At 43.7% G+C, this 144,179-nt stretch overlaps 3 protein-coding genes and 1 pseudogene across 9 annotated transcripts; 3 read left to right on the top strand and 1 right to left on the bottom strand.

Annotated features, from left to right (window-relative positions):
• Window positions 1-9,230: 9,230 nt before the first annotated feature.
• Window positions 9,231-57,787, bottom strand: amph (amphiphysin). 7 transcript variants are annotated; one of them, XM_026148844.1, is made up of 22 exons: window positions 57,641-57,786; window positions 57,125-57,205; window positions 56,046-56,100; window positions 52,898-52,992; window positions 52,712-52,807; window positions 52,527-52,634; window positions 52,316-52,401; window positions 39,404-39,479; window positions 39,229-39,311; window positions 33,720-33,858; window positions 26,946-27,056; window positions 26,781-26,864; window positions 26,337-26,363; window positions 26,192-26,215; window positions 19,590-21,626; window positions 18,400-18,432; window positions 14,127-14,417; window positions 13,526-13,570; window positions 12,955-13,005; window positions 10,755-10,943; window positions 10,534-10,635; window positions 9,231-10,426 (listed from the first exon to the last, which is right to left on the bottom strand). In XM_026148844.1, the coding sequence occupies exons 1-22, from the start codon at window positions 57,707-57,709 to the stop codon at window positions 10,322-10,324; spliced, it is 3,987 nt and encodes a 1,328-aa protein (XP_026004629.1). In that variant the 5' UTR covers window positions 57,710-57,786; the 3' UTR covers window positions 9,231-10,321. The 7 variants fall into 7 exon arrangements, with proteins under 7 accessions (XP_026004629.1, XP_026004628.1, XP_026004632.1 ...); XM_026148843.1 differs by having other exon boundaries at window positions 26,946-27,065; XM_026148848.1 differs by having other exon boundaries at window positions 9,565-10,426; window positions 21,384-21,626; window positions 26,946-27,065; window positions 57,641-57,784.
• A 5,898-nt stretch (window positions 57,788-63,685) lies between these two features.
• Window positions 63,686-68,775, top strand: inhbab (inhibin subunit beta Ab). The gene is made up of 3 exons (XM_026150907.1): window positions 63,686-63,732; window positions 65,255-65,617; window positions 67,384-68,775. The coding sequence occupies exons 1-3, from the start codon at window positions 63,720-63,722 to the stop codon at window positions 68,157-68,159; spliced, it is 1,152 nt and encodes a 383-aa protein (XP_026006692.1). The 5' UTR covers window positions 63,686-63,719; the 3' UTR covers window positions 68,160-68,775.
• A 33,986-nt stretch (window positions 68,776-102,761) lies between these two features.
• On the top strand, window positions 102,762-103,825 carry mplkip (M-phase specific PLK1 interacting protein). The gene is made up of 2 exons (XM_026149865.1): window positions 102,762-103,196; window positions 103,601-103,825. Exons 1-2 carry the CDS (start codon window positions 102,891-102,893, stop codon window positions 103,712-103,714), a joined length of 420 nt encoding a protein of 139 aa, XP_026005650.1. The 5' UTR covers window positions 102,762-102,890; the 3' UTR covers window positions 103,715-103,825.
• Window positions 103,826-136,115: 32,290 nt separating this feature from the next.
• The window catches only part of LOC113011094 (cadherin-7-like), an 11,486-nt pseudogene continuing 3,422 nt past the window's right edge, over window positions 136,116-144,179 (top strand).

A 144,179-nucleotide genomic window follows, 5' to 3' on the forward strand; every position in this document is an offset into this window, starting at 1 on the left:
CAAGCGGATAAAGGAAGATGCAGTCTCCCTCTCTCCATCCTGCTGACTCTCGATCAATATGACTCCTGTCTCCTCTCCAGCCGCTCGTCAGCTCCACCTGTAATCCCTACTCCAATCAGATCAAAAACGCTTCAAGAGCAACAGCTCCTAGGCGTCACTGCGCTCGAAAACCAGCTCAAAGTCGGCTCATTTCTCTGCCTGCCGACCTACCCTCTCCTAAAGATGCTCCCGTTCCTGACGTCGCGGCTCCTGAACGCAAATCCAAGCAATCTCTCGCGGCCAGCGCTCCACCTCGTCTATGGGCGCTCGACCCGCTGACCTTGCCTCTAACTCTCCGACGTTCTCGCTCCTGGCGCTCCTCGTTCCATCTCCTTTGTTTTCTGCCTCCGGAAGCTGCCTGAAGAAGAGAACAAGAACGCACAAGAGAAAATAATAGACATTAAAAAGAAAAAAAGAAGAAGAAGAAAAAGAAAAATCCAGCTTTTTCAGATCGGCTTCGATTGTCTTGAGTCAAATTCTCCAAATGAAAAAAATATTTTTATCTTATTAGACCTCTTTGGAGTCGTAATAAATAATTGTAGAGCTGCGTATTATTTAATCGTATTTTAGCAGATGAACAGTAGCTGGTGGAAGATGGGTTAAAAAAAACAAACAAACGAAAGACAGGATTAAATGGCAGGTAGATGAGTATTTAGTGCAACATATTCACAAATCACATTAAGATGACAGCACGATATAGAATTAGAATGAGAATTCAACTTTATGTCATTGCACATGCACAGGTACAGGGCAACGAAATGCAGTATTAGCACCATCAGAAGTGCTTTAGCCATGATATAGACTATATTAACAATATATATTCAGAATAATATAGATATGCAAAGTATAATTACAGAAATGGGCGTCATTCATATGATAAACAAATTTTCTCGTCATAACCATGCTGTTCAGCCTAGATACTCGCAACTTCACCCACTCGTTAAAATCATTAAGGTGCGCATACACACACACACTGAGCTGCACCTGATGTGAAAATCTCTAAAAACAGAAAGAAGCCTAAATAGAGTGGTTACTAAAGATGGGGGTGCCAGAAATATAAAGATGAAAGAAAGAGTGGACTAAGGAATAGGGGGTGCCATGAATAAAAACAAGAGAACAAAAAGGAAAAATAGATGACAAGAGAGTCACAAAGGGTACACAGAGAAGAAGAATAGAGAAAAACTAAGAAAAAAGTACAGAGAAAGCTAAGAATAAAGCACATAAAAGAAAAGCTCCCCAAGTAGGGTTGAGACAAACAGAAAAATAGAACTCCCCAAGCAGGGTTGAGAAAAACAGAAAAAAGCACAGAAAAAGCTAAGAAAATGCAGAAAAAAACCTAAGTAAGAAGAAACAGAGAAATAGAAGACAAGAAAGTCACAAAGAAAACCTAAGTTAAGGGAAACATATAAATAGAGGACAAGACAGTCCCTACATCATTGAGCCCAGCCTGAGGAAGGCGAAACAACGCCGAAACGTCGCGAAGGGCTCAATCACAAACAGCTAGCAACTATAACCCAAGATGGGTAATTTTTTGATCAGGGGGCATCAATGCCCACTCCAGTCGAGTGAGAGTGCACCAACAGGGGACCAGCAATTGCTGGGACCCTGTTTCCTTTTCCACACCCTAACCAGCCAGGTCCCGGTGGAGTGGGTGATGCCCCTGCCCATATCTCCTACCCTAATCCTAACCTATCCCCCCTCCCTCCCCCCCACCCCCCAGAAAAACAGAAAAAAAGCCTAAAAAATGGAAAAACAGAAAAACAGAAAAAGAAGCCTAAATAGAGTGGTTACTAAAGATGGGGGTGCCAGAAATATAAAGATGAAAGAAAGAGTGGACTAAGGAATAGGGGGTGCCATGAATAAAAACAAGAGAACAAAAAGGAAAAATAGATGACAAGAGAGTCACAAAGGGTACACAGAGAAGAAGAATAGAGAAAAACTAAGAAAAAAGTACAGAGAAAGCTAAGAATAAAGCACATAAAAGAAAAGCTCCCCAAGTAGGGTTGAGACAAACAGAAAAATAGAACTCCCCAAGCAGGGTTGAGAAAAACAGAAAAAAGCACAGAAAAAGCTAAGAAAATGCAGAAAAAAACCTAAGTAAGAAGAAACAGAGAAATAGAAGACAAGAAAGTCACAAAGAAAACCTAAGTTAAGGGAAACATATAAATAGAGGACAAGACAGTCCCTACATCATTGAGCCCAGCCTGAGGAAGGCGAAACAACGCCGAAACGTCGCGAAGGGCTCAATCACAAACAGCTAGCAACTATAACCCAAGATGGGTAATTTTTTGATCAGGGGGCATCAATGCCCACTCCAGTCGAGTGAGAGTGCACCAACAGGGGACCAGCAATTGCTGGGACCCTGTTTCCTTTTCCACACCCTAACCAGCCAGGTCCCGGTGGAGTGGGTGATGCCCCTGCCCATATCTCCTACCCTAATCCTAACCTATCCCCCCTCCCTCCCCCCCACCCCCCAGAAAAACAGAAAAAAAGCCTAAAAAATGGAAAAACAGAAAAACAGAAAAAGAAGCCTAAATAGAGTGGTTACTAAAGATGGGGGTGCCAGAAATATAAAGATGAAAGAAAGAGTGGACTAAGGAATAGGGGGTGCCATGAATAAAAACAAGAGAACAAAAAGGAAAAATAGATGACAAGAGAGTCACAAAGGGTACACAGAGAAGAAGAATAGAGAAAAACTAAGAAAAAAGTACAGAGAAAGCTAAGAATAAAGCACATAAAAGAAAAGCTCCCCAAGTAGGGTTGAGACAAACAGAAAAATAGAACTCCCCAAGCAGGGTTGAGAAAAACAGAAAAAAGCACAGAAAAAGCTAAGAAAATGCAGAAAAAAACCTAAGTAAGAAGAAACAGAGAAATAGAAGACAAGAAAGTCACAAAGAAAACCTAAGTTAAGGGAAACATATAAATAGAGGACAAGACAGTCCCTACATCATTGAGCCCAGCCTGAGGAAGGCGAAACAACGCCGAAACGTCGCGAAGGGCTCAATCACAAACAGCTAGCAACTATAACCCAAGATGGGTAATTTTTTGATCAGGGGGCATCAATGCCCACTCCAGTCGAGTGAGAGTGCACCAACAGGGGACCAGCAATTGCTGGGACCCTGTTTCCTTTTCCACACCCTAACCAGCCAGGTCCCGGTGGAGTGGGTGATGCCCCTGCCCATATCTCCTACCCTAATCCTAACCTATCCCCCCTCCCTCCCCCCCACCCCCCAGAAAAACAGAAAAAAAGCCTAAAAAATGGAAAAACAGAAAAACAGAAAAAGAAGCCTAAATAGAGTGGTTACTAAAGATGGGGGTGCCAGAAATATAAAGATGAAAGAAAGAGTGGACTAAGGAATAGGGGGTGCCATGAATAAAAACAAGAGAACAAAAAGGAAAAATAGATGACAAGAGAGTCACAAAGGGTACACAGAGAAGAAGAATAGAGAAAAACTAAGAAAAAAGTACAGAGAAAGCTAAGAATAAAGCACATAAAAGAAAAGCTCCCCAAGTAGGGTTGAGACAAACAGAAAAATAGAACTCCCCAAGCAGGGTTGAGAAAAACAGAAAAAAGCACAGAAAAAGCTAAGAAAATGCAGAAAAAAACCTAAGTAAGAAGAAACAGAGAAATAGAAGACAAGAAAGTCACAAAGAAAACCTAAGTTAAGGGAAACATATAAATAGAGGACAAGACAGTCCCTACATCATTGAGCCCAGCCTGAGGAAGGCGAAACAACGCCGAAACGTCGCGAAGGGCTCAATCACAAACAGCTAGCAACTATAACCCAAGATGGGTAATTTTTTGATCAGGGGGCATCAATGCCCACTCCAGTCGAGTGAGAGTGCACCAACAGGGGACCAGCAATTGCTGGGACCCTGTTTCCTTTTCCACACCCTAACCAGCCAGGTCCCGGTGGAGTGGGTGATGCCCCTGCCCATATCTCCTACCCTAATCCTAACCTATCCCCCCTCCCTCCCCCCCACCCCCCAGAAAAACAGAAAAAAAGCCTAAAAAATGGAAAAACAGAAAAACAGAAAAAGAAGCCTAAATAGAGTGGTTACTAAAGATGGGGGTGCCAGAAATATAAAGATGAAAGAAAGAGTGGACTAAGGAATAGGGGGTGCCATGAATAAAAACAAGAGAACAAAAAGGAAAAATAGATGACAAGAGAGTCACAAAGGGTACACAGAGAAGAAGAATAGAGAAAAACTAAGAAAAAAGTACAGAGAAAGCTAAGAATAAAGCACATAAAAGAAAAGCTCCCCAAGTAGGGTTGAGACAAACAGAAAAATAGAACTCCCCAAGCAGGGTTGAGAAAAACAGAAAAAAGCACAGAAAAAGCTAAGAAAATGCAGAAAAAAACCTAAGTAAGAAGAAACAGAGAAATAGAAGACAAGAAAGTCACAAAGAAAACCTAAGTTAAGGGAAACATATAAATAGAGGACAAGACAGTCCCTACATCATTGAGCCCAGCCTGAGGAAGGCGAAACAACGCCGAAACGTCGCGAAGGGCTCAATCACAAACAGCTAGCAACTATAACCCAAGATGGGTAATTTTTTGATCAGGGGGCATCAATGCCCACTCCAGTCGAGTGAGAGTGCACCAACAGGGGACCAGCAATTGCTGGGACCCTGTTTCCTTTTCCACACCCTAACCAGCCAGGTCCCGGTGGAGTGGGTGATGCCCCTGCCCATATCTCCTACCCTAATCCTAACCTATCCCCCCTCCCTCCCCCCCACCCCCCAGAAAAACAGAAAAAAAGCCTAAAAAATGGAAAAACAGAAAAACAGAAAAAGAAGCCTAAATAGAGTGGTTACTAAAGATGGGGGTGCCAGAAATATAAAGATGAAAGAAAGAGTGGACTAAGGAATAGGGGGTGCCATGAATAAAAACAAGAGAACAAAAAGGAAAAATAGATGACAAGAGAGTCACAAAGGGTACACAGAGAAGAAGAATAGAGAAAAACTAAGAAAAAAGTACAGAGAAAGCTAAGAATAAAGCACATAAAAGAAAAGCTCCCCAAGTAGGGTTGAGACAAACAGAAAAATAGAACTCCCCAAGCAGGGTTGAGAAAAACAGAAAAAAGCACAGAAAAAGCTAAGAAAATGCAGAAAAAAACCTAAGTAAGAAGAAACAGAGAAATAGAAGACAAGAAAGTCACAAAGAAAACCTAAGTTAAGGGAAACATATAAATAGAGGACAAGACAGTCCCTACATCATTGAGCCCAGCCTGAGGAAGGCGAAACAACGCCGAAACGTCGCGAAGGGCTCAATCACAAACAGCTAGCAACTATAACCCAAGATGGGTAATTTTTTGATCAGGGGGCATCAATGCCCACTCCAGTCGAGTGAGAGTGCACCAACAGGGGACCAGCAATTGCTGGGACCCTGTTTCCTTTTCCACACCCTAACCAGCCAGGTCCCGGTGGAGTGGGTGATGCCCCTGCCCATATCTCCTACCCTAATCCTAACCTATCCCCCCTCCCTCCCCCCCACCCCCCAGAAAAACAGAAAAAAAGCCTAAAAAATGGAAAAACAGAAAAACAGAAAAAGAAGCCTAAATAGAGTGGTTACTAAAGATGGGGGTGCCAGAAATATAAAGATGAAAGAAAGAGTGGACTAAGGAATAGGGGGTGCCATGAATAAAAACAAGAGAACAAAAAGGAAAAATAGATGACAAGAGAGTCACAAAGGGTACACAGAGAAGAAGAATAGAGAAAAACTAAGAAAAAAGTACAGAGAAAGCTAAGAATAAAGCACATAAAAGAAAAGCTCCCCAAGTAGGGTTGAGACAAACAGAAAAATAGAACTCCCCAAGCAGGGTTGAGAAAAACAGAAAAAAGCACAGAAAAAGCTAAGAAAATGCAGAAAGAAACCTAAGTAAGAAGAAACAGAGAAATAGAAGACAAGAAAGTCACAAAGAAAACCTAAGTTAAGGGAAACATATAAATAGAGGACAAGACAGTCCCTACATCATTGAGCCCAGCCTGATGAAGGCGAAACAACGCCGAAACGTCGCGACGGGCTCAATCATAAACAGCTAGCAACTATAACCCAAGATGGGTAATTTTTTGATCAGGGGGCATCAATGCCCACTCCAGTCGAGTGAGAGTGCACCAACAGGGGACCAGCAATTGCTGGGACCCTGTTTCCTTTTCCACACCCTAACCCTAACCCTACCCCTAACCCTAACCCTAACCCTAACCCTAACCCTAACCTTTCCCCTTCCCCTAATAACCCCAATTGGCTTTATGTCCAACCCTAATATCAGGTGGGAATATTTAAATATTTTACTCTTCTGAAAAGGGGTTGGATTAATGACAGTACATTCATTATTGTACTGTCAAAGTATAAATATACAATTATACACTCAAATATTAAAAAGGCACTCACGCTAATAAATAAATTAATAAATAAGTTAATTTAAATAGGGTATAATTTCAATTCATGTTGTGTAATTCATTTTAGTGTAATGTCAAGCCCTAATTTTAAAAGGACACAGGGAAACTGGAAAAACATTTAAAACGAACGGTTTAAATCGCACAACAGACCAGAGGATATAAAAGGAGCGCAGGCAGGAGAGAGAGCTCATTCTGCTTTCGACAGCCAAACAGTGCACATCTCCAGCAGCCAGCCATTGTTTTGAGCGCTTGGATTTTTGTTGGTTTTATTTTCTTTCGTGCCTCACAGGCCTGAGGAAGACCTTTTAGGGTCGAAACGTTGCCTGAGGCACGTTTGATTTTTTTTCAACCGGAAAACACGGTTTTTTTGTTTTTAGGGATTTTCAAGCCCCGGTGCTCTCTTTTAGTTGTTTGCAGAATTTTTTATTTTTGTTTATACTAAACAACCGATTACACGGTTTTCTTTTAAGGGATTTTTAAGCCTTCGGGCTCTCTTTTCGTTGTTTGGGACCGAATTTACGGTATTTTAGTTTAAGGGATTTTTAAGCCTTTGGGCTCTCTTTTAGTTGTTTGGAACCGAATTTACGGTGTTTTGTTTTAAGGGTTTTTGAAGCCTTTGGGCTCTCTTTTAGTTGTTTAAAAACAAGGTTGTTTTATTTCATTTATATTTACAATAGTAAATTAAAAACCACTCGTCATGGCGGACGAGTGGCAAGTAGTCCGCTACGGAAGGCGACGCCATCGTCCCTTCCTTGAGAACCCAGACAGGGATCGGGAGTTCTCCCGTGGGATGGCCCGTGCACCTTCCTTCTACCCTCGTAGGAGGAATCAATTCCCCTACCCTAACCCTAACCCCTCATCCCCCACCCCTTGAGTGGACCCTAAACCTAACCTCCATACCCCTCCTCCCCCCACCTCTCTAACTGCATCTGTTACATTCCATTTGGAACTCCTCTGGGGGGGGTCCTGGACGCCTGAGATGGGAGCAGGTATGGTCTGTGCATTGGAGCGCGGCCCCCTTCGGGGACCGTGCTCCCAACTTTGATTTCCCCTAACCTATCCCCCCCTCCCTGTCCCAACCCCAGAAAAAACAGAAAAAAGCCTAAAAAAATGGAAAAACAAAAAACAGAAAAAGAAGCCTAAATAGAGTGGTTACTAAGGATGGGGGTGCCAGAAAAACAAGATGATAGACAGAGTGGACTAAGGAATAGGGGGTGCCATAAAGAAAAAGGGATAGAAAAGAAAGCTCCCCAAGTAGGGTTGAGAAGAGAAAAGAGAGAGAGTAAGAAAGCTCCCCAAGTAGGGTTGAGAGGAAAAGAGGAATAGAGAGAAAAATAGAAAAAACTAAGTACAGAAAAAATTAGAAAGCCAAGAAAAAACCTAAGTAAGAAGAAACAGAAAAAAGTAAGACAAGAAAGTCAGAAAGAAAAGCTAAGAAAAGAAAAAGTATAAATAGAGGACAAACCAGTCCCTACCCTCATTGAGCCCAGCCTGATGAAGGCGAAGTAACGCCGAAACGTCGCGACGGGCTCAATAGAAAAACTAATGGCCACTACTACCCAATGATGGGCAATTTTTTGATCCGGGGGCATCAGTGCCCACCCCAGTCGAGTGAGCGTGCATCCGGGGACCCAGACTTCTGCCTGGGACCCCTTTCTTTACCCAAACCCTAACAACAGAAAAAGAAAGAGTACAGAACAAAGAACAACAGAAAAAGACAAAGAGAGCACAGTAAGGTCACGAAAAAGACAAGGACAAGATAGAAAAAGAACAAACTGAGAAACAGAAGTACAAAGAAAAGAAAGTTAAATAAAAAACAGAAAACCCAGAGTGGGTGGAGACAGACAGTATAAAAGCCGAGACAGGCACACAACACGAACACACAGACACGTTGGGCCAGCTTGAAGAAGGCCAAGTTACGCCGAAACGTCGCGACGGCCCAACGATGCACAGTTGGCCAATTATCACCCTATATGGGCAATTTTTTGAACGGGGGACATCTGCCCACTTCATTCGACGTGAGCGTGCCTCCACAGGGGTGCAGCGGCTGCTGGGTCCCTGTTCTTTTTCCTAAACCCTAACCCCCGTGTGCGGACCAATAAGACTTCTCGACCCCAATCTCAGGACCAGGACTGGTCTTCTTGGGACCGGGGAGGGAGGGGCCCAGGAGGGAAGGACCGCGCATTCCTCGGTCCCCCCCAGGGGGGACGGGGCCGTAACCAACGCCCTAACCTCTACACCCCTCCTCCCCCCACCTCTCGAACCGCATCTATGACATTCCATTTGGAACTCCACTGGGGGGGTCCTGGATGCCTGAGATGGGAGCAGGTATGGTCTGTGCATTGGAGCGCGGCCCCCTTCGGGGACCGTGCTCCCAACTTTGATTTCCCCTTTTTCTTCACCCCTAACCCCAGCGTAATTTGTTTCTGAATCATTCATTGCAATTAAACACACTAAGGTGAGAACTGCAAGTCTGCATTTTGAGTCCACCAGGGAACCCTAGACATGACAATACTTAACCCCTAAAAACTCACATTTTGGCCCAAACTTGGCAGGCAGGTGCATGCTGCTACCAGGATGCCACAGAATTTGTGGATTCTTGGCGTTAGGGTTATTCAGTCATTTCCAGTGAACCCCGTTTTAGAGCTGGCTATAGCCTAATGTAAACCATTTAAATCTTTAAAGAATAATTAAAACATAATTCTAATAGCATACCCTTTTTTATCTTTTGACTGATTTCTAAACATTAAAGATACCATTTGGTCCAATTACTTGATTGAAACATTAATATTTTATTATTTATTTTATTAGCATAGAACCATATACAATATCAAACATGGAATTTACTATTTAATTCATTACACCAATATTATCTCAAGGCTGTGTGCATCACATAAAGGTCTACTGGGAGGCTTCACCTGGCTATCAAAACCAGTTTGATGAAGGTTTACATTTTCTAGAGTATAAGAGTAATTTTTCTGAAGCCTAAAAAAATAATTGCAGACTGGTTTGTTAATACCTTCTATTTGATGAAACACTTAAACCGCTGACAAAAAATTTCCTTATTTGCTTTTTTTTTTTTCTTGTAACCAAATTTTCAGATGATATGCCATACACAAATCTATGCGTAACACACAAGAAATTCTTTATTTGTCATCTTTAGTATATGTACTTTGAATATTTAGGATTTTCATGCAGCATTTGCACTACTTTGTGTGCCAAAACCCAGACAATAAACATCAGTATCCCCTTAGCAGAACCAAAGCAACACAGGTCAGTGAGTTAGTTCATCAACACATATTACAAATGAAAGATCAATCACCACACACCCAATAATGATAACACAGAAAACATCAACAGTGATTCAAGAGTTACAGTTACAACGTGTCAGAAAAAAGAAACCCAAGTTTCATGTTGCACTCACAAACAAATCACAGCATTAAAGTTTCTGTAGTCTTTCATAGCAAAACAAAATGATTACCACACAGTGCAAAGACAGTTTTATCTTTTTCCTTTGTTTTCACCTGGTCACTTCAAGCTTTTTGTTGTTGAGTTATTATTGTTTTATATATAATTTCTATTTAAACAAAAGGCATATCTTACTTCCACAGGAGGGTGGAACATACTACCACACCATGCTTAAATCATCAGGGGAACTCGGAAGAGTACTACTCTCTCTCTTCTTTTTTTCCTTTTTTTTTTAACAATAACATTTCATTTTAGTACAGTTTCACCTGCCAGAGAATTTTTATTGTTTGTCCAGCAGACAGCTGCAGCAGGTACAACGTACAAGAAAAGGAATGGCTACATGCTGATTCAATGGCTGGGACACAGATTACTCATGTTTCTACTTATCATTTTGCCATGTCAGGGAACATCTTACTCCAAATGTTGAGTAAAGTTTTCTGGGAAAAGTCCTTTTTGAGCACCAGCTCCAAATGTTAACCAGTCGCTTTCCTTGATCCCTGTGAGCCAGCCAGCATCCTGCAGCAAACACACAAAAACATCAGAACAATCCTGTTAAGATGTTGTTTGTCATGTTGGTGAAGAACTTTTATTTATTACATTTCTGTGTGACCAGCTATTATCACCTGATCTTCCACTGAGGCAGTGGGAACCACCAAAACCACATCGCCTCTCTTCAGGTCAAGTTCATCTGAATTTGCAGCCTCAAAGTCGTGTATGGTCTCCACCTGCAGGTATCCATCATAGTTTACAGACATTAGACTCCACATTTTAACAGTTCATTAGAAAAGTCTTTTTCCTCCTCAATTGATAGCATAAAATATTTGCTTTTACTAAGAAGCCTCACCTTGTAAAGGAAATCATCAGGAAGTCCAGACGCTCCCCCAGAAGGACTGATATGCTTGATGTTCTGGTTTTCAGTTGTCACCCCATTGTCACTGATTGCAGTGGGAGAGATGATGTCAGCATCTCGGTCATCATCACCTTCGTTACTTGAGGCAGGCTCAATCACAACAGAAGGGATTGGCATATTTTCCTGCAGAGGACATTGAGCATTTAGTGATCACATCTAAAAACTTTCATTTCATATTTACAGCATCACAGCAGGTTACTGCTGCAGAGCATCTTGCAAAATGAAATGTCTCACTTAATTTCGCAATATTTTTCTATGGCTGAAAGACTTAGCTGATCTCAGCCCAGCAGGGCACTTTTACAGTTAATAAATTCAAAACAGAAGGCAGAGAGCCACAAACAAGCAGCAGCTGATTGTGCTGCAGTAAAGACCCGCAGAGCATCTCAAAAAGCAAACAACATTCTAGTGTAATGATTCTACAGGCCGTTACCAACTGCAAATGATTTGCTTTCAAGTATTAAAAACAATTCTTATATCTGAAATTATGTCAGTTTTTCAGTTTTGAGCCTTGGTTTAGACCAGGGGTCTGCAACCTTTAACACCCAAAGAGCCACTTGGACCCGGTTTCCACGCAAAAGAAAACACTGGGAGCTGGGAATACTTTTTGAAATCTAAAGTGAAGATAACACTGTATATGTTGTTATTTTTACCTTTATGCTTTGTGTGAACAACTAAAGTAAGTAAGCAAAGTTTATTCATTAAGCGCTTTTCACAGACAGGCAGTCACAAAGCGCTGCACACAAATATTAAAATAAACAATACAATCAATAGACATTATACACAATGTAAAAGATCAAATGTAAATAATGTAAAGAATATAAAATACGTACAACAAAAGGCTTGTTTGAAAAGAAAAGTTTTTAACTGCTTTTTAAAAGAATCCACGGAGCAACTAAGGTGTGTTGCTTATGAAATCCACGAAGTGCTACAGAGAAAATTACCTTTTATTTATGTAATTAACACATTTTGAACTCTTAAAGAAATATAACCAAAGGAAAGACGCTGAACTAAAATGATCCAGCAGACAAAAGCTGCTGTGAGCCACCCTCATATCGCCTTTGTGCTTTTGGAGCCTTGACCTGACTTTTAAAAAATAACTGGAAAAAAGTACTATGCTGCTAAAAATGAAAAATAGATATTTGCAAAATTCTACCCAAATATGTATTTTACCTGGTTAATGTGTGTGGCGGGGCGTGGTCTGCAGTGCCGCTGCATGGAAGTCGGACGCACCTGAGCGGCACCCGCAATCACGCCTCGCCGCCTTAAAGTCTGTGCTCTCTCTGCTGTTGTGTTGGTGTGTGTCGGGCTGTGAGCTGCAAAGCTACAGCCGGCTGTATGTGTACAGCAACCGTGTGTGAAAAGCGGTCAATAAAGAGATGCTGAAAAGCTTGTTCATGCAAGCATCGTCGGGTCTGCTGTGATATGTTTACAATGAGACTTGTGGTCCTGAACCTCTGCGCACAGCGTCTGCAAAACGAGGCTTTCATCTTCACGCAGGACTGTAAGCTGTCATCTGTGAGGCGTGAGCGGTGTTTGTTTTTAACGTAGTTCACGGTGGAGAACAGCTGCTGACATAATGTGGATCCGAAGATCCATAACTGGCCCGCCTGGGGTTGAAAGTCTCGATAAATGCACAGCGTTTCGGCGGGTACACCGGCTTCCGCGAGTGTGACGCTTATTTTGAGCGATGAAAAAATAATACGATATAATTTTATTTTTATATTTCAAAATCACAGTAATCTTCCAATTTAGAACTACAAGTTAAAAAGAACTAAACACAAATAAAATACACTTCAGCTAAATACTTCTAATTTATTTTCCCAAACCACCCGGAGCCGCAAAATAAGGACTAAAGAGCCGCGGGTTGCCGACCCCTGGTTTAGACAAATTCCTCCAGTGAAAATGGGAAGTTGTGTAACAGTTAATGCATTACTTTTGTTAAACCCCTTGAATGAAAGCTGAAAGTGTGCACTTCAATCAGATCTTATTGTCCAATCTAAATTAAGGAACAATTTGTATGTTTGTAGAACACGCTGATATGACAATTTCAGCCACTCTCTCTCACACACACACACGGGCATTGAGTTAAGTTTCATGATTTCTTCTGAATCTAAAGTGATGATGCTAGACTCACCGATGAAGCTGCTTCACTGGGAGAAGTTTTGGCCTGTTCAGCAGGAGGAATCTGTTTACAGACAGAAATCATTTCCATTTGAGAACATTTGTGTGGCCATTGAATGTTTGAACAAACATTTAATAATAACTTTTGCTCTTGTAAAATTAGAACTTTGACCTCCCTGTTCACATGTGAGAAAAGAGATATGAAACAGTGACCACCACCCTGAATTCAGCATGTGTAAAATCACAGAAAAAAAATGAATTTTGTTTCAAAAAACGACCAACGTAGGGGTCAAACCATTATTCTTCAAGGTCTCTTTCAGAGAGCTGCATTCATTCTCATCATTTCATTTCAACACTTCATCCATCCTCTTCAGGGTCATGGGGGGGCTGGAGCCTATTCCAGCTGTCTTCAAGTGAGAGGCAGGGTACACCCTGCACAGGTCGCCAGTCTGTCCCAGGGCTAACACACAGATGCAGACAAGCATTCGCACTCACATTCACACCTATGTTGTTCAATAATTGTTGCCGATAAACAGTAAAAATGACAGTGAAAGCAAACAAACAGAAGAAGTGGAGTATCCTACCTCACTGACCTCTGCCTGTTCTGAGCCTGGAGATACCACTGTTGACTTTGGGAAAATAAAATAGATTTTGCGTTGATACCTGCTCAATCATCCAGGTAAGAAAATCCAAAAAGTTGATTCTGTTCATCTGGACGTTTTCAGTGGGAGAAACATTTTATTGTCATCCCACTGGAAACGCTATGGACATAGTCAACTTTTTGGGAAAACAGTAGAATATAACGATTTAAACTCAGTGATGCTAATTGAAAAGGCTTTTGTTTTTGTTTTGTTTCAAAAAGCAGCAGTGTTTTATGAGATTGAGTTCATTTTGTGTCATAAAGTGGATGGGGTAGGGTAAAGATTGGGGTATGGGTTTGTTGGCATGAAATGAGAAGGGCAAAGGGTTAAAATCCTTACACAAAAAGACATTTCATGCGCACTGGATACAGGCTGGAAACAGAAGAATGATTTCCACACTGACACATCTCCAGTGTGGAGTTCAATGATTTTCTCATTCAGTGATGATGATGATACGATGAGATGGAGGTCACAGTGATGATATTGATGAGATGATGATTAGGTTATCACAAAAGGCAGCATTTTTACAAGGTTATCCACTCACAGCAGGCTTTTCCTCCTTCAGGCTGTCTGAATGTGTGTCTGTATCGTCCTGACCAGCTGGAGCAGCTCCAGATTCTTCCACCTCACCAGCAGGGGGAGCTGGAGGTTCCTCCATCTCTGCTCCTGCAGTTGAAGATACAGGTTCCTCTCCAGCAAAAAGAGGTGGGCACTCATCTTGCTCTCCTCCAGTAGTGAGAGATGGAGGTTTGTCTTCTGCTGCAGGCTCTCTTGAACCTGCAGCTTGGGCCTCTGCAGCTTCCAGAGCGTCATTTGATTCACTGTTTCCTTCATTCTTTTTCAGAGAAAGATGGCATTTAACTTTAAATGTCCCACTTCATTTCACAATATTTAATATGATGTTCATTAAACGCCACAGAATTCATAATATGAGCTCCCAGCATTTAAACAGTTATATGATTACAAGTTAGGCTTTAGGTCAGTCTAACACTTTTCACTGGCAGAAATAAATACATCTCAGGACTGATATCATATATTTACATGATGTAAAAAAAAAAGTACGTAGTTACCTATGTAGGTGATAAGTACATACATATGCAGCTCTGTGAAAAACTAAGTACACCCTTAATTAAGGAATTAGGAGGTTCCATAGCAGCCAGATGCTGAAGAAAATGCACCAGTTATGGTTGCTTATCAAGTGTGAGCACCTCTGTAAGAGCAGATCTTCTGGAAATTTGCTGGTTTGCACCATTCTGGTGTATGTTAACACAATGACACAATCTGGTGGGCCTGATCTCTGATAACAACGAGACGGCCTACGTGAAGGAGATTAGGAATCTGGAGAACTGGTGCCAGAGGAACAACCTCCTTCTAAACGTCAGTAAGACAAAGGAGCTGATAGTGGACTTCAGCACTAAGCAGGAGAGGAACTACCAGACCCCCGTCATCAACGAGTGCCCAGTGGAGAGAGTGGACAGCTTCAAATACCTCGGAGTTCACATCACGCAGGACCTGTCATGGTCCTGTCACATCAACACCGTGGTGAAAAAGGCCCGACAGCGTCTCTACCACCTCAGACGCTTGAGAGACTTCCAACTGCCCTCCAAGGTGCTCAGGAACTTTTACTCGTGCACCATAGAGAGCATCCTGGCGGGAAACATCTTAACCTGGTTCGGGAACAGCACCATGCAGGACAGACGAGCTCTACAGAGGGTTGTGCGGTCAGCTGAGCGCACCATCCGCTCCGAGCTCCCTGACCTGCACTCAATCTACAGCAGGCGGTGCTGGACCAAGGCCAGGAAGATGGTGAAGGACCTCAGCCATCCCAACAACAGACTGTTCTCTCTGTTGAGGTCAGGAAAGCGATTCCGCTCCCTGAAGACCAACACAGAGAGACTGAGGAGGAGCTTCTTCCCGCAGGCGATACGGTCTCTCAATCACACCACCACATAGTACTGACCCACACATATGGTTCTTACACACACACTGGACTTTCTGGACATTGTTTTTGCACAACACTGGTCACTATATTCTTCATTTCCAGTTAATACTTGTACAGCTGCTGTTATTGTGTATATATTTATTTAGATTTAGATTTCTTCATACATTCTTATATAGTTCTATATTGTGTATTGTGTATTTTGTTGTACAGTTATTTTATTTTCAACTTTAATTTATATATTTTATCTTATTCTTCCCAGTTAAATTTACCCTTCATTCTAATTTGTGTTGTACAGTTATTTCATTTTTAACCTTAATTTATATTTTATTCCTTCCTAGTTAAATTTACCCTTTTTAATTTTTCATATTTATTTCCTATCTTATTCATAGCCTTTCCTTTTTTGTTTTCTTTAGGTCACGAGCAGTTGTCCAAGCATTTCACTACATATCGTACTGTGTATGACTGTGTACGTGACAAATAAAATTTGAATTTGAATTTGAATCTTCCCTGGCGTGGACATCACAGCAAATTTACCCCACCCCAACGTTAGATCATAGGATGGCTGTGGTTCAGTGGGTTGTCTAGCAGTCTGGAGGTCAATGGACGATTCCACAGCTATTTCAGCCTTAATGTCAAAGTATCCCTGGCCAAGATACTGAATTTTCCTCCAGTGCATGCATTACAGTGTTTAACAAGGGATTTTGGCTTTTAAAACAAACAAACAAACAAACAAACAAACAAAAAACCCACTTTAATGAATGTGTGTGTGAGTGGGTGGATAACAGGGCTGGACTGGGACAAAAAAATCAGCCCGAGCATTTTGACTAGAGACCGGCCCACCGGGTATTAAAGCCATAAAGCCTTTGAATGAAAACAAACACTGTTGTGACAGTGATGTACAGTCTTGTTGGTATATGTATGATTTCTATACATTTTAGATCAGATAAAAACTTTGGTCTTTAAGATTCTGATCATTATATATTAAAGTGAGACATTTTAAATGAGAATAAGAAAGTGCTTCTTTGTGTCCTCCTCTCCCTGTTAATGCCCTACCTGGCCCCCTGGCAAAGCTTTGCTAGATCCGCCCCTGCACAGTTACCAGCTGTCAGCTACTTAAAAAAGGATCCTGGTGTTATTTGTCTCTCAGAAACAGTTCATAACTTCCCTTCAACTCATTCATGTCACCTAAAAGGTAAACCTGTTTCTCCATCACCTGTTCATCTCCTGGTTTCATCTTCATGTTTCCCTCTCACCACATATCGAAACCGACATCATGACCAGCAGCTTTACAGCTGTGGCTCCAGCAAACATCAGCTGATACTAGAAACTAATATTAAATAAATTCTAACAACAGCTGATCAAGCTTAAACGTGCTGCTGTTGTTTAGCGCGACATCCGCTGGTTTCCTCTTTCTGGCGCAAAGTGGGCGATAAACAAAAAAAGAGACGATCAGCTGATCATTGATCAGTTTCATGATTGAAGTAGCAACAGGAGAGGGAGGGCGAGAGAATGAAAGAAGAAACAGCTGACAGCGTGAAGACACAGAATAACTCCAGCTTTGTGTCATTTTTCCATTCTAGCTGAAGTCCGGGACAAACTGTTCCTTTTCAGCTCAACACGAAACACGTAATATTTTCTCTGAATACGAGATGATTCCGTTTTTACGGGATGGTTGGCAACTCTACTAACTAACCTTATGAGTAAAATACAATTCCTTATCAGTAACATCATAGCACCCACCCAGCTGTATATAAACTCTGTCATGCTAGCTAGTACACAGTACGAGTTATTGTAACTGACTGTAAAAAGTCAGCACAGCGCAAAAAAACTCCACCTAAACTTGGTTTATATCTGACACAGATACACTGCAGTGATAACTTCTTACCTGAAGTTCAGTTCACCTGACACTCGGACCGGCAGCCGCCTCGGGTCTCTCCTCCTCCTGCCTCCCCTTTCTCTCATCCACCTGCTGACTCTGTGGAAGCTCCGCCATAGCCACCACCAAACAACCGACTTATTTTTACACATCGGCCAGCATAAAAAAAAACGTAAAAAAAAAACATCGGCCCACCAGGCAAATGCCCGGTATGCCCGATGGCCAGTCCAGCTATGGTGAATACGGCTTGTAAGCAAAAAGCCTGCAGTGGTCAGCTAAAGCACAAAAGCAGTATGCAACTACAAGTCCATTTATCATTTACTGTGGGAAACTCCAAAAAAATACAAGAGCTCCATCTCAGACTCTTCAGTTTGCAGGTTTAAACTTAAACTTCATGACAGTATGACTAAAAAAAAGCCTGAGCATGCAGGACTGCCGGGGAAGGCTTCTTCTGTCTAAAAAGAAAGCCTCCTGGAGCAGTATCCTTCAGACAGACAAGACCAAAGTGGAGATGTTTGTCCATAACGCACAAAATCAAACCCAGCATATCAGCAAAAACACCTGAGAGCAGCTGTCAGCACGGTGGAGGAGGGACGATGATCTTAGTGCACCGTGAACTCTTGTCTAAGTGTTCTAGAGTCAGTGTGAGGCCGTCTGTCCCATAGCTGAAGCTCGGACCATCAGCAGCAGCACAAACATCCAACAGAACGGCTGAAACAGGAACAAATGGAGCAACTACGATGGTTTGGTCAGAGTCCAGAGCTCAACCTGAGTGAGATGCTGTGGTTGGACCTTCAGAAGGCTGTGCATAAGTGAGTGGACATAAACTCCTTCACAGTGACAGAGAAAGTCCCACAGAAAGCATCACAGCAGGTTACTGCTGCTGAAAAATGAGGTGGATTCAGTTTTTCACAGAACTGTAAATAGGTGTGTAGATACTTAGTTAGATGGAAGATGGGGGGGGGGGGGGGGGTTTACACAAATGTTTATAAAACTCACCATCTTATCAAAATCTGCGAAAAATGATGGATCCTTAAGAGTGCATGTGTTTAATAAAAAGAGAAAAACAAGTCACAACTGACTGACTGAGAATTGCATCATTTTTTAGCATTCACAAATAAAAGGGAAATATTTAAGAGATGGGGATGTAGGATAAGATGCAATCAAAGTTCTGCAACTGCACCTTCAAAAATTATGGTCCTATGAGGCCACTTAAAGTGTGAGATCCATGATTTCAACAGAGTTATCATACATAGAGAATTTCCCCCCGTGAAAGTTTTCTCAGATTTCTTCTCTAACATGCTATGGTTAGAATCTTTGGAGAAAGCAACCATCTCCAGATTTAACTCAAATGCAGGTTTAAGGAGCTACGTTTGAAAAATTCAAATGTAGCAGGAGTGCTGTTGCTTTACTTTCAGTACATCTGCAGAACACTCTCATCAAACATTGTTGTGACATAGAACAGAGACACTTGGAGAGGAGACTAACATTACTTGGACAATAAAGGCTTCTTGGCTTTGTGGAAGTAAGCTGTTGGGTTCGCCATCTACTTTCAAAGTCACTAGTCTCTGGCAGTGATCTCTGAACTCTGCATTGACCCCTTCCTGCTTCTGCATTGACCCCTTCCTGCTTCTAATCTTTTTACGTTGTTCTACTCTAAGTCTGAAAATTGTTTGTAGAAACTAGAGAAAATAGTAAAAATGACAATGAATTAGAGCGAATCATTGGTGAAACCCAAACTTTCAGTTGACTTAGTAAGAACGATCTTCTACCAAAACCCAGACACTAATCACAACAACTCGATTCATTTCAGTGTTTTGGATCCAATTACTTTAAGCTTAGAATAAAATTACCTGTGAAAATCCATTAAATGTATTGGTCACCTAAATTGAATTCCAGAGATATATGTTAGTATTAATAATATTAGAAGCCTTCAAGTAAGACCAATCTAATAACAAGATGGACTCGTTTTGAAATGGGTGTAAACATGGAATGAACAAGCAGAGGATAGTAAGAGATGGAGGCAAGCAAAAGGAGAGGCAGGAGGAGCTCAGGCTGAGGTCCAGGTTTTAGGACTTTCACTGTTTCTCAGTCTCTGGGAGGGTGGTAGACAGGAAAGGTCTGTTTGAAATTTGTTTCTATTCTTTTCTAATCTACCATTCAACTACAAAAGGAAGGGAGTCAAGTACCTCTTCCTTTTCTGTATCTAGCTCTTGGTACAACTTTCCAAATCTCCGGTTTGCCGCCTCATCTTCGGACATGTCTGAATTTTCTGGTTCTTTGTGAATTCGGGGATTGTTTACTTCTTTATTTCCTGCTGCTGCTGTTCCACAGATGGATGCAGAATTTTTGCTGCCACTACCTTCCTGCCAGGAGGTATTGCTGGAAGCAGGAGCCCCGGTCCCTGAAGAGATGGCTGAGAAACTGTTGGAAAAATCCCACCCACTCTTTCTATCCCCAGTTAACACAGCCTCAGCTTTCTTTGAAGTCTCAGCAAATGGATCAAATTCAAAACCACCCATTTTGTCTCCACAATGTGATTGTGCAAAAGGATCTGAATCAAACACACCTCCTCCCTGTTTTTCTTCAGAAGGATCAGAATCAAACGCACCTCCTCCCTGTGTTTCTTCAAAAGGATCGGAATCAAACGCACCCCCTCCCTGTGTTTCTGCAATAAGATTGGAATCAAACGCACCTCCTCCCTGTGTTTTTGCAAAAGGATCGGAATCAAACGCACCTCCTCCACAAGTTTCTGCAAAAGGATCGGAATCAAACGCACCTCCTCCCTGTGTTTCTGCAAAAGGATCGGAATCAAACGCACCTCCTCCCTGTGTTTCTGCAAAAGGATCAGAATCAAACGCACCTCCTCCCAGTTTTTCTTCAAAAGGATCAGAATCAAACGCACCTCCTCCCTGAGTTATTGCAAAAGGATCGGAATCAAACGCACCTCCTCCCTTTGTTTCCGCAATAAGATCTGAATCACACGCACCCCCTCCCTTTGTTTCTGCAAAAGGATCGGAATCAAACGCACCTCCTCCCTTTGTTTCCGCAATAAGATCTGAATCAAACGCACCTCCTCCCTGTGTTTCTGCAAAAGGATCAGAATCAAACGCACCTCCTCCCAGTTTTTCTTCAAAAGGATCAGAATCAAACGCACCTCCTCCCTGAGTTATTGCAAAAGGATCGGAATCAAACGCACCTCCTCCCTTTGTTTCCGCAATAAGATCTGAATCACACGCACCCCCTCCCTTTGTTTCTGCAAAAGGATCAGAATCAAACGCACCTCCTCCCTTTGTTTCTGCAAAAGGATCGGAATCAAATGCACCTCCTCCCTGTGTTTCTGCAAAAGGATCGGAATCAAACGCACCTCCTCCACAAGTTTCTGCAAGTAGATCGGAATCAAACGCACCTCCTCCCTGTTTTTCTGAGATAAGATCAAAATCAAACGCACCTCCCTGTGTTTCAGAGAAATAAACTCTTTCATCTGTTTCTCCTTCAGTTTCACAGTGATCTTGATAAACATCTGGTCTCTCTGGCACTGCTTCGGATGAATTATTTCTGTTTCTTTTGGCTGCAATACTAGAACAATCGGAAACAACTTCTCTTGTTTGAGGACAATCTCCTGGGACAGCTCCACCTGCCTGAACCTTCTGGCTCTTCTCTTGGGTTCGATCATCATATGAAAGCTCATCATCAGCACTTGCCCAGCCTCCTCCCTGACCACCATCACCCCACTCCTCAGCAGTTTCATATTCAGATCCTGACCCTTCAGGAGACCTGGACCATTTGTCTCCTCTGTCCTCTGCAATTTCCTCAATTTGTTCACCGTACTCATTGGTGAATATAAGTCCCGGGGTAGACTTTCTGCGATCTTCCTTCCTTAATTCATCTGCCCCTGAATCTGCCTGCCCTGTACTATCATCCTCTCCACAGCACAGGGAGGAATGAAGGTTGGAGTTAGGTTGAGATTCCCAGCAGCTAACCTCATCTTCAGCTGGTGTGATTTCACTGTCCCGGGTGATTGCTGTTGATTCTCCACCTGGCTGAATCCCTTCTCCCTGGGGCCAGCCCCGAGTCTCACCCTGCACCCCTTCTTGTGCCCCTTCCTGCCCCACAGTCGGACCTCCAGGGATAGCAGGTTCCTCAGCTCCTGAAGCATCTTCTCCGTTGGCTGACACTGAACCAAAATCAGCAGACCAGTCAGCGACAAAGCCGGTATCTGCAGCCTGCTTGGACAGGTAGCGAATGATGAATTAAAGTTTGCCCCTCCCCACTCTAACCTCAGTACAAGGTTGTGCAACACAGCATGTTATCAGGCAGACATGTGGTTTCATGGAAGGAAATGAGAATACAGTGTCGTCTGCACAAAGATGACCAGTCACAGCTGATCAAACTGTTTCAGTTTTCTGATTGAAGCACCTGCACTGCTTCAATGTAACTTCAAGGGGAAGTTTTAAAATAAACAATCAAAGAAAAAAAACCCCACTAGATTAGAAACCTTCTAGTCAAACTGTTGGACTTTTGGGGGGCATTTTGCCTTCATTTGACTGTAGTCTATAGAATCGGTCAGGTCCCTGAAGAAGCAACGTGTACAACTCAGAAGTCATCTTAGATGTAAAGTAGATGATTATTTTTTTAATGAATGCAGATATAGCCATAACTTTAATTTCAATGGGACTCTGACCCATAGTCCCATTAGACATTAGCTGCTGCATTTTTATTCTAGTGCCTTGTACCTGACCATTTTCACAGGGTTTGCACATTGAAATATATATCACACTGAGTAACTTAGATTTTGTGTTAGTCCTTATTTAGTTTTTGCCATCAGTCTGACTGTAGTAGGAAAGAAGCAGTTGTGAGAGCGTCTCGTGATCAGCACGTCCACTCTCCTGCATCTCGAGCTGCATGCGATCCATGATTGTTTTGGTCTGAGGACGTGTGACCCCTGATGATAACTGTCTCTGATGATGTTTTGGGCTCTTTTCTTGCAGAGTTGTGTGTATGTTGAGTCAATTGATGGAGGATTAGCTCTTATAATTCTCTCTGTAGCCTTTATGACTCTCTTGAGAGCCTTCTATGCTTGAGTGGTGTTTTTCATAACATACAATGGCGCTAGTAATGACAACGCTCTCCACCAGTCCTCTGTAGGCTTTAGTGATGAAGCAGCCGGTTCCTTCCTAAACACCCTGAAGAAATAATGCCACTGCTTGGCCCATTGTCACTGTGGCATTTACATCCACCTCAGGGGTCCATGACATGTGAATGTCAAGGAATGTGTGGCCATAAGCTCTTTTCACCCCAGTGACATTGATATGGAGAGGCAGGCTGTGTTTCCTGAAGTCTAGGAGATAGATAGATGTGTGTTATTCAAGTTTTCTTTCAGAAAATATAAGTGTTACAATTGAGTTGAATGCACTTTTGGTCCATAATTATCATTAGCGTAACAAAACAGAGAAGGAAAGACGAAAACAAAACTAATAAACCAGTGGAGAATAGTGACTAGCATTTTACTCGAGATAAGAAAATTATCTGTTCATTTTAATAAATTTATTTATTTATTAAAATTAAAATCTTAGAGGATCTGGTGTAGTGAGTTCAGGGTTTCCAGATGAGTGTGATTTTTTTTCCAACTCCTGTCTCAAAATAAGAGTCAGCTTCTCACATCACATAAATATTGTAAATCACATCAACCCAGACTTCAGTTGAAGGGGAGATTTAATTAGTTACTTCCTGTTGAGTGCTTTCTTACCGGCTACTAACAAATACTTCTTATCACCCTCCAGAGTTGGAAATTTGGAAACTAAGTACAGGGTATCAAATGATAACAGAATTGTTACTTTAAATGTTTTTTTCTAATGTCTTGTGTATGTGCTGATTTGTGGGCAAGACCAGAAAATATGGAAGTGGTTTCTATGCTTTTCACCTCAGGATCTCCAGCAAGTTAGTTCCCCGTGGAGAAACCTACATTGCACTGAAGCTCTGAAAAGTTCTCCCATCCAAACTCTCTGAAGGAAAAAGAGGAGGTACTTTTCCACTGGTATTGATATTTTTTCCCAAGTTTCTGGTTAACTTTAGAATATCCTCCCTTTTCCCATCTTTCCTTTTATATACCTTTTAGAAATGTATCTGATTCCAGGAATTGATTTACATGCCATTAGGAAAAGCTTCAAAACACCCAACATGGCTCTTTCAAGAGCTTTCTTTTTAAATATACTTTCTGATATTATGCCTAATTTGTTTCCCCTCCATGAATCGCTACCTTATCATGGTGGAAGGGTTTGTGTGTGTCCCAGGGATCCTAGGGGTTATTTTGTCAGGTGGGCTTATGTCCCCTTGCAGGGCCCCAATGGTAGTATACCATTAAGGGAACAGTTTACCCTGCCCTGGATAGGGTTACTGGGGTCTCACCCTGAAGGCAGGCCTTTGGATGGTGCCTGAGGGCAAGGGTCTGGTGGCTGGGCCTTAGTTCATGGGGCCTGGTGGGGCACAACCCGACAAAAGGGACATGGGCCCGTCCTCTTGTAGGCCCACCAACTGCAGGAAGTGCCGTAGGAGCTGGGTGTCAGGCTGCAGCCAGTAGCGGAGGCCCTGTCTGACCAATCCTCAGCTACCAAGACTAGCAGTTGGGACATGTCACATCTGTCTTGAAAGAAGCCTGAGTTAGTGCAACTCTGGATAAAGAAATGACTCTAGATCGGGAGGAACGGCCTCCTGGATCTGAACCTGAGTGGTATTTTTGATGTTGAACTTCTGTGCAAATCACAGCTTGTCCATAACAAACAAAGTGAAGGTATCCATAAGTGCACCAGGCACCAGGGCACTCTTGGCTGCAGGTCGATGATCAATTTTGTAATCGTATTATTAGACCTAAGGCCATATGTTCTGGACACTTTGGTAAAGAGAGCTGCTGAGCCATCAACTGATCACCACCTGGTAGTGAGTTCAATCAGGCGGCAGGGGAGGACGCTAGACAAACTCATATAGTGAGTGAACGCCTTGCAGAGGCCCAGGCCGGTGAGATCTTCGACATATACCTCCGGCAGTATTCTGAAGGAGACTGGGGACATTGAGTCTGAATGGACCATGTTCAGCACCTCCATTGCCAAAGCCACTGCACTGAGCTGTGGCCACAACGTGGTTGGTGCCTGTCATGGTGGTAACCCCCAAACCAAATTGTAGACACCAGAGATGAAGGGAGCCACCAGGCTGCAAAAGGAATCCTATCGGGCTCAGTTAGCCTGTGGAATTTGTGGCAGCTGATACGTACCAGGCCAAGCGTAATGCAGCTCAGGCAGTGGAAGAAGCAAAAACTTGTGTAGCAGGAGTTTGGAGAGGCCATGGAAAAAGACTTTCAGAGAGATTCTGGCAAATCGTCAGGTGACTCAGGAGGGGGAAACTGTGTTCTACCTGCACTGTGTATAGTCACTATCAACACATTAATGATCTAACCACAATAACGCGTTGACGCCGTGCAGCCCCACGCACGGGCCGATCCGCGATAACTCGCTAACAGGGATTTGCCACGTTAATGTGGTTATGGCGTTAACAACATACAAATTGTCATGACCTTTGGTCAATGGCCATGACATGCCATTCACTTCCTCGATTCAGAGATGGTCTTTCCCTTTTCACGTAAATAGCCTCCTTGACTCCACCCTCAAGCCAGCATTCCTCCCTGTCCAGGATGTTACATCCTCATCATTGAAAGAGTGTCCACTGGCCTGTAGGTGTAAATAGACTGCAGAGTCCTGGCCTGACAAGGTAGCTCTTCTGTGTTGTGCCATCCGCTTCGCCAGAGGTTGTTTGGTTTCCCCGATGTATAAATCCTGGCAATCCTCCTGGTACTTAACAGCGTACACTATGTTACTCTGTTTGTGTCAGGGGACCCAATCCCTGGGGTGGACCAATTTTTGGAGTGGCATATTTTGGGGTCTGAAAGAGACACCATGTCTCAGCTGTTCTGATACAGCAGTCTTCATGTCAAACAGTCTTCATGTGCAAATAAAGAGTGTTGCTTGGCAACCAGGCATGCTGCAACTGTTGTGCATTAATTTCTTTGGGGTCAAAATGAATTAGTCGGTGGTTCTAGGTATGTGTTTGTTTGTGTTGTTTCTTTTTTAATCCACACACCTAAAATTCACAACATGAATGAATCCATTTTAGAGAAAGTTAAATATGAGATGATGGGGTTTTAATTTAAACCAGTTATATGATTTTTTCCCCCAAACTAATTTTAAAAAGGTTATACTACTAGTACCACTACACATATAAACACTATAAGATTACAGCTTCCGAGAACCTATGCTGTGTTTTGGTGTATAAGTGGTTAATATATTTTTGTCTTAAACTAAACAGGGGTAAGACAACCAGCCTTGGGGAAATCTCCCATAAGTCTTGGTCTTGATAAATGCTCAATTATCTATGTCAGGAAAGCCCAGAAAATGTATTCTGTTCTTCTGGACATGGTATTTTGGAACGATGCATCCAGATGTACAGAATAAATTTTGTGGGGCTTCCTGAATTTAACTAACTGCTCCATCTCCTCTTTTTGATAATGTTTTTTTAAACTGTGGAAATTGTAAATATGTGGCAACAGCTCTTCAGCGATAACACGACTGAGTAAAATAATGATTTACATTTCCAAAGAAAGAAAAACTGACCCAGAAAGATCCATTTGTTGACCAGCGTTGACTTTGTGCAGACTATACTGGATTAACAAGACCATCTGATGGAGTGAATAACTTTATTAATAAATGATGTATTACAGAGTGAACTATGCGAGTTTACTTACAGGCTGAGCAGCTTGAGTATTTGCCTTAAAAAGGGGATAAAACTGAATTTACCACTGCAATCTGGATTTATAGATTTACTTGATCGTTTTCTCATTAAATCAAGCTGTAGAATAAGAAGTAGTTGGGTTAGGGTTAGTTACTCACCGACCACATGTCCCATGGTACAGCAGTCTGAAAGGAGCAAAAATACTGAATAACTAACACAGTTTGTGAGGTACTGGCAAGAAGAAAGGAACAATGTTTGGACTGTTTGATTTGTCAAATATATTACAGTTTAAGAAAATCCATATAAAACTGCTTATCTTCAGAAGTAATTTTTACTACAACAAGAAGAAATATAAAAATCTAATCTGAGAATTAAGGACCAAAGAGCTACTAACAGGTGTGTCAGCAGCTGAAACGCCACCTGTCTTCTAGTCTGTTAGCTGATAGCAGGTGAATTATTTATCAGTTTGCTTCCCATTGTCATCATTACAGTAAGTGAAGACTCAGCTCTCAATCGCTCCTGCCGAGATGTCAGAAATAAGACCTGTGCACTGCTATGGTTTTCAGGTGTATGTGTGGATGCTTTCGGGTAATAAAGGGAACCTGTGGTACTGGTGAAACGCTTTCATCTGGTTGAAAAGCATCAAAGTCCAGATCAAGAAGAGATTCGCCGGGCCGTTCATTGGGCTGCAGATGACAGTGCAAAAACAAGTAAGCAAGTCTGTCACCCACACGACATCTGCCGTCATTATTCACATGGACTCATACCTGTGATGGCGAAGGAGCAGGTAAAAATTCTCCACCAAAGAGGTCGATGATCTGTTCCTCTGCCACCTCCTTGGTTGGTGTGACCTTTGGTGGAGGAGGCACCGGTGGCCCCTTTTTAAGCTACAACGAACACAGCGAGCTGTTAACGATCATTGTGAAAAAAATAAATAAATAAAAACATGCTGCCAAAGACAGACACCTTCTGACAAACTGTTTCAATGTCTGCACCAGCATTAAGTGTCTAATCACTGCCACTGGACATAAAACACAAGAATCCCACAGAAAATGGATAGAGGCTGAAGCACTAAACCAACCTTTAAAACAGGGCTGGGGAACTTTCCTCCACCATAACATGTTTACTTTTCAGCTAAATTGTAAAAGTATGAAGCCAAATTTACTTCAATAGATGATTAATACTTATTTTAATTTTGATACCGTTTTTGAATTTGTTCATAGGTTAGACAGTGATAGCTGCTACGTGCGTACAGATCACACAGAGTTTATGTCTGAGATCTGAGACCTTTATCACACAAGTACAAAATAAACCAGTCTGAAGAAAACCTTCAACTGTTCTGATGGCAGACGGCAGATTCTACAACACTGGTTCCTGTGACATCTTCAGAACTGTTGTGCTTTCCAGGAATTGGAGACGCACTCTACCATTTGCCTCGGCCCTGATGGAAAGCACGATGAGGTGAAGTGAAAGAGACCTGAGAAGGGCTCGGTCTGGTGTTTAGAAAGTTTGACTGGTGCATCACTGATTAAACATTTGGTGGCAGACGTAGCTGATGTGGCTCTGCTATGGAGAAACAACATCATCCTTTAGATTAACTCGCATACTTCACTCAGTTCTTAGTGAGGGCGGCCTCCTGGAATGTGAATGGGTGCAGGGATGCAAATCAAAGAGCCTTATTAGCTGAGGTGATCAAACAGAAGAGACTAGATATAGTCTTTCTCCAAGAAACACATACTGACAGTTTAAATGAAATAGACTGGGATCTGTGGTGGGGAGGGCAGAAGTTTCTTAGCCATGGGACAAATTTTAGCGCAGGAGTTGTTGTTTTATTTTCTCCTTCTCTAAATGGAAATATTTTCAGCATAGAGATGGTAAAGGGCAGAGTCCTTTTGGTGAAGGCTGAAATTGAAGGTTTTAGTTTTACTTTTGTTATTGTCTATGCACCAACCTTAGGGTCTAAACGTGAGATTTTGTTTAAAACATTAAAAGGAAAATTAAGTGGTGCTGCTTAAGGGGACTGTATTGTGTTGGGTGGGGACTGGAATTGTTGTCTTGACTTTACTTTGGACAGGACTGGGGCGGAGCCGCATCTTCAGTCATCTTCTGCTTTATCAGATGTCCTACGGAAAATTAATTTGGTTGATGCGTGGCGGATGAAGCATCCCTCATCCAGGCAGTATACCTGGGTGAAAGTGACTGATGGCAGGATTAGTGCAGCGAGATTAGACAGGTTTTATGTGTCTGTTTCATTTACTGCTCGAATTTTTAACCATCAGTGTTTTCCTGTTGTTTTTACAGATCATCGCTTAGCTTTAATGGACCCGTTTCTATCTACCACCAGCAATTCCAAATCTTTTTGGCGGTTTAATATAAAAATTTTGCATGATCGATATTCTGTGACAATTTTAGTTTTTTGGGATTACTGGAGATCAAGAAAGGCTGATTTTGATTCCCTTACTCAATGGTGGGAGGTAGAAAAGTCCCAAATTCATGTATTTTGTCAGCGATCTAGTTTTCTTTTTAACAGCCAATATCATGAGAACTGTGCAGGACCTTGAAAAAGAGATAACACATATGGAGAATGTGTCTGGTTGACAGTTAGGTCAGCAGAATAATGATTGTCTACATTCTAAAAGGCAAGAGCTTAACCATTTTTTACATGAGGGAGCTAAAGGAGCTTTGGTTCGAGCACGTTTCGCCAGGCTCCAGGACATGGATGCTCCAACCACATTTTTCTTTAATTTGGGGAAATCTGTGGTTCACAGAAAGCAAATGGTGTGTCTTCAGCTTTTGGATGGAAGAGTGACCACGGATCCGGCTGAGATGAGACGGCATGCAGTGGCCTTTTACACGGACTTGTTTAGTGCGGATGGCTGTGATGTGGACTCTGCTTCGGATCTTCTGCAGAGGCTTCCTCAGCTGTGCCCAGGGGATCGGGACGTTTTGAACAGGGATATAACCTTGGATGAGCTGTCTGCGGCGGTGTCTCAGAAGGCTTCAGGCAAAGCTCCAGGAATAGATGGTTTACCTTCAGACTTTTTTAAGCACTTCTGGAGTCTTCTGGGTTGGGACCTGCTGGACATGTTTAAGGAGTGTTTTGTAGGAGGGATACTTCCAGCTTCCTGCAGGCGTGCAGTTATCTCTCTCATACCAAAGAAGGGAGATTTAACCCTTCTTAAAAACTGGAGACCAGTGGCCCTTTTATGTGCGGACTACAAGATTCTTTCCAGGGTTTTATCGAACAGACTGAAAATGGTCATTGAACTACTGATTGGTTTGGATCAATCTTACTGTATTCTGGATCAGTCTGTGATTGATAACTTATTTTTAATGAGAGATGTGTTTGATATTTGCAAAGTGTACAATGCTAATGTTGGCATCGTTTCTCTTGATCAGGAGAAGGCTTTTGACCGTGTGGACCATGATTTTCTTTTTTCTACCTTGCAGACCTTTGGTGTTGGGTGGGGGTTTCTGACTTGGGTGAAGCTGTTGTATAGCGATGCTTGCTGTGTTGTGAAGGTGGGAGGGGGGTTGAGTTGTCCTGTGCTGGTTCGGAGAGGGATTAGACAAGGTTGCCCTATCTCTGGACAGCTTTATAGCATTGCTATTGAGCCTTTTCTCTGTAGACTGAGAAGCAGGTTGAGGGGTTTTTCTTTGCCGGATATGGTTCAGAGCCCTCCTGTCGTTATCCTGTCGGCATATGCTGATGATGTTAATGTTTTTATTATGGATCAAAGGGATGTGCAGGAATTGCAGGAATGTCTGGTTTTGTATGGGAACGCTTCCTCAGCTAGGGTAAATTGGGATAAGAGTGAGGCTTGTTTGGTGGGGCAGTGGAACTTGTCGAGTATTCCCACGCTTCCTGGGAACGTTCGCTGGGGTCGAAGGGGCATTAAAACTCTTGGGGTTTACTTGGGGAGTGATGACTTCGTGAAGCAGAACTGGGAGGGAGTGCGGGAAAAGGTGGAGGCTAAGCTGTCTAAATGGAACCGGTTGCTCCCCTACCTGTCCTACAGGGGTAGAGTTCTAGTAGCTAACAATCTAGTTGCCTCATTTTTATGGCACAGATTGCTTGTTTTAGTGCCACCACGCGGTCTTCTGGAAGAGGTGCAGCGGCTTCTGGTGAAGTTTGTCTGGTCGGGACAGCATTGGCTTCGTGCAGCGGGCCTGTATCTTCCTGTGGCGGAGGGGGGACAAGGCCTAATAGATGTTTTGTCCAGAACAGCAACCTTTAGACTGCAGACGGCACAGAGGCTGCTGTATGGCTGTGGTCACAGCTGGCTGGCTTCTGCTCAGCTGCTGCTTAGGAGAGTGGGCCGGCTTGGATTGGATAAACACCTCTTTCTTCTGAAGTTGGATCAGGTGGATCTGTCTGGACTTGTGCCATTTTACAGCTCGGTGATGAACGCCTGGCGGACGCTGAAGGTCGCACGTGCTCCTGACCCCAGACCTGGGATGTGGCTTTTCGAGGAGCCGCTGTTTTTTAATGACTTTTTTCCCAGCACTGTATTTTCTTCTGCTACAATACGGACCAAGTTTGTGGAGGCTGGTGTTGTCAAACTGGGTCATCTTACAAGGATGTCTCTGGGTGCACTTGGTGGTGTCACAGGCATTAAGTCCTACAGAGTGCTGGAGAGGATTATGGAGGACGTTTGGCAATCTCTGTCGCCTTCACTGAGAGACTTTGCTGGTGATCGTGTCCTGGCTGATCAATGGGCTGATGACAGTGAATATGTTTTCCCTTCATTGATGGGCAGTCCTGCCTTTGAGGAGCAGCCTGAGGGGAGTGGCATGCTGCTCTCCCTGGGGACACCAGTGCTGGATAGTTTCAGCTCTTGTGGCAAGAAGCAGCTTTATTTATGCTGTGTTAAGTTGCTGAATTTCCGCTCTCTGGTTGGAATCCGGGACTCAAAATGGACTGAGTTTTTTGCTTCGGTCTCTACCCCTAAAGGCAGGTGGAGGGTCCTGTATAAGCCTCCTGTTGAAAAACGGATGGCTGACCTCCAGTGGAGGATTATACATGGAGCAATAGCCACGAACAGACACAGGGCCCACCTGGACCCGGGCACTGGGGAGGGTTGTCCTTTTTGTTCAGAAAGGGAGACGCTGGAGCACTTAGTGGTCTGTTGTCCGCGGCTGGTGGGTTTATTTTCTTTGTTGCAGGAGTGGGTGGAATCTTTAGGGGAGGCTTTCTCCGTACCTTTGTTTGTCTTTGGCCGTAAGTATTCAGTGCAGAAAAGACGGACCTTGGTTCTGATTAATTTTTTGTCTGGCACAGCTAAGCTGGCAATATGGAAGACTAGGAAGAACCAGATGCTAGGTCAGGGTTGGACTGATGTTTTGCAAAGTCTAAAGGGCCTGTTAGCATCCCGTCTGAGAGTAGAGCATGCTTTTTATTCTCTGACTGATAGACTGGGCTCCTTTGAAACTATGTGGGGGATTGGATGGGACACTTGTTCTTAACTTTTAAGTGTGTGCGCTGGGTACCTTAGTTAATGGTTAGTGTACAATGAATGTTGCTGATTATGTGATAGCATTTTTGGGTTAGTTTTTTTAGTTTCACCTTTCAGCCTGTTTAGATTTAACTGTTTGGTATTTTCAGTTAGTTCTGCACCCACCCACAGGGTGAGTGGTAGGGCAGGTCACCTACTTACCGGAAGGTTGGTGGTTTGATCCCAGTCTGCATACCAAATATTTGGGCAAGATACCACCCCATGTTGCTCTCTGAAGCAGTGTGTGAATGTCAGAACGCACTTAAAACAAAAAACAGTGCTTTACTGAATGGTTGTATATAAGAAACAGTCCATTTACCATGTCTATGACATGATTATAATGTGAACCCCCACCATGTCAGACTGACAAGGAGGATTCAGACCCGACCCTGACTCATGTGTGGATCTTAACCCTCCTTCAAAGTTCTGTAAGTAAGAAAAAACAGCAGAGTGCTCCTTTTCTTTCAGTCATCACTGAGATGTGATGACTTGTTTTCATTCGTTAGTATGGTCAGAGTGTGCTCTAGTCTGCCGTGGCTCTATTTTAAAATTAGACAACAAATGTTTTTTAGAAATGATAAATCTCCTTTCTTTAATTTTGGTTGTATTTCGTTTTTGTAAAAATGTTTTTGATCATTTGTACACCAACAAACTTAATTATTATTGTACATCATACATAAGAATCTGCACATTACACAGCCAGCGTCTTTATTTGAGTCAATGAACCAATGCTCAGATATTCCTGTATTTTGTCTTAAGGTGTCTGATGACATTTCAGTATCAGCAGCAGCTCATATGGGCTGGCTGACAATTGAGATCCTCCGTGTTTTGGTGTTTTTACACTATTTCCTGGTTAAGATATCAGCTCTTGCACTGCACCTTAGCAAACTCAACCAGTGTTGTAGAAACTTGCCATGACATTACAGACACACCAACATACACTGACATGTACAGAACGTTAAATGTTAGGAAAGGTCAGATCTCATGAACATCAGTAGAAACTAGGTGATGTTCTACTCTCGGGCTCTACTGTGTTATATATGATCTGCAGACTGTATATAACACTGCTGTAGTGATCTACAGACAGAGGCACAGACACAGGACAGACAGCTCTTGTTCACTCACCAAATCAACAGACAAAAGTGTGCAGCAAAGAAAAAACAGTCCCAGAAAGTTACCGTGAAGTTCAAACAAACACACCACTATCAGTCATGCATACCCATCGATCGCTTGTTATTATTGTTCAGTCTGATCAGGTCGAGTTTTGCAGTTAAAGACAATGGTGAGCTGTGACTTTGACATTATTGATCACTGACAGAAATTCCTATTCGCAGCCTTTGAGGTTGGAACAGCAAAGAGATTTCCGCCGTCAACAGCGGAGGACAAAAGTTGGTTAGCAGCACTGCCACAGAGTTCTGTTTTTAAAGGAAACACCTGAATGCTTTGGTAATGAGGCCATGTGATCGATCACTGCTGTGAGTGAGGTCGGGTGTTTAAAATTATTAAAATTTTCATGTTTTTAAAAACACAATCCAAATCCAGGGCTGTCAAACTCCAGTCACTGAGGGCCGCTGTCCTGAAGCTTGTCCATGGTGCAACACACCTGAATAACGTTAGTGGCTAATTAGCAAGACTCTATAAAGTTTGACTGCAACCCCTAACCCTACTCAAGTAACTTAGAGTGAAGTAAAGGGTTTTGAAAAATGTACTTCTAAAAGTACTTTTATTGCACCATGTTCATTCACTCATGAGCTGCTGTTACACGAATCAAAGGGCTGAACTGCCTCCTCAGCTTGCAGTCAAGTCCTATAAAGTCTTGCTAATGTTATTCAGGTGTGCTGCAGCAGGGACACATGGAAAAGTTTAGGACCACAGCCCTCGAGGACTGGAGTTTGACACCTGCACCTATGAAATTAACTTCGGTCAAATATTCAAGTGCAAAACTAATTACTACATTTACATTTTTACAAACAATGAAAATTATTATTTTGTCCAGATACACAACTAGATCCAGTGACTAACATCTACATGGGACCTGACACTTACCTGCATTGGAGATTTGGGTCGAGGCGGTCCAGGTGAGATGGGACGGAGCATATGATTGGTGCTGAGATCTGGACTATCAGGTGGACTCTCGTCTTCTGGTGGTGATGGGGTTCTCGCGAGTCGTAGAGGTCCTGAATCACTGATGAACAGGACAGAAACTAAGCAAAGACTTCTGTCACACTCACATTCAAACTTAGTGTTGAAAATTTGTTAAATTGTTTATAAAATAATTAAATGAAGCCATTTTATTATGTTAATATATAAACAATGCAAATGTTCTCATAAGTGTGTTGGCGCGTGTTTGAGGGTTGAGAGCTTCATTCAGCGCTGTTGTCTGGATTTGAAAATTTGCACACGTAGAGTGCAGAGGGTTTTTGCAGCATGCTTACATACATGATAATGGTTAGAATAGTCTCTGGGTCAGGAAGTCCGAAAAAGATGTCCTGAACTGAAATCAGCATAACAATAAGAGCAGATAGCCAAGGATACGTAGGGTGTATTTATGTGTCTGTGTCTTCCAGGAATCAGAGCAGATGGGAGGTCGGAAGTGAATGGATGGGAGGAGCACACTGCCGCATTTGTGTTGGGAGAAGATGGCTATAATAATCTTTTGTTATTGTCACAGTATATAAGCTGGACAGCCCGTTTCACCATTATTGTCAGGGCCCTTTGGATCAGCAGGTAGCTGATCAGTAGCACTGTTGTCTCTCTCTCGCCGGGGCGGAACTCAATGTGGGTTCATGCCCTCGGCTACGCACCCGTGAAGAGGAAACAGCTGAACCCTTACGCTGTTAGCATTTAAGCCGAGGGATGGCGGCTATTCATCGCTGGATCATTGTGTGACTCGCGTCAGTGTAGCCGGGCTCTCAAAGTATAAAGCCTTTGTTACTTCTGTGCCTTTGTGCTAACGTGTATGTTCTGTATATAAATTCCCGGACCCGTCCCTGTGTTCCCTGAGAGGATTCCTTGTAGCGAGTGATTGTAGAGTGGCCGGTGGCGAGCAGTGAGTGATCGAAGAGGAGCGAGTGTTTTCCCCCCATCCTCCCCACCTTGGATTCCCTGGAGCCCACACCCCTGTCACCTTTGTATATGGCACTATTCCCTACGCTGTCTGTACATACACTTGGTGGAACGTGTAAAAAATTCCACTGTGTCCTTCTCAAGTTGGAGCGTCCTGCGTGTGAGTCCTCAGTGATTTGTGACAGTCATCCTTTCTGAGTAGCAGACCAGTGGTTCACACAGAGGTTCAATGCTTCAACTTGTAATTTCAACTGCTGAAGCAAATTAAATCTTTTTAACCGACAGAAATTTCTCCTGAATCCCTTCTGAAAAATTTGAACACGACAACAGCTGCAGTCAGAAGTTTTCATCCACTAATCATGGCCATGAATGTTAGGGTAATTTTGTGCTATTCATCATTTCTCTGAACTGTTCTTTTTCCAGGATGTAACCTAAAAAAAAAAAAGAACCAGAAATTTTATTCTCTACAATCCACATAGGAAAAAAGTATACATACACCCGCTTACATTTTTAATAAGTGGTGCTGAATGTCTTTTAACATTAAAAGGTAAGGTATTTTAACTTTACATTACTAAGTAGAAGTTATTTGGATCAGTCAACACTTTGTTAGGTCTGGAAGACCCAAACTGTCCCCCTCAGGTTCAGAGGAAATTGGTTGGTTCAAGAATACCCAGGAACCACCAAGGCTCAAGCTTGCCATGAACTGGAAACATCTCAGGAACTAAGAGGGTGCCATCCAAGAAAGAAGCCCCTGCTCCATAATCAACACCTTTAAACTCAACTTGCAACTGCCCACACTGGACTTCTGTGCAAACTACAGTTTGTCCAAAGTGAACACCACATTCGAACATAAGGATGCCCGTAAGTGCAGGTGGCACTAGGACACCCTAGGTCACAGTTCGATGATCAGTTTTGTAATCATATCATCAGCTATGCAGCCATATGTTCTGGGAACTCGGGTGAAGAGAGGAGCGGATCACCACCTGGTGGCGAGTTGGATCAGGTGGTGGGGGAGTACGCTGGACAGACCGGCTTCACCTAAACATTCAGTGATGGTGCAGTAGCAGTGGGAGATGCCCTGGTACGTCAGAGCTTCAACTCCCACCTGTTGTAGAGCTTGGACAAGCATTCTAAGGGTGGCTGGGGACATTGAGTCTGAATGCACCATGTTTAGTACATTGATAATTTCATTATTAAGTGTGCCTATGCCGAGTGGCACACTTATTACTATTCGTCAGATTTATACTTATTACTATTCGTCAGATTTATTCTTCTTATTAGGGTTAGGGTTAGTGTGCATAAGTGTGCCTATGCCAAGACCCAGTACAAGAGTTATTCTTCTATCCCAACTACTTTTTGAGTTACACGACGTTTTGTAACACCAAAAAAAACGGCGTTTTTCGCCTCTCAGTGCGATCTAATTCTGACTGCTCATCACTCTGGTTTCCAGGCACCCCTTGCTCTTGTCAGTGGCGCAATTGGTAATGACACGGGTCTGCAGACCAAACATTGTGGGTTTGATTCCACCTGGTTCAACCTTATTGTTTTCCATTACGAATTAATACACTACCACAGACCAGCAATTTATATTGCTAATTTATTACAATTCTGTAAAGTTTTATGATTTTAGCAGCTTTTCTAATATGGACCTCAGCTTCTTTTTTAAGCTACCAATTAATAGACTATGACACCGTGTGTGTGTGTGTGTGTGTGTGTGTGTGTGTGTGTGTGTGTGTGAGTAAGAGATAGAGACTATTTTTAGCTTTTGGGGCACAGCATCTTATTGTTGGATTCAAACTGAGCAGATACAGACTAATTGACTAATTTCAGTCATCACCTTTACATCTGGCCCACTTTGCGCCAGAATGGGGAAATCGGCGGGTGTCGCGCTAAACAACAGCAGCACGTTTAAGTTTGATCGGCTGTTGTTAGAATTTTTTTTATATTAATTTCTAGTATCAGCTGATGTTTGCTGGAGCCACAGCTATAAAACCTGCTGGTCATGATATTGGTTTGTATATCTGGTGAGAGGGAAACATGAAGATGAAACCAGGAGATGTCCTTACTGAATCATCAGAGCTGAACAGGTGATGGAGAAACAGGTTTACCTTTTAGATGACATGAATGAGTTGAAGGGAAGTTATGAGCTGTTTCTGAGAGACAAATAACACCAGGATCCTTTTCTAAGTAGCTGACAGCTGGTAACTGTGCAGGGGCGAATCTAGCAAAGTTTTGCCAGGGGGCCAGGCAGGGCATTAACAGGGAAAGGGGGACACAAAGAAATACTTTTCTTTCTTATTCTCATTTAAAATATCTGGCTTTTATTTAATAATTATCTGAATCTTACGAACAACGTTTTTATCTGACGTAAAATGTATAGAAATCATACATATACCAACAGGAATATGTATGACAGTGATGTAAGCTGACTTAAAGCCTTTTGTTTTCATTCAAAGGCTTTAAGAAAGCGTGTTCATGCAAACATCATCATGTCTGCCGTGGTACAATGGGACTTTTGCTCCTGAACTTCTGCGCACAGCGTCTGCAAATCGGGGCTGTACGAAGTCACTTCATCTTTACGCAAGACTGTAAGCTGTCATCTGTAAGGCGCGAGCAGTGTTTGTTTTTACCGTAGTTCATGGTGGAGAAGGGCTGCTCTGCTGAGTTTTGCTCCCTGTAGCCGGCAATGGCAAACAACACTCATTGGCAGCAGCATAGGCACACTTAAAATTTCTTCTGAAACTTTCTAGTTTTATATTGCTAGTTTATATTCAGAAGACACGTCTTCTCCTGAGGACAGAGCAAAATTCCTGGGGAAAAAATATATATATATATTTTTGCTGTCTGAGCCACAAAGAAAGGACTTATGCAAGTAAGAAGTGTCAGAAGCCATTCCATCTCTTAATCCAGACCTTCCCAAAGTGTGGGGCCCGCCCCCTAGGGGGGGGGGCGCAGCGCCATTACAGCGGGTCGCGGTATGAAAAGGGAAAAAAAAAACCTGAACGCTTGGACACTGCTAGCACGGGGCGCCCACAAACGCAAAGCAGGAAATGAAGCATCGCTGAATATGTTTCCAAACCAACTTCATTCTAAGCCAAAGACTAGAAAATATGGTGAAGCAAATCTTCCCTTTGGCTTCACCTGCACCAGTGTCCTGCAGGATTAATTTTCTGTTCGTCGGGAGCAGCGCTGAGCTCTCCAAATCACGGACAAACAGGATCCCACATTCTTGATTTTTAGTTCACAAACACTTGTTGTAATGACTAACTACTCCTGACATGTTGGAGATGTTTGCTCTTTATACAGTAAAGTTACAGCGGGATACAAATAACATCAGGCTGATCCTGACACGATTTGTTCCCCCAGTTCAAATCACAGGCAAACAGGATTCCACAGCTGTTTATGTTTTTGAACCCATTTTTCACAGAGAGCCTTTTTTTGAAAAATGTATTGACAGCAATGTTGAACATTATTACACAGGAAAAAACAACTACACGTAAAATAATGACACCGTGACGCCTCTGCCTTTGTAAATGGAGGGACAGTAACTGCGTGTAAAACCTGCAGACAGTCAGATTAACAGTATTTTGTCTCTATCTGCTATTCTGCAATTCATCTCATGTAAACAATAACGTGGCCACAGCGTGACGTGGAAAAAGGCACATACCTTTGACGTTGCGTGACGAACTCTGTATTCCTCGTCCACACGTAAACGCAAAAAAGGAGTTTAAAAAAATCTCAGTTTTCTGTGATTCGAAACGCCGTTTATGTGGACGAAACAGCTGCGTGTTCAAAAATACCCGTGTAGGTGCGGACACAGCGTAAAAGAGTTAGTAGTTTATTTCCTTAATACCTGTAATTTATTGCAGGTTACTTGTATTTGTTTAATTGTTTACTAAATGTTTGAAGTGTGAAATAAACCACGATGGAGCAAAATAAGGGTGTGTGAGGTTGGAGGATGTGTTTGTGCGTGCGTGTGCGAACATTTTTCTTGTAAAACAAAGGGGGGCGTAGCAAAAAAGGTTTGGGAAACACTGTCTTAATCCTAAATAAATTCTGAAGAACTTTCTGGAAAAAGAACAGTTCAAAGAAATCATTAAAAGCCCCAAATTACCATGACATCCATGTCCATGATGAGTGGATTAAAACTCTATGGGTACTTTACAATGACCAGTTAATAAATCTGTGAAGGTTCTCAGTCATCCAGGTTATCGTAGTCCAGATGCTTTTCTTTCCAAGCTCCTTAGATGACCAGTTAAAATGCATGTGTTTGAACTGTGGAAGGAAACTGGACTATTATCTTTAAATCCCAGCCACCCAAACTCTAGTTTGATTGGTTTATGTTGAAAGAATAACTAAAAACAGAATAATAAAATTGATTTTTTCTAAACCCATTGCTGCCATCACATTGTACAATCAGTTTAAGACACTGAAACCAAACGCTGATCTACCTTCGTTTTCCTCAGTTATGGAAAAAGCTTGTACTGACCTCGGAGCCCCTTGGATGGTGAATATCTTGTCAGAGTGCTGCTCTCCCAGTTTGGTCATCACTTCGTACAGTTCTCTGCACACCTGGATGGTTTAAAAGAGACATTTTTCAGTTCAAATGATTTCGAAGAAAAAAAGAAAAGCAACCCTGTTGGTTTAGGAAATGAAAAACTCACCAGTGAGATCTCACGATGAAACTTTGCTTCAAGATTCGTTACACTCTTGAAGGTGCTGATGTAGAAGCCAACTCGGCTGCAGAACACAAAAGTAAAACTTGGTTGTTGTTGTTTTTATAAATACTACAATTTGGGGCTGTGAAGGTTCTCTTCTCTTCTCTTTTTTTTTTTTTTTTGCCTGTCCCGTTTGGCTCTTTTGCCATCAGAATTATTGTCTAAAGGCGAGGAAAGATGCCCAACGGATTTACTTTACCAAATGGACCATCCCAGCCTTGCCGTAATGGTCTATTTGATTCACCTTTTATTGTGTATTTTATTTTTTATTTTCACTTGCTAAATACGGGACAGACTTGAATGAGGAAAAGAAAAGGGAGAAAGGAAGAGGGGGAAAAAACAGCGGAGAAGAGGGACGGGGATAAAGGGCAAAAAACAAAAACCAACTAAATAAGCAGACAAAAAATACATCTATCAATCACCTGGATTACCTGTTGAGAAAGAAAAAAGAAAACAAGAAAACGAGAGCAATACTGGTGCGACCAACTGTTCGAGTAACAAAATAAATAAATAAAAAATACTCCGCAACTCTGAAAGTCTCCGTGTGGTCAACAGCAGACACACATTGTGCCCCTATCATGGTCTAAACCAATCAAAGATAGTCAGGGGCGGGACCTCTCTGATTGGTCGTGGTCCAGATATTCATGTAATCCGTGTATATGTTTGAAAGTCCAGGGCGGGCAGACAGACAGAGGTGAGTAGCTTGAATAAAGCGATATCGATTCATATTCACATCCTGAATCAACTTTTAAATATAAATGGATTTTGCCAGAAATGACAGAATCTCAGGTTAAAGCTCACAAAACTATTTCAACAAACAGCAAATGAGAGCACGTAAACAGATGCCACACAAAGACGTAAACGCGGACCCGACACATCCGAATCAGCTTTCTCTTCCTCGGCTTTCTCACCCAACGGCCCTCACACGGCATCGGGGCTGAAAAGCCGACAGCTCACTGATCCTGATGCGTCGGGTCGGCGCTGTGTTTACGTCTTTTTTTGCGCTCGATTCTGAGTCGCGAACCGGTCGCAGCAGATGGCCCCGCCCCTCCCTGAGCCGGTTCTTCCGGAGGTTTCTTCCTGTTAAAAGGGAGTTTTTCCTTCCTACTGTTGCCAAAGTGCTGCTCATAGGGGGTCATATGATTGTTGGGTTTTTCTCTGTATCCATTATTGTAGGGTCTACCTTACAATATAAAGCACCTTGAGGCGACTGTTGTTGTGGTTTGGTGCTGTGTAAATAAAATTGAATTGAATAGAGGAACTGCAGGAATGAGTCACTGATCCATAGTCTGATCAATTACCAATTCAATTAAACATATTTGTTCAATATGTGCGGTGAAGGACATGTCCTGGTCAAAAATGACTCCAAGGTTCCTCACAGCGTTACTGGAGGCCAAGGTAATGCCATCCAGAGTAAGAATCTGGTTAGATACCATATTTCTAAGATATTCAGGGCCGAGTACAATAACCTCAGTTTGATCTGAATTAAGAAGCAGAAAGTTAGCGGCCATCCAGGTCTTTATGTCTTTAAGACATTCCTGCAGTTTAACTCATTGGTGTGTGTTATCTGGCATCATGGACAGATAGAGCTGGGTGCCATCTGCATAGCAGTGTAAATGTATGCTATGTCTTCTAATGATGCTGCCTAAGGGAAGCATGTATAATGTAAACAGAACTGGTCCTAGCACTGAACCCTGTGGAACTCCATAATTAACCTCAGTGTGTGAAGAGGACTCTCCATTTACATGCACAAACTGGAGTCTATTAGATAGATATGATACAAACCACTGCAGCACAGTAGAATAGAATAGAATAGAATAGAATAGAATAGAATAAAATTCAACTTTGTTGTCATTGCACATGCACAGGTACAGGGCAACGAAATGCAGTTTGCATCCATCCAGAAGTGCTTTAGTGATATAGATATATTACAATATATATTAGCAATAATATAGATATGTGAGTATATTACAGAAATGGGTCTATTATGGTATGTTATAATGTACACGGTATGAAGTATGTTGTGAATATTCTATAACTATATGTACAGGCTGTAGTGAGTACAAGCTATGTACAGGCTATGAACAGGATATAAATATGAAAAACTATACAGAAATCTGAGATATACAGCTATACAGAAATGGGAACTATGCAAGTTGTAAACAGTTGTAGAATTAAAATTATCATATTGTACAGAATGATTATTTACACAGAGCTATACAGTAGTGCAGTTAAAATAAGTGAGATATGTGGATAATTTCTACAGAGGTATGTAAAGTGCTAGTGGTTGTGAGTGGTGGTTCAGTCCATGTTATTATTGTGTGTTTGACGGTACAGTTGTCCATTGTGTGTGTAGGTGGTTGTGGGTGTGTGTATATGTCCAGTCCATGAGTTTAACGTGGGTCAGATGTCAGGAGGCAGAGTTCAGGAGTCTGACAGCTGTGGGGAAGAAGCTGTTCTGGTACCTGGTGGTCTTAGTCCGGAGGCTCCTGTAGCGCCTCCCAGAGGGCAGGAGGGTGAAGAGTCCATGTGATGGGTGACTGGGGTCTTTGATGATTTTCCCAGCCCTTTTCAGACACCGCTTCCTGTAGATGTCCTTTAAGGCAGGAAGTGGTGCTCTGGCGATGCGCTGGGCAGTTTTCACGACCTTCTGCAACGCCTTCCGGTCCGAGGCAGAGCAGTTCCCGTACCAGACTGTTATACAGTTGGTCAGGATGCTCTCGATGGTGCAACGATAGAAGTTCACCAGGATGTCTGAGGACAGGTGGTTCTTCCTCAGAGTCCTCAAGAAGAAGAGGCGCTGGTGAGCCAACCAGCTTGGAGCAGTTGGTCGTCCAGGTGAGATCCTCGGAGATGTGGACTCCCAGGAACTTGAAGCTGCTCACACGCTCCACAGCCGTCCCCTTAATGTGGATGGGTGGATGTGGGTCAGCATTCCTCCTGTAGTCCACGATGAGCTCCTTGGTCTTCTCGGTGTTAAGCAGCAGGTTGTTTGTGTCGCACCACTCAGCCAGACGATCCACCTCCTCCCTGTAGGCGCCCTCATCGTTGTCACTGATGAGGCCAATCACCGCGGTGTCATCTGCAAACTTAATGATGGTGTTGGAACCATCAGCAGGTCTGCAGTCGTGGGTGAAGAGGGAGTAGAGGAAAGGGCTCATCACACAGCCTTGTGGTACACCGGTGTTCATTGTGATGGTAGATGAGCAGTGGTTATCCAGCCGGACATGTTGGGGGCGGTTGGTCAGGAAGTCCAGTAACCATTTGCACATGAGGGAACTGATGCCCAGGTCTGTCAGTTTCCTGATGAGTTGTGAGGGGTGGATTGTATTGAATGCTGAACTGAAGTCTATAGGGCTTTGGAGCGTGATGTCACGGGGGTGGGCGTGGAAAGGATTTTGGCCCGATCCGCCATTTTGGGGGTCTAAGTAAGGAGCGAAATCATAGCCATGGTTCGTACTTGCTGTGTGGTCGGCTGCAATGTTCGATCTTACGACCGGCATGGGAATAAGTTTGGATTGTCTTTTTATGCTTTCCCAACCTGGAAGCAACATGAAGGAGCTCATGTATCGGATATTACCAAACGAAGGCGTCTAGCCTGGATAGCAGCCGTGAGACGAGCTGATATCATGTTCTGTTACGTCTCCAGATATCAGCTGGTGTGCTCAAGACATTTTCATTCCGGTAAGTTCTAAATATGTTCACATCACACTTCATAGCTGAATAATATCATCGTCTCGGAACTTATAGAAATTGCGATCAAACATAGAATGGAGTGACTTGATTGGTTGATGTAAAGACAATAAATGAAATGAGACAGGAAGGACACAAATTGGCGTTAATAATTTACCCGATTATCAATGTGTTAATTTGCATGTACTTTACAATTATGGGCATATAATATGATAACGATATTTTAGCAGTTAAATGATAAATGTGTAACATTAATTATGGTGGGGGGTGGAAAATGGCTATTTCACTCGATGCACTCCAGCTGACTTAGTTTGACGACGTACTCAGAGTTTGGCGGCTTGAAAATAGCCAAATCTTGCACCCAGCCATTTGTAAATTGGATGTGCGCCTCCAGTGACTTGTAATTACGAAACTGGTTCGCTGTGTAAGCGCTTACTCCACAAACAAGATACGTGAAGATATCGGGGTAGGACAGTGGCGGTAAGTCGTCTGGGTCTTTACTCCACTGCCGTATTTCAAATGGGTCCAGATTTGCGATGCACTCTATTTTTTTTCAAGTACCGCTGCTTCGCCTCTGGACGCAATCGGTCTCTATACCGTCCGTTTTCTTTTGAGCTGCTTTTAAGCATGTTTCTTGTCGTCGTCGTTCCAACACAGTGTGTTTGTTTTGATTCGTAGACCCCGAAAATGGAGCTGCGCTCCCACAATGCATTGCGGCGTGACGTCAACTCCAAAGCCCTATAAACAGCATTCTGGCGTAGGTGTTGTTGTTGTCCAGGTGTGAGAGGACAGAGTGCAGTGCGATGGAGACTGCATCCTCTGTGCTCCTGTTCTGGCGGTATGCGAATTGGTGGGGGTCCAGGGTGGGGGGAGACAGGATTTGTAGTGTGCTAGGGCCAGCTGCTCTAAGCACTTAGTGATGATGGGGGTGAGTGCTACTGGGAGGTAGTCATTGAGGCTAGATGGGTTGGAGTTTTTGGGTATCGGGACAATGGAGGTGGATTTGAAGCAGGCCGGTACCACAGCGTGGGCCAAGGACAGGTTGAATATGTCTGTCAGCACTCCTGCAAGCTCCCCAGAACACGCTCTGAGAACACGCCCGAGGATGCCATCAGGACCTGCAGCCTTGTGGACATTACCTGTAATACCTACAGCATGTTCTAATCGCTCTAATAGGATATTATGGTCGACAGTATCGAACGCTGCACTGAGGTCTAGCAGGACAAGCACAGAGACGAGTCCACTGTCAGAGGCCATAAGAAGATCATTTGTAACCTTCACTAAAGCTGTTTCTGTGCTGTGATGAGCTCTGAAACCTGACTGAAACTCTTCAAATAAACCATTCCTCTGCAGATGATCTGTTAGCTGTTTGACAACTACTCTTTCAAGGATGTTTGATATGAAAGGAAGGTTGGAGATTGGCCTATAATTAGCTAAGACTGCTGGGTCTAGAGATGCTTTTTGAGTAAAGGTTTAACTACCCCTTGTGATGTCCACGGGTCATTTTTGTCCTCTAAAGAAATCTTTTGCTATCAAAAATGTGTTTTTTATTCATCAAATGGTCTGAAAATAACAGAAGTTATTCATTACTATACTATGAATGATTGGAATAAGTTTTAAGTAATTTGATTTATTTATGTGGTTTTTATTGAATTTTATAACATTGGTGGTCCTCGTAGGACAGAAATGACCCCAAAGTACAAAGTGTTGCAAAGAGCCGTATTTTCACACCATACTGCTTTCAAACATCTTTGATCTTGGATCACTGATGTGTGGGGTCAAGCACTGGTCATAACAACCACAACAGGCAGCACAATGAGGAGGCAGGTGCTCTATATTCAATGAAATTTTATTTATACAGCGCCAAATCACAACAACAGCCGCATCAAAGTGTTTCGTATTGTAAGGTAGACTCTACAATAATACATACACAGAAAGTATCCTCAAAAGCCTCCATTGCACTGGAGATTTGCATACTTTGATGAGCATACTTTTTTTTACCATGTTGTGCAAAGCAATGACCAGTAGGACAAAGCACATATTGTCCTCTAGTATAATGAGGAGGGAGAATCAATGTTCAGGAAGATCCAGGGTTAGAAGATATAGAAAATATTTGTCAATATTTAGAGCACATGCTACCCTTTCTCTGAAAAAGCACATCAGCCACCTGCAGAAGTGGAAGAAGGCTATGAAGTGAAGAAAAGTGATGAAGAATCTGAACTATGTTCAAGTAGCTTCTCAGGCATCCAGGACATGGTAGTCTGAGGAGCTTGGAGAGAAAGTGACTGGGCTTCTTGAAGTTTCTTGAATTTTCAGAATGTGAAACTGAAATAGAAGATGTGTCAGAGGACTACACATCATCCATTTCAATTATCAATCAATCAATCAATCAATCAATCAATCAATCAATCTTTATTTATAAAGCACTTTTCATACAAAAAAAATTTAGCACAAAGTGCTTTACATAGTTAAAAGCAGCCCACCCCACCCTCCAACTCACTCCCCACACTCTCATTAACATAAATGATGTGAATACACACATACACCCCCCCCCCCCACACACACACACACACACACACACACCCACACACGCGCACACTTAAAGAGTAAAAATTGGGCTGGGCTCGCATGAGCCAAGTGAGGAAACACTATAACAGGGAGCCGTCTGCACCGGGAGCCGGTCACAGACCGCAGCCTCCAGGCTGGGCACACAGCAGGAGGGAGGCCAAGGAGCCCCCCAGCCAGGCTGAGAGGACCCCCAGAGACCCAGCAGCCACGGTCAATCACAGCCCCGGTGCAGAGAGCGCCCTCTGAGGAAACACTGGAGATATGACACAATAGGATATATACAGGGTAAAACGATAAAGTAAATAAGAACAGGATACAATATAAATATAAATAGAGTAAGAAGATTAAAAAATGAATAAGAATAAAATCAATAAATATTAGGTAAAGTCTAAATTAATAATAGAATAACAGGATAGAATAAATAAGCATAAAATAAATAAACGCTAAGTAAAAGCTAAATTAAAAAGGTGGGTCTTGAGCCTGTTCTTAAAAACATGTACGTTCTCTGCGGCCCTGAGCTCCTCCGGCAGGCTGTTCCACAGACGAGGACCATACCACTGAAAAGCTGCCTCTCCGTGAGTATGTGTCCTGACTTTAGGGACAATTAAAAGGCCAGCACCAGAGGACCTCAGGGTCCGCGAGGGTTCGTATGGTAAAAGCAGATCTGAGAGATAAGAAGGCCCAAGACCATTAAGACATTTAAAAACCAATAAAAGAACTTTAAAATCGATCCTGAAACACACGGGGAGCCAATGCAGCGATTCTAAAACCGGTGTAATGTGGGCCCGCCCTCTGGTCTTCGTCAGCACACGAGCTGCCGAGTTTTGCAAAAGTTGTAAAGTTGAAATATTCTTCTTAGGAAGACCAGAGAGCAGGGCATTACAGTAATCAATGCGACTGGTAATAAAAGCATGCATCAGCATCTCTGTGTTGGCCCGAGAGAGAATAGGGCGGACTCTGGCTATATTTTTTAGATGATAAAATCCAATTTTGGTCACATGTTTAATATGTGGGATAAAACCAAGCTCAGAGTCAAAAATAACACCCAGGTTTTTCACTTGTAGCGAAGGACATAGTGAAAATGCCTCTAATTTAGACAAGAGTTTCTCTCTCTGAGCCTCGGGACCGACGATTAAAACTTCAGTTTTGTCCTGGTTAAGCTGTAAAAAGTTTTCTGCCATCCAAGATCGTATATCTAAGATACAGTTAAAAAGGGCATCCATTGGTCTGGTGTAATCAGGAGACACGGAGATGTACAGCTGAGTGTCATCAGCGTAACTGTGGAAGTTCACTCCATGCCTCCTGATGACACCGCCGAGAGGGAGCATATACAAATTAAAAAGTACAGGGCCTAAAACCGACCCTTGAGGCACACCACATGTCATTTTATGGATCTTAGAGGAGCATGTATCCATACTCACCATAAAAGATCTGTCAGAGAGATAGGAAGTGAACCAGTTGTGTACAGCACCAGAGAGGCCCACCATGTGTTTCAGTCTGTTTAAAAGAATAGCGTGGTCTACTGTATCAAAGACTGCGCTTAGATCCAGTAGCACCAGGACTGAGAGCTTTTGGGCGTCCCAGTTACATCTAAGATCATTTAAAACCTTTAGGAGAGCCGTCTCTGTGCTGTGGTTCACCCTAAATCCAGACTGGAATATCTCCAGGATCTGTCTATCATTGAGAAAATCAGTAATCTGAGTAAAAACAAGTTTTTCTAAGATTTTACTTAAAAATGGTAAGTTGGATACAGGTCTGTAGTTATTAAAATCATTACAATCCAAATTGCTCTTCTTCAGAAGGGGCCTCACCACCGCCGTTTTAAAGGCAGCAGGGAAGACACCCAACTGAAGAGAGCAGTTCATCATGTATAAAAGCTCAGCCTCAAAAAATCCATAAAGTGTTTTAAAGAGTGAAGAGGGGATTGGATCTAAAAGACATGTGGTGGGTCTCACTGTGGAGAAAACCTTCTGAAGGTTCTCAGCATTAACCAGGACAAAGCTGTCCAGTGTCTCCTCAGGTACAATCGAGCCCTCAGATGTGTTTACAATCATATCGCGATTAGATAAAATATCAGATCTGATGGCGCTGATTTTTCCCCTGAAGTGGTCTGCAAACTGCTCACAGAGCGAGTCTGTGGGGGTTCTTTGGGAGCTGTTAAAATCAGGGTTAAATAAATGATCTATGGTGGAAAAGAGGACCTTGGGATTATTTTTGTTATTACTGATTATTTTGGCGAAGTATGAATTTCTTGAATTCCTTAATGTATTATTGTACATTTTAAGTTGCTTGCAAAATATTTGATGGTTGATAGTATTTTTATTTTTCCTCCACCTCCTTTCTGCTGCCCTGCAATTTCTTTTGAGTTTTTTGACTTCTTCGTGATGAAGACAAAGAATCAAGCAGGAAAGAGGAATCAGCTGAGACAGAGGAATATTTGCAGTAACGTGAGGAAACACTGATCTGGTCTTCTAACCTTCCCAGTGACAGACGATGCCTGACTCTCTCATGTGCCTCAGAGAAAGATGATCTACCACAGTCCAAGCACAGATGCCAGGTCCCATACTCCTTCAGTGGCTTTTCTACTCGAGTACTGAAAGCATTATACACAGTGTATTCTGCTTGTATTCTGCTTTTTAACGTTCACGTGCCAATGGATGCATCAGAGACCAAGTTGGGGTTCAGTAACTTGCCCAATGACACCTTGGTAAGAACTCCAGACTAGAGCACACAGAGACTGAACCAACAACCATCCAATTAGCAGATGACCTGCTCTACAGCCAACTCAATGATGAACAAGGAGGGACAACAAGAGAGGAAGAAAAATGGACCGAATGCAGCTGTAGGCATATGTGGGTGTGTTGATTCTTACTGCCGTGCATCCAGTAGAATCGCTACGGCCAGTTTATGACATCCTGAGTCTGGTAGAGAAGTTTTAAAGGTGACACAAGATTAATCACAGAAGCAAAAAAAGGACATAATTTCTTGATAAAGACACAATAGATGATCATCGTTCATGACACAAACGTGCTCCCATTTGAGGTGTATGATGTGTGTTGGTGTTGACTTGACTTGAAACACAAGTGGGTGTTCCTCCTGCTGTGATGTAAGATCCTGGTACTGATGTGACTGTATGAGCACCAAGTCCCCTTCAAAGGACTCTGTCCCCTCCAACAGAACATCCAAGTAAACCAGGGAACTTTGAGACAAAAACATGGGCAGCATGTGATGCAGGTCCAGCTGTACATGGAACATGCTCTTGTGCGATGGCAAACCGTCTGTCCTGCAGTCAGGACACGCGAGTTGTCCCTAACATTGCAGGTTTCCAAAAGAAAACAATCACCTGTAACAGCTTGTTTACTGTATATGACCCTTGGCCTGCAACTGCAGAAAGAATGCTGTCCATGATGGGACCAGTGCAGAGGAATAAACCTGAGCTTCCTCCTGCACTTGGGTCAAATATGGACACGCCTTTGTCCTCATGAAAGTTTGCCTTCACTCAGACTCATGCCCTCCTACCATGCCAAAATATAGAAAACTGTCAGGCAATGAGTTGGAATAAAGTTGAATAAAACTTTGAAACACAGAGATGGATGATATTTTATACTTTATAAACAGTCAAAGCAAACGGGGTCATTTTTGAGCCCTGAGGACCACAGGTGTGATTATGTGCTGCCATTTAAAATTTATAAATGGTTCAAAAAAAGAATTCTCACTAAAGTTCAACATACAGCACTCTGTATGTTGAACTTTAGTGAGAATTCTTTTTTTAATTTTTAATTTTTATTTTTTTTTAAATATTTAATTTAATTAAATATTTAATTTTCTTGTTTTATTTTCGCTAAAAAACAGGGTGTATTTTTTGTAAACAAGGTCTGGTGGCCCTAAAATGTAAAATGTTGGGTAAATTATGTATTAATGTGTTGGTCTTAAGTAAAACTAAGGTGTAACACTGAATTGATTGACAATTTATACTTTTTACTTTAAAAAAACAGTCAAATGAAGTGGGGACATTTTTGACCCCTGAGGACCACCAGTGTGATTATTTGCTGCCATTAAAAAAATTTATAAACGCTTGAAAAAAAACTTTCTCACTAAAGTTCAACATACAGCACTCTCTAGTTATTCAGATAGTCAAAATTATCTAAACAATTAAATATTTTATTTTCTCAATTTGTTTTCGCTAAAAAACAGGGTGTATTTTTTGTAAACAAGGTCTGGTGGCCCTAAAATGTAAAATGTTGGGTAAATTATGTGTTAATGTTAGAGATGGACCGATCCGATATTACGTATCGGTATCGGTCCGATACTGACCTAAATTACTGGATCGGATATCGGAGAAAAATAAAAAATGTAATCGATCCATTAAATATCACGAAAGCACCTCACAAAACTTGCAACACGCCGTAACTCGCCTCAGAACGTTAGCACGTCGGAGCAGTATGCATCATGTGATAGAGCGGCTGTGGCATGCGGGACCTGTCGGTGGTCTGGATAGCATTTGGAGCTTCGCTAGCAACCCAGCATTTCATCTCCGACAAAGTTATCCCGAGAGAAGTAAAGCAAGTGTGTAAGTCCATCTCTGAATGTAAAGCATTCCTGCGTTAAGCTTAACAAGCGATATATGGAGCGACTGCCTCTCCTGCTGCTACTTCAATCATGAAACTGCTTAACGATCAGCTGATCGGCTTTTCTGTCGCGAGTCCGTCTCTCTAGTTTGCTTTTGGCCCACTTTGCACCAGAAAGAGGAAACCAGCGGCTGAACAACAGCAGCACGTTTAAGCTTGATCAGCTGTTGTTAGAATGTATTTAATGTTACTTTCTACTCCAGGATCTTTTTTTACGTAGCTGACGTAACTGTGCAGGGGCGGATCTAGCAAAGTTTAGCCAGGGGGGCCGATAGGGCATTAACAGGGAAAAGGGGGCACAAAGACATACTTTTCTTTCTTATTCTCATTTAAAATGTCGAGCTTTTAATAAATAATTATCTGACACCCAAAGTTTTAATCTGATGTAAAATGAATAGAAGTCCATTACTGTATATAGTGACTATTAAGTCTAATATATATACCCTAGTAAGCTATAGTACTTTTTCCTTTGGGAAGGTACCATCTGTGCAGTCTGCAATTCTGTTGAAGAAAGATGTTGAATCTATTTAATATTTCTTGAAAAATAATTGATTTCTGTGCATTTTTTTCACACTGCATCAAATTAAGGTTGATTACGTCGATTAAGCATCATGAGGTGGAGCGTGAGGGGTGGTTCCCTATTTTTTATTTTTTTATTTTTGTTGTTGCTGGGAGTTGGAACCCTATTAGTTAGGTTGCTTAATATTTATGCTAAGTACTCTTTAAAATACCAGAATAGGGAGGATGGTGTAGGTCTAAGTTTATTAGATTGATCAGTATTGCTGAACTATGAAATATTTTTTTTTGCATACAGGTATAACAGAATAGCTTTAGTGTAGTTGTTGTTTTAAACTTGAGTATGAACTTATACAAAATGCAGCAAGATATTTAAAAAACAGTTTTGTTGATTAAAAAAACACTATATCGGATTCATATCGGTATCGGCAGATATCCAAATTTATGATATCGGTATCGGTATCGGACATAAAAAAGTGGTATCGTGCCATCTCTAGTTAATGTGTTGGTCTTAAGTAAAACTAAGGTGTAACACTGAATTGATTGACAATTTATACTTTTTACTTTAAAAAAAACAGTCAAATGAAGTGGGGTCATTTTTGACCCCTGAGGACCACCAGTGTGATTATGTGCTGCCATTAAAAATTTATAAACGCTTGAAAAAAAACTTTCTCACTAAAGTTCAACATACAGCACTCTCTAGTTATTCAGATAGTCAAAATTATCTAAACAATTAAATATTTTATTTTCTCAATTTGTTTTTGCTAAAAAACAGGGTGTATTTTTTGTAAAGAAGGTCTGGTGGCCCTAAAATGTAAAATGTTGAGTAAATTTTGTGTTAATGTGTTGGTCTTAAGTAAAACTAAGGTGTAACACTGAATTGATTGACAATTTATACTTTATACTTTAAAAAACAGTCAAATGAAGTGGGGACATTTTTGACCCCTGATGAACTGCATTGTATGCAAATCGGGAGGACATCACAAGGGCTACAGCCAGCTTGAAGGCCTGTGGTACATAGCTGATTATTAGAGATAGGTTGATCATATTTAAGATCGAAGCATTAATTAATGGCAGGACTTCTTTGAGCAGTTTTTCTAGGAATGGGGTCTAAAAGACACGTTGATGGTTTGGAGGAAGTAATTATTGAAGTTAACTCAGAAAGATCAATTGGAGAAAAAGAGTCTAACTTAACATCAATGGTACTAAGAGTAGCTGTAGAAACCATCGCAGGTTGCTACATATGGCCTGGAACTAATCAGTGTTTTAATAATAACTTGTTCAATCTATCAGGGATCATGTACAAAAGCAGTCTTCTCTAAGATGTCAGTATTAAAATCCAGACTCAAACCAGGAGCTCGTTGTTCAGGAGCTTTAACCTTTTTTCTTATAAGTTACTCACCCTGAAATTTTAGTTGCCCACTCAAACCTAGCATGCTATGTCAAAACTCACCGATCCCAAAGAGTTGGCAGTTCTTCCTGTAGACCAGTATTCAACTCATCAAACACCTTCTGTGCCTTTTTGAGCTCCTCCTCTGCCTACAGACAAAGTTCATGATTAAATCAACTACAAAACACCTGCACAGATACAACAGCTGCACAGGTAACAGGAAACAGCTGATCCTTTATCTTGTGAATGTCCGTCTACACATGAAATGACTCACTTTGATCATCTTGCGGTCATTCTTCATCCCAGACGTCTGCATGGTTTCCATGTGGTGTCGGGCACTGTCATAGTCAATGAGTTTGCGGCTTCTTTTGGCGACACGGGTCTGAAACGAAAAGAAGTTGAGCTTTCATGACATGCATCCATTTCAGAAAATCATTCCCTAACCAAACTGTTGATTGCCTTGAGATCTGGAAACTGCTGCAGGTATGCATCCAGATTTAGCAGTGTCGAGTCCACCAGCTTGTTGTGGAAGTCTTCCCACAATGCATCACAGTCCTGCAGAAAATAGAAACCTAGGTTTATGGTACATATTTCAGGTGGATTTTGGTGTTCTTCTGTACTCTGGGATGTTTTTATGACTCTGACCTTCCCGATGGTCAGGACGTCATCCTTTCCATGCCAGTCGGGTTCATAGACTTCGTGCAGAGACTGAGTCAGGTTGATGGATGCTTGCTGCATCCCTGCCAATGACAGTACAATTTCAGCTGGTGGTCACAATGGCAACATTTAACTTTGCTACTCACTGCGTAAAGAAGATAAGCTTTTCTCTATCGTCCTGTCCGGAAATTTTAAATAGTGAGGTCAGAGCTCTGCCCACCTGCGCCATCTAACTGAAACCTTTTCTGTGAGGCTATGTTAGTTTACTCAGGAGTTGTAGTTCAATTTAATTCAGTTCCATTTTAATTATACAGCACCAAATCATAACAGTCACCAATTATTACTTCCAGGCTGGACGACTGTAATTCATTATTATCAGGAAGTCCTAAAAACTCCCTGAAAAGCCTTCAGTTAATCCAAAATGCTGCAGCAAGAGTCCTGACAGGGACTAGAAAGAGAGAGCAGATTTCTCCTGTTTTGGCTTCCTGTTAAATCCTGAATTGAATTCAAAATCCTGCTCCTCACATACAAGGTCTCAAATAATCAGGCCCCATCTTATCTTAATGACCTTGTAGTACCATATCACCCTATTAGAGCACTTCGCTCTCGCTCTGCAGGCCTACTTGTTGTTCCTAGAGTATTTAAAAGTAGAATGGGAGGCAGAGCCTTCAGTTTTCAGGCCCCTCTTCTGTGGAACCAGCTTCCAGTTTGGATTCAGGAGACAGACACTATCTCTACTTTCAAGATTAGGCTTCAAACTTTCCTTTTTGCTAAAGCATATAGTTAGGGCTGGACCAGGTGACCCTGGATCCTCCCTTAGTTATGCTGCAATAGACGTAGGCTGCCGGGGATTCCCATGATGCATTGAGTTTTTCCTTTCCAGTCACCTTTCTCACTCACTATGTATTAACAGACCTCTCTGCATTGAATCATATCTGTTATTAACCTCTGTCTCTCTTCCACAGCATGTCTTTATCCTGTCTTCCTTCTCTCACCCCAACCTGTCACAGCAGATGGCCCCGCCCCTCCCTGAGCCTGGTTCTGCTGGAGGTTTCTTCCTGTTAAAAGGGAGTTTTTCCTTCCCACTGTCACCAAAGTGCTTGCTCATAGGCGTTATAAATAGGGGTGGGTTTTAATAATCGATTCATCGATTAAAATGGATGCTGGCTTGGATAATGTAATATCGATTCATTAAAATCCTGAATCGATTTTTTTATATAAATGTATTTTGCCCAAAATTCCAGAATCTCAGGTAGAACGTCACAAAATTTCAACAACCACCAAACATTTAAAACAGTAAATGAGAGCAGGAACACGGATTCTGCACAAAGACGTAAACACAAAGCGCGGACCTGCGGATCAGAATCAGTGAGATGTCGCCTTTCTTACCTGACGGCACGGACACGGTCGGGGCTGAAAGCCAACAGCTCGCTGATTCTGATGTGTCGGCGGGTCCGCGCTTTGTGTTTACGCCCTTTTTGCGCTGATTCTAAAGCTGTTAGTTTGATCTCTCTCCAGACAATATTGACTGAACCAGCAGCAAAAGAAGATCCAAACTACGCTTCACATAAACATCGTCATGGACTCCCTCTGACTTTTGCTGTTTTGCTTCCACCACAATAAAATCACACTTCATGCACAGCTCTCTCTCTCTCTCTCTCTCTGTATACTTCAAGAACAGTTTCCCGTCTATCCCTGAAATCTGTTTTCTGCATTATTCGCTTGCTTGTTACACACCGTCTACCGTTGTTTACAGCGCTGTCGGCCGCTGTTTTTTTTTTCCTTTTACTTACTTCCAAAAAGAAAACCTAATTTCTGCCGTTCAACAGGCTTCTGAACAAATTTAAACTTTTTAAAATTATGCAAAATGCAAAACGCTCAGCTGTGTCTCTAATAAAACCGCTGTAACTTCAGAGGTGATGTTCATAAGTTGATTAATGATTTTCTTTCGTTTTTGATCTACTGCAGAATATTTTTATAAAATCTCAGGCCAGGAAAATCACCTCCATGTTTTCTGTGTTTTATCTTCAGCTGCTTTGACACAAAGGCCTCTGCTGTGATGCTCACACCTGTGATAAAGTCTCGCAAGTGTCAGCTTCCTTTTTATAGATACAAAAATATGTAAATGTACTGATCTGAATTATAATATTTCTGGCTGTCTGAGGCAAAATTTCCCAGATTCAAATCGAATTGAATCGAATCGTGGATCGAATCGATTCAGGACCTTGTGAATCGGAATCAAATCAATTCTAGAAATCAGTGACGATACCCAGCCCTAGTTATAAAGCACCCTAAAGCGACTGTTGTTGTGATTTGGTGCTGTATAAATAAAACTGAACTGGGCGCCTCCTGGGTGAGGTGTTCCAGGCATGTCCCACCGGGAGGAGGCCCCGGGGCAGACCCAGGACACGCTGGAGAGATTATATCTCTCGGCTGGCCTGGGAACGCCTTGGTGTTCCCCTGGATAAGCTGGAGGAGGTGGCTGGGGAGAGAGAGGTCTGGGCCTCTTTGCTTAGGCTGCTGCCCCCGCGACCCGGTCTCGGATAAAGCGGATGAAGATGGATGGATGGATGGATGGATGAGTTGAATTGAATATTGAATAGAATCCTAGTGAGGGGCAGCCAATCATAACAAAGTAGTCTTGAAGGGGAAGAAACTAAAAAAGCTTTTTTAAGACAGAGGATGAACTGATGCCACATTCCAGGTACCTCGTAATTCAGCAGTGGCATCACTCCTGAGTTCATATGTTTCAGTAAGAAAGTTTGCAATGTGAGAAAACAAAACAGGATTTGTTTTGGTTCTTAGCAAGATAGAGTCCTTCAGTTATTACTGACAATACAGCATAATAATATTTTTTGTACTTAAAAACTCCCCTGCAGCACATTCATGGATAGAGCCTGGTCAGTACTCTCTATGTCTTATTTAGTGAGTCACAAATACACCACAGTGGCAGTACAGATTCAAAGTTGACTGCCGCCATCTTGGACTGTTTACTTCTGTGGCTGCTCTGACTTTCCAAGTAGGTTGCAGCATTAGATAATGAAAGATCATTATAAACTGTGAATCATGCAAAGTGTCACTGAAGACGTTTCTTTCATTTGAGGTTTGTATCACGTAGATAATGAACCATACAGACCTTTAATGGCAGACATGTAGGCCTTCATCTCCCTCTGCAGCCGAGAACCTTCAGTCTGCCAAAGCACACACAAACGTGATATCAGTTATTTTACACTGGAGGAATTTGGTTTCCACATTTTGCAGAGGTTTCCTCCTGTTCAAAGGGAGTTTTTCGTTCCCACTGTCACCAGTTTCTTGTCTGAGTTTTCTCTTTATATTATAGGGTCTTTATCTTACAATATAAAGTGCCTTGAGGCAACCGTTGTTGTGATTATGCACAATATCAATCAAATCAAACATAAACTGAGGTTTTTCACACTAAAGGCATGAACTGAGCTCTCTACGACACAGGATTTGGAATCCAGGTAACTTAAAGTTTAACTCTGTGTTTTCAAGGTTACACAGAGTGTTTACGTCTTACCAGGTTACATTGCCATGGTAAGTGGTGCTGTACTCGCCTCACATATTCTGTTAACTGCCAACTAACGAATCAGATCTCTGGAAAATAAGGCCACTGCAGATCTGTTAGAATGGCTGAGATCTCATCTACAGCACGCCTGGGCATTAAAAACACCTGGTCACATGGCTGCCTGGCCCCTTTCAGGTCAAAGGGAAATTTGTTAAAGCATATATCATGCAGTTTCTCCCCATCAGAGAATGGCTTACCGTTTACCAGAAAATCACAATGTAATTTTGTTGCTTTTATTTTGAAAGCAACTCTTATGTTACGCATTTACATCTGTATAAAATTGAAAGTCTTTGAATTTTTGAAATTAATGTGAATGCTGATTAAACAGTGATCAAACATTGGTGTTTTTACATATACACTGTCTGACTGTGACACCTGCTCCCACCAGCAGTGGTTTATAATGAGGTCAAATATGGAGACAGTCAAGTTCAGCTTATTAACCAATTTGTCAGTAATTATCCAGCCTTTGTCTTCAAGTGTCAGTGAGAGCTGTACATCCAGAGCAGAGCATTGAAGTCTTCGACCTTCCAGCTCTGTATAAAATCTGTAAGTAAACTAAGCCAAGTTGACCTGGTAAATGGCCTGTATTTGTAAAGCACTTCACTTAGTTATCCCAGGTATCGTCTTACCTCCTGCCTCCGGAAGTTGATGACCACCTGTTCAAACTGCTCATCTTTGGTCTCGTCTGCTTTTCCCAACTTCTGCAGAACCTGAAAGAGAAATCACATCAAAGCGCCTGATAAACAAAACTAAGGTAGCACAATGACGTCATCACGTCGTGGACAACATTGTCGACCTTGGACCTGGGAAATACGTCACTAACGTCTTTAATTTTCAAGAGGAAAACGTGCGTGACGCGTTTTACCGCACACGTGACATCACGATCTGCTTCAGCCAATCAGAACGTGCTCTATTTGTTTTTGATGATTTCTCCGTTTCTGATGATTTTTCTCCTCAGCCCGTAGCTAATCACGTGACCTCCGAGCGGCTCAATAGCGGATGATCAGTAATACATCGATCCTCATGTGTGAGCGATCGGATTAGAGAGCGGCGGTGACCGGGCCTCCTGCAGCCTCCAGCACCGCTTCTCCATCCGCCCTCCGCGTCACCTCCATCACCTGCTCCTCCTCTCCTCCCCCTCTCACCTTCTCCTGGGCTCGGTTCAGGCGCTTCTGCACGTTCTTAGCGAAGATTCCCGTTTTAATTTCCGCCATGACGACCGCACCGAGAGAGAGCGGAGGATTACCGGAGACACGGGAGGGGGAGGGGTGTGTAAGTGTAGTGGGGCGGGGCCGAGGACTCTTTGCTCCTCTGATTGGACGGTGTGTGTGTGTGTGTGTGTGTGTGTGTGTGTGTGTCCGCGAAGCTTTCAGACTGTCACGGGTTAATCTGCAGGTGGAGCAGCTTACTCACGAGCTATTTCAGGTTTTAACTCAAATCTACAGTAAACAGGAAGTGATCTAAAGCCTGTCCTGACGTCATTAAGCAACAAAACGTTCTTTTTCTAGGTGAACAAACGTTAAGGCCTGACAGCGCATATGGGCTAAACTCCTGACCCTCGCATAGAAGCTCCTTCAGCTGTGACAGGTGTGACAGCTAACCCTAACAACCAGGTCTGGACTAATGGGTCATGATCTCTGATCAATAATCAATAAGGAGTGATTGGTTGTGTAGCAGCAGAGTGATCCAGGGGCATAATTTCCAGGTGGGTTATGAGCCCCCAATAATCCGACCCAGCCAATATAACCCCCACAATAAAATTATGAATGATCTTGCATAAATAGGCTGTTGATTTTCTTTACTCATTTCAGTTATTACCAGGAAAATAGTTGCATGTTTCGTCATCTGGGTATTTACCCACATTAATTATTTATTTAGACAGAGATCTTGACCCCCCCCCCCCCACACACACACACACACACGCACACACACACACACACACACACACAATGTTCACCACAAAGTTAATAGAATAATCAAAGCTAAAAAACACCTTTAATGAATATTTTATTTTATTTTATTCAATCCCCTGTGTGTGTGTTTGTGTGTATAATTACATCTGAGTGGCACTCAAACCCTAACCTGTGTGGGGCCACTTTGTGGTTTTTGTTTTTTTTGGGGGGGGGGGGTTTGTGTCCCGTTTGGATCTTTAGCCATCAGAATTGTTGTCTTAAGGCCAAGAAGGATGCCAAGCGGATTTATTTTACCAAGTGGATCATCATGGCCTTGCCATATTGGTCCATTTGATTGACCTTTATTATAATTATGAATTTATTTTATTTTCAGTTGCTACAAACGAGACAGACATGACTGGGGGATAGGACAGGGAGAAAGAATGAAAGAAAGAGAGGGAGAGAAAGAAAAACAGAGGGGAGAAGAGACGGTGAGAAGGGGGGGGAAGAAAGGAAAAAAACAAACAAACAAACAAAACACCTGGGTCACCTGTATGGAGAAAAAAAACAGAAGAGAAAGCAAACAACAAAGAGCAACATAATAAAAAAAACAGCACCATCACAATAAACTAACTAGCAGTAGATATCAGCAGATACTAAATAATAAACGATATTGTGCAGCACGCAAGATAGACAGCGCACAATGTGCTTTGAGGCAGCAGCCAAGAAAGCTGTAGTCCGCGTCTGTGAATACCCGTGTGTACACCTGTGTGCATACCTGTGTGGATCAGCATGCTTGTATTCCAAAGGTTTCTCCATGTAACGATCTGCTAGGGAGTGTGGGGAGCCACAGCCCCGTCCTCCAGGGTATGAAGCAGGTATGGGCCACTTTGTGTTTAAAGGGAGTTCTTCCTTCTGGCTTCGATCCTCAGCCCGTTGGTAGGCAGCTCTGAACACCTGAACATCCAGAGCACATTGGATTTTGTTGAAAAGGTGAGAGATGCTATTGTGGAGGCAGATGAAACAATGGTCTACCACAATTTAGATAGATTTTTTGATTTAATAAGTCAAAAAAAGACAGCATGCTGGGAAATGTATACCTGTATTTGCTGACTTTGATCTCTTTGAGGTAAATGTCTGTGATCCCGCTGACATCATTTCTGCCTCACTTTGTTTTCTGGCTTGTGTTTAAGAGCAGCGGTCCCCAACCCTTTTTTTGCGCCACAGACTGGTTTAATATTCAGACAATATTTTCATGGACCGGCCTTTAAGGTGTGGGAGATAAATACAACAAAATAAAATGATACGACCAAAACAAAAACTGTGGTATTTTGTAAATATAATAATAAATGTGAATTCACTGTGTAAATGTTTTACTTTATTAGCAGCGTGCTCCTGAAAAAACATTGAGAGTAACATCCTCCTCTCTGCCCCTTAATGCTCTCTGGTTGCTATGGTAACGCGTAAATATTTCTTTCAAGTAAAGACACACAACTACAAAAGAAATATAAAGTTCACTAAATTGTTTAGAAAATTTATTCATAACACACGGGAAAAGACCCAGGGAAGCCGAGTTAACGATAAAACCCCGAAAACCATACATTTCACACCCGAGCCTCAACTCTTGAGGCCCGGTACCAAACGACTCACAGACCAGTACCAGTCCGTGGCCTGGGAGTTGGGGGCCGCTGCTTTATAGACCAGTTTGTCAATGTGTCGCCAACAATGTCTGCCCCTGTCCAGGCCTGTAACACCTGTCAGGGCAGCATGAAGCACCTTGAGGCCCCTATCGATTGATTATCGCTTGGTGCTGTATTACTAAAGCTGAACTGATTGAATTTAATGTCCAGAAAAAACCAGCAGAGGGCAGCAGAGCCTCAAACTACATGCTGGAGAAGACTATCTTGTCTTTAAGTGATGACGAGATGAATCCTGCTTCCGGGCCCAAACTACTCTACGCTTAATAAGGCTTTTGTGTTTTTAACATGTTTTAATGTTTTGTATCTTGTTCTATTTAATCTCAACAAGCCCCTAAAAACAGTCAGTGATCACTGTCAGCTTTTCTCAGTTTTTATTACCACTGTTCATTTTAAAGCTCAGTTTTTAAAACCTTCCAATGTAACTACAGCCCATGCAGCAGTATATTAATGACTAACCTCGTATTGTGGATGGATTATCTCGGTTGTTCTCCTGACTGAAGTTTGGTCCGTTTACAGCATCCTGCCATGCTATTGCATTTGTCCCTAACTATTCTGAACCCTCACGTTAACTTTTATCGAGTGGAAAAAAGTTAGTGTTCGTCCTCCAGCTTTACTGTTTATGCTAACATAGCTGTGTCGCTAGCGATCACGTAGCACATCATTATATACCAGCTAGCCCAACTTCAGTAACCCTACAAACGTCACTGCCGTTTAGTTTTCTGTCTTCATTTATGTTGGACGTGATAGCAGAGCTGTACGTTTGAATTGTTTCATAAATCTCTCAGTCAGAACATGCTATATCATGTTTAGATGGAAGCTAGCGAGCTAACTTCCTGCTAACTTCTAACTCTGTTAAATTTAATAATTTTTATTTTCATGGAAGCCTGGATGTTAAACTTAATTGTTACACCTGGTAAAGCAGCAACGCTGATCGTTTTATTAAAGATGAAAAATTTAGACAGCTTTTAACTCTCAGTGATGCTGCAGTGTTCATTTGACCTGCAGCGGAGTTTGGGCTCAGGCACGGCTGATGACATCAGACTTAATGACCGGATTGTTTCCATGAGTCTTGCTTTTGTCGCGGTTCTGTTTGTGTGTTGTTGAAGTAAAAGATCGTTTCCAGCTTAGAACATTATTTAAATTTACTCTTGATCATCAGGCTCTGTTTCAGAGCCCCTTCTCTTCAGTTCTGTCTTATAAAGGTTACATTTGTTGTGACACTGTAAGAATACTGAGTACAGTTATGTAGTTCATAGGGTTAGTTAGCTGCTAATTATTCGTTCCACGCCAACCGTGTTCAGACATCAGTGGGTTTCATGTTGCGCTTCTCCACAGTGAACACTCACAGCATGTTAAACCCTGCAGTGTGTATTCGCACATTTACCCTCATTCAGTTTTCATGCAGACGTGTAAATTCGATGGGTGCACCTGGGGCACTTTGACCACTTTCAACATGCAGATTGGATTCTAACCACCAACCTTCCAAACACCACAAAACCCCACTACCTCCTGAGTGCTGTTTTCCACAGGTCAGTGTGTCTGGTGGGGGAAACCTGAAGTTCAGATGTAGAGTGTCAGTGGGGAAATGAGTCACTTACAAAGAAGTCACATGATCATTTCTGTCCAGTAAGATTTATTTTCTGTGCCGTGCGGGTCCTAATGTTTCTGCAGGTGTGCAGCTGATGACTCTGCCAGTCACTCAACAGCCATGTTGAACTGGAGATAAAGTATCTGAATTTCTGGAGCGGGACCACATCTCCAAACACGCTCCTTCCAGTTGTTATCTATATACAGTGGGGCAAAAAAGTATTTAGTCAGCCACTGATTGTGCAAGTTCCCCCACTTAAAATGATGACAGAGGTCAGTAATTTGCACCAGAGGTACACTTCAACTGTGAGAGACAGAATGTGAAAAAAAAATCCATGAATTCACATGGTAGGATTTGTAAAGAATTTATTCGTAAATCAGGGTGGAAAATAAGTATTTGGTCACCTCAAACAAGGAAAATCTCTGGCTCTCACAGACCTGTAACGTCTTCTGTAAGAAGCTTTTCTGTCCCCCACTCGTTACCTGTATGAATGGCACCTGTTTGAACTCATCATCTGTATAAAAGACACCTGTCCACAGCCTCAAACAGTCAGACTCCAAACTCCGCCATGGCCAAGACCAAAGAGCTTTCGAAGGACACCAGGAAAAGTATTGTAGACCTGCACCAGACTGGGAAGAGTGAATCTACAATAGGCAAGCAGCTTGGTGTGAAAAAATCAACTGTGGGAGCAATCATCAGAAAATGGAAGACATACAAGACCACTGATAATCTCCCTCGATCTGGGGCTCCACGCAAGATCTCATCCCGTGGGGTCAAAATGATCATGAGAACGGTGAGCAAAGATCCCAGAACCACACGGGGGGACCTGGTGAATGACCTGCAGAGAGCTGGAACCAAAGTAACAAAGGTCACCATCAGTAACACACTACAACGGCAGGGAATCAAATCCCGCAGTGCCAGACGTGTTCCGCTGCTGAAGCCAGTGCATGTCCAGGCCCGTCTGAAGTTTGCCAGAGAGCACATGGATGATACAGCAGAGGATTGGGAGAATGTCATGTGGTCAGATGAAACCAAAGTAGAACTTTTTGGTATAAACTCAACTCGTCGTGTTTGGAGGAAGAAGAGTACTGAGTTGCATCCCAAGAACACCATACCTACTGTGAAGCATGGGGGTGGAAACATCATGCTATGGGGCTGTTTTTCTGCCAAGGGGACAGGACGACTGATCCGTGTTAAGGACAGAATGAATGGGGCCATATATCGTGAGATTTTGAGCCAAAACCTCCTTCCATCAGTGAGAACTTTGAAGATGAAACGAGGCTGGGTCTTCCAACATGACAATGATCCAAAACACACCGCCCGGACAACAAAGGAGTGGCTCCGTAAGAAGCATTTGAAAGTCCTGGAGTGGCCTAGCCAGTCTCCAGACCTCAACCCCATAGAAAATCTGTGGCGGGAGTTGAAAGTCCGTGTTGCTCGGCGACAGCCCCAAAACATCACTGCTCTCGAGAAGATCTGCATGGAGGAATGGGCCAAAATACCAGCTACTGTGTGTGCAAACCTGGTAAAGACCTATAGTAAACGTTTGACCTCTGTTATTGCCAACAAAGGTTATGTTACAAAGTATTGAGTTGTATTTTTGTTATTGACCAAATACTTATTTTCCACCCTGATTTACGAATAAATTCTTTACAAATCCTACCATGTGGATTCATGGATTTTTTTTTTCACATTCTGTCTCTCACAGTTGAAGTGTACCTCTGGTGCAAATTACTGACCTCTGTCATCATTTTAGGTGGGGGAACTTGCACAATCGGTGGCTGACTAAATACTTTTTTGCCCCACTGTATGTTACCTCAGTTCTACATGCTTTTCGTTCTCGTCTATGTGCCCCACCCTCCCTTCCCTTTTCTTTAACTTCTTCTCTTCTATTTAGTGCATGGGGAACTGCCAGGCCCGGGAGCTGGCGCCAGTCCCCATCAAGGCCTTCCCCAAACCGCAGCTCAATTCATGTTCAAGCCATTCACCTTTATCGACTAAAACACTGTCAAACCTAAAATGAGGACGTGGGCCAGCAAGTGAAATGAAGCTTATGTGTAAGTTTAATAATCTGTAATCGCTCAACTGCTGCTTCTGTTCTTTTTCATCGCTTTTCCGCACTGTCAGTCTCAGCACTGACATCATTGCTCTAGTCCAGGGGGTGGGGAACTCCAGGCCTCAAGGGCTGGTGTCCTGCAGGTTTTACATGTGTCCATGATCCAACACAGCTGATTTAAACAGTTAAATGACCTCCTCTTGAAGTTCTCCAGAGGCCTAGTGTTGAACTACTCATGTGATTCAGGTGTGTTGACCCAGGGTCAGATCTAGAACCTGCAGGACACCGGCCCTCGAGGCCTGGAGTTCCCCAACCCTGCTTTAGTCCAATCATCTGCTGATCTCATCTTTATACAGGATGCTTCAAACAGCTTCTGCTTTAAATGACGTAACAGCATTACGTCATTTAAAAGTGAGATCAATCAAAAATTCACATCCACTTGAATTTTGTCAAAAAAAAGCACTTCTTGCCAGTTGACATCTTGAATTGATCAAACAAACGAGTGACTGTGTGACATTTTCAGCTGACGCTTGACCTGTGTTATGACGGCGTCACATTTGTAGGCTTTACAGCCGTTCAGGTCAGACATCTGCGGTCAGTTCACTGACATCCACACATTGAAATTCCCGATGTTTCTCCTTCCTGCCGCAGAGCTGACAGACCTGTGTTAACTTATAGGAGCCACTGACTCAGAGGGTCCCTCTCAGGTGAAGAGGACGCTGTAGGTCCTGACTCCCACCAGCAGAGGGCGTGCTGATGTCACTGTGTGTGCGTGTGTGGTAGTCTGTTTTGAGCACGCTCCATCTGCTCTGTGCAGGACTGGTCTTTAGAACAAACTCTCTCCATTCTAAAAATTTATTTCACACCGACAGTCTCTCCTCCACGTGAGGTGATGATGACGCTGCGCTGACTCATCTGTGTGTGTGTGTGTGTGTGTGTGTGTGTGTGTGTGTGTGTGTGTGTGTGTGTGTGTGTGGTGAATGAATCAGGGACACTACCTCCTCTTTCCTCCTTCCTCCTCCTCTTATGTCGTGACGTTCATTCAGGAGGAAACTCCACAAACAGTCCTGAGGTATTCTGAGAGACTTTGCTCACTGTGTGTGTGTGTGTGTGTGTGTGTGTGTGTGTGTGTGTGTGTGTGTGTGTGTGTGTGTGTGTGTGTGTGACTCACAGGGAAATACCTCTGTGGATGGAGGGAGGGATTAAACAGGCTGAGAGGTATAATTACTGTAACAGAGCAGAGAGGAAGAGTAGAGTGACCCTGCACACTGTTCGTTCAGTTCAGGACCACCGGGCCAGCACCAGGAGGACTAACAACACCAGAACATCCCTCACAGCGCATCAGACCTGCAGCAACTTCACGTCAGAGTTTCTAGTTTCCGCCCTGAAGTCTTTTGAATTTCAGAGGATTTCATCTGAAGAATCTCAAACCTGTTTCAAATAAAAACTCTACTGTCTTTTACTCTGCATCAGACCGCCAACCATTATGTGTTCTCTTTCTGCCGTGGTCTTTTCCATCTCAGCATGGCTTCTCATCGATGCCTCTCCGACCATCTCTCCGGCACCACGGCTGCAGGACTCGGCGGTGTCCTCTGACTGTCCTTCGTGCTCTTTGCCTCAGCTGAGGAGGAACTCGTCTTCGTCCGGAGCTCAGAGTGACATGGTGGAGGCAGTGAAGCGTCACATTCTCAACATGCTGCACCTGAGCGCCCGGCCCAACCTGACACAGCCAGTTCCTCGTGCCGCTCTGCTCAACGCCATCAAGAAACTTCACGTGGCCCATGTGGCTGAAGACGGCAGTGTGGAGATCCAGGAGGAGGGCCAGGGCACAGGCAATTCAGCACCACCCGAACCGCCATCTGAAATAATCACCTTTGGAGAGCCAGGTGAGTCCCACGGCACGTCAGGCGTGGTTTATCTTCTTGTCCTGACAGAGAACACATCCAGTTTCTGAGTTCAGGGTCAGTGTTATTAGTGTTATTAGCTCTGGTTAAATACAGCCGTAGAAAGTTTTCAGGCTCACCACTGAGCCCTCTGACTGGTTAAAGCTAATTCTGCGAGGAGGCGTCTGGCAGAAAAAAACCCTTTAATGTAAGAACTGAAGACACGATGAGCCTTTGACATTCAGGATGGATTAAAGAGTGTCTGTAGGGAACATTTTCTCTTGGCTGGGTTAGGGTTCGGTTATTAACGTCAGCAGATCCAGACTCAGTGGAGTCTGTAGAGTCAGACTCTTCAGAGGTTCACTGACCGTCAGTGATGTCAGACTGTCTGTTTGCTCTTTTAGCTCATTCACAATAATCCAAAGAGGTCAAAGTGTGTTTACAGATTTCAGCCACAGGTTTTCATGTTCAGGTCAGAACATTCAGCTCACATTCATGTGTTTGACTGCAGTGCTGAAACTTCCAGTTTGTCTCTGAGTGAAATAAACGTGTTTGTTCTGTTGACAGAAACAAGGAAGGGTTCTCTGATGGAACGACAGCCTTGTTTCTTTCATTTCTGAACCCCAAAATGTAAACTAACAAATCAACTTCTCATCAAAGTTCAAACAGTCACTGACGATGTCCATCAGACAGACTGGTGACCAATTAGCGGACAAACTTTACTTCAAACAGGAATGTTCGAATGATCTGCTGGTTTGGCTCACAAAGACTCAGAGTAACAATCAATATGAGAACATCTTAAATCCACAGAGTATTTTCACTGAGAACAACAGCTGGAGAAAGTCTCAACAGATGAAAGATGAGGGAAACATTGGTCTGAACAGCAGTAGATCTTTGCTGGCAGAACCTTTGCTCCTTGTCATTAACCTGCTCTCAATCCACTGTGACTTACTGAAGATGATGATGGTTGCAAAGCCTTTAAAATCTCCTGTGAATACGGACCCGTTACATTGCTGCTTTGCTTTGTTCTATAAATAGTTGTCTCTATCAAAAGGCCCCTCAAAGGATGCTCGCCCAAATTAGTGCACAGTAATTTGGGCGAGCATACCAAGTGATCTTAGCGCGTAAATAATCTGTTCATTCAGATAAATCTGGGCCTCACTAATTATTCTCTAACAGGAGACAAAGAAGGAAGCGCTGAGACAGGACGGGCCTTTTTTTTGTTGGGGTGGTGTCGGGTGGGTGGGGGCGGGGTTAGTGTCCTATATGACCAGGCTTGTTAACATCATTAACATCATTCCCTGAAATCAGGCCTGGTCTTTTTTTAGTGCCTTTCCTCATATTGAATATATTTAGAGGCTGAAGCTCCATTCAAGCTTTCACTGTTAAGAACATCGACTTTGTTCACTCATTAAAATTTCTATCTGGGGGCGTCAGCGGGGTCATGGTTTCAAGTTCCTCGTTTGTTCCCTTCCCTTCAGGGAAAAACAAACTGCCAGATGAAGTTGGTCTTTCCTAAGGCGTCTTCAGCACGTTTCATTTGATATCTTCCCAAACTCAGACACACCAACCCTAATCCACATTAACCCATCCAGTTTCCACTTAAAATACAATCTGAGAGGTCAAAGGTCAAAGACTATCAGACTGAATTCTGAACGCCCCTCTGTCATTGTCAAGGGTCAGAGATCGCACTGTTTTAGACTGAAATTTTCTGACTCTGTGTAGTAAATGGGACACAGCGCTAATGTCCTAACTATTCTCTTTCACAGGCGACGGGCCAAACGCGGTGACCTTTGACATTTCGAGGGAGGGCAGTGGCTCGTCTGTGGTGGAGCAGGCAAACGTTTGGATCTTCCTGAAAATGTCAAAGATGAACCGCCTGAGAAGCAAAGTGATGCTGCGGCTTTATCGTGACGATGATGACGAGGACTGTGTTTCAGAGAAGATGGCGGACACCCGTCGTAGTGGCTGGCACACCCTCGCCATTCCTCGCACTGTTCAGAATCTACTGGACGGCGGCAACAGTCCTCTTAGGTTACGGGTTTCCTGTCCTCTGTGTCTCGAAGCAGGTGCCGCTCCCATCCTGACGCCTGCAAACGGTGAACCGGCCACGGGACGAGATCAGTCACACCGGCCGTTCCTCATGGTGGCGCTTCGAGCTCAAGAGGAGGTGGCTAAGCGCCGAGCTAAACGAGCTCTGCAGTGCGATGGGAAAATACGCATCTGCTGCAAGCGAGAGTTTTACGTGAACTTTAAAGACATCGGCTGGAGTGACTGGATCATCGCTCCGGCTGGTTACCACGCCAACTACTGCGAAGGCGACTGTCCAAACCACATGGCAAGCATTGGAAGCTCACCGCTGTCTTTCCATTCAACGGTCATCAACCATTATCGCATGAGAGGCTACAGCCCATTTCAAAACATCAAGTCGTGCTGCGTGCCAACGAGGCTGCGAGCAATGTCAATGCTCTACTACAACGAAGAGCAGAAGATTATCAAGAAGGACATCCAGAATATGATCGTGGAGGAGTGCGGCTGCTCGTGAACAGCTGGCTTTTGCTCTGCTGCTTCTACCAGACGTGGAAAAGACTCTGGAAACTGTCAGAGAACCTCTGAGAAATATTCTATGAAACCTGCAACCTGCAGGAAGAAACATCTGATATGCTCTTTCCCAGGAAAGACAGTCTCCTGTGTTCAGTGAATTTTTGTGTTTCATACTGGGAGAGACTTTTCCACATTGGAATGTGCTGAGGATACTATGCAACGTGGATGTCTCTGTGTGCTTCATCAGTGTTGGTTTTCTGCTGCTCAGAGAACATTTCCACATTATTAGCATGTTCCAGCTGAAAGTAGTTAATCTGGTTGCTGAAGCCAAACGTTATTTTCGTTATTGTTATGAAACACACTGAATGTAGATATTTGCACAGTAATAGGTATTTCTAGATGCATTGCCGCAGTTTGGATTCAGATGAAAGCCAAAGACAAACGTTTGGTTTATTTTCCTGAGAGACAAACGGCTGAAATCCACCTGTGTCAGATTAAACCTTTAATCTGCTGAAACAAAAACAAACTGAAGACATTTCTCTTCACATCAATCTTTAATTGTAATATATGTTGTTTCTGTAATTTATTTCCATTGATTGTTTTCTCATTAAACGGACTACCAATCCACATTTTGTCTCTGTCTTTGGAAAACTCTAAATAACACAAGTCTTTGCATCTCAATGACTCTCTGAGAGTTCGTGCCACCCTCAGGACAAACCTTGCACTGCAAATATGAGAACAGCTCAGCCATTATGAACTCTTTCAAACAGGGGTGGGGAACTCCAGGCCTCGAGGGCCGCTGTCCTGCAGATTTTAGATGTGTCAGCTGATTCCTCAACATGTCCTGAAGTGCTCCAGAGGCCTGGTAATGAACTAATCATGTAATTCAGCTCTGTTGACCTAGGGTGAGATCTAGAACCTGCAGGACATCGGCCCTCGAGGCCTGGAGTTCCCCACCCGTTTTAAAAGGTTTATTAAGGTCAATCATGAGTTAATATCACAGATTTGGGCTGGCTCAAACATCACTAAAGTGTATCCTAACTAAAGCAAAATGAAGATCTGAAAAGCAGGAAGTGATTTCATTTACTGCAGATCAGTCATTTTATTTCAGATTTGGTGTGATTGCTGGCACCCAGCCGCTCGGTTTTCAGGTTTCAAAGTGGGGTTTTTTTTGCAACCAGCCTTTATTTGATTCTCGAACCCTAACTCTTTTCAGAGGAAGACGTGCTTATGGGAAACTTTCAGGCAGCTACTCTCTGATGGTATTCATGCTGTAAATGGTAAACAGACTTGTTCTTAAATAGCTCTTTTCTCCTCTAAGCACATTTCCTCTAAGCTTCATTCATACAGATACTTTTCTTCTATACTCAAGCACCTTTCAAACATCCACAAACACACTGACACCCTGATGGGTTCAGTATCTTGGCCTGGACATGCAGGCTGGACTCCTGACGCATGTGTTCAAAGACACCCAGCCCCTCAGCTCTGAGCTGAACTCTGTTTTCACACATTCACAAAGCCATTCAGAGCGATGGAGAAATCTGAGAGCCAGCTCTTTGTCTTCAGGTAAAAATGGGAGCGATGGCTGGCAGACTGAGAGGCTCCTTCACGTTCACCTCTGTCTGTTCTGCCCCCTGATTGGCTGTTGACAGTGGTAAAGTTAAACCTTTCGCAGGCTGAAAGCAGCGGAGCAGCCAGCTGGCATGGTGGCGCTCTGTTTGTTCACTGACCTACAAACTCATCGCTGAGTTAACAAGTTGGTTTAAGAACCACAAAGACTGTTGAGGCAAACCCAAAGAATTCTGGGTACTGGAGCACAGAAACACTTGATGAAAAGAGCCTGAAACACAACATCAGGAGTCAGTTTCAAACGTGCCCACAGAGCTGCAGGCTGAGAAAAAGGGTTGTAGACAAAAGTACAGAAAAAAACCAAACAGAATGCAGAAACATTTAAGCTAAGATGCCTGTGATTGGCTGGAAACAGGGCCAGTACCCTCACCCATTGAATCCTGGGAGAGACTCCAGCAGTTACTGAGGTTATCAGGCTTATCAGCACTCTGGGCACTGATGAAACTCTTTGGACAATGACCAGCTTCAGCTCAGAGAGGTACTATTTGGAAGGTTTGAACTTGTGGAATTTGTGAGAGTTTAACTTTTAGCTTAAATTGTTTAAATTCACACAAACAGAGATATGGTTTAGATGGCAATTACATGAGAAAACCACCAATAACATCAGTCCATTGTCTTTGTTCTAAACAAAGTGAGATCCTTACAACTGACGGGTTAGATCCCCAATAACACAAACCATCATGAACAGGCAGAACATATACTGTAAAAAAAAAACAGGAGTCAACGCTGCTCTGAGCCTTTATATTTCTATTAACACTTGGTTAAAATGTGTGTTCTTGTGAAATGTGTAGCATGTTTCCTCTGTATAAAACAATACATTATTACCATTAGAAATGAGTGGGATACCCTTTGGTTACTAAAGCTGTGCTGTATGAAAGAGTTGACGGGACAGATAACAGATAGATGTATTGCCTGTAAAACAGAAATCATTCCTGAAGGTTTTGTTTATAATTAATGACATTATATATAACGTTAGTGAGAATTCATGTTTGGTTTCCACAGGTCTACATCGGGCATCAGTTCAATTCATTTTTATTGAACTGAAAAAAGGAATTGAATTTATATCATGACGACAGTTGCCTCACTGTGTTTGATGAGCCTTATTGTAAGGTAAAGACCCTACGATAATACACACTGTAAATGTATTTTACAAGTATTAAAGGCTAAAGGCCACATGTACTCTGGAATATCTGAATGGCAGATCTGATTAATTACACTGTAAACTACTGAAACTCTGTCTGTGACTCAGGGTGTTTCGATTCCGATTCTTTCCCTGATTTCGATGCAATAGTTGTGATCCCTGTTTAATATTTGTATTCTTAGTTTGTTATCATTCCTCCTCTGTTTCCTTGTCATCTTGGGTCTAGTTTCCTGTGTTATTGATGTCTATCTGTGCTCGTGCCCTCTGTATGTGGTCAGTCTGAGCCTCAGTGTGTCTCTCGTACTTCCTGTGTTATCTTTTCAGTTTCCCGTTGTCAGGCGCTGGCTCTGTGCACCAGCAGTTTGAGTTTATTTTGTATTTTTGATTTCTTATGTTATATTGGAAATAGGTTAAGTTGAGGGAGTACTTGAGTCTAGCACATGTCCTGATGTATGAGTCTTTTCTTGTCTTCAGTGTTTTTTCTTTCAGTAATGCATGTCCGTTAGTCTCTCCTCAGTTCCATGTTCTAATTGTCCGGCTTGTGCTGTCATGTTTACGTCGCTCCATGTTTCCTGTTTCATTTTGAAGAGTCTGGTGTTTCCATGTCCAGTGTGTATAGTTTTGGTCCCCCTATGGCGTCATGTTCATTAGTGTCAGCTGTGTCTCCCCAGGTGTTTCCACTTCCATCATTATCCTCCTGTGTATTTGAGTCGTCTGTCTCCTTTGTTCTTTGTCTTCACGTCAGGTCACAGAGTTTTTTTCCCTACTGTTCAAGTTCTTGTTCATGCTGTTTTGATTATTGCACAGTTACATTTTTGCATGTTCCCGTTCAGTTTCATATTCATATCTTTTCCCAGTTTAAGTTGTAGTTTAGATCCGCCTTTGTTTTCGCCTTCCTTATCTGTTTTTTTTTTTGCATCAGTCACAATAAAGGCTCGCTTTTGTTTAAACTTCAGTTCATTTCTTCCATTTCTGCTTTTGGGTCCACTCTAAAAACACACCGGTGATCCCTGCCATGGCACTCTTCCTGTGTGCATTGTGTTCTGTTCTGCTTCCCATCTCATCAGTCACACTGTGTTCAGCTGTGTTCCTCACATGTTTCTTCTCTGCCCTGATTCTTTCTTGTGTATATATTGTCTGTGACTCCTGTGGTCCGTTGTCACAATGTCCCTGAGCCCTTAATGCTGAGTGTTCTGTCCTGTTAATGTTCCTTTTAGTTGTGGTGTGTGTGTATGTATATATGTGTGTACACACACACACACACACACACACACATTTATACATATATATATATATATATATATATATATATATATATATATATATATATATATGTATATATATGTATATGGTCATATATATGTGGTATATACATGGTCATATATATATATATATATATATATATATATATATATATATATATATATATATATATATATATATATGTATATATATGTATATGGTCATATATATGTGGTATATACATGGTCATATATATATATATATATATATATATATATATATATATATATATATATATATATATATATATATATATATATATATATATGCCGAGTATAACCTGGAAGTCCCGAGGTCAAAATGGGAGATGCCCCCAAGGGTGGTGGAGAATGACCGAGCTAAGATCCTGTGGGACTTCCAGATACAGACGGACAAAATGGTGGTGGCTAACCAACCGGACATAGTGGTGGTAGACAAACAGAAGAAGATGGCCGTAGTGATCGATGTAGCGGTTCCGAATGACAGCAATATCAGGAAGAAGGAACACGAGAAGCTGGAGAAATACCAAGGGCTCAGAGAAGAGCTCGAGAGGATGTGGAGGGTGAAGGTAACGGTGGTCCCCGTGGTAATCGGAGCACTAGGTGCGGTGACTCCCAAGCTAGGCGAGTGGCTCCAGCAGATCCCAGGAACAACATCGGAGATCTCTGTCCAGAAGAGCGCAGTCCTGGGAACAGCTAAGATACTGCGCAGGACCCTCAAGCTCCCAGGCCTCTGGTAGAGGACCCGAGCTTGAAGGATAAACCGCCCGCAGGGGCGTGCTGGGTGTTTTATATATATATATATATATATATATATATATATATATATATATATATATATATATATATATATATATATATATATATGCTCCAGGCGAGTGGCTCCAGCAGATCCCGGGAATAACATCGGAGATCTCTGTCCAGAAGAGCGCAGTCCTGGGAACAGCTAAGATACTGCGCAGGACCCTCAAGCTCCCAGGCCTCTGGTAGAGGACCCGAGCTTGAAGGATAAACCGCCCGCAGGGGCGTGCTGGGTGTTTTTTGTATGTATAAATGTGTGTGTGTGTGTGTGAGTGTATATGTATATGTGTGTGTATGTATATATATGTATCCTGCTTGACTCACACAGCATTATGATACGTACCACTTTCCTGGTTTGGTCATTTTTCAATACCTACATGGTTAACATTCATTTTAAAAACAATGACTATCAGAATTTCCTTTCCCCAGTTAACATGTGTTTGCTGGCCTATTCACCATCACAGTGATACCCTTCATCTCTGACTGGGCTGTTTTATCGAACCAGCTAACACTGAAAAGGCCCGGCTGTGATGAACGTTCTTCATAGTCACCTGCCTCAGGTTCAGTGACTTTAAGCTGATGACAGCACAGTGAAGTGGATGGATTATGTGTTGGTGGCACAATATAAACAAAAAGTTAGTCAATGATGTTTCTTTATTCCCACATTCATCTTCAGCCCTTGGCACAGTAAACCACACAGTGAAGTACACACTGAGCAGCATCTCCCAGTATCACAGCAAAGCACACAATCTCCACCATCAGCTGTTACATCAGGATGAGCATTAGCGAGGGGAGGCCCTGGGTGACCGGACGTGAACCAAGTACAGATCAGCTGGAGTTCACTGCAGGGCTGACCTCAAACTAGCTCAGTTTGTTCGGAGAGATAAAATCAGTTGGAGAGGAAGAGACTGAGCAAATAGTCAGAGTTCATTCACTGCATCTCTGCAGCCGGAAATGTTAACTGAGCAATGTTTGGACCCACACACTGGTTTCACTGGGTTTACTGGTTTAAGTGGGTGACAGGCAGTCACTGCAGTCAGAAACTGAAGCATCACTACACTGGGTTGACTGGAGGACAGATGGTCACAGAGCCTGTTTCACATGTTTCAGTCATCCCCACCTGCTCTTTCAGTATTGGCTTAGGACACTAAAAAATGAGCTCTGTCATTATTTGTCAGGTAAAAGAAGGCAGATTTATTCACAAAGCAGGGGTTATGATGACATAATACATGGTAAATGTCCCATTACATGAAACTTCATACCACGCAGAGTCTGTTCTACCAAGCAGCCCCACCGATCTCAGCAGGTCCAGGTCCCACACCCAGGAGCCTTAAAGAAAAGGATCACATTGAGAACGAGGGACCCACTGGTAAAGGGAAGTACACGACTGGCAGATATGGTTTTTGCTATGGCACATCTGGTGCATGTTACAAGATGTTTCCAACTGTATAACTGATGCAGAAGAGTGCAAGGAGTGTCTTGCCCCATCTGGCAGATCTATCCTTGCAGCTAGTTTCAGTAAGAAGTTGTTAAGCCCTGCGACCAAATCAAAACGTTGGTCGCAGAGTGACTGCCAGAGGTCATCACAAATGTCTAACATCACATGGTCTGCAGCAACAAAAATAAAAAATCACCACAATGTTTTATCAAAAGCCCAGCAACCAATAACAAATCTAGAATTAATGTATAAGCGCCAACCAAAGTGGCATACCTAAAGGTTCCTCCAGATTCTCTAGTCCAGCAAAACATCCCCAAGATGCCAAGAAAGAAGGAACCAAGCTTCAACAAAGCTCTCATAAAAACTCCGAACACAGCTAAGGTGCCTACAGAGAAGCTGCCAGAATAAAACTTCCTGTCACGGTCTATGGACCTTCTTGTGCCTCCTTGTAATCTCTCCTGTCATGTTAGCCATGTTAACCAAACAAGCATTTCATTATTCCAACCAGGTACTTTGTTAGGCCACAAATCCATAGACATCTGTACCAGAACAAGTGCAGCAGTAACGATAATGCCACAGAGTCTGTGCCAGTATATCCAGAATAAATCTCAATCCTAGTCTAGACAGATACTTGTGGTAGGTACTTGATTAGACTTGCACCAGACGATAAGCAGAAACCGGTTACACCCTATAAATCAGGAAAATGTTCCTGAGGCATCACCCACATTCTCCACTGCACTTAGGAGGAAACCTGGCAGATCAGCCATACCTAAGGGATGCAGAGGTCATGCAAACTTGACCCAAAGGACTTTTTATGTCTTCAATACATGGATTTGGACATCCACTAAAGCTAACCAAACAAAAGTAATGAAACCCACTAATCCAAAGAAAACGCTGTCTTTTGTGGAACTCCTCAAAGTATTCTGCACAATGCTGAAATAATTAAACTCAAACGAAAAGCTCCCCAGTCTCACCCCCAATGAGGTTGACTATTCTGTGTTTGATAAGTCCACAGGAGGTGGACTCCAAAGGTCAAGCCAGTGGAGTATCCGTTGTCCACAACAGGAAATGCTGCACAGGTTTGAAACCTAGATGCAGTTAGCAGGAGGACAATATGAAACCTTAGATCCTCTATGATGCCCTCCAACACAAAACTCTCCTGACCAGGTGTAACGAGCAACTCATCAAGGGTCACTTTTTGGTGAAAGAGCAGCTCCTCAGAGTTTCTGTGCTGCATAAGTTTGCAGTGCCAGTAGTGCGGATGAAGTTAGACCAAAATGACGCAGATGGTGCCCTCATGGGTTTATTCATGATGTAATCTAATGAAGCTTGTTCTGTCCGCGCTGGCTAAATTTATCCCTGCTAAACTCTTGGTGAGGACCTTCTCCTTCCATCAGGACTGTTAGTTTATTTTTACAGGTGAGGTGTTTTTGATCAAACGTGCATACAGTCTGACGGAGGCAGTGACGACATGAACGTGCAGACGGGCTGCGAGGAGGGAAGACGTCCAGAGAAACGTGATGAGAGGTGGAGGATCATCGTGTGAGTCAAACTGAAAGATCTATTTTTTCTGTGTGGGCAGGCTGCAGGACACGTCAGTGTTGTTAGAAGCCCCAATAACCTCGACACCACCTCCACTACAAACTGCTACTCTATCACTGAATGCAGACTCACTGCTGCTATTCAAAGGCATTCACCCCCACAGATTCACTCACTCACACTCCGCTGCAGCTAAATTAAACCTGACTTCATTTGTCATCTGTAACTCATAGCTCAGGGACTCTTCTTTTATTTAGATGTGAGAAAGATGAGTCCTCTGGCGGAAGAGTCGCTTTGTGTCAGCAGGTGAAAAGAATCAGAAAATTTCACTTTTTATTTATTCATGATGATGACAGGATGACCTACATGATCGTATGTGAGACCCAGAGTTCAGGTTTTCCTGTTATCCCCAAGAAGCAGACAGTGTTTTCTGTCTGTGAGGGCTTATTTCAAACATGTTAAAACATAAACTATACAAACAACAATCACAATAAATAACATAATCAAAAAGGAGCTGGAAGAAACCTAAGCCTGTTTAATCCCCATGTATACATGCTCACTGTATACTACAGAAACAGACAGAGAGGAAAAATCTTTTATTAGAATAGAATAGAATAGAATAGAATAGAATAGAATAGAATAGAATGCCTTTTTTGTCACTACACACACATGTACAATGAGATTCAGAGCATCTGCTCAGTGCAGACATGAGGCAAAAGTTCTGCAGCACTACATACATATGAACAGTATTCAAACATATAACAAGTACAAATATACAAATATTGGGGAAAAAATACATAATGTTATGTATTTACAGTGTGGGGTTTTGCACGTAACTCAGTATTGCACAGTGCTGATGGTAGCTGTGTTGTCTGTGTATAGTAGTCCTTGGATTGGGGGCTGGAGCTGTGTTGTCAGTGCATGTGTGAGTTCAGGGTGGTTATGGCTCTTGCAAAGAAACAGTTTTTGAGTCTGTGGGGTTTTGTGTTGATGCACCTGTAGTGCTGCCCTGAGGAAAGCAGGCTGAACATGTTGAAACCAGGGTGGGAGCTGTTCTTGATAATGTTTGCTGCTCTGCTGAGGCAGTGGGAGGAATAAATGTACATCAAGGAGGGGAGAGGGCAGCTGAAGCCTCACTCTGTCCGCCTTAGTGCAGTTGCTGTACCATACTGTGATGCAGTGTGTAAGCAGGCTCTCCACGAATGAGCGGTAAAAGGTAGGTCTGAGTCCAGCTTCTACTTCCTGAGGGTCCTCAGGAAGTGCAGCCGCTCTTGTGCCTTTTTAACGACCACTGAGATGTTGTCTGTCCAGGAGATGTCAGTGGAGATGAGGACACCAAGGAACCGGAAGCTGTGGAGCCTCTCCACACACTCCCTGTTGGTGTAAAGGGGGTTAAGTCAGTGCTGTACCTCCTGAAGTTGACAATGACCTCTTTGGTTTTCTTGGTGTTCAGTGCCAGGTTGTTCTCTGAACACCAGGCTGCCAACTTCAGGACTTCTTCTCTGTAGGCTGCCTCATCTCAAAGGGAGATGAGTCTGTGGTGTCATCAGCAAACTTGATGATGAGATTGTACAAATAACAGTGGATTCAGACAATCGCTGTACCTGGTGTCTTTCATTATCCTAGTCATCACATTACTAATTATTTGTAAGTACTTGGCCCCCACCTCCCCCCACTGTCAGCACCGGATCCCCACAGGGCTGCGTTCTCAGCCCCTGATGTACACCCTGTACACCTACCCACCCAACCAACTTCATCGTCAAGTATGCCGATGACACCGCCATGTTTGGGCTCATCTCTGATGGGGATGAGACAGCGTACAGGGTGGAGGTATAGAACTGTGACATCATGAAACCATGTTTTTGAGGACTTGTGTGTGCAGATCAAGACTGTTTCCACATTCAGGAATAACAACCCAACCAGGAAGCTGGAAGCCAACCCCGAGGAGAAACTGGGCACAGTGGTTGGCCGAGTATGCAGTCAGTTTGGGACTCCAACACACACAACTGCATCGCCCCAACCAACCTGGGATACTGTTCCTGGACTTCAGCTCGGCCTTCAACACCGTAATCCCAGATATCCTCTATCGAAAGCTCACCCATCTCACTGTGCCCACCTCCACCTTTCCATGGAACACCAGCTTCCTGCTGGACAGGCAACAGCAGGTGAGACTGAGGAGTATCACATCCCACACCAGACCATCAGCTCTTCTCCCTCTACACCAGGGGTGGGCAACTCCAGGCCTCAAGGGCCGGTGTCCCTGCAGGTTTTAGAAGTGTCCTTGAACCAACACAGCTGATTTAAATGGCTAAATTAGCTCCTCAACATGTCCTGAAGTTCTCCAGAGGCCTGGTATGGAACTAATCATGTGATTCAGGTGTGTTGATCCAAGGTGAGATCTAAAACCTGCAGGACACCGGCCCTCGAGGCCTGGAATTGCCCACCCCTGCTCTACACTGACGACTGCACCTCAGAAGAACCATCTGAGAATACCTGAAGTTCGTGAAGGGTTAGGGAGACCACTGTTACTGGTCTGGTCCAGAACGATGCAATCTGCATACAGACAGGAGGTGGAGCAGCTGGTCCACTGGTGCAGTCAGAACCACCTGGAGCTGAACCCACTCAAGACTGTGGAGATGGCGGCGGACTTTAGGAGAACCCCGGCTCACCATCCTCAACAGTACAGTACCAGTACCCACTGTGGATCACTTCTTTTATAATATAAAGCACCTTGAGGCGAGTGCTACATAAATAACACTGAATTTGACTGAATATCTATTAAAAATACATCAACAATAAAAGGATGTCTGTCTACATTACATTACTTGTTCATGTGTTTCTTTTGAGCAGTTTAGACCTGATACAAAAACTTGCAACTGGGATTTTACCAAATCAACGAGCATGTTCCTGTACAGAGTAAACTTCCTGAACACCTGAGCTCACCTGAGACTCTCATTTAAATGGAGCGTCAGAACTTTATTAATGGAAGAGGTTTATCCATAAATCATGTTTGTGACCTCTTAACTTTTTAATGTTGCGTGTTCTCACATGGTCTGAAGATGAGTCCTTACAGGGTGGAGTCAAACAGCTGTCACAGGGGACTATTTCCCCACTGCTCTGACGCTGGGTTTGAGGTGACGATCGCATCTGCAGGATTTAAACGAACATGTGTGACGGTCTCGAGCCTGGCCCTCTAAGTCGTGCTACACGAGTCCACTAACGTGACCTGACTTGGCTGTAGAGGTCGGAGGTGTGGTGTGCGGGCTCTCCCGCTCATAGACTCACTGATTGGTCTACCGACTCCGCTCAGATCCGTGTTTTCATTCAGATGGCGAGAATCTTTCTTCTCGCCTCAAATTGGCCTCAGCAGCGAGTCAGTTTGTTCAGACGCCCACAGAACAGAGTGACAGATGACTCACGAGCGTCAGGAGGAGGAGAGAAGCCGTCTGACTTTAGCATTTCAGAGATGTTTGAAATTCTGCAGAAGGAGCCTTTAATTGGCCTGAGCGCATATAAACAGCAGAGCCATGAAAATACTGTGTGTGTGTTTGTATCTGTGAACTGGTTTTCCCTGTCATGGTGGGAACCAAAATCTGAAATGTACTCTACTCACGGGGACCATAACCCAGGTCCCCATGAGAGCTGAAGGCTTTTTCACAATGAAATGTGATTTCAGGGCTACAGCTGGGTTATGACTGTGGTTAGGCTCAGGCTTAAGCATTCATTTTTATGGTTAGGGTAAGCAGCAAAGCAACACCAGACGTACGTACGTACATACATGTGTGGGGGGCTCCAGCTGAGACAAAGAGTACCTTTCTAATTAACTTGAAGCAGAAATACTACTGTTGAAAAATACTCCAGTAAAGGCTGAAGTACTGATTCAACTTCTTTACTCCAGTAAAAATAAAAAGGAACTGGCTCTGAAATGTACTCAGAGTAACAAAGTAAAAAGTAGTTCTCTGGAGGATCTTACTGTGCAAAGCTAACTGAACCTTGTGCTACATTAACATAATTATTAAATGATAGATAGATGGGAATACAAACTTTAGTCTATCTTTGTTTATTCTAATTGTTCTCAGCTTGAATCAGAATAAAAAGCATAGAAATAAAAACAAGTCTCTATTTCCTGTTGCCTACATTGTAGAGGGGGACTTTGTCTCCAAACAGGAATATGTGTACAGTCAGAGGTTAATGTGGATTCAGCAGGTGGAGGAACCTTTAAATCAGCTGTCATGTCTCAGTGTGGGGGAAAGACTGAAAGTCATTTCCACTGAGAGCTCCAGTAGTTTCTTAGCGTGCAGGCTGTGATCAGCTGACCTGCTGCTCTCTGTGGATGTACACACCTGGATTCATCCAGATTTGAGCAAATGTAAAATTCATATGAATGAATGAATGAATTCCTATAAAAAGTTTTTTTTAAGTACTTCTAAAAGTACTTTTATTGCACCATACTTTTTACGTTTACTTGAGTACATTTGTGAAGAAGAAACATTACTTTTACTCCACTATATTTGGCAATATTCAACTTGTTAAAATAATTAATTTCACACATTAGATAATGCTACTAATAATAGATCATGCCACCAGTGCAGTTTCACCAATCAGATGTAGCCATGCAGTTACACGACCAGTTATACACTATGGCGGGCAGAGCGACCCAAGAAAGAAGAAACACATAAAAACATGGCAGAGGCAACCGTCTCCACTAGAACTGAAGAGGATGAACACCCTTGGCCTCAAATACAAAGCATGTTTCACTTAAATGTAGAACAAAAGAACAGCTATATAACGCGTCTTCAGTGTGAGCCAAAACAAACCGACATTTCAGCATGAAAAAACTCGTCTAACCGCGTCACGGTAAGTTTACTCTAAATTTCTTTTTAACTGTGGTTAGGTGGATGTCAGTCTAATGTTGTGTTTTCATGTTGGCGTAGTCCAACACACATGAATTAAATGGCTGAATTGCCACCTCAGCATGCAGTCAAGTACTATAGAGTCCCACTAATGACCTAATAATTTTATTCTGGTGTGTTGTGGTGAGGACATTTAATAGTTTCAGGACACTGGGCCTCAAGGATTGGACCCTGTCCACCTCTCTCATGTGGAGAGGTCTGTCACATGACTGTGAGGATATGGAGGCGGTTTTCCTCCTGCAATCAGTTTGATTGAGCTAGAATCACATCATATTTTCGGCGCTACGTTGTGGTGAGATACGTTTCTGGGTGTTGTGTCCGCAGCTTTGGCCGTCCTTTTAACCTCTCACTGGTTAGCTAGCATGAGCTACAAGCTAACAGCTAGCCTGGTTAATGAAGCTAAAGTTCCACACACATGTAAGCACAGCTCGTCTCTATTGCTCTAACTGTTAAAACAGAAGGCAATACTGCGGTTGACAGGGTTTATTATGTCAAACAGCAGCTTATTAGGTTTAAACAGCCTGCGTTAGGAGGCTAGACCAGAGGTGGGCAATCTCAGTCCACGAGGGCCGGTGTTAGGGTTGCCAACTCCCTGAAAAATAAATAAGGGACACCTCGTGGCCAGGGCCGGGCGACCCAATTGTCTTCACCCTTCCCAGTGTGGTGAATTTTCTAGCTCTTTTTTTGTGTGTGAAATTATTTTTTTAACCATTTGACTTGAATTTGATTTAAGCAGATGCATATTCTTTGTGATATGAACACATGTGAAACAAATGATCATTTAGCCATTTATTTTTAGCTCAAAATGACAACATTAACACAGTAAAACAGGTCTCTTTCTTAAACAGAAGCCTGTCATGCTTAACTTTTGAGAATATAAGTAAATCTTTCTTTAAAATAACTCTGTCCTGCTTAACTTAAAATAATAGAAAACAATAGAAAGAAAAACATTCTTGTAACAGTGCACATTTAGTGCATTTAGTACAATTGGCTTCAGTTGAGGTATTATTTCAGCTTTTCTAATGCTAATCAGCTGCTCCTGTTTGTAAACCCGCTTGTTCCCATGATTACGCATCATAACTCATCATCATTATTCATCTATGTATTACTTTTATGTATTAGTCATCTATTTGTTGTAATCATCTATTCTTGCAGTTGTTTATTACACAAAATAAATTATATTATCACACTTCTGGCCACATAGAGCTGATATTCACTGCACATGCCCATATTAACTTTTTCCAGCCAGGTGTTTTCCTTTTCCCATTCTTCCCTTTCTCTGAGGGGAACAAACATTGCTGCTCTAATGCTGGGCTCACACTGTGCGGTTTTAGGCCCATTTTGAGACGATTTTTGAGTGATCGGACCGATTTTGGCCTTCATCGTGCGTCGTGTAGTATACGTGGGGTAACGAGAAGTGATTAACACCTCACGACCAGCTCCCGATCATCAATCGCTCGTGAGGGTCTCACCACAGCCGCTCACACTGCTCGCGCGCAAACACGTAAACGTTGGTGTAAAAGACGGAGCAGCACGGCTGTGCAGCGTGTGATCTGGACACAAGCGATGGAGGCACAACTTGGAGAACTTTGGAAAGCTCATCCGAGCCTTTTCGATGTGGCATCACAAAATGATCACGACCACAACAACCGTGAAAATAGTTGGATTTACATTGCTGCTCAGTCACAGCTGATCAATGTTTTTCATTAGCAATTTAACAAAGTTGATGGTGGTGGTGGTGTGTCTGTGTGAGTGTAAGACGGAGAGAGAGAGCGCGACAGATTTTCTGTTATAACCTTCATTTTATGGAGACACAGTGTGAGCACTCAGGTCGCATCAGAGCATCGGGCGGTATAGTGTGAGACCTGCATCGTGACCTACCAACTGCGAGTCAATCGTGCAGTTTGAGCAGGAGCTGAATAACGTGACTGAAAAAAAATTGCACAGTGTCTGCCCAGCTTTAGGTGTACTGTCATCCGAGACTTGCACCGCAGTGTCTGCGTTTGTTTCCCTGTTGGCCATGCTTCTTGTTGTGGTCATTTGTTGTCTTCCGGTATTTTCTCCGTAAGCGACCTTTCCTCGACCAATGAGATGAGTGGTAATCTGAATTGTCATACTCGTAAGTGTGCTGTCAGCTCATTGGTCACAAAGCAGGAGAGGGGCTGGGAATTATGTTTTCAAACAAAGCGTTAATTCCATTAAAAGTTATAGACTACTTTTGATTCTCACTGTATTACGGGACAAAGTGCGTCCCTTATTAGCTCAATACGGGACGTGTGCTTTTGTTTCGAAATACGGGACGATTCCGTATTTTAAGGGACGGTTGGCAACCCTAGCCGGTGTCCTGCAGGTTTTAGATCTCACCTTGGGTCAACAAACCTGAATCACATGATTAGTTCCTTACCAGGCCTCTGGAGAACTTCAGGACATGTTGAGGAGCTAATTTAGCCATTTAAATAAGCTGTGTTGGTTCAAGGACACATCTAAAACCTGCAGGGACACCGGCCCTTGAGGCCTGGAGTTGCCCACCTCTGGTGTAGAGGGAGAAGAGCTGATGGTCTGGTGTGGGATATGATACTCCTCAGTCTCACCTGCTGTTGCCTGTCCATCAGGAAGCTGGTGTTCCATGGAAAGGTGGAGGTGGGCCAATCGAGAATCTGTGGCAAGATCTGAAAACTGCTGTTCACAAACGCTGTCCATCTAATCTGACTGAGCTGGAGCTATTTTGCAAAGAAGAATGTGCAAAGATTTCAGTCTGTAGATGTGCAAAGCTGGTAGAGACAGACCCTAAAAGACTGGCAGCTGGAACTGCAGCAAAAGGTGATTCTACAAAGTATTGACTCAGGGGGTGAATAATTACGCACACCCCACTTTGCAGTTATTTATTTGTAAAAAAATGTTTGGAATCATGTCTGATTTTCGTTCCACTTCTCACGTGTGCACCACTTTGTGTTGGTCTTTGACGTGGAATTCCAATAACATTGATTCATGTTTGTGGCTGTAATGTGACAACATGTGGAAAAGTTCAAGGGGGCCGAATACTTTTGCAAGCCACTGTATGTCATTTACTGTAGCTATTGGTTATAAAAGCTTTAGGTTGTGAAAAACTTAATCTGGATGTTTTTACGTATGTTCTTTTTGAAAATACTACAATTTGTATTTTTATTTATTTTTGTTTATTTAAAAAAAATAAATCAGACATTACAACCAGTTACTCAGTGCTTGAGTAGTCTTTTCACCAACTACCTGTCACTTTTACTTGAGTAGTAATATTTTAAAGTGACGCTACTCTTGAGTACAATTTTTGGATACTCGACCCACCTCTGGTAAGGAGTAGAAAGTACAGCTACTAGTTTAAAAAAGTAACAAGTAGTCAGGAAAAATTACTGAAGAACAGATACCTGAGAATTCTACTTAAGTACAGTAAGTATTTGTACTTTGTTACTTCCCAGTTCTGGTGAAGAGTGTGTGAAGTGTGCAGGTGGGCTGCAGCGCGTCTCAGATTACACGGTGCCAGCTTTAATCCCTGAGCCTCGGCGAGACCTCTGCACTCCTTTCTAAGCAGACTCAGGCCTGAGAGCTTGGCCGTGCATCAAAGAGTGAATCTCATGTTTGAGGTCAGTGCTGCTGCGCACATGCTCAGTCTGTTAGAACAGATTCAGGTGTCAGCTCTGCCGTCACGGATTCACTGCACATTTGGTTTAAGGCTGCATTGAAAGAGAGGATGACAGATGACACCTGTGAACAGGTGACTGTGGGGACCACATATGGAGCACCAACGTTTGGGAGAAATATCAGGCTCTGTGATATCATCGGGTCTTCATCACCAGACACCTGCTGCAGTCGCTCCTCATCGTCACAGGACTGGAGGATGTTATCAGCAGGCAGGTCTTGGATAGGAACGGGCTTTATGAGCCTGTGCTGTTTCTGAACTCCACACCTGCACCCAAACAACAAGAGCACCACCCAGAGGACAAACCTGCTCATTACAACAGCCTAACATTTTAAAAGTCGCTGAAGCACGTTAGTAAACAGCGAGGACGTGGGTCCCGTGCTTCACTTCATAAAGATCTCACCAACAGAGTGAGCTGTCTGCTTGTATGCTTCTACCCCACTGAAGAGTTCCGGTTAGAAACCAGCGTTTCAGCTTTTTAATCCTTTTTTTTTTATTGTTTTAAATGTTTCTGCATTTAAAACCTCCACAGTAAGTAGATCAGATCGAATGATTGATGGGTTGGTGTTATACTGAGTCAGGGCCATTCGTTTTTGGATAACAGAGTCCGAATCAGAGAGACTATCAATCCCAGAGGGAAATTGAGTTGTCATAGCAACAAATATATAACCAACAACAAGCGCTCGTATAAAACGAGCGTAGAAGCAGAGATATTGATAGATAACTATGAGGTGTGACTAATCCCGTTCCACATGTGTGGATCTGACACCAGTGGATGAATGACAGCAGCAGAAGGAACGAGCTCCTGTTCCCTCACACAGCCAGGCTGAAGGAACCTGTTGCTGAAACTGGGAGTCACTGATCACCTCCTCCAGGCTGGGAGCTTCAGAGCTGCACACACTGAAGGATCTGAGCCGGCTCAGACTCTTTCTGTAGGCAGCGTCCGGCCGGCAGACCTCTCCAGCTTCTCATCCAGTTGAACGACACATTATTTGTAGTTTTGCCTCTGTGATCCACCACAGGGGATTTTAAACTGATCAATCAAGCTGAGACTGATGTGCACACTTTCAGTTTTTATCAATAAAACAGTAAATGTCTTAATACTCGTTCAATCAGGTAAGTAAATCCCAACGTTGATTCTGTTCATCTGGATGTTTTCAGTGGGAGAAACGTTTCATCATCATCAGGTGACGTCTTCAGTCTCAGCTGCCTGCAGGTTTCCCCAACCTTAGAAACAGGACATTTGCACAATGACTGCTCCACTGAATGAACAGTGGGCTGGTTGTCCTGTTTATAAGGTTAGAAACCTGCAGTCAGCTGAGACTGAAGGATCCACGACTGTGACAGACAAAGGTTTCTCCCACTGAAAACATCCAGATGAACAGAATCAACCTCCCGGGATCAGTTAATGTTAAATGAACTCTTCAGGAATTACGGCCATTTTATACACACTTCTATAACTGGAGCATCATTTTAAATAATTACTCTTCTTAAATACTCGTGTACATACTGACTTTGTTCATATTTTAAAGTCATCTTTGGTAGTCACTGTTTGTTTGTGCCACAGTCAGATGAATTCCCGAGTCTAATATGAGTAAAGGATTTTATAACCCACCCTGCCTGCACTCTCTTCTTCTCCTCTCTGCTTGACCCGACGTATTTGCCTCTCTTTGCTACCTGTAGCTTCACCTGTCCACCCGTATTCTGTCTTCTTTCTACTGACTTTCGGTCTTCTTCTTCTCTCCAGAGCACACCTCCACCTCTGCAGGCTCTCCTCCACCCGCTCTCACCACAGAGACGCCTTCAGTCTGTCCGTCAGCACTGCAAATGAGAAGGACAGATCCCTGATGTAATCCCACCTTGAAGCCATGTGTCACTCCTCACAGACTTGTTTGCCACTCCTGACTTCCTCATGCAGTACTACGGTTCCTCTCTCAGCAGCCAATCATCTGCTTTCTCTGATCGACAAAGACACAGTAACATTCCTCCTGACCTTCTCCATCAGCTGTCAGAGCAAACATCACACCTGTAGAGCTCTGTCTCTACAGAGAGTCGCTCTGAGGTGATGCAGGCGGTCCCGGGTCTTTGATGCACTGTTTTTCTGAATCATCGTCTTTGACTTCAATATTTGTCTTTTGGTTTTTGTTCCTGTGTTCCTGTGCTCCATGTAACTCACTCCCTCTGTCTCCCCGGTCAACTTCCTGTTTTACTTTGACAGTCTGTGTCCTACGTCGAAGTTTTCTGTTTTGCTTCCTCCCTGTCTCGTCATGTCTGGTAAGTCGCAGCTGTGTCTCCCTCCCGTTTGCTATTTCCTCGTTCCCTGCGTCCCTCGTCGGATCGTCTGTTTGTCGTTCCCGGTGTTTTGTGTCTCTGTCTCTTCATTCCCGCTTGTGAGGTTTTTGGAAACATTTTCCACTGTTCCTCGTGTTCTTTATTTTAAGTTTTGTTAGTTCCTTTCTAGTTATTCCTCACCTTTTGTTTGTGTTTTTTTCAGCCAAACAATAAAGGCTTGCCTTTTGTTTATCCCACCCCCACCTCCATGTGTCTGCACACGGTTTGCCTCACGAACCACGACCACAGTCTCTGTAACAATGTAACAATGACTGTAGAAAACATGGACGACGCGACAGCACCTCCTACCATTGTGCAAAAATGAAGCCAAAATATCCCTCTTGTGGAGGCTGCCATCTTGCAAATTTGGAGCCAGAGTCTGCGCAGTAATGACTTGAGGTGGGGCGACTGTGTAACGCTCCCGCCCACGCACCTGCTGGACGTGACCGCAAACACGCCCCCCTACACTTTTTACGTAGCCTGGCGGCTTGAGTTTTTTGCTGGTTTACCACGACTCGTTTAATTAAGGTAAATACAACCATGTCACTGTTATAAAAAAAGACACACAGCTTATAATCTTATAGCTCTAAAACATCTAAAATCGCTCTGTTGTTAATTCGTTTGCTAGATTAGCCGTGTTAAGGGTTCAAATATTGAGGAGGGATACAGGAGGCAATCCAAATAACAACACTGATCCGGCCGGGTGGAGTCAAACGATGATTTTAATGAACACACGTGTGGGAGATGTACACTGCAAAACATCAGCTGTAGATCTCTCTTAACAATACACAAAACAGTTATTTTATATCATCAGGGAAATTTATAACGCCCCTTCATGCGTTAAGCAGATACAATATATGCATACGTCAAATCAAAACCACAATGACTTTTAGCACAGTTTGAAAAAGCAACATCGCCTCATCCCAGGTGTCTTCCTGTCGCTGCCGGACACTCGCTTATCGTCTGGAACATCAGGCACACATTCTGCAACAAACTGTTCTTTTGCAGTGTTACGACTGTGATCGTAATCATGTGTGAATTTGAGTGTCCAGGTGCTCCTCCGGGATTGGTGCATCCAGGGTGGATGGCTCACACCGATTGGCTGAGGACTGGGAGGCAGCGGATAAAAAGAGACCGCCAGGGACTGCCAATTCATTCATCCTCGGCCCAACCCAACCGGCAGACCGTTCACTGTGTCACTATATTATGTTAATGTAAGAGCATGGCCTCATCAGTGACAACGATGAGGCCTACAGGGAGGAGGTGGATCGTCTGGCTGAGTGGTGCGACACAAACAACCTGCTGCTTAACACCGAGAAGACCAAGGAGCTCATCGTGGACTACAGGAGGAATGCTGACCCACATCCACCCATCCACATTAAGGGGACGGCTGTGGAGCGTGTGAGCAGCTTCAAGTTCCTGGGAGTCCACATCTCCGAGGATCTCACCTGGACGACCAACTGCTCCAAGCTGGTCAAGAAGGCTCACCAGCGCCTCTTCTTCTTGAGGACTCTGAGGAAGAACCACCTGTCCTCAGACATCCTGGTGAATTTCTATCGCTGCACCATCGAGAGCATCCTGACCAACTGTATAACAGTCTGGTACGGGAACTGCTCTGCCTCGGACCGGAAGGCGTTGCAGAGGGTCGTGAAAACTGCCCAGCGCATCGCCGGAGCACCACTTCCTGCCATAAAAGACATCTACAGGAAGCGGTGTCTGAAAAGGGCTGGGAAAATCATCAAAGACCCCAGTCACCCATCACATGGACTCTTCACCCTCCTGCCCTCTGGGAGGCGCTACAGGAGCCTCCGGACTAAGACCACCAGGTACCGGAACAGCTTCTTCCCCACAGCTGTCAGACTCCTGAACTCTGCCTCCTGACATCTGACCCACGTTAACACATGGACTGAACATACACACACCCACAATGGACAACTGTACCCTCAAACACACAATAATAACATGGACTGAACCACCACTCACAACCACCAGCACTTTATATAGCCTCTGTAGAAACTATCTACACCCTCACTTATCTTAACTGCACTACTGTATAGCTCTGTGCAAATAATCATTCTGTACATTCGATAACCTTTAATCCTACAACTGTTTACAACTTGCATAGTTCCCATTTCTGTATAGCTGTATATCTCAGATTCTGTAAAGTTATTTATTTCATATTCTGTATAGTTTTTCATATTTATATCCTGTTCATAGCCTGCACATAGCTTGTACTCACTACAGCCTGTACATACTTATAGTTATAGAATATTCACAACATACTTCATACCGTGTACATTATAACATACCATAATAGACCCATTTCTGTAATATACTCACATATCTATATTATTGCTTTTTTTTTTTTTTGGCCTGTCCCGTTTGGCTCTTTTGCCATCAGAATTGTTGTCTAAAGGCAAAGAAAGATGCCCAACGGATTTACTTTACCAAACTGACCATCCCAGCCTTGCCGTAATGGTCCATTTGATTCACCTTTTATTGTTTCTTTTATTTTCACTTACTGAATACGGGACAGACTTGACTGGGGGAAAGAAGGGGAGAAAGAAAGCGGGAAAGAGAAACAGCTGAGAAGAGGGACGGGGGAGAAGGGCAAAAGACAAAAACCAACAGAACGGGCAGAGAAAAAAAAATGCATATATCAGTCACCTGGGTCACCTGCTGAGAAAGAAAAAAGAAAGCAAGCAGAAGAGAACAAGAGTAATAGAATAAACAACATCACAATGATATATGGGAATATGACAGTAAATACTAAATGTTAAACATTATTGTGCAGCACAACAGAACACAGTGTGCTTTGAGGTAGGAGCCAAAAAGGGTGTAGTTTGTGGGTGTGATCACCCGTGTGTACACCTGTGAGCATGGACGCGCTTGTTTTTTGTTTTTTAAAAGGTTCCTTCATGTAATAATCTGCTAGAGGGTGTGGGGGGGCCACAGCCCCGTCCTCCAGGGCATGAAGCAGGTGTGGAGGAGATCAAAACTCCAGACATCCAGAGGCCCCCAGAACACAAGAGACCAAGGAAGACCAACAGAGGGGCAGCTGCGCCACTGTCCCGGAAAGAGCTGAGGAGAGTCCCAGATGAGGGCTCACTCAGCAGCCGCGGAGCAGAAGCCAGGGGGAGTTGCAGTGACGCGCCCGTGAGCTCCGCCGGCAGCCAGCCGTGCCTGAGTGACCGAGCCCCAGGCCGAGAGGCCGGGGGCACCCCACCTCCGAAGTGGCCCGAGCGAGCCCCAGGCTCCAGGCCCCAATAAGCGGCCGCCAAGGAGTGAGCCGGTGTGTACCTGGACGCCCATCCCCGGACACAAAGAACCACCAACGCACCGATGTCTGAGGGGGTCCGCCACTGGCAGGGGAAGTGGTGGTAGGGGGAGATAGGCCTCCAAACCTTGGAGGGCCTGAGATGTCCCCAGAGAGGTGGCGCCTGACACCCAACCTGACATATAGACACAGATATACAGGCACACACAGATACAAACATCCATTCCCACCCTCATGCTCTCATATGCACTTACTCCACACTCAACCAACGTGGAGACAGACATAAAGAGACGCTGTACACACGATCACACTCCCCAAGCGTACTCTACAAACCGGGTCTAGGTGCCCTTGCCCCTGGAGGGGGGAACTGCACCCAGACCCAGGTGGTGTTTCCCTTTTCCCTGCGGTGGGGGGAGGCAGACCGCCCCGACTCCGCAGCAGCAGGAAGGCTCCACACTCCAGACCGCAGTCGGACGGCCAACTCCTCCTCCTAGCCCCCCTGCTCCAGCAGGTCGCAGAGAATGGGGGTGAGAGAAGACTCCAAACCTCCCTCCACCCGCTCATTGTAGTGTTGATGCATGTGTGTTTTAAGGTGCATTTAAAACCCAGGAGGGCTTGGAGCTACCTGCCAGAGAGCAGCAGGTAAGCGCATGGTCCCTCCTGCTAGCCCTCAATGTCTATGTGTATTTAAAATTGAGAGGTGGGCAACGATGCCAGGGGTGGGGTGTACACCCTGATGGTACTTTGGACTCCGTGTATCGTGCCCACCCCCAAGATCCTATATGTATGTGTAATGAGAGTGTGAGTAATGTGAATGTCTAAGTTGTGGGATAAAATTGAGGCAGAGGCAGCCAGAAGGGGACAGAGGGGGGGTAGCCTCCTCTGCACCCTGGTGACATACCCCTACTCCAAGGCCCTGCATGTGTGGGTGGTTGTGGTGGAGCGGGAAGAGGGAGGCAGCTGGAGATGGGGAGGGAAGGAAGGGAGGGGCAAGTGACCCCTCCCTGGGGCCAGCTCCCCCGCTGACCCCAGTAGGCACCCCCACACTCCGCGACCCGCCAGGGAAAGGGGGCCCAGGCCCATCCAGACCGGGGCCCAGTGCAGCAGCGCCGCCCGGCCCCACAGAGCCCGGGACAGTCCACCCAACCCCACCACAGAGAAAACTGCACCCACCCCACCATCCACTCATCTTCCAGACTACATAAGACAATAAACACCCAGGCTGAGATCTTCCTCCACCTCTCCTGTATCTCCCCCTCCTGCAGAGGGAGCTCCTGAGGAGAGGAAAGCTCCTGCAAGATGTGACAATCTCCCCCACCAGTTGAAGAGCCCCCCAGGTGGCTCGATGCACCGGCGGCACCCTGCTCCAGGGCTGGGCCCCCATGCACCCACCCGCCCACAACCCCGGCAACACACCAACCAGGACCCAAGCCCCCGAGGCCCGGTCCGGGTCCCAGCCCAGAGACGGAGCGCCCCCAGAACCTCACGCCCATCCCGGACCCACCCAGGGGCAGCCAGGCTACCAGGTCAGTAACCCACGTCCGTCAGCACAGACCCTCCCCTAGCCCCGCTGCACGCAGCCGCGAGGAAACAGTCACCTGAGAGCCAACAGAGCCCCTAACCGGACATGACCGCTACCCCGGGTTGAGCCCCCCAAGGAAGATGCCTCCGGGGAACCCCCCGACGCCCTAAGCCTGTCCCTACCCCCACACCAATCACAACAGTGAAGGCGGGACCAAACTATGACCCCCCACCCCCACTAGGTGATGGAGCTGATCAAAGGAGCCCAGAGCAATTGATCTGATGTGGTGGCAGAGGCTGTATCAAGACTAATGTAATCTAATAGATAATTTCTATATTGGTTAGAATTAAGATTATTTTTATTTTTCCAGTTCATGAGGACTGTTTTCTTGGCTATGCATAGGGCAGTGAAAACCATATGGGCGATATTCTTTTCTGAAGTGACATTATCTAAGCTGCCCAACAAACACACTAAGGGGGAAGTTGGAATGTTACATTTCAGACACTTCGATAAGTCTTCACATATCTCGCGCCAAAACTTCTGAACTGGTGGACAGAACCAAAGAGCGTGGATATAATTGTCCGGTGAATTGGTTTGGCAGTGTGAGCAGTTGTTGGTAGACCTAAAGCCCATCTTGAACATCCGATGACCTGTATAGTGCACTCTATGTAATATTTTGTATTGAATTAATTGAAGACTGGGATTTCTAATTAGATGAAAGGTTTTTAAGCAAATCTGAGACCAGAAGTTTAGGTCTAAGTTAACTGATAAATCCGCTTCCCATTTTGCAATAGGAAGTGATATTGATTCATCTGTTTTAGAAAGCATTCTGTATATTTTGGATAGTAATTTGGGGGGTTTAAGAGTAAGAAATTGAACCACACTTGGTGGTGTTTGTAGTTCAACTTGACCCGGTTTAAATTTCTTTTTTACTATGGATTTAATTTGTTGATATTCTAAAAATCTTTTCTTGTTGATCCCATATTGTGTAACTAGTCCGTCAAATGAAATAAATTCTGTTCCTTCTAGTATATGTTCTAAATATTTGATTCCTTTACCACTCCAATCTGAAAAGTTTATCATATTATTGTTTTGTAATATGTCAGGGTTGTTCCAGATAGGTGTACGTTTGCATGGGATTAATGAAGACGCCGTCAATTTTAGAAACTCCCACCATGCTGTCAGAGAAGAGCTGATGTTGATGCTTTTAAAGCATTCATGTCATTGGATGTTTGAGCTGATAAATGGTAGGTCTGAGATCTCTAGATTATTGCAGAGTGCTTGTTCTACATCTAGCCAAGGTTCATCTAAGAGGGTATGTTTTAGCCATCCTGAGATAAACTGAAGCCTGTTGGCTAAGAAGTAGTGCTGAAAGTTAGGCAGTTCTAGTCCTCCTTTATCCTTGGTCTTTTGTAGTGTTTTTAAGCTTATACGTGGGGGTTTATTTTTCCAAAGGAATTTGGACATACATGAATCTAGAGATCTGAACCAATCTTGTGGCGGTTTAGTTGGGATCATTGAGAATAAATAATTTATTTTTGGTAAGACCATCATTTTTATAGCGGCAACCCTTCCCATGAGTGATATGGGTAGACATTTCCATCTAGCCAGATCATCTTCTACCTTCTTTAAAAGTGGGATATGGTTTAATTTAGTTAGATCTGCAAGCTTGGGAGAAACATTAATACCTAAATATTTTATATTTCCCGATTGCAGTGGTGTAGAAGAGGAATTATGGAAGGAGCAATTAATCGGTAGGACTGTAGATTTTGACCAGTTAATTGAGTAATCTGATATTCTTGCAAAAGAGTTTATCAATTCAATCACCCCAGAGATATTGGTTTGTGAATTTTGGAGAAAGAGTAACACATCATCCGCATAAAGGCTGATTTTATGTTCCACGTTCTTGCATTTTATGCCCTTAATTACTGAATTCTGTCTAATTGCTGCTGCTAGTGGTTCAATAAAAATTGCAAATAGTGAAGGGGAGAGTGGGCATCCCTGCCTGGTGCCCCTCAAGAGACAGAAGCTGGAGGATGTCTGGTCATTTGTTCTAACACAAGCTGTTGGGGAATTATATAATATTTTTAACCAGTTTATGAAAGAGGATCCAAAACCAAATTTGTGTAAAGTTGCAAATAGAAATTTCCAGTTAACTGCACTACTGTATAGCTCTGTGTAAATAATCATTCTGTACATTCGATAACCTTTAATCCTACAACTGTTTACAACTTGCATAGTTCCCATTTCTGTATAGCTGTATATCTCAGATTCTGTAAAGTTATTTATTTCATATTCTGTATAGTTTTTCATATTTATATCCTGTTCATAGCCTGTACATAGCTTGTACTCACTACAGCCTGTACATACTTATAGTTATAGAATATTCACAACATACTTCATACCGTGTACATTATAACATACCATAATAGACCCATTTCTGTAATATACTCACATATCTATATTATTGCTAATATAAATTGTAATATATCTATATCACTAAAGCACTTCTGGATGGATGCACACTGCATTTCGTTGCCCTGTACCTGTGCATGTGCAATGACAATAAAGTTGAATTCTATTCTATTCTATGTAGGGGTGGACCACCTTTTTGTTTGATCGGTTTTCTCCTGTTTTTGTTAGGCAGGGAGGAAAGTGATTGTGGTTTGGTTTAGTTCTTTTGAGTAGGTAAGTTGTGTTTATTCCTGAGATAGGTTACCTTTTGTTTGTTGTTTTGGCCTTGGGTTCACCCTGAAGTTATGAAGCTCCCTTCCTTTGTTTAACTGCACTTGTGGTAAATAAATCACTGTCACAAAATGTTAAGTGTGTGACGTGCTGCTTGGGGTTGGACGGGGATGGATCACCCTTTATGTTGTGGTCTGGCCGCGCCTAGACGGGCCATAACATGCAGGGACAATTTTTCAGTCACAAGCAAAATATGATTACACTTTCACCTATAAGTGAGTCTATCTACAGTGTGTGTATGTGTCAACCTGAAATGCACTCAGTTTCACCTCTCACCTCACCAGCTAAACCTTGTAACCTTTCCACCAGACCAGAGGCTCATCCTTATGTGTAACAACCTAACTGAAACTATATGTGTAATATACTGAATAAATGTTTTAATCAAGAATCTCTACTAAAAGCTTAATCAAAAGATATAAATGAATAAAAGACAATAATGAATAACCTGGTTATTCAAATAGCATCCTCCCAACAGCTCCTCAAAGTAACTTACACTTAGACTCTGCGTTAGTTTCACTTTCACAAGCACGCTCTGCAAAAGCCTGCGCTTCCTGTCTACTGCGGCACAGAGTGTACTCACAGTTAGGCCTTTCTTTTATAATGCAATATAATCTGCATATAAACATTTAAGATTATAGATTTAACTCAACAGTTTAAAGTGGTTATAACTGCACCTGTAATAAAGGCTAATTGGGTACCAATATGTTTAAACATCTGAATGCAATATCAATATTAATTATTAATGCAATGGTAATGATGATGATTATAAACAATAGCAGCAAAATATTTCTCTAATCCCCACGCTCCCTCTCTTGGTGACCCTCTTTCCTTGAAAAGAGGACTGTGTCATTGTGAAACTTTATGAGCAGCGTCCTCCTGAAATGCGCTAAAAACATTGTGAGTAACGTCCTCCTCTCTGCTTCTTGATGCTCTCTGGTCGCTATGGTAACGCGTAAATAGTTCTTTCAAAATTAGACACTCGACCACAACACGGGAAAAGACCCAGGGAAACCGACTCAACGGTGTACAGGAGACACTGTACTAGGTTGGTCTACAGCAATCAGAACGTACAACACAATGTACTGTAAAAAAATAAAATAAAATAAAATAAAATAAATCAGCGAAACAGTCCGCAAAAGGTGAACCGGGTTATAGTGAGGGACCACTGTACAATAATTTCTAGTAGCACTGCTGATATTTGAAATGGTGAGTTTTGAGGTTGTCTTCAAACACGTGCATTGTACTACACAGCAAATCCAGCATGTCCAAATTAACACTGTCGGATTTGATTTCAACACTATTAAAGTGTCTATATGGGTCCACACCAGAGAGTGTTAATTTAACTCTTTTTGGAGAGTTGGTACGTTAACTCTGATTTAGTGTTAAACACCAAATCTGTCTGGAGTTGATAATTTAACACTTGGTGTTAAGAGTTTATATATTAACTCTCAAAGAGTATTTTAGTTTAACTACGTAAGAGTTATCTTCTAATTCATTCTTAAAAGCGGGAATTTTACTGTTCTGAACTTCTAGAAATTTCTTTTGGAAATAAACATTTACTAAAAAGATGCAATGTTTTTGAAAAACATTTATTCTGAACTGTGCACCACAATTTCAAAACATTTTCTGAAAGATGTAACAGTGTACATGTTCTCACTTTCATTAGAATTTTGTTTATCAAAAGGTCTGACATGGTAAATGCAAATAACAGCATTCTCATCACTTATTTCTTCAATACAATATGCATGTCCTTCATTCATCCCTTTGTGGAACTTCAACGCACTTCTGCTCTCCCCCATATTCCATCTTCACAAGCATATCCTGTGCGGAGATTGAATAAAAATTAGTTGACACTAATTAATGGCACAAATAATCCAGTAAACAATTGCAGCACAGTAAAAAAAAAAAAAAAGGAATCCTCTTTGAGCCATTACTTGTGTAAAGTATTTTCCCAAAAGACAAGGACACAGGCAACAGGTAATACTGAACTAAATGTAAAACCTCAACCTTTTTCATTTTTACCTAAACCGTGTGCACAAAACTCTGGAGGGATCTATGCTAACGTAGAATCCAGTCAGGACGTCAGCTACTGCTGTTTGCTCGGTTTTGTTTTTTAATGGGCGATCGTTTTCAGGCTTCAAGCAGCACCATTATACCAACATTTCACATTCTAGACATTGTTTTAGGTGTATTTGACCAAACGTTTGACTGAAAATTCACATGCAAGCTTTTTTCAAGGCTGTGGTATTTGCCCGCAAACAATACCTTTCAGCTAGCTAAAACAGAATGTTATGCTATCAGCGAGCAACATGGCTAATGCCTTTCACACAGCTTTGTCTCAACTCCAAAGAGCCACAGAAGTAAAAGCTCATAATAATAATTGAAACAATCTTTGAAAAAATGACTTACCAAGCATGGCAAACAACTCAAATATGTAGAGCAAAATGTTCTGAAACGGCTTCACTTCAGCTTCGATTGGAGCCGTGCTGGGGGCGGAGTCTGTGAATTTACTCTAGTGGTGTCATAGCCCCTGTAGGAGTTCAGAGTTAAGAGGTCAAGAGTTAATGTTTCCATTGTAACACCTCCAGATTTGACAGAGAAACACTCATTTTTAACACTCGATTTTAACTACTATCATTTTACACCTCAGAGTTACATTAAAAGAATGTGACTCTGCTTAGAGTAAAATTAACTCTACTTTTGGAAGAAGACTATTAACACCAAAACATTTAACACTTTTGAATTTGCTGTGTAGAAAAAAGTGTTTGAAGGATTAAAAATGTAAAAAGTAATGACTAGTTTATATTTATGAAAAAACCTTTATGCAGAAAAAGTAGCAAACAAACAAAAACATAACACATGGACACTTTTGCCACAAACAAGCTGAAGGGATGGTGATTTTTTTTTAAATAAACCCAGAGTGTTAAAAAAAACACTTAGAAACAAATTTATTTATCAGCAGCATGAATAGTAAAAAATACACAATTTCATTTTAGCTGTCAAAGTCGATTTAACTGAATTACGTGTTTCCGGTTAGTGTGGAGGTCGCAATATGGCACTCCCCAGTGGCTGCAGCCAGATGCTCTTGAAACGAACCCTGACAGCCGAGTGCTCATCTTAGCTAGCTAGGTCTGAGGACCGAGCTAAGGACGGTAGTTACGGATTAGCTTACAAACATGTTTAACTTACCGAAAAAGTGCAGCGAGGTCTCGGGTCCGTCTGTCGGGTAGTCCAGTTTACTGAAGAACACCTCAGGCTGTCAGGTAAAAACACTCGGTCGTGTTTTCGTAAAGTAAACGCTGACCCCAATTTAACATCACGGCGGTAGGAATTAGAATCAAACTTATGGGAAAGGAGACCTCTTGGACATAAATCAGCGTGATGAGAACTATTGAAAACAAAAGAAAGAAACTTTTGAAAAAAATTTTCTGAGGAGAATAAATTAATTTTAGTCTGACCCCAGTCCCATCCGCTAACATGGAGAAGGCGGGGTTTATGACCTATACTGCAGCCAGACACCAGGGGGCGATAGAGACGTTTTGGCTTCATTTTTGGGGCGCTGTCGCGTCCTCCATGTTTTCTACAGTCATTGGTCTGTAAGCCTGGAGGCCATTTGTTGAGTTTGCCATGGTCAGGCTGGAGTCATTTTCGAATTCTCTAAACATGAAGAAACAGTTTCATGCAGTGTGTTTGCAGCAGCTTCCTCGTGGTGTGACTGCAGTTAAATTTATTTTTCACCTTTATAGAGGTGACACATTTTAAAACTCGAGTCATCAGTCAGGAATTGATTGTTGTTTATAATTAACCTGCCGAGTGTGGCCTCATTAAATCAGTTTTCAGCAGGGCCGTGCAGAGATGTTTGAGGGGTGGGTGCTCGACCCAGGCTGAAGAACAACAACACACATTCATCAAGACTCTAACATGAATCAGATCACACTGTATCACTGTCATCAGGTGTGTTTTACCTGATTGGTACACTGTTGGAGGGCAGGCTGTGTTGATCTGAGGCCGAGTCCACAGGAGAGACGCGAGCTGTCAGACAATAACATGCAAAGGTTGGTGACAGCGCTCGGAAACATAAAGATTAGAAAACTGTGGGAAATAAACTGAAACTGGAATATTAGTAGGGATGGTCATGGTATACACACACACACACACACAATCCAGTATACTGTATATACTGTAGCCACAAATTTGCATCATGGTGCTGATCCAGAATCCTTCCCTTTATTCCTACTGCTGTAATAATAAAGTCATAAGAATAAAACAACTAAAGTGTTAAATATAAAATAGTTGAACATAGGCAGAAAGCTGATTAAATGTTTAAACTGTAGCGATCATGTGGCTGCTGTAAAATCAGCATTTTGTCATATTTGAAATATAAATCTAATATAAATCGTAATGTATTTTCTTTAAAAATAGTGTTTTTTTAATAGTTCATAATTATATTGATTCTGAATAAGACATAAGCTGCTCATTAGGATTAAACAGCTGATTCACTAAAACAATCTGTTTCTCAACCCACCTAGAAAAAAATAATGATTTATTTTTATGCACTATGTTCCTGTTATTCCAAATTGGACACGTATGGGGTGTAAAGTTGTGTTTATATATAAGGGACCAAGCTAATAGAACTTGTTTGTGAAACATCGAGAGCTTTTCTGGAAGCTTATCTATATTACAATCACAACCTAAGACAAAACTTAGACCCCCAAACTTAGAGAAAATGTAGTGAGGAATAAAATTCCAAATGGATACCGGATTTTTAAGAAAATGTTTAGCCCAATTAATCTTAAATGTATTGTTTAGAGTAGTAAAATCCAAAACATTGAGACCACCGTGTTCATAGTCATTCATCAATACACTTTTTCTGATGTAATGTGTCCCGTTTTTCCAAAGGAAGTTGAAGAGCATTCGGTCGATATCCTTACAAGTTTTGCCGTCCACATGCAGAGAAATTGCTGCATAAGTCAGTCGAGACAGACCTTCTGCTTTTGAGAGCAATACCCTTCCTCTTAAACTTAAATGTCTCTGCAACCATTGATTTAATTTGGTTTGAGATTTTTTAATAATTGGGGGAAAATTTAGTAAAATTCTGTCTTTTGGATCTTTGCAGATAATCAGACCTAAATATGTTGCTTCATTTTTAACTGTTATATTACAAATACTCTGAACATTACACTCTTTGACAGGTAATAACTGACATTTATTTAAGTTTAGGACCAATCCAGACCCTTTTGAGAAATCCTCTATTACACGTAAAGCAATTGGCACTTGGCTGGCATTTTTAAGAAAAATTGTGGTATCATCTGCCAATTGACTGATGACAATCTCTCTGTCTGCTATGTTTATACCTTTCACAGGGCTATTCGAAATATGAGAGGCAAGAATTTGGGTGCAAAGTAAAAAAAGATAAGGGCTAATCGGACCAGTCTCCCAGTTCACAGCTCTACACCAATCAGGCAGTATGGAAATGCGCATGCTCTTTGTGAGCGCGTTCCCAGTTAACCAGTGTGCGCTGACGTCAAGGGTGATCATTGGTTAATGTTAGTCATGTGACTGATGCAAGCCAGATCCTTTTATTTAGTAACACTGTGATTAATAGTGAAATACTAATAGTATAATAATATAATAATAGAGGACACACTGTTGACCTACTGATCTCCAAGGGCCTGAGCATTTCAAAGGTTACTGTGTCTGATGTGGGCCTGTCTGACCATTAGGCTACTGTGTTTTTGTTGAAAGTAAAATTTCAGCCCACACAAATATGTCAGCAGCAGTGATCACAAAACGGTGTATAACTGAATACAGTAGTGAGATCTTTAACCAGGTCTTCCCATTAGCATCTGGCCTGCCCAAAGGTTCAGTCAATGAGCTTGTCAATAGCTCCCCCTAACAAACTCCCAGAAAGCCTCAGATCAGCTGAAACACTCAGTTTATTTAAATCCAGGTTGAAGACTCACCTGTTCTCAGCTACATTTGAATAAAGCACCAAATCCGCACTGTTCTACTTTTAAGCTTAAATTTCAAAACTTACATTTTAACTACTGATTCTATCTACTGCTCCTTTCTTCTTCTTTTATCCCATTTTAAATGCTTTTTATTTGTTTTTGTTTTTTAATGTCTCTGTAAAGTACTTTGAATCACCTTGCTGTGTTGTGCTATATAAATAAACTTGCTTTGCTTTACACCAGGGGTCGGAAACCCGCGGCTCTTTAGTCCTTATTTTGCGGCTCCGGGTGGTTTGGGAAAATAAATTAGAAGTATTTAGCTGAAGTGTATTTTATTTGTGTTTAGTTCTTTTTAACTTGTAGTTCTAAATTGGGAGATTACTGTGATTTTGAAATATAAAAATAAAATTATATCGTATTATTTTTTTCATCGCTCAAAATAAGCGTCACACTCGCGGAAGCCGGTGTACCCGCCGAAACGCTGTGCATTTATCGAGACTTTCAACCCCAGGTGGGCCAGTTATGGATCTTCGGATCCACATTATGTCAGCAGCTGTTCTCCACCGTGAACTACGTTAAAAACAAACACCGCTCACGCCTCACAGATGACAGCTTACAGTCCTGCGTAAAGATGAAAGCCTCGTTTTGCAGACGCTGTGCGCAGAGGTTCAGGACCACAAGTCTCATTGTAAACATATCACAGCAGACCCGACGATGCTTGCATGAACAAGCTTTTCAGCATCTCTTTATTGACCGCTTTTCACACACGGTTGCTGTACACATACAGCCGGCTGTAGCTTTGCAGCTCACAGCCCGACACACACCAACACAACAGCAGAGAGAGCACAGACTTTAAGGCGGCGAGGCGTGATTGGGGGTGCTGCTCAGGTGCGTCCGACTTCCATGCAGCGGCACTGCAGACCACGCCCCGCCACACACATTAACCAGGTAAAATACATATTTAGGCAGAATTTTGCAAATATCCATTTTTCATTTTTAGCAGCATAGTACTTTTTTCCAGTTATTTTTTAAAAGTCAGATCAAGGCTCCAAAAGCACAAAGGCGATATGAGGGTGGCTCACAGCAGCTTTTGTCTGCTGGATCATTTTAGTTCAGCGTCTTTCCTTTGGTTATATTTCTTTAAGAGTTCAAAATGTGTTAATTACATAAATAAAAGGTAATTTTCTCTGTAGCACTTCGTGGATTTCATAAGCAACACACCTTAGTTGCTCCGTGGATTCTTTTAAAAAGCAGTTAAAAACTTTTCTTTTCAAACAAGCCTTTTGTTGTACGTATTTTATATTCTTTACATTATTTACATTTGATCTTTTACATTGTGTATAATGTCTATTGATTGTATTGTTTATTTTAATATTTGTGTGCAGCGCTTTGTGACTGCCTGTCTGTGAAAAGCGCTTAATGAATAAACTTTACTTACTTACTTTAGTTGTTCACACAAAGCATAAAGGTAAAAATAACAACATATACAGTGTTATTTTCACTTAATCAGCTCTGTAGTTAAGGGATCTTTTTATCATTACGGATTTTAGCCAAAGTCAAGTCTTACCTTTGCAGGAACGATCTAGAAAGAGTGGTCCATGCTTTTATTACTTCACGGCTGGACTACTGTAATTCCCTCTATGCTGGCCTAGATCGTTCCTGTCTACATCGCCTTCAACTGGTGCAGAACGCTGCCGCTCGCCTGTTGACCGGTTCAAAAAAAAGAGACCACATCACTCCGGTTCTCTGCTCTCTCCACTGGCTCCCAGTTGCTTTTAGGATTGATTTTAAAATCTTACTGCTGGCTTTTAAGGTTTTAAATGGCACTGCACCTTCTTACCTGTCAGAACTCCTTAGTACTTATCGCCCCAGGAGATCTTTGAGGTCAGCCGATCTGATGCTTTTAGATGTTCCCAGGTATAAATTAAAGACAAAGGGAGAGAGGGCGTTTGCTGTGGCTGCACCCAGACTGTGGAACAGTTTACCTCCTCACGTCAGATTCTCCAAAAGCCTAGAAACTTTTAAAACTGCTCTTAAAACTCACCTCTTTTCATTGGCTTTTAGAAAGGTTTAATTTATTTGTTTATTTATTTTTTATTTGATCAGCGAGGTGTTTTACGAAATTGTGTTCTATTGTATTTTTATCTGTATTTACTGTACAGCACTTTGGTCAGCCTTGGTTGTTTTTAAATGTGCTCTATAAATAAACTTGACTTGACTTGACTTTAGATTTCAAAAAGTATTTGCGGCTCCCAGTTTTCTTTTGCGTGGAAACCGGGTCCAAGTGGCTCTTTGGGTGTTAAAGGTTGCTGAGCCCTGCTTTACACGGATATGAACAGAACTGTTCACCCTGCGGTCCGCTGAGCGGCGCTGCAGTCTGTGGGCGGAGCTGAAAGCTGTGTTTCCGGTTCCGGCCTCCTAGTGTTTTGTTGTGTTGTTCGTCGTTCTGTGGCAGCAGTTTAATTCTCCTCTTCCGCTCTTTACCCGTTCACATGTTCCGCGCTCCAGACAGACATCAGCGGAGTCCCGGAGCTCCACGACCGGCGTCCGGCTGGGGCTTCCCCCGCTCCCCATACGGAGGCTCCTCGCGGAGCTACTCTCCGGGATCTCCAGGCTACTCTCCGGGTTCTAATCGAGGATACAGAGACGGATCTCCAGCCGGGTTCGGAAACGGTTCCGGGGGGTTCGGAGATACGTTCGGCAGCGGCTCGCGCGGTTTCGGGGGTCCGATGCGGCGCAGAGGGGACGGTTTCCGGCGGCCACAGTCCCTCAGTCCAACTTCAGCTCCGAACTTCAAGGTAAGGATCCGAGGCTGGATCAGAACTGGCAGCACTCCCAATCAGACAGCCTGATCGGTACAGATGATCCGTGAGTCATTCATAAGTCCGCCTGATCATTAATAAGATCGATTTTAGGTGACTCTTCTTTGTCTTGGGTGGGGGTCATGATCAGCAAGAGGTCGTCCACCCGAGGACAGGCGGAGGTTGCGGGGAGGGGGGGGCGTCACTCTCACTGTAATCTCAGAGCAGAAAGAAGCAGATGTAGTGAGTGTTTAATAAATAGATGTTAAACCAAAACTTCCTGCAAAGCTGACTCCGTTAGCGAGATTTGTCACGTGACCGAAGTTCTTCAAACAAACTGGGACATGTGAGAGACGTGTGTCTGTGACGTGTTTTAAACGTGTCATTGCTGTGTGTTTCAGTCTTCAGACGCGCCCGTGCAGAAATACTTCAGCCCGTCTATGATGCAGGATCCGTGGAAAAATCTGCAGCCCGTAACCACCGTGGATGCCGCTGCTGCCAGGCAGATCACATGACTGGAAATACTACAAGTGGTGACCACATGACATCACCAGCAAGGATCAATAACTGATGAGACGAACTGAAGTTTTTAGTCAGATGTTTTAACCTTTTTAAAAACTGTTTTTAAACTGTTTGTGAAAAGAAGTTTTGAGTTTTTAAAATATAAAAAGTTAAAATTTTTCTTCAAATCTTCGTTTGTTCTTTAAGCTCTGAAAAGAAAAGGAAAAGGTGATCCGGATCGACTCTGTGCTCTGCATAATTTAAAATGACAAAAGTATGTATGCACATACAAGGAACTGGGCTCGGGTTATTTAAAGAACAACGAGCACACACGATAGCGACAGCAGCAACACTGGGTGTGTAGTGGCAAGAATATGCAGTATGTATGACAGTACAGGGGAGACAATACTAAAAGCCAGGCAATATTACGTTAAGACTGAATTTAATTGTAGGAAAACTCACAGTTAACAGTCCAAACTATGCTTAAAATGAAACTGAGGGGTACGTGGACAAGTTCACATCTGCCTTATCAGAAGTCAATCAAAAACTACATTCATGAAAAATCAACTCTTCTGTTTAACATGAAAAATATGTAAACAATTTAACATTGAGCTCTTACTTATTGAGTACTTTGATTTTAAAATAATAATAATAAAAATGCTCTCTGCAACTTAGAAATAAATCCAAATGAAACAGCTTGAAGGATTCATCCACGTAAACACAGCAACAACATAAAGTGCTAAAAACTACACATGCAGCCCTGCAGTGGAACACTTTGTGCAACCTGAAAAAGGGAATTTACTTATTAAATGTTACATGTTGGAGTGTTTTCTCAGTGCTTACCTTTCAGTTTCCACATTAGTGTGCAGAAATACAAGCTTGTCCATGTGGTCGGCTCTCAGGAATAGGGCAGGGCAATATGGCCAAAAATATTTATCACTAGATATATTTGAAAATTTGTGATAACAATATGACTGACGATATAATTGATGTGAGACAAAATAGATAAACAGACGCAGGAAGTTAACGTGTTGGCACCGTCATACGTGTTCCTGCAGAGCAGGGCTGTTTACCTGTTAGGTCACCACGGTAACCAAATCAAATCACTTTTATTCAAATCAAATCACTTTTATTGTCACATCACATGTGCAGGTACATTGGTACAGCACATGTGAGTGAAATTCTTGTGTGCGAGCTTCACAAGCAACAGAGGTGTGCAAAATACAATAATGTAAACAAGCAAAATACAAGAATGGCTACATCTGAAACTAATAAATATATGTACAATATATAATAGTGTATGCATTTCTGGATGTGTATACTAAATATTTTTCTACGTGTGTGTGTGTGTGTGTGTGTGTGTGTGTGTGTGTGTATACACATATTTTACAAATTAAATAGAGTCAACAATGAATAGAATATGTAAAATAAAATATACAGAGTGAGACATGTGCAAAACAGTGGCGTTACTGTACAGTATGGAGTGCATAATGTTAAAGTTCCAGTAGTGAAGCTGAGGTGTCTATGACGTGTTCAGCAGTCTGATGGCCTGGTGGAAGAAGCTGTCTCTCAGTCTGCTGGTACGGGACCGGATGCTGCAGAACCTCCTTCCTGATGGAAGCAGTCTGAACAGTTTATGGCTGGGGTGACTGGAGTCCTTGATGATCCTCCCCGCTTTCCTCAGGCACCGCTTCCTGTAGATGTCTTGGAGGGAGGGAAGCTCACCTCCAATTATCCGTTCAGAGCACCGCACTACTCGCTGGAGAGCTTTGCAGTTGTAGGCGGTGCTGTTGCCATACCAGGTGGTGATGCATCCAGTGAGGATGCTCTCAATGGCACAGTGATAGAAGGTCCTGAGGATGCGGGGGTTCATGCTGAATCTTTTCAGTCTCCTGAGAAAGAAGAGGCGCTGCTGCGCCTTCTTCACTGTTTTGTTTGTGTGTACTGACCACGTGAGATCCTCAGCCAGATGTACACCAAGGAACCGGAAGCTGCTCACTCTCTCCACAGCAGCGCCGTTGATGGTGATGGGGGTGTGTACTTCTCTGCACCTCCGGAAGTCCACTATCAACTCCTTTGTCTTTGCGACGTTGAGGGTGAGATGGTTGTCTTGACACCAGTGGGTCAGGGCGCTGACCTCCTCCCTGTAAGCCGTCTCATCACCGTTGGTGATAAGACCCACCACTGTAGTGTCGTCCGCAAACTTCACAATGATGTTGGAGCTGTTAGTGGCTGTGCAGTCGTAGGTGTAGAGTGAGTACAGGAGAGGGCTCAGTACACACCCCTGTGGAGCACCAGTGTTCAGTGTGATGGGGGATGAGGTGATGCTGCCCAGTCTGACCACTTGGCGTCTGTCAGACAGGAAGCTAAGGATCCAGCTGCAGAGGGAGCTGCTCAGTCCTAGATCCTGCAGTTTCCTGTCCAGCTTCGAGGGAACGATGGTATTGAATGCTGAGCTGTAATCTACAAACAGCATTCTCACATACGTGTCTCTCTTCTCCAGGTGTGACAGGGCAGTGTGTAGTGTCAGGGCTATGGCATCATCAGTGGACCTGTTGTGGCGGTATGCGAACTGTAGAGGGTCCAGTGAGTCGGGTAGTGCAGAGCAGATGAAGTCCCTGACCAGCTTCTCGAAGCATTTGCTTACGATGGGGGTCAGGGCTACAGGTCGCCAGTCGTTCAATGAGGAGATGGAGGATTTGGGTACAGGGACGATGGTGGCCATTTTGAAGCAGGCTGGGACTACAGACAGAGAGAGGGAAAGGTTGAAGATGTGCGTGAACACTCCAGCCAGCTGAGCCGCGCATGACTTGAGGACGCGGCCGGGAATCCCGTCCGGACCAGTAGCTTTGCGCGCGTTCACCTTCCTGAAGCACTTCCGCACATCCTCCTCAGACACAGTGTGCGCACTGACGTCATCCGCGGTGCGCACACTGTCCGGTCTCATGGTGTTCGCTGTGTCGAATCTAGCGTAGAATACGTTCCTCACACAGAGAGGCCGTGGTCTGCGGTGTGCTGGTTTTCCCTCTAAAGTCTGTGATCGTGTTTAGTCCCTGCCACATACTCCGAGGGTTGTCAAACTGTTGCTCCACCCTGTCCCTGTACTCACGTTTGGCTGCTTTGATCGTCTTCCGGAGTTGGTAATGTGCGTGTTTGTAGTCCGATGTGTTCACGGAGGCAAAGGCGGTGCTCTGTGCCGCCCGAACATCTCCGTTAATCCAGGGTTTTTGATTTGGGAAGGATTTAACTGTTCTGGATGGGACGACATCTTCCACGCATTTCCTGATAAATCCGCAGACTGAGTCTGTATACTCATCAATGTCCCTAGCAGCCACGTAACCAGTGCCCATCAGCGTTTTAAATGAGCTGATTCAGTGTGCCGAACACCAAGCCAAACAGGAAGTCATCTGCTTCAAAGTAAAGGTTCATCCTAACATTCACGCTGGTTACATCATCGATCTACCCGCTGAGGGACGGCTCGAGCTGAACATTGATCATCCTTCACATCAATCACATCTTAAGTGTGATTTCATAGCAGAATGAACACCGTCACTCTCCGTCAATGGTTTAATTGGAATGTTTCCGGGGGGTTTTCTTCTCCCCCGCCCCCCCTCTTTTTTATGCTGCTCACCATTGTCCTTGGTTTCTTTCTTTTTATTTTCTTTCACTACTTCGAACACCTGCTTCCAGACTCATCCACAAACAACATCCTTTATTTCGACACATACGCACAGCACGATCATGCATAGTCATGCGCTCAACAGCAGCACATTTGCATCAGTCAGACAGCGCACACAGTCGTTTAGGATACACACACTTAAGCCAAGCGTACTCATATTAGTAAATATGCATACACATAGTCAAACTCAGGGAGCATCTCGCCACACATTTTCTCTCTCTCCTTCTCTTTATTTACGAATAAGTGACGTATTCTCTCCACCTGTCTAAGCAACGCACACAGCGTACATCCCTAGTTATACACAGTCATCTATGGGGGCACTGAGGTTTGTTACATGGAATATAAATGGAGCTGACTCCAGAGAAAAGAGGTTAAAAATATTTAACCAACTCAAAAAACTACAGGCAGATGTTGTCCTTTTACAAGAGACCCACAGACCTCTTAGAGGTTCGAATGAACTTAAAACACCTCAGTTTGCTAATGTGTTCTCAGCTTGTTATAATTCTAGACAAAGGGGAGCAGCAATTTTAATACATAAAAATATTAATTTCACAGTACTCGATACAGTTATAGATCCAGAGGGCAGATTCTTAATCATTAAACTATCTATACGTGATAAAAAGCTATGTATTGCAAGTGTATATGGTCCAAATGTTGATGATCCCTCATTCTTTCACGGTTTTTTCAGTGCACTCTCTGAACACTTAGATGGCACACTTGTTCTTGGAGGCGACCTCAACCTTGGACTAAATGAAGACATGGATAGGCTCAATACAGCGGGAACTCAGCGTAATTGGCAGTCCACAAATATAATCAAACAGTATATGAGCGACTTTGGTCTTTGCGATGCATGGCGCTCCCTTCACCCCACCAGTAAGGAATATACTTTTTTCTCACATGTCCATCACTCCTACTCTCGTCTGGATTATTTTTTGGTCAGCAGCTCACTGCTGAACGACATTTCAGACACTGAGATTCATCCTATAGCTGTCAGCGATCATGCTCCTGTATCTTTAACACTAATGCACAAGAATAATACTACGCCAAGAAAAAACTGGAGATTTAATATATCACTACTTAAAGATGAAGACTTTATTAAATATTTTAAAAAAGAGTGGACTTCATATTTGGACTATAATGACACTCCCGGAATATCTGCTTCTGTTCTATGGGAAGCAGGGAAAGCTGTGATGAGAGGTAAAATAATTTCTTTCTCATCACATAAAAAGAAAAAAGAAAACAAAAATATTCAGGAATTAGAAAAAAACATGAAATCACTAGAAGAAGCCTACGCGTCCCACCAAGATCAGGAAACATTGAACAAAATACGCAAAACAAAACTAGATTTAAATGAGATAATTGATAAAAAAAATAAAAAATAAAAATTCTTTGTACAAAGACTACACTTACAAAATAATGAACATGGTAATAAATCCAGTCAATTTCTAGCAAACCAGCTAAAAATAAATAAAGAAAAAAACAACTATATGTGCTGTTCAAGATTCATCTGGGAACACAGTATACAGGGAGTGCAGAATTATTAGGCAAGTTGTATTTTTGAGGAATAATGTTATTATTGAACAACAACCATGTTCTCAATGAACCCAAAAATCTCATTAATATCAAAGCTGAATATTTTTGGAAGTAGTTTTTAGTTTGTTTTTAGTTTTAGCTATTTTAGGGGGATATCTGTGTGTGCAGGTGACTATTACTGTGCATAATTATTAGGCAACTTAACAAAAAACAAATATATACCCATTTCAATTATTTATTTTTTACCAGTGACACCAATATAACATCTCCACATTCACAAATATACATTTCTGACATTCAAAAACAAAACAAAAACAAATCAGCGACCAATATAGCCACCTTTCTTTGCAAGGACACTCAAAAGCCTGCCATCCATGGATTCTGTCAGTGTTTTGATCTGTTCACCATCAACATTGCGTGCAGCAGCAACCACAGCCTCCCAGACACTGTTCAGAGAGGTGTACTGTTTTCCCTCCTTGTAAATCTCACATTTGATGATGGACCACAGGTTCTCAATGGGGTTCAGATCAGGTGAACAAGGAGGCCATGTCATTAGTTTTTCTTCTTTTATACCCTTTCTTGCAGCCACGCTGTGGAGTACTTGGACGCGTGTGATGGAGCATTGTCCTGCATGGAAATCATGTTTTTCTTGAAGGATGCAGACTTCTTCCTGTACCACTGCTTGAAGAAGGTGTCTTCCAGAAACTGACAGTAGGACTGGGAGTTGAGCTTGACTCCATCCTCAACCCGAAAAGGCCCCACAAGCTCATCTTTGATGATACCAGCCCAAACCAGTACTCCACCTTCACCTTGCTGGCGTCTGAGTCGGACTGGAGCTCTCTGCCCTTTACCAATCCAGCCACGGGCCCATCCATCTGGCCCATCAAGACTCACTCTCATTTCATCAGTCCATAAAACCTTAGAAAAACCAGTCTTGAGATATTTCTTGGCCCAGTCTTGACGTTTCAGCTTGTGTGTCTTGTTCAGTGGTGGTCGTCTTTCAGCCTTTCTTACCTTGGCCATGTCTCTGAGTATTGCACACCTTGTGCTTTTGGGCACTCCAGTGATGTTGCAGCTCTGAGATATGGCCAAACTGGTGGCAAGTGGCATCTTGGCAGCTGCACGCTTGACTTTTCTCAGTTCATGGGCAGTTATTTTGCGCCTTGGTTTTTCCACACGCTTCTTGCGACCCTGTTGACTATTTTGAATGAAACGCTTGATTGTTCGATGATCACGCTTCAGAAGCTTTGCAATTTTGAGACTGCTGCATCCCTCTGCAAGATATCTCACTATTTTTGACTTTTCTGAGCCTGTCAAGTCCTTCTTTTGACCCATTTTGCCAAAGGAAAGGACGTTGCCTAATAATTATGCACACCTGATATAGGGTGTTGATGTCATTAGACCACACCCCTTCTCATTACAGAGATGCACATCACCTAATATGCTTAATTGGTAGTAGGCTTTCGAGCCTATACAGCTTGGAGTAAGACAACATACATGAAGAGGATGATGTGGATTTAGCTGACAGGTCAGGCTAGGTAGCGAGAGGAGTGACCCAGGCTCCCTGAGCAGCGATGGACTTATCTTTTATTATATGTATTTTTGGTAGTGCTGTCCTCCTTCCCCCTGTTTGCAGATATGAGTGTGTGTGTGTGTGTATGGATGCAGGTGTGTCTGCGAATACTTGTTTACAGGCGCCTTCAAATATTAGGTTTCTCTCCTCCAAGTCTCTGTTAGTACATGACTTAATAATTGATCAACAAATTGATTTACTCTGCCTTACAGAAACCTGGTTGCAGCAGGATGATTATGTTAGTTTAAATGAATCAACACCCCCGAGTCATTCTAACTACCAGAAACCTCGAAGCACAGGCCGAGGGGGAGGTGTGGCAGCAATTTTTCACACCAGCCTATTAATTAATGAAAGACCAAGACAGACTTTTAATTCATTTGAAAGCCTGATGCTTAGCCTCGTCCACCCCAGCTGTGAAACTCAGAAACCAGTCTTACTTGTTATCATCTATCGTCCACCTGGGCCTTACACAGAGTTTCTGTCTGATTTCTCAGACTTTATATCTGATTTAGTTCTGAGCTCAGATAAAATAATTATTGTGGGTGATTTTAACATCCATGTAGATGCTAAAAATGACAGCCTCAACATGGCATTTAATCTGTTATTAGACTCAATTGGTTTCTCTCAAAATGTAAAAGAACCCACCCACCACTTTAATCACACTCTAGATCTTGTTTTAACATATGGCATAGAAACTGAACATTTAACAGTGTTTCCTGAAAACCCTCTCCTGTCTGATCATTTCCTGATAACATTTACATTTACAATAATTGATTACACAGCGGTGAAGAGTAGACTTTATCACAGTAGATGTCTTTCTGAAAGCGCTGTAACTAAGTTAAAGAATATAATCCACCCACTGTTATCATCTCCAATGCCCTGTACCAACACAGCAGAGCAGCTATCTGAACACTACTCTAACAGAGGTCGATCATCTTGGTAATAATTTCACCTCCTCACTACGTACGACTCTGGATACTGTAGCTCCTGTGAAAAGTAAGGTCTCTAGTCAGAAGTACCTGACTCTGTGGTATAATTCTCAAACACGTACCCTAAAGCAGATGACTCGTAAGCTGGAGAGGAAATGGCGTGTCACAAATTTAGAGGATCATCATTTAGCCTGGAGAAATAGTTTGCTGCTTTATAAGAAAGCCCTCCACAAAGCCAGAACATCTTACTATTCATCACTGATTGAAGAAAATAAGAACAACCCCAGGTTTCTCTTCAGCTCTGTAGCCAGGCTGACAAACAGTCAGAGCTCTGTTGAGCCAACCATCCCTTTAACGTTAACTAGTAATGACTTCATGAACTTCTTCACAGCTAAAATATTTATCATTAGAGAAAAAATTACCAGTAATCATCCCACAGATGTAATATTATCTACAGCTACTCTTAGTACCATTGATGTTAAGTTAGACTCTTTTTCTCTAATTGATCTTTCTGAGTTAACTTCAATAATTACTTCCTCCAAACCATCAACGTGTCTTTTAGACCCCATTCCTACAAAACTGCTCAAAGAAGTCCTGCCATTAATTAATTCTTCGATCTTAAATATGATCAACCTATCTCTAATAATCAGCTATGTACCACAGGCCTTCAAGCTGGCTGTAGTTAAACCTTTACTCAAAAAGCATCTCTAGACCCAGCAGTCTTAGCTAATTATAGGCCAATCTCCAACCTTCCTTTCATATCAAAGATCCTTGAAAGAGTAGTTGTCAAACAGCTAACAGATCATCTGCAGAGGTTTATTTGAAGAGTTTCATTCAGGTTTCAGAGCTCATCACAGCACAGAAACAGCTTTAGTGAAGGTTACAAATGATCTTCTTATGGCCTCTGACAGTGGACTCATCTCTGTGCTTGTCCTGCTAGACCTCAGTGCAGCGTTCGATACTGTCGACCATAATATCCTATTAGAGCAATTAGAACATGCTGTAGGTATTACTGTTGTGGGATTCATCGGGAAACTAGCGGATGATACCGTGGAGACAAAGACTATCACAACGTTTCCCAACCAGAAGCCGTGGGTGGATAAAACCATCCACGACGCTCTGAGATCCCGCACTGCTGCCTACAACACGGGACTCATGACGGGGGACATGGACCTGTACAAAGCCGCGTCATATAACGTGCGGAGGGCGGTGAAAGAGGCGAAGCAGCGCTACGGGAGGAAACTAGAGTCACAACTCCAACAGAGTGACTCTAGGAGCTTGTGGCGGGGACTAAGGACAATAACGGACTATAAAGCACCAACAACCGGTATGACGAACGCGGCCGTGACTCTGGCAGACAAGCTGAACACTTTCTATGCTCGCTTCGAGGCTGCAGCTAAGGACTCCAACAATGCTAGTGCTAGCGGCGCTAACGGCTGCAGACAGGAAGATACTGCCAGCACCGGAAACGTGCTCGTCATCTCCGAGCATGAAGTAAGGAGAGCCTTCAAAAGAGTGAACACCAGGAAAGCAGCAGGACCAGACGGCATCCCAGGTCGTATCCTCAGAGACTGCGCATACCAGCTAACTCCTGTGTTCACTGAGATATTCAACATCTCTTTATCTCAGTCGGTCATCCCCACATGCTTCAAAGAGTCCATCATTGTTCCTGTCCCGAAGAAACCCCACCCTGCTTCTCTCAATGACTATCGCCCTGTAGCCCTCACCTCAGTAGTGATGAAGTGCTTTGAACGCCTGGTCAGAGACTTCATCATTTCTTCACTACCAGACACACTGGACCCACTACAGTTCGCTTACCGTCCAAATCGTTCCACAGACGATGCCATCTCTCATCTCCTCCACACATCACTCACTCACTTGGACACTAGAAAGGGGAATTATGTTAAAATGCTCTTCATAGACTACAGCTCTGCATTTAATACCATAATTCCCTCCACACTCACCACCAAGCTGGAGCATCTGGGACTCAGCTCATCTATGTGTCAGTGGGTCTCCAACTTCCTAACTGGCAGACCACAGGCAGTAAGGATGGGCGGACATGTCTCAGCCTCCACCACTCTCAGCACTGGAGCCCCCCAGGGGTGTGTTCTGAGCCCCCTGCTGTACTCTTTGTACACATATGACTGTGTGTTCACTACCAGCTCCACCACCATCATCAAGTTTGCTGACGACACCGTCGTGGTGGGCCTGATCTCTGATAACAACGAGACGGCCTACTAGACCTCAGTGCAGGAGATTAGGAATCTGGAGAACTGGTGCCAGAGGAACAACCTCCTTCTAAACGTCAGTAAGACAAAGGAGCTGATAGTGGACTTCAGAACTAAGCAGGAGAGGAACTACCAGACCCCCGTCACCAACGAGTGCCCAGTGGAGAGAGTGGACAGCTTCAAATACCTCGGAGTTCACATCACGCAGGACCTGTCATGGTCCTGTCACATCAACACCGTGGTGAAAAAGGCCCGACAGCGTCTCTACCACCTCAGACGCTTGAGAGACTTCCAACTGCCCTCCAAGGTGCTCAGGAACTTTTACTCGTGCACCATAGAGAGCATCCTGACGGGAAACATCTCAACCTGGTTCGGGAACAGCACCATGCAGGACAGACGAGCTCTACAGAGGGTTGTGCGGTCAGCTGAGCGCACCATCCGCTCCGAGCTCCCTGACCTGCACTCAATCTACAGCAGGCGGTGCTGGACCAAGGCCAGGAAGATGGTGAAGGACCTCAGCCATCCCAACAACAGACTGTTCTCTCTGCTGAGGTCAGGAAAGCGATTCCGCTCCCTGAAGACCAACACAGAGAGACTGAGGAGGAGCTTCTTCCCGCAGGCGATACGGTCTCTCAATCACACCACCACACAGTACTGACCCACACATATGGTTCTTACACACACACTGGACTTTCTGGACATTGTTTTCACTTCATCACTTAAATAACTTTAAGCATATTTGCACTGCACAACACATAATGTGGATTGCACAACACTGGACACTATATTCTTCATTTCCAGTTAATACTTGTACAGCTGCTGTTATTGTGTATATATTTATTTATATTTAGATTTCTTCATACATTCTTATATAGTTCTATATTGTGTATTTTGTTGTACAGTTATTTTATTTTCAACTTTAATTTATATATTTTATCTTATTCTTTCCCAGTTAAATTTACCCTTCATTCTAATTTGTGTTGTACAGTTATTTCATTTTTAACCTTAATTTATATTTTATTCCTTCTTAGTTAAATTTACCCTTTTTAATTTTTCATATTATTTCCTATCTTATTCATAGCCTTTTCCTTTTTTGTTTTCTTTAGGTCACGAGCAGTTGTCCAAGCATTTCACTACATATCGTACTGTGTATGACTGTGTACGTGACAAATAAAATTTGAATTTGATTTGAATTTGTATTACAGGTACATTGCTGCAGTGGTTTGTATCATATCTATCTAATAGACTCCAGTTTGTGCATGTAAATGGAGCGTCCTCTTCACACACTGAGGTTAATTATGGAGTTCCACAGGGTTCAGTGCTAGGACCAATTCTGTTTACATTATACATGCTTCCCTTAGGCAGTATCATTAGAAGACATAGCATACATTTTCACTGCTATGCAGATGACACCTAGCTCTATCTGTCCATGAAGCCAGATAACACACACCAATGAGTTAAACTGCAGGAATGTCTTAAAGACATAAAGACCTGGATGGCCGCTAACTTTCTGCTTCTTAATTCAGATCAAACTGAGGTTATTGTACTCGGCCCTGAAAAGCCTAGAAATATGGTATCTAACCAGATTCTTACTCTGGATGGCATTACCTTGGCCTCCAGTAACGCTGTGAGGAACCTTGGAGTCATTTTTGACCAGGACATGTCCTTCAACGCACATATTAAACAAATATGTAAGCCTGCTTTCTTCCATTTGTGCAACATCTCTAAAATTAGAAATATCCTGTCTCAGAGTGACGCTGAAAAACTAGTTCATGCATTTATTACTTCCAGGCTGGACGACTGTAATTCATTATTATCAGGAAGTCCTAAAAACTCCCTGAAAAGCCTTCAGCTGATCCAAAATGCTGCAGCAAGAGTCCTGACAGGGACTAGAAAGAGAGAGCAGATTTCTCCTGTTTTGGCTTCCTGTTAAATCCAGTGAACTGGACATGTGTGTGCTTAATAAACTGGCAAATTACAGCAGGATTTTCCTATTCTCGGTCAGAAGGCACAGGTGACTTATATGATGAAAGAGAGGGTCCACAGCAATGAGAATTAGGGTTCCTTTAATCCAAAACGTCTCCAGAAGTAAATTCGTGTGAGTATATGTATGTGTGTGGTTCTGTAAAATAACAGAAATTACAATTAGCAAACAATTAAAGTCAACCAAGCTGGTCTAAATAATACAGAAAGGGTTGAACAGAAAGTCTAATTCGAAAATGACTAAACACCACCCCCTGGTGGACACAAATGGGCTGCTGCACAGGGATAGACTCCATCTTTACTTTGGGCAGCTCAGTTCACAAGGGTAGCACCATTTTGGTCAAATCAGCGTGAATATACATTGTCTCGTGGCTACACAAACCGCTGGAAAACTCTATAAAAGCATCACACAATGTACATAGGCAAGTATATGATAAGTTACAACCATAGAACAAACAAATACAAGGCACTTACTTATCATCACGCACACGCACGACACATGTTCAGTACAACAGCCCAGCTCCACCAGCGCTATCACGGTGAACCAGCGCAAACACAAACAAAGGATGGGAGGAATGTACCATCTTAGCAGTGGTTAGAGGGGTCCGTGGAACAGTCTATATACACAAAATCACAGGGGTTTTATACATCCAGAATTCAAAATCCTGCTCCTCACATACAAGGTCTTAAATAATCAGGCCCCATCTTATCTTAATGACCTTGTAGTACCATATCACCCTATTAGAGCACTTCGCTCTCGCTCTGCAGGCCTACTTGTTGTTCCTAGAGTATTTAAAAGTAGAATGGGAGGCAGAGCCTTCAGTTTTCAGGCCCCTCTTCTGTGGAACCAGCTTCCAGTTTGGATTCAGGAGACAGACACTATCTCTACTTTCAAGATCAGGCTTCAAACTTTCCTTTTTGCTAAAGCATATAGTTAGGGCTGGACCAGGTGACCCTGAATCCTCCCTTAGTTATGCTGCAATAGACGTAGGCTGCCGGGGGATTCCCATGATGCATTGAGTTTTTCCTTTCCAGTCACCTTTCTCACTCACTCTGTATTAACAGACCTCTCTGCACTGAATCATATCTGTTATTAACCTCTGTCTCTCTTCCACAGCATGTCTTTATCCTGTCTTCCTTCTCTCACCCCAACCAATCACAGCAGATGGCCCTGCCCCTCCCTGAGCCTGGTTCTGCCAGAGGTTTCTTCCTGTTAAAAGGGAGTTTTTCCTTCCCACTGTCGCCAAAGAGCTTGCTCATAGGGGGTCATATGATTGTTGGGTTTTTCTCTGTATCTATGAAGCACCTTGAGGCGACTTTTGTTGTGATTTGGCGCTATATAAAGAAAATTGAATTGAATTGAAATAAACGCATTGCTTACACAGAGCATCGTGCCTGGGTCCTCCTTTTCCCACATCCCCACCGTTTGCCCTGCCAAACCGCGACAGAATGATCCCGCCCAGCATTGACCCAGCTGTCTCTGAGGAGAGGCTCAGGAGGGAGGTTATGGACAGAGTTTACAGACTGTGTGAATTGTGGTGGGAGAAACCCGGGGAAGTGTTGCGTCGCGCCATGGAGAGACGGCTACAGGAAACGCTGTTTAAATTCCCCTGTCTGGTGGATTCCCATAATTCAGTTGTCCTGGACTTACTGCTCTCAACCCTCCACCTCCACTCTCCAACTCATCAGCCCGGACAGCTGGTGGATTCACAGCCTGACACGCCGGCCCCGACGTCTACACGGAAACGACATTCGCGCCGCCGGCGTTCCTCACCGCAGCCGATTTCCCGGACGTCTCAAGAGCCGGCTGTGGTAATACGTAATAATACAGACAATTTTTCATTTTCCTCACCATCTGTTTGTGTGTCTGCAGTGGACGCTGACGCTGGTGTAAGCCAGCAGGTAGCATCGCCGCCGTCGTCTCATCTGCCTGCAGCCACCATTCTGCCATCTTCTTCACCGCCTGCTACGTCGCCACCCGGACCTGCTCAGCCGCTGCCGCAGGAGCTCAACAAGCCGGAGCTGGAGCTCAGTGAGCCGGGGGAGCCAGCGCCACTGCCGGAGGAGGTCAGCAAGCCGGAGCTGGAGCAGGGCGAGCCGGAGCTCAGCAAGCGGCAGGAGCCCGCACCGCCACCGGAGGAGGGACATGCGCCGCCAGCTGAGGAGCTCGGAGAGCGGGACGAGCCCGCGCTGGCCGCTGAAGACCTCTGCAAGCCAGAGGGACCAGCACGTCCTCCGCAACCAGCAACATGGCTGCCACGTCTACATCCGGCGTGGCCACGTCCTGCACGGCCAGCACATCGGGAATAGTGGGTTGTTACGTCTCCTTGAGGGCAGGAGGGGATAACACAACAACTCCGGAAACTCGGTACAGGTGTTATGAAAAAGGTTTAATGGCAGCGCTGTCACAAAATAAACAACCCAGATTCAAACAACAAATGTGGGGGGAAAAGGGACAGTTAGGTTGTGCCAAAAAAAACACCAAAAAGACAAAACCAAAACTTAGCTGAGCTGAGCTATTATCCTAGAAAAGCAACAAACAGGAGAGAAAGACCCTGAACCTTAACTTAAAACAAGCTCAAAATTACATGGGTGGCACCAACCTACTTACCTAGTGTTTCTAACAAAAAGACTCTATGTGAGTAAGTGTATGGGGTCCCCAAACTTACCTAGTCCACTTTACTCCTACCACAATCATCAAACAAAAGAAAGCCGGCAGGAAAACCGTCACACATGTGCCAAACAATTCAAAGGAGGGAAGAGCACCACACCCAGCCACAGGTGAGTCTCCTTATCAAGGTGTTCACTCCTGGTTTGTCCAATCAGGGCCTCCCTCCTCTAATTAGTTGGACGTCCCCAGATTGACATCAGCCTGCAGTCTGCGACCTAAGGGAACGGCAAACAAAAGGAGAGGGAAAGAAAACATGCAGCCTGCAGACACGTAACATGGGTTGTGCTAAATTGTCGCCTGCCGGAGCTGCCATGCCGCTGCCTCCGGACCCGGGACAGGTCGCCGGAGGAGCAGCGTCGCCGCCACTGGACCCGGGCCAGGCCGCCGGAACCGTTTTGCCGCTGCTGCCGGACCCATGGCTGCCCGCAGGAGCTTCAAGGCTGTCACAACTGGACTCGAGGTAGGCCCCCTAAAGCGTCCTACTGCTGTCACGGGACCCGAGGTAGGCCTCCTGAACTCTGTTATTGTTGTTGCCGCCGGGGACTGTTTTGTGGGGGGGTTTCTTTTTTTTTTTTTGCACCGCTGTTGGATGCGCAGTCTAACTTTGGGACTGTGACCTGGGAGGGTTTGTTATTTTGTTGTTTTTGCTTGTTTTGGTTCTGAGAGAGAGAGAGCACGGAAAATGGAAGAGCAGCGAGCACGGGGAGTCCAGACACACGGGAGCAGAGACCACAAGACACGGACTTATTGGGAAGGAAGACACGACACGGGAGTCACGGGAGAGCACGGGGATTTACTGTTATTGTTCCTGTCGTGTTATTCAATTATACGCGGGTCCACTGTACGATTCATAACCCTTGTTTATTTTTTCCCATTCCTGCTCTGCTCCCCACACACCATACCATTACATTCCAAACTCCCCGGTCTCGCCCTCTAGCTGCCGTCAGCCTAACTACACTAACCGGCTGCATTAATATCTACTGTACAATGCAATTACACCACAGTTCCATTCACTGTAAATAAATGCACTGCTTATACACAGAGCACCGCGCCTGGGTCCTCCTTTCCCACATCCCCACGGTTTGCCCTGCCAAACCGTGACAGTTGGGAAGGACTGGTGTAACGGGGCGTTTTAATCGTGTGATGTTCCAAGCGGTAAGGACCGACGGAGACTATTTGGACCTCGCAGTCATCTTTTTATTACCGGAACTGGGTCATAAAGAAAAACACTGTTGCCCCCTGGTGGTCAAAACGCTGCTAACCTACTGTTACTTCATAACAAATCATATTACAAGATCCTTTATTCTCCACAGCACAACATGTCTTTGCAAATAAAAACAAGTACTGACTGCTTTATTTTGGTTGCACGAGCTAAAGTTGCTGCTAGTTTCCAAAAGTGAACTTCTTCTGTTGTCTGTTGCATGGGATCACCTGTCTTTAAAGTTAGCATTTGATGCTATGTTGATCTGGTGTCTAGATACATGTGCTCGCAAAAATGTCGTGTTACCCGAGTATTTGACCCTGGCGGTGCAGATTTTACAGACTGCATAGCTCTTGTCATAGTCTTTACTGCCTTCTTTTGTCCTGAATCCAAAAAAGCTGCTGGGGCTGCTGCATCCTGTCCTCTTCAGTCATCAGTGAGCTAGCACTATTTGTCACACATCCACTGTTCTACTTCTCCGTTTGGCAAACTAGCCAGGAACCTCGACGTTCCATCAGAGTGAAGGTGGTGAAAATTGCCAACAACTAGCGGTTGCACCACACAGAAATAAGAAATAAACAATAAATGGATGGACATTCTCAATGAAAATACCAAAACGCTGCTTTTGAACATTGATTCAGTATGACAACACAAAATATGGAGATATTTCTTACATCCCTAGTACCAACACGTACAGCACTTTTAGATTTATGGTGCAAAAGTGGTGGAATAAATTGGTGGTAGATAAGCTGCTACTATAGAGATAGAGCATACACATGAGGACCTGACCATCTGTGAGGGTTCTCAGTCATCCCTGTGGGAGTGTTCCCAATAGGGTCTTGAATCCCCTACCCTTACACAGTTGAGCAGAAAACATGAATCTGTGATGACTCACAGTTTCAGAGACACAGATGATGTCACACAGTCACTATCAAGGTTTATTTATTTATGTGTGTCAATACGTTTTAATCAGCTGCATCCCAGACATGAAGTCATGTCACTTCCTGTCAGCTGGTAACCACCTGATGGTATGCGTGTGTGTGTCACCCCGAACTGCAACCTTTAGGCTGAAGCAGGACACTGAAATGCCAAACCTCTGAAACTGTCACCTGATATTACACTGACTGTGTGTGCGTGCGTGTGTGTGTGTGCGTGTGTGTGTACTCATGCTGGTGTTGTGCTTTTAAACATCCAGACGTTCTAACAGTCAATAATCTGAAATCTGCAGTCACACCAAAGGCTTGAACACTGAGCAAAACACAAGATGACAGATTAGCGATTTTGAAGCTGAAAGCATCAGGTCCTACATCTTGTTTAAAAACAGTTTCCAGCAGGTCAGCGAGGCGTCGGGATCGTCCCGTGGTTCAGAAGCTGAACTGTGTCAGAGTCTGAGCTCAGATTTTGGTGTTAAAGACTAAGGCTACGTTCACACTGCAGGTGAAAGCGCGTCAAATCCGACTTTTTTGACCCTATGCGACCCATATCCGATCATGGTGTGACAGTGTGAACGGCACAAATCCGATATTTTCAAATCTGATCTGCGTCACTTTTGTATGTGGTGCTGAATCCGATACATATCTGATGTTTTAGAAAGCGACTGCTGTTTGATGGTCACGTTGCATTAAATCCGTCTTTTACATCACTGACACAAGACAGACGCCAATTATCAGCGCCGGAGAAGCGCTCGATAAGACATCGTGAACGCTTCCTGTCCATCCAGTGAAACTGTTGGGAAGACAATGTTGGAGAAACGTGAACATTTTATTTGTACTGTATAATCTGCAGAGTCTGACAGAAATCTGCAACTATCATTCGAAGCACCGCTCCTCTCTTAAACAGCAATAAGGATCATTATTAGGCCAAATGTAGATAACACAAAAACTTTATAACTTAAAGCAAAACTGGGAAATGTAAACAAGTCTTTATATTAAGGCCATCAGTCAAACATTGTTTGCTCTGGGTCTAAACAGAGCGTGTTGTGTGTGACGCCTTCTTTTGTGCATGCGGCTGCTTTGAGGGTTCACACTAGAGCGCGTTTGCCGTCGCATTTTATTTATCGTGTGAACAAGCAGATAAAAAAATCTGATTTTTAAAAAAATTGGAATTGAGCATTAAAACCTGCAGAGTGAACGCAGCCAAAGTCAGCTTTATTGTCAGAAACCGCATGTACAGATCATGCACAGGAATTTGAAATTGCAATGTTACCACGGCCCTCAGTGTGACACTAAACAACATAAAGATAAAAAAGTAAAAATCTTATAGAGTCCAACACAATCCAAGAATTTGTGTGCACATGGTGTGTGGTGGTTCAGAGTGTGTATGTTTGGGGGTTCAGAGGGAAGAGGTGGATGCAGGTCTGGAGTTCATGTGTGAGAGCAGGGAGAGACTTCAGCATCCTGACAACCTGATGGACGAAGTCTCTCAGTCTGCTGGTTCTGGCCTGGAGGCTCTTCAAATTCAAATTCAAATTCAAATTTTATTTGTCACGTACACAGTCATACACAGTACGATATGCAGTGAAATGCTTGGACAACTGCTCGTGACCTAAAAAAAAAAAAAGGCTATGAATAAGATAGGAAATAAATATGAAAAATTAAAATGGTAAATTTAACTAGGAAGGAATAAAATATAAATTAAGGTTAAAAATGAAATAACTGTACAACACAAATTAGAATGAAGGGTAAATTTAACTGGGAAGAATAAGATAAATAAATATATAAATATATATATAAATATATATATAAATATATACACAATAACAGCAGCTGTACAAGTATTAACTGGAAATGAAGAATATAGTGACCAGTGTTGTGCAAAAACAATGTCCAGAAAGTCCAGTGTGTGTGTAAGAACCATATGTGTGGGTCAGTACTGTGTGGTGGTGTGATTGAGAGACCGTATCGCCTGCAGGAAGAAGCTCCTCCTCAGTCTCTCTGTGTTGGTCTTCAGGGAGCGGAATCGCTTTCCTGACCTCAACAGAGAGAACAGTCTGTTGTTGGGATGGCTGAGGTCCTTCACCATCTTCCTGGCCTTGGTCCAGCACCGCCTGCTGTAGATTGAGTGCAGGTCAGGGAGCTCGGAGCGGATGGTGCGCTCAGCTGACCGCACAACCCTCTGTAGAGCTCGTCTGTCCTGCATGGTGCTGTTCCCGAACCAGGTTAAGATATTTCCCGCCAGGATGCTCTCTATGGTGCACGAGTAAAAGTTCCTGAGCACCTTGGAGGGCAGTTGGAAGTCTCTCAAGCGTCTGAGGTGGTAGAGACGCTGTCGGGCCTTTTTCACCACGGTGTTGATGTGACAGGACCATGACAGGTCCTGCGTGATGTGAACTCTGAGGTATTTGAAGCTGTCCACTCTCTCCACTGGGCACTCGTTGATGACGGGGGTCTGGTAGTTCCTCTCCTGCTTAGTTCTGAAGTCCACTATCAGCTCCTTTGTCTTACTGACGTTTAGAAGGAGGTTGTTCCTCTGGGACCAGTTCTCCAGATTCCTAATCTCCTTCAGGTAGGTTCTAGGTTCTAGGTTCTAGGTTCTTTATTATTTGTCACATGCATAGTTATACAAGTATAACACACAGTGAAATGTAGCCTGACACGCTCCTCGACATGTGCAAAAATTGGGGTGTGGGGGGGGGGGGGGTGTAGAGGAAGAACATTATATATATATATATATATATATATATATATATATATATATATATATATATATATATATATATATATATATATATATATATATATATATACATATAGTATATACACTGGGTGAATGTGCAGTAGTAGCAGCAAGCAGGTGAATTCTGTACATTAATATGAATAGACATCTGACTATTTTACAGGATAGACAATATAAACATATTTAAAATTAAAGGAATTGAAATGTACATTGTGCCTTGGTTTAGTGTATGGAAGAGTCCTGTCTCAGTCAATTATAGATGATGTGAGAGGGCGGGTGTGTGTGTTTAGGGCACGGATGGCTTGGGGATAGAAGCTCCTCTTGAGTCTCTCTGTCCTTGCCTGGATGATGCGGAACCTTCTACCAGATTGCAGAAGTTGGAACAGTTTGTTGCCAGGATGGGACGGGTCCTTCAGTATCTGCTCTAGTCCGGCATCTCCTGGTGTAGGTGTCCTGAAGCGGGGGGAGAGCAATCCTGCAGCAGCGTTCTGCTGTACGGATCACTCTCTGGAGAGCTTTTTGGTCCTTCACACAGCTGTTCCCAAACCACGATGTCATGTTCTGTGTGAGGATGCTCTCCACAGCGCCTGTATAGAAAATCCTGAGGATCTTTGGAGAGACCCTGAACTTCCTCAGTTGTCGTAGGTGATACAGGCGCTGCCTAGCCTTTTTGGTCTGGACCTGAATGTGGGCAGCCCATGTCAGGTCTGAGGAGATGTGGACACCAAGATACTTGAAGGACTGCACCCTCTCCACTGGAGCTCCATTGATGATGATGGGCTTGTAGTCTCTGTGCTGACCCCTTCTGAAGTCCACCACCAGCTCCTTGGTCTTGCTGACGTTCAGCTGGAGGTGGTTGTCCTGGCACCACGATGCCAGATTCTTCACTTCATCCATGTAGGCCGCCTCATCGTTGTTGGAGATGGCACCCAACACCACTGTGCCGTCAGCAAACTTCACAATGGTGTTGGAGCCATGGGTGGCCACACAGTCTGAAGTGTAGAGGGAGTAGAGCAGTGGCGAGAGGACACATCCCTGAGGTGCTCCTGTGTTGATGGTGATGCTGTTGGAGAAGCACCTGCCCACCCTCACCACCTGAGTTCTGCCAGTGAGGAAGTCCAACACCCATGCACACAGACGGCTGTTAAGTCCCAGATCCCTCAGCATTGTGAACAGTCTGCAGGGCACTATTGTGTTAAACGCTGAACTGTAATCAACAAACAGCATTCGCACATAGTTACCCTGTTTCTTGTCCACGTGGCTGAGAGTGGTGTGTAGGACGTGGGCGATGGCATCCTCTGTGGATCTGTTGGATCTGTAGGCGAACTGCAGCGGATCTGTGGTGTCTGGGATGGAGGAGGAGATGATGTTCTTCAGCAGCCTCTCAAACACCTTCATTACTACCGAGGTCAGTGCAACTGGCCGGTAATCGTTCAGGGATGAGGGTTTGCTGTTCTTGGGCACAGGGATGATGGTGGATCTCGGTAGTCAGGCGGTAGATAGCATTAGCCGCCTGGCTAACCTCGAAACGGGCGTAGAACCGATTCAGCTCGTTGGTGAATGCAGAGTCGGCGTTGATCGGCGCAGTGTCCCTGGCTTTGTAGTCCGTAATGGTGCGTAGTCCGTGCCACATACTCCGTGTGTCGCCCTGGTGGAAGCGGGAATCCACACGTTCCCGGTACCTGCGTTTGGCATCTCTCACCGCGCGCCGCACGCCGTATGAGGCCGCTTCGTAGGCGCTCATATTGCCAGCGGCGAGACCCGCGTTGTAGGTGGCGGTTCTGGCGTTCACTGCAGTGCGGATCGATCTGTCCATCCACGGTTTCTGGTTTGGGAATGTGGTGAATCTCGCAGTGGGGATAATCTCCTCCGCTAGCATACTGACGAAGCATACTGCTACTTCCGTAAACTCGTTGATGTCGACTGCGCATGCTCTGAACATGTCCCAGTCTACGTCGTTGAGTGCGTCCTGTAGCGTAGCTTCTGATTGGGCAGTCCACCGTTTTACCTCTCTCGTGGTCACGTCTTCCCTCCGTATGCTTTGTTTATACTGGGGGATGAGGAAGATGGCGTTGTGGTCAGACTTCCCAAAAGCCGGGTGTGAGACAGCTTTGTAGCCCTGCTTGTATGGCGTGTAGCAGTGATCCAAAATCCGATCCCCTCTCGTTGGACACGAGACATGCTGGTAAAAGTTTGGCATGACTTGTCTGAGGTTCGCTTTGTTAAAGTCTCCTGCTACAATGAGGGCTGCGCCCGGGTCCTTGTTTTGAAGCGAGCTCAGCACATCATGTAATTCGGACAAAGCCATACCTGTGTCCGCTTGGGGTGGGATGTAGACCGCCGTGGCGATGACCGAGGTGAACTCACGGGGCAGATAGAAAGGGCGGCACTTAATGCTCAGGAACTCCAGATGTGGCGAGCAGCCGCTGGAGAGAGTAGAAATGCTCCTGGCATCACACCACTTTCTGTTTACCATGAAACACACTCCTCCACCTTTGGTTTTGTTTGACTCTGCCGTTCTGTCCGCGCGGAGCACAAAGAATGAATCCGACGGAGTTACGGCCTGGTCCGGCACGGTGGGGGTCAGCCATGTCTCCGTGAAGCACAGAATGTTGCAGTCCCTCATGTCACGTTGGAAGGTGACCCTTGCTCTTAGGTCATCGAGCTTGTTCTCCATGGATTGTACATTGGCCAGTAGGATACTGGGCAGTGGTGCGCGATGCGCCTGCTGTCTCAGTCTGTTCCTAATACCAGGTAGGCTCAGGTTCAGTCTCTTTCCTCATCGCAGCAAAGTGAAGAAGCTGTTGAATGAATGGGTGGAGTCACCTGTAATGCAGAGGGCTTTCTGGGTGAGGTGGGTGCAGTAGATGTCCTGGAGAGAGGGAAGAGAAGCAGCTGTGAGGATGCTCTCCATGTGCTCATTATGGGGGTTGAGGCTCTCGCACACCCAGGACTTTGGTGCTGCTTACCCTCTCCACAGCAGCACCATTGATGGTTAGTGCAGGGTGTAAGTTCTCCTGAAGTATATGATGATCTCCAACCCAGCATCTGACCAATCACAAAGGGGCATTTCACAGGTCGCATGACCCCTCCTCCACAGAAACGATCCTCGTGAATGCCACCTGCTCCACACGTTATCAAATGGTGACAAAAGAGATCATGAAAATATAGCAGTAAAAATTCTTCAGTTAATCACAACAAACCTTTTAACTCTGGTTAACGGTTTTATCACTGAGCGCACTCAGAGCTGCGGTTGGTTTCTAAGGCGACGGCTGCACAACCTCCCCTCGCAGCTTTGCGCGCTCTCAGCTGCAGACTCGCTGCTGTTTGACAGTAAAGAACAAAGTGAACTCAAATCTGATCTGAGCTCAGCCGGTGCAGCGGACCTGTTTCAGGAGCAGATATTAATGCTGCTCACTGCTGCTGACAGAAATAATAATGAACTTATTATTTATTAAAACATCACACTAGTAAAAACTTCACAGCCTCCGACTGTTCACACACAGAGCTGTGAGGGATCTTCCAGGAATGGCGACAGTATTTTCTGGAGAACTGATTGGTCAGCAGGTGGTGATGGAAACATCAGTAAATCGCCATGTTAAGAAATGAACCACCTTCACAGTCCAGAAGCCCCAAGCTTAACCTTGAAGGTATCCGGATAAGACGAGGTCCTGCGTCACAGTACAGCCTCCAGCTTCAGGTTCAGACCTGTCACAGGTGTTACTGCAGCACAGTTATTATACAGAAATGCATTTAAAGCACTAAACACATTGAAGCCCTGTCAGTTCTGTCTTTGTCTGTAGTTGGAGACCACGGCGAGTTCACAATGGGAATCTGTGACAGGAAGCAGGAAGCACTTCACAGTTCTCATTCCTGTTCTTGCTTGTTGTTGTTGTTGTTGTATGTCATTGTGTCCACTGTCGTGTGTCAGTCTGAAGGCCAGCTTCAGCTGCTCTAGGGCAGTGTGTCCTCTGCTGTGGTTCCTGCAAATTTCAAACATGCAGCAGTGCAGCCGCTGCCTTGATCACACAGCCTTAGCTAATTATGTTTCCAAGATGCCTTTACTTTCCAAGGCTTTAGAGAAAATTGTTTTCAGTCAACTGAGATGGATGGAATTTTTTTTGTGTGATTTATTTAATTATTTTATTTATATCTTATGTAATTTTATTATTTAGTTCAAATCTACAGCACTTTGTGCTTTATGAATAAAAGTGATGATGATGATGATGCTCTGCTGTTTGTGGATGAGCTGTGTTCATGTTGAAGGTATTCAGGCATGGTCCACAGCTCTGAGGGTATGAACATCACCAACCTCTGAGCTCTGCTTCATGAATCTCTGAATCATCAGCACAGACGATGGAGTCACTGACCTTGTTCTTACCTGCTGACCTGTCTGTTCTTGGCTGTTTGTGTCACCTCTCTCTGTGTCTGTTGATCTTGTTGTTCAAATAAATGTTAACTGAAGAGTCTGGGCCTGTGTAAATTTAAGTTTGAAGCAGACGTATGACCCTTTGTTGACACCTGAGTAACTCTGCTGTGGTTTGAACTGCTGCAGAAGTGTCCTTAAGTCAAACCTGCAGAGCTCAGCTGTGAGTTCTTGTTTGTCTGCAGGACTTGTTTATCTCTGGAAACAATCAGCTTGTCCTCCGCTCCACTTAGCACAGCGAGGAGATGTTTCCCAGCATGCTCTCTGCCTGGTGCAGTCCTGGTGACATCAGCTGTCCTCTCACTGATGTCATGGTTTCATGCGGTAGTGTTTTTTTTTAGCTGTGTGTGTGTGTGTGTGTGTGTGTGTGTGTGTGTGTGTGTGTGTGTGTGTTGCCCTCAGTAGCACTTGATTCACTTCCTGTGAACACCTGAGCTCAGAGCAGCTGCAGGCTGTCACAGATCAGAACACCTGAGACTCACGGGTCTCTGTGGCTCCGCCCCCACCCCTTTAGACAAACGGAAGATTCACATTAGGTACCTATTACCTTGCAGTACTGACCTTTGACCTCTGAGACAGTTTTCTGTCCTATATCAGTTGCTTGTCCACTTAACAACAGCATAACCACAGCCTCACCAAGCTTTAAACTGTGCAGCACTGTCATCGCTCAGTTCCTGGCTGTTCCTCTCAAAGTGGAAACACACACTTCTTCTCATTCTAAATATAAACAGCTGTCCTGTGAGCTGCATGTCATAAACCTGCAGATGAACCACGGCAGAGTTTGATCTGCTGATGAACTGCTGAGACCGACATGAGAAGATGAAGAGGATAATGCTGATGAAGGTGGCGTGGTGGTAGACTTCCTGTGATGTTTGACTTAAGCTTGATAAAATCTTGTGGCAGCTCCTGCAGGCAGACTCCCACTCAGTAGACAAAGTCAGCCTTTTCTCTTTCTCTCTCTCTCTGTTTACTCAAGTAGCTCAGGAAAATGTACTGGTTCATTTCCAGTAACTGATCAGCTGACCAAGAGCAGCGATCATTCAGGCAGGTGATGAGCACAGGTAGGACGGAAGTTTGGAAACGAGGCTCAACAGAACAGTTCCCTGTGGTTTTTTCTTCTTCACCTCTGATTTGGACTTCCTGCAGCTTATATGTTATTTATTCTTATTTCCTGCTGTCTGGTGTAAATGTCAAACAAGCATCTTCACACTGGGCCCTGCAGGAGCCCATCAGAGCTCCTTCAGACCTTTATCAGTCCTTATTCGTCACGGTCCGGGGTCTGTGACCCAGCATTTTGTGTTTTTGAATTATGAATAGTCTTTGATTTCATTGTTATTTCGTTTCTAGTCTCTTAATTTCTGTCTCTGTGCTTCCCCTGAGTTCCTTGTGTCATGTCCAGTGTTGGGACTAACGCGTTATTAAGTAACGCGTTACAGTAACTACGTTATTATTGTGGTAACGAGCACGGTAACTAGTTATTATGCCAAAATCAGGAACGCGTTAGTCGTTACTGGGATTTAGATAGGGTCGTTACTTCGTGTGGTGGCTATCGCGGAGCTTCCACAGATTCAGTAACATTAGCAAGTGGTGGAGGCCAGCAGGTGGATGAGAGAAAGCAACACGTTCTGGGGCTGGAGAAAGGGGATGCAGAAGGAAAAGAGACCCGAGGCAGCCGCCGGTCCAAGTGTGAACTGAACTTCAGGTAAGAAGTTATGACCTGCAGTCTCTCTGGGTCAGATATAAACCAAGTTTAGGTGGAGTACGTAGCACTTTCTACGTAGCACTCATAATTCTTATTCTCATGTATATATCTCATGCACATATCTTTCTTTCTACATAGCACTTTAATTCTTATTGTCTGCACTGAAGCACCGCAGCAATTTCCTAATGTTGTAAACCTCAACATCTGGCAATAAACCCATTCTGATTCTGATTCTGATTCTGAGTTTATTTTCGTTGTGCTGACTTTTTCCGTACTGCGTGCTAGCTAGCATGACGGAGTTTCTATACAGCTGGGTGGTGCTATGAAGTTAATGATGTTGAACTTTATTTTGTTCATAAGTTATTAGAGTTGCCAACCGTCCCGTCTGGTATTCAGAGAAAATATTACGCGTTTCTTATTGAGGTGAAAAGGAACAGTTTGTCCCATAATTCAGCTACAATGAAAAAGGCACAAAGCTGCAGTTATTCTGTGTCTTTGCTGCACAGCTGCCTCTTCTTCTCTCATTCTCCCCCCCTCTCTCTCCTGTTTCTACTTCAATCATGAAACTGATCAATGATCAGCTGATCGGCTCTCTTGTTTATTTATCGCTCACTTTGCGCCAGAAAGAGGAAACCAGCGGATGTCGCGCTAAACAACAGCAGCATGTTTAAGCTTGATCAGCTGTTGTTAGAATTTATTTAATATTAATTTCTAGTATCAGCTGATGTTTGCTGGAGCCACAGCTGTAAAGCTGCTGGTCATGATGTCGGTTTGTATATCTGGTGAGAGGGAAACATGAAGATGAAACCAGGAGATGTCCTTACTGAATCATCAGAGCTGAACAGGTGATGGAGAAACAGGTTTACCCTTTAGGTGACATGGATGAGTTGAAGTTATGAACTGTTTCTGAGAGACAAATAACACAAGCATCCTTTTCTAAGTAGCTGACAGCTGGTAACTGTGCAGGTGCGGATCTAGCAAAGTTTTGCCAGGGGGGCAGGTAGGGCATTAACAGGGAGAGGGGGGCACAAAGAAATACTTTTCTATCTTATTCTCATTTAAAATTTCTAGCTTTTAAAAAATAATTATCTGAATCTTACAACAAACGATTGATAGATTGATGCATATATACCATCAAAACAGTGTACATCACTGTCACAACAGTGTTTGTTTTCATTCAAAGGCTTTATGATTTTTCCTATAATGGTGTCTAAAATGTCCGGGCCAATTTTCTGTCCCAGTCCAGCCCTGTAAGCAGCTAATCTGCAGTCTGGTGTTACCTACATCTTCCTATTCAGAAGGCAGAATTTACGAGTTCTGAGTACAATCAAAGCACCACGACTGCAGTTTTTGTGTTGGATGTAAAAGGCGCACATGACGCTGTGACGTAGGCTAGAATCATGGCAGCAGTCAATGATGGTCCAGGTGTGGGATTTCTCTCGTGGAAATATGCACAGTATCTTTTCCTTTCTATTGGTAGGTGGCACAGTGCACTTGTGGCAGGTAAGCAAGCTAGAAGACTGGCAAAGTTATGGAAGAAACACATTAACAAGAGAATTCTGAGTAAAACCAAAGATAAGATAAGATAAGATAACTCTTTATTGTCATTGCACAGTCATACATAGTACAGTAGTACAATGAAATTGGAAAAACTGTCCTACGTCGGCACTACATATAACACAACACGACACGATATGACACATCACAACGTAACAAACAACACAACACAGTATATTAACTTAGTATAAAAAAGAAGAATAAGTGTATGTGTATTGCACACTGTTATTATTGCACATTAATTATTATTGCACCTTGTTATAAATATAAATATTATTGTTATTGTTTTAAACATTGTTACCTCCCCCTAAAAAGTCCAGGGAGGTATCCAGTCAGGTCAGCTATTTACATTGATCAGGGCTATTGCCCTGTTGTAAAAGCTGTCCTTGAGTCTGTTTGTTCGGGACCTCAGCAGCCTGAACCTCCTGCCAGACGGCAGCAGCTTAAACACCCGGTGTCCTGGGTGTGTGCAGTCCCGTAGGATGCTGCGTGCCCTCTTGAGACAGCGAGTGCTGTACAGGTCCTTCAGGGAGGGAAGAGGATGTCCAATGATTTTTTGGGCCATGTTGATGACCCTCTGGAGTGCCTTTCTGTGTGCTGTGGTGCAGCTGGAGAACCACACACCGATGCAATATGTCAGCACACTTTCAATGGAGCAGCGGTAGAAGACGGTCAGCAGCTCCTTCTTCAGGTCCATTTTTCTGAGGATTCTCAGAAAGTGGAGACGCTGTTGGGCCTTCTTTAAGACCGCAGAGGTGTTAGAGCTCCATTGGAGGTCTGTGTCTATGTGCACACCCAGAAACTTGAAACTGGAGACCCTTTCCACGCACTCCCCGTTGATGCTGACAGGCTGCAGCTCGGACTTCCTCCTTCTGAAGTCAACTACCAGTTCTTTTGTTACTTTCCCTAGTAACTAGTTACTTTGAAAGTAACAAGTAACTTGAAGTAACTGAGTTACTTTTGAGAGAAGTAACTAGTAATGTAACTAAGTTACTATTTTAAAGTAACTTACCCAACACTGGTCATGTCTGACCCAGTTGTGTCATGTTTCCTGTTTTACTTTGACAGTCTCGAGTGCCTGCCTTACGTTTCCTGTTTTACTTTTCAGTTTTGCTTCCCCCAGCCTCGTTGTGTGTCATTTCCTCGTTATCCCTCTACAATCATATGACCCCCTCAGAGGGGTCAATTGTGTGTTTAAGCCCTCGTGTTCCTCTGTTTGTCGCCAGATCATCTACGTATTTCCCAGTGCATTTCCTATTTTTCAGTTTTCACATCTCAAGGTTTTAAAGTTGTTTATACATGTTTCTAGTTTCCTTCCTGTTTAGCTTTTGTCAGTGTAGTCATTATCTTACTGCGCTGTGTTTGTGTTTCTTCTGCCTCAACAAAAGGTGTGTTTTCAGTTTAAGTCCGTTGCCAGTGTTTGCATTTGGGTCCACACTCTCTCCACTCCACCCCTTTGCTACTACAGTTAGGTGGAGTGGAGAGTATTGTAATGTAGATCCTACAATAATACATACAGAGAAAAAAACCCAACAATCATATGACCCCCATGAGCAAGAACTTTGGCGAGAGTGGGAAGGAAAAACTCCCTTTTAACAGGAAGAACCAGGCTCAGGGAGGGGCGGGGCCATCTGCTGTGATTGGTTGGGGTGAGAGAAGGAAGACAGAATAAAGACATGCTGTGGAAGAGAGACAGAGGTTAATAACAGATATGATTCAATGCAGAGAGGTCTATTAATACATAGTGAGTGAAGAAGAAACACCCATTGCATCATGGGAATCCCTCAGTAGCCTACACCTATTGCAGCATAACTAAGGGGTGACCGTGGCTCAGGGGGTTGGGAAGCGCATCTGTAACTGGAAGGTTACCAGTTCGATCCCCGGGCTCTCTGTCCTGGTCGTTGTGTCCTTGGGCAAGACACTTTACCCTACTTGCCTACTGGTGATGGCCAGAGGGGCCGATGGCGCGATATGGCAGCCTCGCTTCTGTCAGTCTGCCCCACAACTGTAGCTGCCTCCACCAGTGTATGAATGTGAGAGTGAATGAATAGTGGCATTGTAAAGCGCTTTGGGTGCCTTGAAAAGCGCTATATAAATGCAATTATTATTATAAGGGAGGATTCAGGGTCACCTGATCCAGCCCTAACTATATGCTTTTTTTTTTTTTTTTTTTTTTTTTTTTTCTTCTAAATGACATCAGAAACAGCAGTATGCGACATTACGTGATGGCAGAGCTTCAGTTCATCCTTTGTCATTTTTTTTTTTTTTTTTTTTTTTTTTTTTTAATAAATAGGACAGGGGGAATGAATGAGAGAGAGGGGGGGAGAGAAAGAAAGAAAACCAAAGGGGAGAAGAGACGGTGAGAAGGGGGGGGAAGAGAGAGAAAAAAAAAAGAACTCCTGGGTCACCTGTATGGAGAAAAAAAACAAACAAACAAACAAAAAAACCAAACAGAGGAGACAGCAAACAACAAAGAGCAACATAATAATAGAGAAAACAAAGCACCATCACAATAAACTAGCTAGTCATAGATATCAGTATTTACTAAGTAATAAACGATATTGTGCAGCACGCAAGATAGACAGCGCACAGTGTGCTTTGAGGCAGCAGCCAAGAAAGCTTTAGTCCGCGTCTGTGAATACCCATGTGTGCATACCTGTGTGGATCAGCATGCTTGCATTCCAAAGGTTCCTTCATGTAATGATCTGCTAGAGGGTGTGGGGGGGCCACAGCCCCGTCCTCCAGGGTGTGAAGCGGGTATGGAGGAGATCAAAACTCCAGACATCCAGAGGCCCCCAGAACACAAGAGACCATGGAAGACCAACAGAGGGGCAGCCGCGCCACTGTCCCAGTAAGAGCTGAGGAGAGTCCCAGATGAGGGCTCGCCCAGCAGCCGCGGAGCAGAAGTCAGGGGGAGTTGCAGTGACGCGCCCGTGAGCTCCGCCGGCCCCCAGCTGCGCCTGAGTGACCGAGCCCTAGGCCGAGAGGCCGGGGGCACCCCACCTCCAAAGGGGCCCGAGCGAGCCCCAGGCCCCAGGCCCCGACAAGCGGCCGCCAAGGAGTGAGCCGGTGTGTACCCGGACGCCCACCCCCAGACACAAAGAACCACCAACACACCGACACCTGAGGGAGTCCGCCACCGGCAGGGGAAGTGGTGGTGGGTGGAGATAGGCCTCCAAACCTTGGAGGGCCTGAGATGTCCCCAGAGAGGTGGCGTCTGATACCCAACCTGACATATAGACACAGATATACAGGCACACACAGATACAAACATCCATTCCCACCCTCATGCTCTCATATGCACTTACTCCACACTCAACCAACGTGGAGACAGACATAAAGAGACGCTGTACACACAATCACACTCCCCAAGCGTACTCTACAAACCGGGTCTAGGTACCCTTGCCCCTGGAGGGGGGGATTGCACCCAGACCCAGGTGGTGTTACCCTTTTCCCTGCGGTGGGGAGAGGCAGACCACCCCGACTCCGCAGTAGCAGGGAGGCCCCACACCCCAGACCGCAGTCGGACGGCCAACTCCTCCTACTAGCCCTCCCGCTCCAGCAGGCCGCAGAGAATGGGGGTGGGAGAAGACTCCAAACCTTTAGCAAAAAGGAAAGTCCTCCATCAGACATCCATCACGATCTCTTCACACCTCAGGACTCTTTTCAGTCATTTGATCCACAGTCTGATTAATCACACATCAGTCAGTAATCAATAACAGGCCCTGATGCCCTTTAATTCAATTTTCTGAACATTGTTTTGTGTTTAAGCTTTGAGTTTTGACTTGAGGCCTCCTCTGTGAGTTTTCATTCTCACTGAGAGTCTGTCAGAGGTTCAGCTTCTCCTTGCTTTCTGTCATCTATCTCCTGTTTCAGTGCTGGATTTTCATATTAAAGCGAGAGTAACAGCATCTTTATTAGAGATGGCACGATACCACTTTTTTATGTCCGATACCGATATCATAAATTTGGATATCTGCCGATACCGATATGAATCCGATATAGTGTTTTTTAATCAACAAAACTGTTTTTTAAATATCTTGCTGCATTTTGTATAAGTTCATGCTCAAGTTTAAAACAACAACTACACTAAAGCTATTCTGTTATACCTGTATGCAAAAAAAATATTTCATAGTTCAGCAATACTGATCAATCTAATAAACTTAAACCTACACCATCCTCCCTATTCTGGTATTTTAAAGAGTACTTAGCATAAATATTAAGCAACCTAACTAATAGGGTTCCAACTCCCAGCAACAACAAAAATAAATAAATAAAAAATAGGGAACCACCCCTCACGCTCCACCTCATGATGCTTAATCGACGTAATCAACCTTAATTTGATGCAGTGTGAAAAAAAATGCACAGAAATCAATTATTTTTCAAGAAATATTAAATAGATTCAACATCTTTCTTCAACAAAATTGCAGACTGCACAGATGGTACCTTCCCAAAGGAAAAAGTACTATAGCTTACTAGGGTATATATATTAGACTTAATAGTTACTATATACAGTAATGGACTTCTATTCATTTTACTTCAGATTAAAACTTTGGGTGTCAGATAATTATTTATTAAAAGCTAGACATTTTAAATGAGAATAAGAAAGAAAAGTATGTCTTTGTGCCCCCTTTTCCCTGTTCATGCCCTATCGGCCCCCCTGGCTAAACTTTGCTAGATCCGCCCCTGCACAGTTACGTCAGCTGTAGAAAAAGATCCTGGTGTAGAAAGTAATATTAAATACATTCTAACAACAGCTGATCAAGCTTAAACATGCTGCTGTTGTTCAGCCGCTGGTTTCCTCTTTCTGGTGCAAAGTGGGCCAAAAGCAAACAAGAGACACGGACTCGCGACAGAAAAGCCGATCAGCTGATCATTAAGCAGTTTCATGATTGAAGTAGCAGCAAGAAGAGGCAGTCGCTCCATATATCGCTTGTTAAGCTTAACGCAGGAATGCTTTACAAACATTCAGAGATGGACTTACACACTTGCTTTACTTCTCTCGGGATAACTTTGTCGGAGATGAAATGCCGGGTTGCTAGCGAAGCTCCACATGCTATCCAGACCACCGACAGGTCCCGCATGCCACAGCCGCTCTATCACGTGATGCATACTGCTCCGACGTGCTAACGTTCTGAGGCGAGTTACGGCGTGTTGCAAGTTTTGTGAGGTGCTTTCGTGATATTTAATGGATCGATTACATTTTTTATTTTTCTCCGATATCCGATCCAGTAATTTAGGTCAGTATCGGACCGATACCGATACGTAATATCGGATCGGTCCATCTCTAATCTTTATGTGGCCATCTCAGGCACAGCAGCCCCACCCACCTGTCCAAACCTTCAGTCAGAAGAAACTGAGTGGAGAGTCAGTATCAGAAGGATCATTTTGAACTGTGAATCATACAAAGCTGCTCTAGAGACCTGGGACAAACATACAGCACTTAAATGAACATGTTTGAGGAATGCTTTGCTGTGATCTATCCTTGTTAGGAACTTGTTCCTATTAAAAATGATCTCTTCCAAAAATATCTCTGTAAATGTCAGCGAGAAACTGTGAGGAAGAGGAGCAGGAGGAGTTTCAGACAATGAAGATTTTTGTAATGGGAGGAGAAAATGTTGCATGACGGTGAGCTGAGGAAACCTGGAGGGTTAGAAGTTGCAGGGATAACGTTTGTGCTCCATCTCCGTCCAACACAGAAACTCGGCAGGGTTCAAAAACCCGTAAAAACTTCAAAATGACAAAGTCCTCATTACAAGTGTTCAGGCTTATTGAGGAGCACTTATTGAGAAGATGTTCATTAAAACAACACATGAAGAAGCTGCCGTCCTCGGTCCAAGTCATTTGACTCCTCCCCCCCTGCTGATGAGGCGGAGCCTAACACCCCCTCCTCAAAGGGAGCGGGGTTTGTGTGACAGACAGAGAGTGGCAGAGAGGGATAGAGCGTCGGAGCTGCTGCTACTCTTTCATCAATAATCAGTCATCGTCATCTGATGCAATTGCTGTCAATAACCTACAGATCCACAGGGGACGGTCCGATCAGCAGCTGCAAGGTAAGACTGCTGGTTTGTGTATTTAAGGTCAGAGTTGGCAAAAACAGCAGATTTAAGAGTGAGGAGAGTGCTTTCAGATTACTAGAGCAGATTTAACGGGATGAAGAGGAGCTTCAGATTAACAAAATCCTTTAAACTGGGCTAAAATATGTTTCTATAATCACACTTCTCCAACGTTGTACGTTTGCTTCATAAAAAGTTCAGAGGGTAACACAAAGAGATGCTCTGCAGCAGCACTCTGAGATAAATCCTTCAAACTGAGCTCATTTACATCGCAGTAATGTTACCAAACTGATCATTGGAAAATGACTGAGTTACATTTTGATTCATTTGTCTCAGGATTTTGTTAAAAATTCAAAGTGAGCTGAGAACTCATTCATGCCCTGATAGAGTTTAATGACATCATCAATATTAAAAGAGAGGACAGGTGCTTACCGTAAACTTTCATTCTCTTTGGCTCAAACGATCCCGCCAGCAGCTCCTGCCACTGACATCTTTTTGCTGGCCACGCCTGTTAACCTCAGAGATGAGCTTTCTGCGTCTCCCGAGCATGCTCACTGTAATCATCCTTTCCCTGTGGGAGACGTCCGGCTGCGGGGCAATGACGCTGAACTCCACGGCCCTCCTTCAGGTGTCAGCAAGAACACGAGGAGGGGGAGCGGGTGTCTACTCCACCCAGAGCAGGAGGAGGAGAAGCTGGGTGTGGAACCAGTTCTTCGTCCTGGAGGAGTACACGGGAGACGAGCCGCTCTACATCGGAAAGGTACGAACTGTAGATTTACAGATTTAGTTTAAATGACGGCTCCAGGCCCAGGGCCCGTGCAGGTGCCCGTGCAGGTGCCCGTACCGGTCCGGGCCTACGTCCTGGCTCTGCATCATAGATGTGGGGTTCAGATGTGTCGGTGCGAAGGAGATGTTTCTGTGCAGCTTTGTTGCAGCAGATTTAAAGTGTCTCTGAACCAGAACAGAAACTCGTTTTTGTTCCCAGCAGCAGTTCATAGCTCATACTTTTGTTTTGGATGAGAACTTTAAGCATGTCACAGACCCAGAAGTCCAAACAGAAACCAATAATGAATAAACAAAATTCTTCAGGGAAAAAAATTAAGAAACATAAAACTAGCGGTAATTCTACTGAATCTAAAGTGGATTAAAAATATGACAAACTTTAATCAGGAAGTTCTTCTGGGTACTGGATTAGGACTTTTCCAAGAACATCGGATATCAAACTGGTATTTGGAAAGCGTTCATTTGGAGAAAGCCCAAAGACGAAAGGGAACAGAGTGAGGGAACTAAAGGACATCAGGAGGAACTCCACTCTGAGTTTATGGTGTGGATGGATGTACCTGGTGAACCTGGTACAGTGTGGCTGTGGTTCAGGAGTAAGAGTGGGACGTCTCCTAACTGGGAGGTTGATGGTTTAATCCCTGGCGTATACTGAGCTCTTACTTGTCCATTGTACTGTGTGAATGTTAGCAGCACTGAGTCAGGCTTGTAGTAAGAAATGTGGCATAAAAACACCAGTTTGTTGATTGTGCAGTTCAAAGGTCAAAACAGTGAAACAGGTGATGCTTATTTAAAGTGAAACGGGCACATTTGCTTTGTTTCACGGCGAGCTCCACCTTTGAAGGTTCATTTTCTCGAAAATAACAATAAGAAATATTTGTTGTACTCAACTGGTTTCCTGCAGCTCCACTCTGACCTGGATAAAGGTGACGGACAGGTGAGGTACGTCCTGAGTGGCGAAGGAGCAATGTCCATCTTCTCCATTGATGAGGACACCGGAGACATACACACCACCAAAAGCTTGGATCGGGAACAGCAGGCGTACTACACACTGAGAGCTCAGGCTCGAGACCGAAATACCAACCTGCCGCTCGAACCCGAGTCCCAGTTCATCATCAAGGTCCAGGACATCAACGACAACGAGCCCAAGTTCCTGGATGGACCGTATGTGGCCCGGGTGGCTGAGAGGTCACCTGTAGGTGAGTCCAGAACCAGCTTTTGTCTTCACATAGTCCCGTGTGAACAGGCAGATTTCATGTGTGAGTGGAGTTAGCTTTTTTACAGTCCACTCGTTTCTATCTGCACTGAAGTCACCTCAGCTGAACGTGAATTAGATCAGCAGCGATTCAGCAAGCAGAAGCCATTTTCATAGACTTCTGCTTGTAACGTGAAAACCTGATGTCATGCAGGCTTTTAATGTGAAAGTCTGAGGTTGAACAGGCAATGTACAAACCAGAGCTGAGCAGGTTCTTGTTGTGAAACACCTGGATAGGTTTTCTGTCCTCCAGGTGAGTCTCCTGTTGTTGGTCCCATTGCACATGCTCACTAGTGTTGATCCTGAAACGTTAAGACTTCAGTTAAGTCCCTTGGTTTGTTTTATGAAGACACCATCTCAGAATTCACTAGTTGGAGCAAATCCAAATTTAGGTTTGACAGCGTTTCTACGAGACGCTGTTTGAATAAAGTTTGATTTTGTACAGGTACGTCTGTGTTGACCGTGGTGGCGACAGACGCCGATGATCCGACCTATGGAAACTCCGCCCACCTGGTTTACAGCATCCTGCAGGGGCAGCCATATTTCTCTGTGGAGCCAAAGTCAGGTGAGCGTGTGGCTGTGAAACGCAGAGAGCACTTGGTGACGCCACGACCAGTTGGGATTAAACTGCTACAGACCATGACTGACTTTACCCATGAGCGTTTGGCTGCAGAGTTGTCTGTAACCACCTTCGTGTTGAAGGTGACACGGTCACGCCTCCTCTCTGAATCCTCCTTTGCTGCTTCACACATCAGATGTAGTCAGATTGCAGCAGATTAAAGCGGATTAAAGCAGCTTCGGCCTCTTCGCCTGAAGCCGCTTTATTTACTGTGTGTAAATGAGGCCACATGATGTCACGTTCACATCGGTTTGTGTCGGCGCCGCACAACACCTGTGACCTTTTTAATGTCAGCATGTGGATCAATTATGAATGTCTCACCTGTCTGCAGGTGTGGTGCGTACAGCCCTGCCCGACATGGACCGGGAGCTGCGGGACCATTACCTGCTGGTCATCCAGGCCAAAGACATGATTGGTCAGATGGGAGGTCTGTCAGGAACCACAACGGTCACTGTGATGCTGACTGATGTCAACGACAACCCACCTCGCTTCCCCCGCAGTGAGTCTCACCTGAGAGCATCCTGTTAACACCTGTTCATTGATATTTGACTCTCTCCTTTTCCTGTCCTTCTGGATTCAAACCTAACAGAGTTTCTTTAGAAATCACAGCTCCTCCCTCTGCCTGCTGGATTTTTAACAGTGAGCCTGCAGAGCGTCGTGACCTTATTCCAACATGATGTCCTGAGATTGCGGAGTGTTACAAGTATTTAGGGTTGTTCTTGACCACAAACTGTGTTTTGAGCCTCATGCTGATGCCACTACCAAACAAGTTCAGCAAAAACTGTTCTTTTTAAGGCAAATGAGATCTTTTAATGTCTTATCTGAAATTTTGTCCTTGTTTTACAGAAGTTTTATTGAATCATTTATCTGCTTGGTTTGGTAACATGACTCTGAAGAACAAGAATCGGTTGGGACTTTGGGTAAAAACTTGCAGCGAACTCTCAGGGCGTTTGGCAAGACGGACTTTTGACCATTTGTAACAAGCATGTGCTGAGGAAGGCTCATTCTGTTAACCGTTTGAACCATCCACTTCACACTGAGTTTGACTTGTTGCCCTCTGGCCGTTGTTTTAGAGTACCTGTGAGGACGACCAAAGACTCCTGGTTTCTTTTATCCCGACTGCAACCTGTCTTCTTAATGGAAAATAAATGTCTTGTGGCTTTTTATTATTGTTTTGTTTATTCTCATTGTTGCACTGGTCACAGGCTGCCTCTCTGACCCAGTGCTTTATTTTGTATTTTTGAGTCTCTTATGTTAAGGTTGTATGATAAGTTCCTTTGTTATTCTTATTTAAGGTTTAGTTGAGTTTTGGTTTGCCATTATTATCATCTGTCTCATGAGTTTTTTAAATTCAGTTTCTTGTCTTTCATGTGTTTTAGGGCTGTGTATTGTGTTGTCATGTCTACGTCTCCATGTTTCCTGTTTTATTTTGAAAGAGTCTGGTGCGTTCTTGTTCATTGTGACTTTCCACCTCGGCTGTATCCCAATTCAGGGTCTGCAGCCTTAAAGGCCGCATTTTAAGGCCGATTACGTCACAGCGACGCGCCGAAGGCTGTTCCAATTCAAAGGCTGCTCGAAATGCAGCCCTCAAGTGCGTCCTTCATTCCCCTGAATTTTAAGGACGTGGTGGTTTAGACTTCGTGGCCCACCATATCCCAGAATGCATAGCGCGGCGGTGGGTGTGGATAATTTTGCCGAAAAAAACGGCGGATGAGGGGCGCCCGATGAGTAAACTTTAAGTAAGTACTGAATATGATGTCACTTATTTCTGTGCAAATGTTTAATAACGAAGAACCTTAAACATTGCTGTTGGCCACATGTCGGCAAAGTCATGTGACATCAGTGACGTTTGTACTAACTTGGTTTTAAAGCCTTTACTTTAAAATATACGCCGTTCAATAGCTGAGCTTAATCTCACAGAGAATGATCAAAGCTCATGTAGAAACAAACAAATGAACAAAAGATTTTCTCCTTCATTTCTGTCAAACACAGCTGTATGACACGTTTCCAGCTGTTAGTATCATGGTTGCTAGGCAACCTGGGCAGCGCAACGGAGGCTAGACCGTCCCATTTCACAAGCCACGCACTTCCAGCCTTAGCGGTCTTTGAGTACGCGGCCCTTGAGGATCGTTGAGGCTGCAGACCCTGAATTGGGACACAGCCATTGTGTCAGCTGTTTCCCCATGTGTCCCCACTTCCCCTGATCACCTCCTGTGTATTTACGTCCTCTGTTTTCTGTGTTTCATTGTCAGGTCATCTGTGATCCCCACCATAGTCTCTCATAGTTTTCATGTTTATCTCCTGCCACCAGCCAAATAAAGGCTCGTTTTTTTGTTCACCTGACCTCTCCCTGCTTCTGGGTCCTGTTCACAACACATACCCCGCTGTGACTGCGCTTGCTGTTGCACTAATTTCCCCAGAGACAATAAAGAATTGAATTGAACTGAAGGGGGCGCTGCAGGCACTCATTCAGGCTTCATCCTCTGTGACCCACAGAGAGTTACCAGTTCAGCGTCCCAGAATCCACACTGGTGTCAGCAGTGGTCGCGAAGATCAAAGCTCTGGATGCGGACGCGGGTCCAAACGCTGAGATGGACTACAGGATCCTGGACGGGGATGGACTGGGAACCTTCAGGATGCTCACAGACCCCCACACACAGGAAGGACTGGTCATCCTGATCAAGGTTCTGGATTGTTTGTAGGTCACAGAAATCTCCAGTTTTTGGTTCTGATGTTTCTGTCCACTGTGAACTCTTCCGAGTCTTCTCGGGACGCGTCCCTGTGATCGTTGCATCATCGCGTTAGCACTGGCCTCGTGTGCGTCCCAGAGGACGTCCCTGCTGCTCGGCAGCTGCTCACAGCTGTTTAAATTTAGCTCGCTGCGTCTCTTGCAGATGACATTTTTTTTATTGTTCTGATTTTAGATTCATCGCTCAGATAAAGGTTTCCTTTCTGTTCTCTTCTGTCAGCAGTCGTGTCTGTTCCAGCACAATGAGAATAAATGTGGGTGTCACCTTCACATAATCGCATGACCACGTTTTACTGATGGCCACGCTAGTTTATTCAACCCAGTAACATGACTTACAAAGGAGAACAAAAGTAGATAGGTTTCCAGCTTCGGTCAGTCTGACCTCCATGTGTCGCTGGCTCCAGCGGTGGGCAGCAGATAAATCATCTCCCCGTGTGTAGTTTCAGATCTGGGCACCACTAACTGAAAGCCCTGCTGATATGAAGTCAGATACATCAGGGCCTGAGCCATCCTCCGACTTTTAAACCATTAGCAATACTTCTTGGAAGCTAAGACAGGGAGTTGGAGTGATGTGCTCTGTTTTCTAACTGCAGCCGTCTTTCCAGCCTTAGAGGAAGCCAGTAAGTAGAGCATCGTCATCCCTGTACACACGAATAAGCCTCTCAAGTCTTGCTGGACACATAAAACATCTCAGGCTTGTCTCTGTTAAAGTGCCAACTGTCCACAAAAAGGTCTTTTTGTGACAGAGCCAACTCGTCTGTGTAACCCACCCTGCATTCATGACATAATGGACTGGAGGACTGACCCTCGAGCCTCCATGAGGCATGGAGCTAATTCCTGCCTTCTACCTGTCTGAGAAGCACACCTGAGTTCTCACCTGTACTGAGGTGTAACAGTAACGGGGTCTGTTTTCAGGTGACCATCTTTTAACACATTTATGAGAGCAGCTTCTGTGCTGTGACTGAAACATTCAGCAGTTTGATTAAAAGTCACTTTCCCTTACTGGTAAATTTCATGTTAATGAACACTAAATGCAGCAGGATATAATTTCTGTTCTTTAGCGATGCAGAGAAAACGCCAGCAGGATGTGTAAGACGGCAGAAACATCCTGGTAGCTTCAGTTTTCTTTATACAGAAAATAACTGATTTGAGTTTGTAGGTGAAATAAGCTCCTGAGGTTTTTACCTTCTGATTACGTTGGAGAGCCGTGTTCTCGTCTGACTCGCAGCTCTCTTAATAATTACGCTGTAGTTCTTTTCCTATTTGCTGCCAATGTGACGTTTCTAATGTTGTAAGCTGGACCGTGGTGCACAGACTCTGTCATAGCTCTGGCCTCCATTCCCATGAAGGCCCCTCTTGATGAGGTGCAGCTCAAACATCTGTTGGTGTGCTGTCAGGCGGCTCAGCTTTGTAGGAGCATCCACAGCGCTTCAGAAACAGTTAATGCATCGTGGCGTTTTTGTTACGCTAAATATTCAGAAGTACTCGGATCTCCAGGGAGAACAGCCTGCACTCAGAGGCACCTGTGATGTCATGTCCTCCCTCCTCCTCAGACTCTGGACTTTGAGACCAAGACCAGCTACGCTTTACGCGTCGAGGCATCCAATCGCTACATGGACACCCGCTTTCTGTCAGCTGGGCCGTTCAGCGACGTGGCGACAGTCCGGCTGCAGGTGGAGGACGTGAACGAGCCTCCGTGTTTTTCCCCCCGCATCAGCCAGATGGCGGTTTCAGAGGCAGCGCCGGTGGGAACTGAGGTGGGATCGGTTTCAGCTCACGACCCCGACGCCTCAAATTGTCCCATCAGGTAAGACGCGAGGCGGTAAAATCACTGCAAACACATTTCCACCAAAACGCAAAGAC

The sequence above is a fragment of the Astatotilapia calliptera genome, chromosome 18 (assembly GCF_900246225.1).
Source record: "Astatotilapia calliptera chromosome 18, fAstCal1.2, whole genome shotgun sequence".
Taxonomy (NCBI): domain Eukaryota; kingdom Metazoa; phylum Chordata; class Actinopteri; order Cichliformes; family Cichlidae; genus Astatotilapia; species Astatotilapia calliptera.

Bases quoted from the DNA above. Each gene is read 5' to 3' on its own strand.
- amph (XM_026148843.1), bottom strand. From the start codon at position 57,709: ATGGCGGAAATTAAAACGGGAATCTTCGCTAAGAACGTGCAGAAGCGC. The intron at 52,808-52,897 runs GTCAGAGTCATA...TATTTTCTGCAG, and splicing joins ACGTCCTGACCATCGGGAAG to GACTGTGATGCATTGTGGGA. The intron at 10,636-10,754 runs GTGAGGCTTCTT...GGATACCTGCAG, and splicing joins CTGATGATTTCCTTTACAAG to GTGGAGACCATACACGACTT.
- inhbab (XM_026150907.1), top strand. The intron at 65,618-67,383 runs GTGAGTCCCACG...TCTCTTTCACAG, and splicing joins AATCACCTTTGGAGAGCCAG to GCGACGGGCCAAACGCGGTG.
- mplkip (XM_026149865.1), top strand. From the start codon at position 102,891: ATGTTCCGCGCTCCAGACAGACATCAGCGGAGTCCCGGAGCTCCACGA. The intron at 103,197-103,600 runs GTAAGGATCCGA...TGTGTGTTTCAG, and splicing joins CTTCAGCTCCGAACTTCAAG to TCTTCAGACGCGCCCGTGCA.